Source organism: Paroedura picta, chromosome 6 (genome assembly GCF_049243985.1).
Source record: "Paroedura picta isolate Pp20150507F chromosome 6, Ppicta_v3.0, whole genome shotgun sequence".
In the NCBI taxonomy this organism is placed as follows: Eukaryota; Metazoa; Chordata; class Lepidosauria; order Squamata; family Gekkonidae; genus Paroedura; species Paroedura picta.
In genome coordinates, this window is record NC_135374.1 from 21,022,306 (window position 1) to 21,143,172 (window position 120,867).

At 42.3% G+C, this 120,867-nt stretch overlaps 3 protein-coding genes across 12 annotated transcripts; 1 reads left to right on the top strand and 2 right to left on the bottom strand.

The window, feature by feature from the left end:
* Positions 1–15,518: 15,518 nt before the first annotated feature.
* LOC143839528 (uncharacterized) lies at positions 15,519–102,142 on the top strand. 8 transcript variants are annotated; one of them, XR_013231749.1, is made up of 10 exons: positions 15,519–15,597; positions 20,217–20,417; positions 23,081–23,174; positions 28,411–28,445; positions 31,737–31,799; positions 35,422–35,551; positions 38,184–38,233; positions 47,525–47,605; positions 73,413–73,540; positions 96,480–102,142. XR_013231749.1 is itself a non-coding variant. In XM_077341666.1 (3 exons), exons 1-3 carry the CDS (start codon positions 37,087–37,089, stop codon positions 96,540–96,542), a joined length of 834 nt encoding a protein of 277 aa, XP_077197781.1. In that variant the 5' UTR covers positions 36,938–37,086; the 3' UTR covers positions 96,543–102,142. The 8 variants fall into 8 exon arrangements, 1 of the variants encoding a protein (XP_077197781.1); XR_013231747.1 differs by lacking the exons at positions 15,519–15,597; positions 20,217–20,417; positions 23,081–23,174; ... (3 more) ...; positions 38,184–38,233; positions 47,525–47,605 and adding an exon at positions 36,938–37,729 and having other exon boundaries at positions 96,480–96,692; positions 98,932–98,992; positions 101,987–102,142; XR_013231750.1 differs by lacking the exons at positions 15,519–15,597; positions 20,217–20,417; positions 23,081–23,174; ... (1 more) ...; positions 31,737–31,799; positions 35,422–35,551 and adding an exon at positions 37,696–37,815.
* LOC143839529 (gap junction beta-6 protein-like) lies at positions 17,567–71,070 on the bottom strand. Of its 2 annotated transcripts, none has more exons than XM_077341668.1 (2): positions 70,891–71,070; positions 17,567–19,216 (listed from the first exon to the last, which is right to left on the bottom strand). In XM_077341668.1, the coding sequence occupies exons 1-2, from the start codon at positions 70,893–70,895 to the stop codon at positions 18,403–18,405; spliced, it is 819 nt and encodes a 272-aa protein (XP_077197783.1). In that variant the 5' UTR covers positions 70,896–71,070; the 3' UTR covers positions 17,567–18,402. The 2 variants fall into 2 exon arrangements, with proteins under 2 accessions (XP_077197783.1, XP_077197784.1); XM_077341669.1 differs by lacking the exon at positions 70,891–71,070 and adding an exon at positions 37,232–37,434.
* On the bottom strand, positions 75,974–118,913 carry CRYL1 (crystallin lambda 1). Of its 2 annotated transcripts, none has more exons than XM_077341664.1 (8): positions 118,755–118,913; positions 112,376–112,483; positions 107,773–107,899; positions 94,408–94,569; positions 92,942–93,136; positions 86,755–86,860; positions 78,884–78,990; positions 75,974–76,903 (listed from the first exon to the last, which is right to left on the bottom strand). In XM_077341664.1, exons 1-8 carry the CDS (start codon positions 118,793–118,795, stop codon positions 76,775–76,777), a joined length of 975 nt encoding a protein of 324 aa, XP_077197779.1. In that variant the 5' UTR covers positions 118,796–118,913; the 3' UTR covers positions 75,974–76,774. The 2 variants fall into 2 exon arrangements, with proteins under 2 accessions (XP_077197779.1, XP_077197780.1); XM_077341665.1 differs by having other exon boundaries at positions 118,692–118,853.
* Between the last annotated feature and the right edge of the window lie 1,954 nt (positions 118,914–120,867).

Here is a 120,867-nt window from a genome sequence, read left to right on the forward strand (position 1 = left end):
TGACCACCACAACAAGCTGTATTCATGCCCATCATAAGCAAATCTCTGTCCACAGATGAAACTAACACATTTATGATGTCATATGCTTTCACGATGCAGAATCTAATTTTCCAAACCCTGGTGGTGGTAGAAAGGTCAGTTAAGTCACAACAGACCTAGGACAACCCTGTAGGGCAGCGGTCCCCAACCCCCGGTTCGGGGATCATGGATCAGTCGGTACCGGGCTGCAGCTCCTCCTCATCCTCCCCCCAGGCTGCTGCCTCGGGGGCTGCCCTGCCACTCTGCCGCTGGCTCACCTTTGGTGCTCTCCGGCGGCCACCATGGCTGGGGCTCCCCCTTGGTGTGGCACTGCGCAGCTGCTGTGGCAGCGCCCCCAGTAGGTGGCCGGAAGTCAGGGGCGCCAGTGGGAAAGGAAGTGGAGCAGAGGCTCAGGTGGCAGTGACGTCCCTCGGCAAAAGACTACCCCCCCCCCACCAGGGCCTCAATAAAATTGTCAAGCGTTGACTGGTCCCCGGTGATAAAAAGGTTGGGGACCACTGCTGTAGGGTATTCAAAGTAATTGTAGTTTGAAGATGGTTGGCCATTGCCTGCCTCCACATCATTTTGCCCCTGCCACCAGGTTATATATAGTTTTAATGGGGACATAGTTTTATTATAAATTGAAATAATAATGATGATGATGACGACAAAGAAGAACCTGGTATTCCTTAGAGATCTCCCCTCCAAATACTAGCCAGGGCTGACCCAGCTTAGCTTCCAGGATCTGAGGACACTGGGCTAGCCTGGGTTGTCCAGGTTATACAGCATATACATTTTAATCTTGTAAGACCTGCAGAAAGACTCAATTGTTTTGGCTTCAACAGGTTAATACTGCTATCCTGCTGGAATTTAGCAGTAGATGGGTGATCACATCTATCTCCATGCCACAAAGAATGATGTTAACGACTCAGAATAAAGTGACTTGACCTGTTCCTTTATCTTTACAGGAAACAGATCTGTCTTCTGAATTTATGGTGGGGAAATTATCAAATCTAAGAGACTAATAAGCAATGCAAGAGGTGGTAACAGGTGTATATACACCACCGGTGTATATGAAGAGAGTATCTGGCAATGGTTGGGAGGGGGAGCCCAGGTATGGAGAATCCTCTGTAAATAGATAGAAGGAAGCTGCTAGAAGCACTAGAAAGAGACATGAAGGAGAAATTGTACAGGATAGTTAATTAAATCTGCCACTGGCCCAGGTGCATTCCCATTCCTTTGTTCCCGTTGTGATCAGTTGGGGATGAACGTTCTGCCCAGTCCTTTTGTGCAAATGATTGCATTACTCCAATGACAGTCAGGAGATATCTCACTGAGGATCTTTATTTCATATTGAGTCTGCCAGTTGACCTATTTCTGTCATGCAAAGCATTATGGGAAACCATATGTTTGGTCTAACCTTTGTTGCTTATAGTGAACCATAAATAAAAATGGAGGGTTGCAGCTACTTTTCCTCCTTGCACAGCAAAGGACCTATCTGGGGTGCACCCCCCCCCAAAGGAAATAAGCAATTCATATGGTTTTGTTCATACCATTTGCTGAGATGTGCTGGCATTAGAAATACACAGAATACAAAATAACATTGAAGAAGGGGTATAAGAGTACTGGCACACCAACTCTAAAACTAGTCAATTAAAACCAAAACTGTTTTTGGATTGTGGGTGAAAAAGAAAACTGAGCAGGACTGCTACTTCTCGGGGGAAAATTCCTAGGCTAATAAATGAAATGAAAACATCAGTGAAGCATTTCCAACAATCGACTTTGATATAGTGCATTACTAATAATAGGGATGTGGGGTAACAGGGATGAACTAAGTAAACCCGCCTTGAGTCTTCGGAGGAAGGCAGGCTGTACATTTAAATAAATAAACAAACAAACAAACAATAAACGCAGACTGATTTAGAAAAGAATTAACTAAGCAAAAAGACGTTGAATGCAGGCATGAGCAATTTTTTTTCCAAAATAAGGGGCAAGAAATTGAATTAAACTAAACACAATTTTAAATTAAAGTTAATAAATAACATTTCTATCTAAACTAAACATGAGGAAAGGATGGCAAGGGGATATCATTCACACTCCATACAGTTGCAGAGAAGAGTTGCATGAAAGGAAATTGACTGGTGGTTACATGAATGAATGCAAAAGGAAACTGTTAGAGAATGAATGAGCAGAGGAAGGTGGCAGTCACCTTTCCTTACATACATAGTGATCATAGGTACAAACAGAGCTGCCTTCCTCAAGCAGAGCCATCTGCAACTCATCCCTTCCAAAATGGAGATCCTGTGGCTGGGTCAGAAAGGGCCAGACCAGGAAGCGCATCTTCCCTTCCCTGGATGGGGTACAATTGAAGATGTCTCCCTCAGACAGGAATTTGGGAGTTATCTTTGACGCCTCCTTGTCTGTGGAGGTGCAGGTCACCAAAGTAGCCCAGCTGCTGTTTTTCCATCTTTGCCAAGGATGGCTACTAGCTCCCTATCTGTCCCTGGAACACCCGGCTACAGTGATCTACATGACAGTAACCTCCAGACTAGACTTCTGTAACTCGCTCTATGTGGTCCTACCCTTGAGCCTGACCTGGAAGTTATAGCTGGTACAAAATGCGACTGCCAGGGTTCTCACTGGAACATCTTGGAGGGCCCACATTCAGCCATTGCTGAAGCAGCCGCATTGGTTGCTGGTGGTGTTCCGGCTCAAGCTCAGGGTATTGGTAATTATTGTTTAAGGCCATCTGCAGTCTGGGCCCAACATACCTAAGGGCCCAACATATCTCCTTATGTCCCCTGCAGGGCTTTACACTCTGTGGGTATAAACTTGCTGGTGGTTCCTGGCCCACGGAAAGTGTGTATGGCTTCAACCAGGGCCAGGGCCCTTTTGGCCCTGGCCCCTGACTATTGGATTATGCTCCCAGAAGAGCTGAGAGCCCTGTCAGAGCTGTCACAGTTCCACAGGGCTTGCAAAATGGAACTCTTCCACCAGGCTTTTAGTCAAGGCTAGAGCCAGATGATCCTGGGCCCCTCGCGCCATTTCCATGGCAGGTTCCATGGATGTACAGCAGATCTCCCTCAGTATCATTTAGGTTGAGAGCTACTGGGTTTTCAGGGAGGGGGGGGGTTCTGGAGATTATTTTACCTGCCGCCAGTTTAAGGATTATAATTGTATGGGGGATTGGTTTTTATATTATTGCACTATGGGGTTTTATATGTGAGTGAGTTCATTGAAAGCAGCAGGATATAAATTCACAAACAGATGAAAAAACAATTTACATTTTGCCTGGCCCAATACAACGAAAGCTTCCATCCCCCACATTGGATTCAAAGCCATAACAATCCATTGCAATTGTCTTTACTCCCTTTGCACTAAGATGAATGTCCAGGAAGCCATGATCTAGCTTTGGCAGCTTGACTGCAAAAGGTGATTTCATAGAATCATAGAATTAGAAGTGACCTCCTGGGTCATCTAGTCCAACCCCCTGCACTTTGCAGGAGACTCACATCCCTATCGCTCATCCACTGTAACCTGCCACCCCCCTTGAACCTTCATAGAATCAGCCTCTCCATCAGATGACTATCCAGCCTCTGTTTAAAAATCTCCAAAGATGGAGAACCCACCACCTCCTGAAGAAGCCTGTTCCACTGAGAAACCGCTCTGTCAGGAATTTCTTTCTGATGTGTAGACGTAATTTATTTTGAATTAATTTCATCCCATTGGTTCTGATCTGTCCCTCTGGGGCAAGAGAGAACAACTTTGCAGGTGGCAATGAATTTGACCGGGGTAGAGTGAATGTTTTGGTTTCCGGGATCAATTTCCAGGTTTGGTCAGGAGTAGATGGGAATTTCAGCAGTAGATAAAGCACACATAGTTAGTAATTGTTAGCGAGGGAGGGCACCCTGGTGTAATGAGTACATAGGGCAATGTGCAAGCTCCCCCCCCCAACCGAAGAGTTCAGAGGCTATGCTTTTCTTTAATTCTGAGATTAAAGATCTTAACCAATTTCTCTACCTCATGGGATGGAGAGAGAGTTGGGGAGGTTGTGGTGGGAATTTTAATTGTACTGAAGGGGGTCCTACTAAATGGTTTCTCTAATTATGTCTTTCCTAGCACAAATCTATAGTCTGGGGACTAACAGAAGTTTGCAGGCACATGTCAGTGCCACTGAGGGCCATCAGGCTCTCTGTGTTCTCTCCTATGATTTCAAAGAGAGCTGTCAGAGGCACGCCCAGATCTCAGGGCCAATCTGATTTTCCCAAATGGGTGAAAATGTCTCTGATGCATTGTGTGGAGCTGGGAGCTGCCCAAACCGATGGTTCCCTGCCTGTGGGTGCTCCTGTGTGACTTGGAAGAGAGCTGCCACCAGCACTGAAGTGGGTTCCTTATCATACTGGGCTGTATCTGCCCCAGTGTGCCCAAGCTTTGCCCACAGCAAGGGGCATTCACTTGTGAGTCTGCAATTGCTCTGGAGCGCCTTGTGGCAGCTTAGCATTGATTGCTAAGGGACCAAGCCCTATGAAGATAGGTTGAGGGACTTGGGACTGTTCAGCCTGGAGAAAAGGAGGTTGTGGGGGGACATGATAGCCTCTTTAAGTATTTGAAAGGTTGTCACTTGGAGGAGGGCAGGATGCTGTTTCTGTTGGCTGCAGAGGAGAGGACACGCAGTAATGGGTTTAAACTTCAAGAACAACAATATAGGCTAGATATCAGGAAAAAAAAATTCACAGTCAGAGTAGTTCAGCAGTGGATTAGGCTGCCTAAGGAGGTGGTGAGCTCCCCCTCACTGGCAGTCTTCAAGCAAAGGTTGGATAAATACTTTTCTAGGATGCTTTAGGATGGTTAGGGCTGATCCTGTGTTGAGCAGGGGGTTGGACTAGATGGCCTGTATGGCCCCTTCCAACTCTATGATTCTATGATTCTATGATTGACTGCTTCTGGTGGTGATTCCATGCATTAGACCTGGGGTTGGAAGTTCAATCGTTCCAGTGATTGTGGAAGGAACCAGAACCAGGACTGTTGCGACCTTTCCCTCCTCCATTTCTTCTCAGCAATCTTTTCCAACTAGGCTATGATACTGGAAATCAGGCCAATCTGCAGAAATTCAACTAGGCAGAGGGATTTGAAGGGAAGGGAAATCAACAGGTTAAGTTCAGCCCCATCTTTGTACAACTGATCTGCCTGCAACTGCTGTCGCTCTGTTTGGTAACAACCTGTTTTTGAAGACTGCCGTCTTCAGTTCTGCCCTTTTAAAATGGCAACAAGCCATGCATTCTCTTCATTTTGTGGTTTGCTGAGATGTCAGACAGACACATGGTTTATTTAAATGCTTCAATGCTTGATATTTTTAATCTGCCTTGGTATATTTATTCATTGCTTTCAATATGATATTTCAGTTACCTCATGTTCTTATATTTTCTTTGTGTTCACACCACGATATGCAGCTGTGTTGGGCGCATATTGTAATTTTTCTTCTGCTTTTAGTTAATTTTTATCTTAAAAAAAAATAAATTGAGGTTTTCTGAATTTGTAATTTATACTGCTGCTTTATTGTCTTCAGTTTTAATTGCTTAACCACTTAAATATTAGTATATGCCAATTATCTCAAGAGAGCTGTAAATGGTTGAGAGAATGAGATATGATGATGATGTTATCTGTTCAGTTGTGTCCGACCCTCAGCGATTCTATAGGAAAGTCTTCGCTATGCGTCCCTGTCTCTAACTGCTTCTTTTACTTGGTTCATGGTCATCCCTGTATCAGCTTTAATTGCATCGAGCCAGCGGATCCTTTGGCGACCACGTTTCCTTTCGCCACTGACCATGCCGAGCATTAATGTTTTTTCTAGAGTTTGATCCCATGATGTGTCCAAAGTAAGTGAGCTTTAGCCGTAATATCTTCCCTTCTAATGACATAGTTGGTTTGCTCCTCTCTAAAACTATCTTGTTGGTAACTTTGGCTGCCCATGGTATTCGCAGCATTCGTCTCCAACACCATAATTCGAAAGCAGAGCGAGGTATACGCAAGTTTGATTTGGCATGTAATGCTTCATTCTAACACCAGATGGCAGCAGGACAGCTTCTTAAGACTTTTGTTTCAGCAGCTAGGCCCTAATCCACATTCCAGCTGCACAAAGGGTGTGTACTAATGACGTTATTTGGAAATGGTCCACTATAAATAGGATGAGAGCTGGGTGAGGCAGTAATGGGATGGCTGTTTAGTCATAGTGGAGTGAAGGCTCTGGTGGAAATCGTTCTATCATGCCCCCAAAAATATAGAATTATGCCTCCAATTTACAAAGAACTTGCAGTGGGTAAAAGGAAAGCGGCTGTATTTGTGCTAGCAGTTGCTCCAGGTCAAAACCCCACAGGGTTGTATTACAGATAGTCTTGGGTTTGTAAAATTGAGCTCCTACATCGTAGGCTGTGGCAACACCGGTGTCATCACTCTTGACCTAACTGGAGTGCTCACGTAGTTGCTTAGTCATTTATCACAGCACCAGTGCGTGTCACACAGCGGTTTCGGACAAGCCTGCACATATGATGTAAACCAACTGCCAGGCCGTGTGTCTACATTCACCATTCTTTGCAGGGTAAAGGCCCGCTGAATAAAATCCTTGACTATTAATGCTTCCATTGGACACCAGACTTCTCGGCTTAGGCAGGTCTGCCCACCTTGCAATGCACCGAACTAAACATAGCTCACAAGCCACAGTTTCTTCTTGTTTTGCTCCCTGTTCTACAGTACAAGCACTTGGCAGGACCACAATCTATTACGGTGAGTGGTCTGTGTTCATCTTGGTGGGCCACAAGCTTATATGTTAAGGATTTGAGTCCATTAACACCTTAGAGACCAGCAAGCGCTTCAAGGCACATGCTTTTGGCAATCAGTTCCCTTTGACAGACACAAGTAGAAATGGAAATCGCCTGCAAAACGGAGGTCTTCCGGCAGGTCTGTGGTTGAGGCTGGGATCGGCGAGGTACATCTGCCCCCCCCCTGGCTTTTGAAATATCATTGGACCTCTTCTCCACCCCCCTTAGTAATAGGGGGTAGGAAGGGGATTTTATTTTTCTGCCATGTTGTGATGGATTTTAAGTCTTTTAATGGGAGTTAAATGGACAAACTCTAACAGAAGATGCAGACAAAGCAGAAAGGCTTAGTGCCTATTTTATATCTGTTTTTTCCCACAAGTCAAAGGGTTTAGGCACATCTAGAGATGGCAGTAGCCAAAGGATGGTGTCTGAGTGGCAGGTTAACATGGATAGAAAGGTTGTCGAGAGGCATTTAGCTGCACTGGATGAGTTCAAATCCCCTGGGCCAAATGAAATGCACCCGAGAGTGCTCAAAGAACTTTCCAGAGAACTTGCACAGCCCTTGTCCATCATCTTCAGGACCTCTTTAAGGACTGGAGATGTCCTGGAGGACTGGAAGAGAGCAAACATTATTCCAATCTTCAAAAAAGGGAGGAAGGATGACCCGGGAAACTACAGACCAGTGAGTCTGACCTCTGTTGTGGGGAAGATAATGGAGCAGATATTAAAGGGAGCGATCTACAAACATCTGGAGGACAATTTGGTGATCCAAGGAAGTCAGCATGGATTTGTCTCCAACAGGTCCTGTCAGACCAACCTGGATTCCTTTTTTGATCAAGTAACAGGTTTGCTGGATCGTGGAAATTTGGTTGATGTCATTTACTTGGATTTTAGTAAAGCTTTTGATAAGGTTCCCTATGATGTTCTGATGGATAAGTTGAAGAACTGCAATCTGGATTTTCACTTAGTTAGGTGGATAGGGAATTGGTTAGAGAACCGCACTCAAAGAGTTGTTGTCAATGGTGTTTCATCAGACTGGAGAGAGGTGAGTAGCGGGGTACCTCAGGACTTGGTGCTCGGCCCAGTACTTTTTAACATATTTATTAATGATCTAGATGAGGGGGTGGAGGGACTACTCATCAAGTTTGCAGATGACACCAAATTGGGAGGACTGGCAAATACTCTGGAAGATAGAGACAGAGTTCAATGAGATCTGAACACAATGGAAAAATGGGCAAATGAGAACAAGATGCAATTTAATAAAGATAAGTGTAAAGTTTTGCATCTGGGTCAGAAAAATGAAAAGCATGCCTACTGGATGGGCGATACACTTCTAGGTAACACTGTGTGTGAACGAGACCTTGGGGTACTTGTAAACTAAACATGAGCAGGCAGTGTGATGCAGCAGTAAAAAAAGGCAAATGCCATTTTGGGCTGTATCAACAAGGGCATCACATCAAAATTACAAGATGTCATAGTCCCATTGTATATGGCACTGGTCAGACCACGCCTGGAGTACTGTGTGCAGTTCTGGAGGCCTCACTTCAAGAAGGACATAGATAAAATTGAAAGGGTACAGAGGAGAGCGACGAAGATGATCTGGGGCCAAGGGACCAAGCCCTATGAAGATAGGTTGAGGGACTTGGGAATGTTCAGCCTGGAGAAAAGGACGTTGAGAGGGGACATGATAGCCCTCTTTAAGTATTTGAAAGGTCGTCACTTGGAGGAGGGCAGGATGCTGTTTCTGTTGACTGCAGAGGAGAGTCCATGCAGTAATGGGTTTAAATTACAAGTACAACAATATAGGCTAGATATCAGGAAAAAAATTTTCACAGTCAGAGTAGTTCAGCAGTAGATTAGGCTGCCTAAGGAGGTGGTGAGCTCCCCCTCACTGGCAGTCTTCAAGCAAAGGTTGGATACACACTTTTCTTGAATGCTTTAGAATGCTTAGAGCTGATTCTGCATTGAGCAGGGGGTTGGACTAGATGGCCTGTATGGCCCCTTCCAACTCTATGATTCTATGAGTTTTAATGGGGTTTTAAGACATTGTGACCCACCACGAGTTGCTTAGGGAGTTGCGGGAAATAAATTGAATGAATCAATCAATCAATGAAAATAAACAAACAAACAAACAGTCAGAAGGCGGGAGGGCTGTTGTAAAGAATGCTTCAGGTGGATAGCCATGTTGGCCTGAAGCAGCAGAACAATGTTTAGGTCTAGTGGCCCCTTTAAGACCCACAAAGTTTTATTCAGGCCTTAAAGACCTTGGGCCTTAACCGATCCACTAGACTCAAGTTTGTAAAGAATGCTTGTAAAGGAATCATTCATATTGCAATCAGCTTGATTACAGCAGAGGGATAATGCTTGAGGGGAGAAAATGAACACCTGTAGGGAGATAAGAATCCTATGACCCTACTCAGTGGAGGGTTCCCCCCCCCCAATTCTTCTGAACTTTGAGTCTCGAAAGCTTGTACCCAGAAACTCTACAGGATTCAAATTAAACTGTTTTACTGCAGAGCAGCATGGCTGCCCTCTGAAACTCTGTTAAGGATGACACTGTCTTAAGTTAATGGCAGTGATTACAGTTATATTCTTTTTACAGAACAAATGGATACCATACCTTGGATCCTCATGTTGACTTTGCACCTGCTGGATTCCACAGCAGCCCTGCTTTTTGCCTCCTTTGGTGAGTGTTTGTGTTGGCAGAACTGCAAATGCTTTGGAATGGCACAGTGAAACCTTCTGGCTTCAGAGAGATGCACGTGCAATCCCTGGAGCTGGGTGCAGGTGGGATGCCTGTGCAGACACGCAGTTACCTGAGCTACAGCTAGACCAGAATACGCACTGTTGTAGCACCACTTTGGATTAGTCCTGTGGAAACACTCTGCAGGAGCCTGTAGATCAAATGAACTGGATGATTTCCTCGGTGTGGAAAGGCTGTTTGGACAACCCTTGAGCCCACTCTGCTTGTTGTAGGCGGACACTGGCAGGAGAAGAAACAAAGGTTGCAGCACTCTCATGATTCCTGACTTTCAAGACCTGCTTGTTGCTTGCATATAATTTTGATGGGTGTGGAAGTAATTGACCTCAATTCCCTTGACAGAAGATAAACTGGCAAACCTGGGAATCCCAGACTTTGTTAAAGTGAGTTTCTTGAAGTCATACTAGTTGCTTCAGGAGCAACCAAGGTCAAGTTCAAATAGTAGGTTGTAATGCTTACAGTTTGGAGTTGAGGAACACATCTGGGAACAGTTGGGTACGTGCCCAGGATATGGCAGGGACTTTCCTCCCTGGGGCTCCTGTGGAAAGCCAGCTGCACTATTCTACTGTTACTTCTGTTGGTCAGCCATCTTCGTTAACTGATTGCATGCTAATTGTGAAGCTGATGTTCCCTCAGTGGAAACCAAGGAATGGAAATGTTTTCCTGTAGAGAAAATCTACCAGTGGACTTGGGTCTGAGATTAGTATTCTGCTAGTAAGCGTGTTGGACGGAAAAAATGGAAGTATATAGACTCAGTCTCAAGCCCAGGGACAGAGCTGTGATTTCTTAGCTGAAGCTGGCCAAAACGTAGGGAGTGGCTACTTGATGCAGGGAGATGGGTTTTACTGTCTGCTGCAGGACTTTGTTGCTTCCAGTATGTTCTACTTTTATATCTATAGAAAAAACAAATATTACCAAGGCAATGTACATCACCCATGTCCAAGGACATGTAAACCTAGTAATACTACCCCTGAACTTCTCTGTACTTGAGGAGGTGGGGGGAAACTTAATTATGGTTTGTTTCCAACAGACTGCAAGCTTTCCTCCTACCTTTACATCCCCAGAAGTGACTCTTGAAGGCCTAGAAAACTCAAGGAAGGTATACAATGTGTTCAGGGTACTCAGTGGGATGGGGGTTATTGGAAATCACAGATTCCCCCTTGTACAATCAGAAGTCCTTTTCATTTGTGCAAATAGACCCAGCCGAGGGTCCTCAGCATCACGGTGTAAGAGAAACCAAAGTTGTGAGCACTCATCTAATTCTTTATTACAAACCATCTGTACAAGGTGCATGCAAGTTGAAAAGGGTCACTTTTTTCTCCAAACCAAGTGAGAGAGAGAACTAGGTTTTTACAACTCGAAGGAGTTTCAAAGCAGGTTACAATCACCTACCCCTTCTCTCACCGTAACAGACAGCCTGTGAGGTAAGTGAGGCTGAGAGGGAGCTTTGAGAGAACTGTGACTGACCCAAGGTCTGACAGTATGGTGGGTGCAGTCACAAACTAGCTGCAGGAGAAGGTGGAGCCAGCCACAAAATGACCATCACAGCTTACCTTCAGCTGCAGCCAAAGCAAAGTTTCTTTGTTTGTTTTTTAAGTATGCAAAGCCACTTAAATCTTCAGTGGCCAGTCAGAAGCTTTGCTGGGCAAAATTCCTTGTGAGGTACCAGGAGGCACCAGGAGTCTTGGCAGGCCCCCTGGTGCCCATGAACCCCTTGTTGGGGACCTCTGCAATAGAGGTTGGTGGGATACAACATTTTGATCATGCAGATCCTATGGCTCAGAATCAGTGGTGCCCATAAAAATATTGCTTCCTCAGGCAACTGCTTTTAGGGACCTTTTTAAGAAGGGTTGGGAGCAAAGATATCTGGCTGTGAATCAGAGAGGTACAAAAAAAATAATGTTGAACAAAATGAAGCAACACACCTATTAATCAAGATTTACCTAATTTGGCTTTGTTGTCATGCACAGGTTCTAACATATCACCATGCTCAAAGGCATGATCTTTCTTCTTCATTATTACATCTCAGAATATTCTAGGGTTTAGCCATGGCAACAAAACATATTTTAGAAAGACTGGCTAAGAATAAGCCTTGGGGAATTTTTCTGCCTTTTCCCCATGTGCACAGGGCTAAGTTTTAAAAACCATTTGAGAATGTTTTATAAATCTGTTCCACATAATATAGTTCTGGTAAGGCCTTGGAGGAAGAACATGTCTCATGGCTTAAGTGCCACTCAGCGCCTAACACCCACTCACAGCAGCTGTCCTGCCGCTGAGTGTCTCCTCCTCTAACTGGCTTGCCTGTCTGTCCAGCAGCCAGCCAATGGCCTTCAGTCCCCCACTCCTGGCCACCCCCTCCTCCTTCCACTTCCCTCCGAGGCTCAGAGTCTGCAGATCCCTGCTGCATGAGAGCTACCCCTGCCCGTGAGTTCTCTTCCCGGAGGCCTCCAGCCTGCAGCCTTTCCAGGTCCTGGGGGGAGTTAGAGGCCATCCACAGAGTTCCCCCCCCCCAAAAAAAAATTCCTGAATGCAATGGGCTTGGCCCCTTGTCCATAATTGCACTTCAAAAATATTACACACACATCTTTTCACTTTTGTTCTGTGTTTTAAAGTCATATTTTTGTGTGATTATAAAAAGATCTGGATACTGCCTTTGTGACTATAATGACTGATAACTTGACTCTTCTGATCATAGTTAGATTCTGTGAGAGAAGAGAAAAAGCACAAATGATGATATTGAGTACTGAAAGCAAATTCACTTTCATTTGGAAAGGCAAGTTTGCAGCCCTTGTGTGCTTCAAGTGTGCTTGAAAATGCATGCTCAGTACCTGTTGAAGACTAGGAAGCCAGAGAGGTGTCTTAAGTAAGATTTGTAGTAATTGAATGTGGGGCTATGGTTCCCAGGTCCATTCTAGCCATTTGGGGGGGGGGAACATTTGCCTCTGAGCCATAGAAAATCTTCCATGAACTTTTGAGCCTTTGGCCGATTGTATACGATAAGATGATTGAAGACTGTTTGAATAATAGCAGGATAAAAATATAAGGTTTTGCCACTGAGGAAAACATTAATTAAAATTGGGCTAGTAAAATATCCAGACCCTGTTTTGGGTCCTGTTTTAGCCTTTTGCAAACCATAAGTAACAGGCAGGTGACTTATAATTTTGATTTTTTTAAAAGAGGATACATGCTTATTCTTTGTGATCACTGTATGAACTGTGAATAAAATGGACTGTTTGAATTGTTTAGTGACAAGCCTCACATTGAATTTTTTCTTCCATCCTAGCCACCAGGAGGGTTCATGGAGGACTCCAATGCTCTTTCCTCTCCCAAGACTAGCCAAACCAGAATAAATTAGGAAAAAAGTAATGTGGAAGTATACAGTATGAAAAAATCACACAATTACGTAGTTTTCTCAGTGTGCATACTTATATGGGTCACAGAGTCCGGGTTTTCTTGCAGTAGAATTTGGATTGCATGGCCATGGAATTTTAATTGTTTATTACAAAATAGCAACACAGCTTTGGCATTAGGTACAGCAACTGTAATGGAATTCTGTAGGAATGCAGCAGCTGTAAAACAAATGTGTAGGGTTGGATCCAAAAGGGAACTCTGACAATCAAAAAGGTGTTGCTGGGGCTTATTAGGACAAAAGCCACATTGGCTATAATAGGGGGGAATATTGACCAGAATGAAGTGAAAAAGCTGGCTGGATCTAACCCATAGGTCTTAAGCCAGGGGTAGTCAAACTGCGGCCTTCCAGATGTCCATGGACTACAATTCCCAGGAGCCCCCTGCCAGCGAACGCTGGCAGGGGGCTCCTGGGAATTGTAGTCCATGGACATCTGGAGGGCCGCAGTTTGACTACCCCTGGCTTAAGCAAATGTGTTTGATATGTAAGCACTATTGGCTTCTGTAGAAAGGTCTCCCAAGTTCTTAGGACTTCAGCATAAGAAACAAATAAGTGAATCAAGAGAAGAGTTTTGGAAAAGGGGAAGAATATCTTCACACATCTACTGTTTGGTAGCCAGTTTGGTGTAGTGGTTAGGAGTGCGGATGTCTAATCTGGCATGCCGGGTTCGATTCTGCACTCCCCCACATGCAGCCAGCTGGGTAAACTTGGGCTTGCCACAGCACTGATCAAGCTGTTCTGACTGAGCATTATTATCAGGGCTCTCACAGCCTCACCCACCTCACAGGGTGTCTGTTGTGGGGAGAGGAAAGGGGAGGCGATTGTAAGCCACTTTGAGTAGAGGCGATTGTAAGCCACTTCGGGTAGAGAAAAGTGGCATATAAGGACCAAATCTTCTTCAAATCTCTACACTGGAAAAATAGACGTATGCTTCTGCACCATGGATTGAAGGTAAGGTGTGCTATATGTGCTATGTGTCTGTATGTATGTTCCTTACCTTGAAAAGGAGTGAAAATTGTGTGCCAATCTGCCAAAGGCCATCTGGGCAATTACATTGTTTTGTGAGAGTTGTGGAAGGGGTATGGAGGGTATGGAGCAGAAAGTGGCATAGAGAATGAAAATAAGAAACTCTTGGCAAATTGCTTTAACTTTCAGTCATGGTTTCCTGGGGACATTCAAAACTATGGACCTTTGAGCTGCCCTGCTTCTGACACGGCTTTGAGTCAGCCAAGTGTTCTTGTAATTTCATGACTAAAAGGGTGGCATAACACAGATCTTTTCATGCATCTATTAAGACAGGAGTATGTCAAGAATGTGGGAGTAGTTCATTACACCTGTGCCTGACGTGTAGCAATCCTTCCCATGTGATCATTTTCTCTGCAGAAACAACTTGTGTGGGCAATTCCATAAAGGAAAAGTGTAACTAGTCAAATTATTGGAGATGGTTGTTGTCTTGAAGGACTCATAAGAAGAGCTCTGCTGATTAGTCCAGTGGTCCAGCTAATTCAGGGTCCTCCTTTCAGTGGTCAACCAGTTGCCCTAGGAAGCCAATATACAGGGTGATAGAGGCTAAGGCTTTTCCCTGATGTTGCCTCCTGGCACTGGTATTCAGACGAGTAGCCATTGATAGATTTATCTGTCTAATCCTCTTTTAAAGCCATTTAAGAGCCAAACTCTGCATTATATCTTCTGTGGGGTCACCACAGGGACTTGTATGATAGGGACTTGTATGACAACTGCATGCTCCCCAGGGGAATTCTATTTATAAATACTGCAAGGGCCCAATTCAGGTTAGGACTGCAGAGTAAGAGGAGGAAGGGCTCCAGCTTTCTTCTGCACAATTTTTCTGATCTGAAATAATGCCAGTGGTCATGTGTACAATGTGCAGCTGTGTTGGGTGCATTCTAGGCCACAGTTAAAACAGGATCTCAAAGCCTGGTGAACACCACATTCAAACTCTGTGTGCATCTCCCTAAGACAGGGGTAGTCAAACTGCGGTCCTCCAGATGTCCATGGACTACAATTCCCATGGACTACAATTCCCATGAGCTTATGGGAATTGTAGTCCATGGACATCTGGAGGGCAGCAGTTTGACTATCCCTGCCCTAGGACATGCATCTTCTGCAAAATACAGGTTTCTATGTCTGCTATGCCAATAGAGAAGCTTCCATGAAATGACTGCTTCAGATAAATATCCCTTAATGAGGTGACTTGGGGAAGTTGCCTGGGGCAGTGGTCTCAGGCAGGTTTTTGGTGGTGCCAACTTTGATCATGCTTATTGCCACCTTGCTGTCTGCCTGCTGTCCCACTTCTGTCTGGCTTCTGCCAAGAGCCACAAGTGAACATTTTCCATACCTCCTTACACTCCCAAGGCTCTTTCAATATAGTGCAGTGAATTACATGCACAAGTTCCTTAACCCTTACAAGATTCCTTCTTCTTGTGTGCTCAGCCACCACTTCTGGTTCCCTGTTGTCAGGGCAACTAGAAGGGAAGCAGGCCTCTCAGAAGCGTAGATTATCTTGAAAGATCTTGGAGGTTCTACAGGGCATGCAGAGTTAGCTGTATGGTTGAAGAGGTCTGGCCAGGAAAGAGGTAAAGAGGACTGTCTGCTCTGGAGTGGCATTTCTACCATATGAATCTTGCTCTTTATACCCCAAATGTCCACAACTGTTAAAGGAGCACTCTTCAGCCATTTGGAGATTTCTTGCTTCCACTCAAACATAAAAACTGGAGGAAGCTGTAAGTAATTAGCATAGGCCAGTTACACCTGGCAGTTACCCTGAAACTATAAGAGGGGAAGGTCCTTCTTGCATTGGCCAGAAGAAAAAGGGACACTGGGAGGCTGCAACCCTCAGGGAGAACACCCTAGCAAGGAACAATCTTGCCCAGTAGTGACTCAACAATGGGGTGCCATAGACTCCAGCCAACCATGTGCTTAGGAGCCAGAAGACTCAACACTTGTTCTTTCCTCATTATCCAGGAATTTTTAATCACAGTGCAGGAAGCCACGTGTCCTTAACGGGGATTCCCACACATTTCTGGGACAGGGGTTGAAGCAAAGCAGTGGTGATTTAGGCTGCCTCTCCAAATCTACCAGTGGAGGCCACCATGTGCTCTCACTATAGAGAGGCTATATTATCTTGGCACCCATTTGAGCCAAGAAAAAACAAACACTTGAGACAGAACTCTTATCTTGAGGGAAGGAGTTAATAAAGGCAAGAATGCAAACAGATTATGTGTTGAGTTCAGACATCAGGTATACTTCAGCATTCTATTTTCAGTAGGGAGCAGACAAATAGTAGTGCATAAGTGGACTACTTACCATCAAATAATCCAAGAGTAAGGCATAAATGTAACTAAAGGTATTTATGGTATACTGTGTCTGAACATGGATGTTTGGTCTAGTGACCCTGGTTAGAGGAAGAAGAAGAGTTGGTTCTTATATGCCGCTTTTCTCTACCTGAAGGAGGCTCAAAGCGGCTTCCCTTTCCTCTCCCCACAACAGACACCCTGTGAGGTGGGTGAGGCTGAGAGAGCCCTGATATCACTGCTCAGTCAGAACAGTTTTATCAGTGCCGTGGCGAGCCCAAGGTCACCCAGTTGGCTGCATGTGGAGGAGTGCAAAATCTAACCCGGCATGCCAGATTAGAAATCTGCATTCCTAATCACTACACCAAACTGGTTAATTGCCTTTAATAGAGCTGTTAGTGATGGGAAACGATGTCAAGTCACAGCTGACTTGCCGTCACTCCATAGGGTTTTCAAGACAACAGAGTCAAACTTGGTTCATCATTGCATGGCTCTGTGTAGCAATCCTAGATTAATAGACCTATCCTCAATGAATTTTATCTAATCCATTTTACAAAGTCAACTAAATTAATGGCTATTGCCATCTTGTGGCGGTAATTCCATAAATCAGTTATGCATTAGGTGAATAATAATTTTATCTGTCTTTAATGTACTGCTTATCTGTTTCATTGGATAAACACAGCGGCTACCATTATAGGAAAAAGGAAGCAGTCTGTCTAACCACTTCCTCTGTATCGTGCATAACTTTGTAAACTTTTCATTTCTCCCTATAGTCATCTTTTACTCTAAGCTACCAATCCCTTTAAGGACAGGGATTTATTAATTCCTGTATGTTTTTCAACTAACCAAAGGGTGAGTGATTGATGGAGGGTCCACACATTGCTTGTCCCTTTGACTTGTTAACTTACACAATCCTTTTCATTTTTCATTTGGCTTTGTCACAGAAGCTGCAACACTTTGTATGTGGGACACCCTTTATGTTCATGCTGCTGTGGCTAGCTCCACTCAAGAGCTGAAGCCAATTACAGTAAGACCTTGCTTCATATTGGTTTCCAAGGCTCCTCTATTGCATAAGATCATAACTAAAGGGGATTAAAAGTCATTGGGTTTCTCATAAAGGCACAGATGTCTAACCTGTGCCTTATGCTTGGCTAAACCTAAGCTTCAGTTTAAGGCACTTTGCAAAGAGTACAGCTGAAGAGTACAGCTAAAATTTGTTCTATGGCTTTAAAGAACATATTCAACTCAAAACTTTAAAAAGTATTTTTCATTTATTTGAGAGGCAGTGCTATAGAATTTGGCTCATAGTGGTTGAATGAAACCGCTTCACATTATTTTCAACCAGCTACCCAACCATTTTTCTACCATTGTAGTCTGGAAATGGCAATCTAAAACTCAAAAAGGACATTGATACCTTCTACAAGACATGAAACCAGTGTGTATCTTGTTCAAAAATTAATATATCATTAGTGGCCTTGAATACAGTTGAATACTTTTAACTGGCAGTATATAGAGTGAAGTATTTTATTTATAGCATGTAAGTATACATTATAATTATTGACCTCCAACATAATTAAAAGGAAGACATTTACCATTCCTGTTTTCCAGAAAATATTAGTAAAAAAAGACACTACTCATTCATACATATTAACATTGAGGAACATGGAATCTTAGACTTTATAAAAATACTTTAATTAAATGCAAGTTCACAGGTAAAAACTGCTACCACTGTGGTAAACTGCCTTGTACTATAAATAGTATCTATTCCAGAACACAGCCAATTCACTTCCCTTTAGATTTAGGATCTATTTCAGCATGAAGGCACTAACGAATACCAGCTTCTAAAAAATCAGAGTTGATAAGGATATGCACAAGATTATGTATTTTTAATCCTTAATTGTCATTATATTTTTATGCTGGCCTTGAACTTTAAAAAATATAGCCCATATGTCTGATTCAAACATGATGTAATGGTCATGCTTACTCCATTTACGTTATTGCAAAGTCAAAGTCACTTTCATGGGCAGCCTATGAACAGGGACATTCATTTGTTCCATATGTGGTATGTGTGGTAGGACTGTGGACATCTTAGCTGCTTGGAAATCCTGTCACTGTATTCTGGCAGCTGTCGGATATGAGCTCATTCATTTCATTTTGTTTACTTTCTTCTTTGTTCTCATGATTGGGGTGATGCCTGGCGGTTGCTGCTCTCCTAGACCTTCTCATAAAAACCTTTGCCACCAAATAACCAAATTCAGTTACATTTAATATAATGCAAATGGCAGACACTGCGATCATGAAAACGGTGAAGACAGTCTTTTCAGTGGGTCGGGAAACAAAACAGTCCACTACATTGGGACAAGGCCAAGCATTGCATTTGAGTAGGCGAGGCATGTGGTACCCATGATACATGCGGTAAAACACATATATGAAGACTGCTTCAAAGATCATCCTGCACAAGATGCTTGTAGTGTATGTCCACCACAGACGGCCCTCAATCCGAAATCTTTCTCTTTTTATTTCTTCTATGTCCTTATATTCACAGTTTCCCTCTCCCTTTATGAACTTCTTTTTCTTTTCATGTCTTCTGTATGCCACGTGCATTGCTACCAAGAGAGCAGGAGTAGAGACAAAAATGAGCTGAAGGGCCCAGAGTCTGATGTGAGAAATGGGGAAAAAGTGATCGTAGCAGACATTTCTACACCCTGGCTGCAGAGTGTTGCAGACAAAATCATCTTGCTCATCACCCCAGACTTCTTCTGCAGCAACAACAAGGATCATAATACGGAAGATGAACAGGACAGTCAGCCAGATCTTTCCAATACTGGTGGAATGTTTATTTACACCTCCTAAAATGGCCTGAAGCGATCCCCAGTCCATTGTTTCGTTTGAATCCTTTGACCTATTAAGAAAAGATTGTGCCAAAAAGAATTAGATTATGAACCAAGACATTTTGTAAAGTAAATTACATTAGTAATAAATGCTTCAACATTGTACTTGATAAATCTTTATGAACAAGAACATAAGAAGAGCCCTATAGGATCAGACTAGTGGTCCATCTAGTATACCATCACATTTCACAAAGTTGCTGACCAGTTACCCTGAACATAGCATCTGTAGGGTTTTTTTAACTCTACATCCAAGAGGATCCGGATAGGGAACGGCTAAGATAATTTTGTTACACTTGGTCCCACTTTTTCATCAGTTAGTTGTTGAGCCTCTTTGGCTGTTGCTTGTCTTTGGATTTCATCTTCTAAGCAGTGGTCCCCCACCTTTTTATTACTGGGGACCGGTCAACGCTTGACAATTTTACTGAGGCCTGGGGGGGAGGTAGTCTATTGCTGAGGGACGTCGCTGCTGCTGCTGCCTGAGCCCCCGTTCCACTTGCTTTCCTGCCAGCGCCCCTGACTTCCCGCTGCCCACTGGGTTGTGCTGCCAGCAGCAGCAATGCCACGCCGAGGGGGAGCCCCAGCCATGGTGGCCACCAGAGAGCACCAAAGGTGAGCCAGTGGCAGAGTGGCAGGGCAGCCCTCGAGGCAGCAGCTGGGGAGGAAGACAAGGAGGAGCCGCGGCCCGGTACCAACTGATCCATGGACCAAGACTGGTCTTCGGACTGGGGGTTGGGGACAGCTAGGACTTCTCTTTTTCTTGGAGCTGTAGCAAACCTTTTGAAGTTAATCTGTTCATAATGTTCACTGTACCTACATAGATATTTCATGTAAGATGTGGTTCTATTTTGTAAGTAAAATTTCTTTCTCTCATTACCATTGGAGTCATATCATCTTTGTAGTTTGTTTGATTAGTATTTCCCCTTAACTAGGAAATGTGGGGAAATGGAGATAATGCATAAAGCTTCTGTGCTTCCATAGCAAATCATATATTTTTTACATTTAATCCAAAAGAGACTAAGACCTTCCGCTGATGTCCTGACACTGCCATACAGAGGCTGAATATGGAAGTTCCCTCCAAATAACAGTGCAGTAAGCCTGTGATTACAGTACTGGATAACAACGCAAACAAAAGAGGAGAAACTGTTTAAAGCATGACAGACCAAAAGACAGGAAGTGGGTAACACAGGTAGAAGACAGAACAGTACAGGAAAGGTAATACACAAACAAAAATTGCAATACATAATCTGTCTCTTACAAAGCAACCTCCTATGTTACTCCACTGTATTACAATTCTAATCCTTTTATTATTATTTCTTATATTTATATACCACCCTCTTGACTCAGGGTGGTTTACAGAAAACTTGGAAATCATAATACAGGTACAGCATGTTTCAATAACAGGATGACAACAGTAGTAACAGGAACAGGAACAATTGATAACAAGTTTTTCTTAATTGGAACAATAACATTAACATTTCCAGCTGATTCCCATAGGTTGGTCAGTCCAGGGTTGTTCTTTTGTTTGCTGTAAGGGCATATCTGTGTGAGGGGAGGGGTTCTGAGGGCCCAGTAGATGCCTGGTGGAAGAGCTTCCTTTTGCAGGCCCTGCAGAACTGTAGCAGCTTTTGGGAGAGGCAGGATGGGTGAACACAACCATATGCGGTCATATCACCTGATACATTTTTAACACATTTTAAAAATATATTAAAAATTAATTAACTCCCACCCATTTGAGAAACCCTTCCAAGATAATCAGGAAACCCTAGGGTTTTATGAAACCCTGGTTGAGAAAGTCTGACATGTTCTGGAGTAAAACTGTTGCCCAAATGGGTTGCCAACCTGCAGGTGTGACCACGAGTTCTCCTGGGATTGCGCCCGACCTCCCACTGGCAGAGCTCCAGTCCTTGAGAGAAAGCCCTGCCCAGGAAGGAGAGAGAGGCCTCAGTAGCCCTGCTCCAATCTCAGCCCCCCCACCTCCCAGACAGCCTTTTCGGGTGGGCATCCCCCAAATGTACCCCCTCCCCTTACAAGAGCCCTCATCTTACTCCCAAGGAGATCCATGCCCTCCTGCACATTCTGTGGAATGTCAGCCTTGGTGGAAAGGCTGACTGCTCTATCTTGCCTCATATTATTGTCACCTATTGCCATGCTGTAGAAGAAGAAGAAGAGTTGGTTCTTATATGCCGCTTTTCTCTACTCGAAGGAGGCTCAAAGTGACTTAGAATCATAAAATCATAGAAACATAGAGTTGGAAGAGGCCATACAGGCCATCTAGTCCAACCCCCTGCTCAACGCAGGATCAGCCCAAAGCATCCTAAAGCATCCAAGAAAAGTGTGTATCCAACCTTTGCTTGAAGACTGCCAGTGAGGGGGAGCTCACCACCTCCTTAGGCAGCCTATTCCACTGCTGAACTACTCTGACTGTGAATTTTTTTTCCTGATATCTAGCCTATATCGTTGTACTTGTAGTTTAAATCCATTACAGTTGCCTTACCTTTTTTCTTCCAATAACAGACACCCTGTGAGGTGGGTGAGGCTGAGAGAGCCCTGATATTACTGCTCAGTCAGCACAGCTTTATCAGCACCCTGGCAAGCCCAAGGTCACCCAGCTGGCTGCATGTGGGGGAGTGCAGAATTGAACCCGGCTCTCCAGATTAGAAGTCCACACTCCTAACCACTACACCAAACTGGCTCTCAGCATCTTTATACAGTATCTTTACTATTACACTCTATTCAGTCCTGATATTTTAAAATAAAAGAACAAATGTGTCACAAGGTCTTCTTGCAGTACTTAAACCAAAATCATACAGAAACCATGGATTAGCAAATTCTGATTTCAAAAGAGCCAGAACTTACAAGGACATGTGCTTTGATCTAGCAGCTCAAATACTACAATGTGGAGGGAAAATGCAAGTGAGTTGGTTTGATCTAGCAAAGATAGTGCTGGGAAAGATTTCTTTAACTGCTGGTAACATTGTTTATTTAACCAGCACTTTTTAATTAAGCATTTAGCTTAAGACTTTTTTTCAGCAAGCTAACTAAAAGGTTCTTTAAAACCGATCAATAAAGGGTATTTTAGTACTTTGATGAGCCAATCAGATTTGAGGTGTCTTAGCATCAGTTTTCCTACTTAAAGTATCTTAAAAAGAAAGCTTCATATGTCTTGTAAGGACAGTATGGAATACTTAAGAATTTTGTCTCCCGTTTCCCTTTAGGAGCCATGAAATATCTTAAAGGGAACAAATTAGCTTCTTTGTGTAGACGCTATAATTTTTTCAATCCCTGCTGATTAGATTCCAAGATTCCCATTCTAATATTGCTTGACTAATTTGGCTTTATTTATTCATTAAAATATACTCCACCTTTCCTCTTGCCTCAAGGTGCCTGAATCAATCATGTGTGAATCAAATCCATGAATCAGAGCTGGCACAGCATTTCTATGGGTGCTAGAACCTCTGCCCATGGAGCAGAGCTTTCTCAGCTCTCCCTTCCTGCAATAATCTAAAATGCTTCCCAAAACCCAGTTCTTGAAGATCTCCTCTCCTATAAGGATTTGGGGGACATTGTGGATTGATGTGGGATGGAGAAGTAAAAAAATCAACCCAGAGCTTGTGAATATATAGCACTGGGTCCTACCCTTTGAGTTTTTTCATGCCATTTTTTTACATTGACTATTTCCTGTAAAACGCATCAATGATTTGTTATAAGTAGTGTAATAGTAACAAATTAATTATCAAGATCTGCAATAAAAATAGGTAGGCCAGGGTGGCTTGCACTGACAACATACAGAAACAAACAAAAAAATGTATTTGCCCATCCTAACTTGCAGGACTTCTGCCTTCACAGACTAGATTTTATTCACTCTCTTGTTCTAGCCACACCTCATTCTCATCGCTCCTGCCTTCATGTTATATGCCAGTGCAGTGCACAAAGGATCCTGGAGAAAACAGATTAGAATTTCATGGAAAGGTATGGGGTTTTAAATGGAAATTTCTCTTTACTGATTTGTGTTCAAATATTCCTGTTCTAGGGGAAATTTTCTATTTGGCAATTTTGCACTGAGATAAGATGAATTTAATGGTTTATTTCTATGATGGACACCCTTTTCAATTAAGTCTAACAAAGCAGTGAATATGTTTAATGTGAGTAAGTCATGTGAAATGTATTATTGCCTATTGGGATTTTGTTTCTTATCAGAAAATATATGGACCAACTTGCTGTAATTGATTTTCTGCTTTGTTGTACAAAGATCCCAAAACATAAGATATCTGTGAAAGTATGAATGGGTGGTGTTGTGTATGTGAATTCACATAGGACTGAGCTTGAGGTCTGAGATAGGATTCTAGCAGCCAATGCACTAAGGTTTGAGCTGGGACATCAGGCTCTCCTCCTATTACATCCTCTCCCGTGAGGCATCAGACAGGGGAATTGTCGAACAGACAGGGGTGGGGGGAAGGTTAGTCGGTCATTGGATTTAGCATTGTTTTAGTTGGGAATGTTTTATATTTTATTGCGGGGATTTAATGTAACCCGCCACAAGCCAGCTTGCTGGGAGCAGCTGATAATAAAACTAATAATAGTTTTTCAGATGTGGACTTCAATGTGTTTTCTTGGGACTAAAAAATAACAGAATCCAGATCTATAAGTCGAATTACAGATGGTACCATCTGGCCATGGGGTGGAGACGGTGTTGGGATCCCTGATGGATTATCTCTGTCACCAGCTGGATCTGTTAGATTTGTCGGCCACCTTTGATGTGGTTGACCATGAACTACTGGCCCACTGCCTTGCCGGGGCAGGGATACAGGGCACAGCTCTCAGCTAAATATGCTCCTTTCTCCATAACTGGACCCAGAGGACTGCTATGGGGGAGTTGTCGTGTACCTATCGACTCCCATGTGGGGTCTCCCAGGGTGTGGTCCCCCCCACATTATTCAACACCTCTGGCCCACCTGGTGTGGAGTTTGGGGCTTGGTTGTCATCAATATGCAGATGACACCCAGCTCTATCACCTCATGGACGGCAGCCCAGACCCCCCCCCCGGAACCATTCGCCAGATGTTTGGAAGCAGTGACTAAATGGCTTGAGCACAGTCGTCTGAAACTCATCCCCTCCAGGATGGAGATCCTGTGGCTGGGATGTAGGGGGATGGGCCAGGAAGCGAGCTTACCCACCGTGGCAGGGATGCAACTTACCATCCCACCCCAGGCTAGAAATATGGATGTGACCTTTGATGCCTTGCTAACTATGGAGGCACAGGTCAAGAAGGTAGCCAGCCAGGCGTTTTTCCATCTTCACCAAGCTCAGCTACTAGTGCCCTACCTGTTCCCTGAGCACCTGGCCACAGTGATCCATGCGATGGTCACCTCCAGAATAGATTTCTGTAACTTGCTCTACGTGGGCCTACCCTTGTCCTTGATCTAGCGACTACAGCTAGTACAAAATGTGGCTGCTAGGGTCCTCACAGGAATACCATGGAGGGCTCATATCCAGCTGGTGCTGAGTCAGCTGCAATGGTTACCAGTTGCTGGTTGAAAGTTTTGGTTTTAACCTTTAAGCCCTTGCGCTGTCTGGGACCCACATACCTGAGGAACCGCCTATTGCCCTATGCCTCCTACAGAGCCTTGTATTCTGCAGGTGATAATTTATTGGTCGTTCCCAGCCCCAGGGAAGCACGCCTGGCCTTGACTAGGGCCAGGGCCAAGGCCTTTTTGGTCCCGGCCCCAACCTGAGCTTCCGGGTGAGCTGCGGGCCCTGCAGGAGCTTTCAGCATTCCGCAGGGCCTGCAAAACGGAGCTCTTCCACGAGGTCTACCATTGAGGCTGGGAGCAGTGAGGAAGATCAGCGTGGCCCCCCCTGCAGTGGTCAGTGTCATCTTGGCCCTCTTTTCTTCCCCTTGAGATGGGATGGAGAGTTGGAGGGAGGTTGAGGAGGTGATTTTGCCATGTTGTTGCTGTTTTTTGTTGTGTTTTATTGTCCATTTCAATGGGTTTTTATTGGACACATTTGTAATCCGCCATGGGCCTATTTCAGGAGTGGTGGGCAATAAATGGAATTAATAATAATAATAATAATAATAAATGTATGTTGTGTTTTGTTTATAGCTGAGATGGTATAATCAGAATGCAGTTCAAGCTGCCCCCTCTTATGCGTCATAACTTTTCATAACTCTTAGACTGGTTGTAAGGTTTAGTCAGGAAACTAAGACACCTGTACGCAAATCTGTGTGTCACACCTTTGACTGAAACGGTATTCTAAATAGTTTCTGCTCTGCTGCTGAAATATAATGTGACACTGCTTTTTAGAGTTAGAAATTGCTGGACAGAGTCAAAGTCTTAGATAACAGCAGTTACTTAAGTGATCAATGAAACTGAAACTTTGGGAAAGAATACAGTACTGTTTCTGGAGACACTTTAGAACAGGCACTCACCCTTTACATCTCTTGTAAATCTAGAAGGTTTAGCAGGATTAATCCCTCAGTACAAATTTGAGAAACATGTTATTGTGCTTATTTGCAACAGAGATTAGGCTCTTTGTCGCCTGAGTATATCCAGGTCTATTGGTACACTCAGATTTGATCAACATTCGTTTGGTAAAGACAGGCTAGGAAGCCTCAGCAAAATTGTGGCTACCAACTACATGTCCCTGAAGCCATGGTTTTCTATTTCACATATTTATTGTGGTAAACACTGACCAAATATCAGTGCTGTGTAGAGAAAATGGCAATTTCAGTACTTTAAAGGGGAGGGAAGGAGACCCTGGTGCCACTGTGCTGTGGCTCGGAGTTCCAGCTCCAGGTTGGGAAATACCTGAAGATTTTGGGGTGGAGCTTTAGGAAAGCAGGATTTGAGGAAGTCTACCACAGAGTCTACCTTCTAAAAGCTGCCATGTGTTTAGGAGGCACAGCAAGCCTGTTTTCTTTGCCAGACCTTTTAATGGGGCTTCAACCATTTTTAGTGAGAGTGGAAGATTGAAAACATTCAGCGTGGTGTGAAGGTTGAGAGTGGCAGTTTCTAATCTGGTGAGCTGGGTTTGATTCCCCACTCCTCCACATGCAGCCAGCAGGGTGACCTTGGGCTCATCACAGCCCAGGTACTGCTGTACTGAGCAGTCCACCTACCTCACAGGGTGTCTGTTTTGAGGAGAGGAAGGGAAGGTGATTGTAAGCCATTTTGAGACTTCTTCAGGCAGTGAAAAGCGGGGTACAAAAACCAACTCTTCTTCTTCTAAAATCTCCCAATTTGAGTTTGTAAGTAGTTTTGAGCCATGCAGAAAGACAGGATGTGAGTGTTTTAATTAATAAAACAATATAAATAAATGCTCACAGTTGTACAATAAAACAATATAAATAAATGCTCACAGTTGAACTCATGAAGCTGCCTTATACTCAACCAGACCATTAGTCCAGTCAAGTCAGAACTGTCTACTCAGTGGCACTCCAAGCTGTCTAGGATCTCAGGTAAGCATCTTTCATTTGACCTACTAGCTAGTCCTTTTAGCTGGAGATGCCAGGGATTGAACTCTAAACCTTCCACATGCCAAATAGATGCTATACCACAGTCTCTTCCAAGAAATTGCACAACCAATATGAAGCACATAAGTCTAGAAATGATTCCATGTTTTGCCTTTCAGGAAGCTGAAGACCTAGGGGCTTTACGCACCGGGATCTTTGTTGCAAATTGGTCACTGAACAAAAAATCGCCATTTAAAATAGTGGAATTCGTCGTTATGCATACCTGCCTTTGTAGTGGAATCCAGTTGCGTTTTGTAGCGTTTCCCACAGCTTCCGGTCTCGGCAGAAAAGGAAGCGCTATTTCCAAGCTCGTCCCGCCCCTGGCCGTCAAGCAGCCAATGGGCAGCCATTAGCATGCTCCCAAACAGCCCCTTTCCCTTTAAGAAAGGTTTTTTTTTTAAAAAAACAGACCCATTGTAACGAATCTGTGTAGATTCGTTGCAACGGAGAGACCCATCCAGCTGCCTAATGTGAGCTGTCGTTTGATCGTATGATCGTTGCCACGCTGCCTCGAGTGATAAAAAAAAAATCCCCCCCCCCTCACGGGCCCGATTTTCGGCTGAATTAATGTGTAAAAAATAAAGGGACTTTATTTCAGCAAACGGGCTTTTATGTGGTTTGTGCTTAGTGACTAAAGGTGAAGGACTGAAGCCAGGGAAGCCTCTAAACAGAAAGAGGCTCGCTGGTGCGTTTATCCCCGCTCGCTCGGAGAAAAAAAAATGGCGATCGCTTCGCCAGAAGTTTGGAGGACAGGCTCAGGAGGAGGGACTTTGAAGAAACCGCAACAATGTTAACGCACAGGTCTTTATCGCTAGTGTTGCAGATAGTTTGCAAGAGTGTAGCGCTTTCCGGAGGGTGAATCCACTTTTTGGGATTCCCCTGAAAGCGCTACAACGAAGCGCTTTTTGCTGATCGGTTTCAGGAGTGTTGCAGATTGTCTACGACGTCGTGCGTTATGGCAAATCAATAGCGTTTCCAATTGGCAACCATTGTGCGATTTTGAAGCCGTGCAAAAAGCCCCCTAGTTCTGGAGAAGCTGAAGGTATAAACATGAAAGAAGGAACTAAGGAGATTTAAGAAAACAATGAGATAAGCAAGAAAGTATACAAGGGACATATATAAAAATTTTCCACTGACAAATATGATCACAGTTTCAGGCTACAATCCTAGGGATACTCACTTGAAAGCAAGTCACACTGAAATCAGCTTAATTCATTTCCAAGTAAATTCAAATTTTAAGTTTGGTATATATAAACACTTTATCCACCAAGATCTATAAAAAGTTAGTTAACTCACACTCTTCCATGATACTGGGAAATGGTCTTACAGAAGAATTTCCTGCTACATAAGGCGTAAGTATTCCCAAGGTCTTGTTTGAGCTTGCTGAAATTTTACTTTTCTTTGAAAGAACACTCCATGCCATATCACAAATTGCCTTTGATTCTCCTTTTGATTTAAATACTGTTTGAAAACCATGACTCCTGTGTACCTAGCTGCTGAATTCTTTGGATTTCAGCTTATATATTTCTAACCACTCCATTTGTAGTCAGGATTCAATCAGGCTAGAATAATTGTAAAGCTGCTATAGTTGCTCTCCAATGATTTATTTCTAAACATTGATTAGAAAACAAAATATCTGCTGAAGTCAAAGCAAAATGATCTACTTATTAATATTTTGTTCTTGTTATACAGACATGTTAGCAGACTGGATAGGCTGTACCCAGCAGGTAAGTCTAATCTGAATCTATCTATCTATCTATCTATCTATCTATCTATCTATCTATCTATCTATCTATCTATCTATCTATCTATCTATGCTCCATTGTAAAAGATGTTTAGAATCTCAAAGCTTTAACAAAGAACATGAACTCAAAGTTAGTTTGATTTGTAGTTTGAGGGGCTGAGTATGTCATAAAACCTATGCCAGGATATATTTCATGCTAGCAATATTACAGAAAGGTGAAAGGCTAAGGTTCCCGTGTAATGCTACTAAGTAAGGATTGCAGCAACATCCTAGATGCTTTAGGCTAGTGGTCCTTAACCTTCCTAATGCCGTGACCCTTTAATACAGTTCCTCATGTTGTGGTAACCCCCAAGCATAAAATTATGCAAGTGGCCCTCCCCAACTCTATAGTTCTATGATTCTACGATGGTCTGAACCAGTTACTAGGGGAAAGGTTGACCCAAACCTTTATGAGGCACTCCCTTCCTCCAGCCTGTTCTATGGGACAGTTCTATGCAATATCCCACCCCCCACCCCAAATCAATTTCTGGTTCTAGCATCTTTTTTTAAATAGTTGGAGCAAGATTTTGAAGCCAGTAATGCCAATATGGGACCAGGCCCACTTTGTGTTTTGTAACAATAGGAACACAAGCATAGAGCCAGTTTAGTGTAGTGGTTAGGAGTGCGGACTTCTAATCTGGCATGCCAGGTTCGATTCTGCGCTCCTCCACATGCAACCAGCTGGGTGACCTTGGGCTCGCCACGGCACTGATAAAACTGTTCTGACTGAGCAGCGATATCAGGGCTCTCTCAGCCTCACCCACCCCACAGGGTGTCTGTTGTGGAGAGAGGAATGGGAAGGCGACTGTAAGCCGCTTTGAGCCTCCTTCGGGTAGGGAAAAGCGGCATATAAGAACCAACTCTTCTTCTTCTTCTTCTGATGCCTTGATATATTTGGATTTTGAATGATTATATGATTACTGGGTTTAGATTGTTTGTCAGTTTTAAAGTTTGGAAGCCATTTTGAGTCCCAAGAAAAAAAAGCAGCAAATAAATTAGGATCTGCAGGACTTGAGAACTAAGGTTGCATCAATCGCATTCTAAATTAAAAATTCTGTTACATTAAATACCACCTGGACTTCCAGTCAACGTGTAGGCACCAGGTTGCATGGATAAGGGGAGCCACACAACTTGCTAAGTGATTAATGGCATGGCTACAAAGATCATGGACATGGTATTTTGGTGGCAAATGAATGGACAGTCTAGAAAAGACACAGGTGTGAAATGTTTAATGAGATCTGACTCTTTCCTTGAATTTTTCATCATTTAACGTGTTCAATTTTGATAAACTGTTAACTGTAGCTTCTTCCTCTCCCTTTATTTTAAACTTTACTCCCATTTGTTCTATGATGGAGAGAAGAGGAAAAAGCAACACAAGAAAATGTAGTGGCCAATGTCAACAATATTTTCTGTATGAAAATATCACATTTAGTTTTGCTATTCTAAAGATGTTCATGTTTCGATTGTAGCTAACATGCTGATGAATACCGCCTCATGATGCTCATCCTGAGTCTTATTTACCTGTGAAAATATTACTATATTAGCAAACCAAAGGGGTGTGAGGCAGGATTTGTACTTGGGCAGATTCCACTGTATACTAAAAAAAAGTTTCTTCAGCTAGGTTTCTGAAATATCAGTGTTTCTGTTTGGTACACACACTTAGGAATTTCATTGCAATCAAAACACTACCTGTATAGTTTCTGGTTCTAAAAGCTGCAAGCTAGGTCCCAAGGGAAACACAAGAGCACCAATGAGAGAATTCATACTCAGACGTTCACCTGAACTACCACAATCCAAGTTCTAATTTTAAACAAATGCTGTTCTAGTAGAAGTGACTCTCCTGAGCCTATCCCTGTTGAATTATACCTGAGCTTTCGGGGTGGAGCAAAGGAGCTACTGTGCCAAACAAAATAGTTTGGCATGCCATTTGACATACATGCTAGAAGATTCCTATCCCTGCTATAACATTTCAGGAATAGGACAAATTAAAAATCTAGATTAAAAGGTAAGGCAATAATACATTGGACAATTGTTTTGCCAGAGAAGGCAAGTGTGTGTGTGCACATGCGAAATGTCATCTCCTTCATATTTCCAGGTTCCGAAAAGCAAAACTGACGTTAATCCACGAAGATATTATTGTACCTTGTTAGTCTCATGGGACAAAGTGTATGTTACCTTCACAAATAAGCCCTCCCAAATATCTCTGTGTATATAGCATAAACTCAGACAAGAGCAGAAGAATTTGTGCAAGCCAACTGGCAAGCTGGAGGAGTATGTTTGTTTTCACTGTCTATTTTCCCATTGAGACACTACCTGCTAGCCGTTTCCTCTTAGTCAGGTTTACTTTTAGCCCTGAAGCCTGACTTGAAATGGACTAAAAAAAAACAGTTGCAGGAGAGCTAGAAGAGTTAAGACTAGAAGAGTTAAGTGCCCCCGAACATTTTTTTTTATCCCCTCCCTGGGAAATCAAGGTGACGTGGTTTTCCTCCCACACACTGATTTTCCCTGTAAAAACCCCCCATCCTCATATTAACAAGCAAGGACAGAAGTGGAAACATCTTCCCTAAGAAAGACAGTGGCAGAAATGGACTAACTACACCTGACCGACTGGATCACCCTCTGAATAAAGGTGGTCTATTTAGCTAAAAAACTAAGGTCCACAATAGTTAAGAAACATCTGTCATTGTTTTGACATGGAGAAGACTGAGCAGCAGTGATCAGGACCCTATATAACTTATACAATCACTATACCATTTCCAATGTGCAAAGATGATACGTGTCTTTATCCATTGCAGCCATTTGTCATATACAATAAACTGTTGTCTTTTACTCAGGCAAAGCTTTCAAACCTCAAAGTTTGTGGTAGCAAAATAAACAGGATTAGTTAATTGTACTGCCTTATAATATTTTGAATTCTCTATTAAATAAAGATCTTTAAAAATGTAGATTATGCTAAACTAGGGCTAGAAGCTCTTGTAGATTGGCATCATGATTTCATAAATGCAATGTTTCATCTTCTTGTGAAGCTGTAGCAGGGGTGGCCAAACTGTGGCTCTCTAGATGTCCATGGATTACAATTACCATGATAGCTGCATGGCAGAGTTTCATGGTAAATTAGGTCAATGAACATCTGGAGAGCCACTGTTTGGCCACCCCTGCAGGGGGGATAAAAATCACCCCAGTATTTAACTCTAGTTGCTGTTGCTTTTACTTAACTGGCTTTTTGGTTTAACAGATATCACATACAGTCAGGACATTTATCTTAAAGTTCAGACGGACTACACATTTACTGGAAATTGTAAGTTAACAGCAGGTTAAATAATTCCTTCCACTCATTGGACATCTAGGCAGGGAGACATCACGAAAGCTACTCTGTATTCTCATGGCCAAAAGCTTAGTATGTGATATTTTCATAGAGTTGCTAACCTCCAGATGTTAGATGGAGATCTCCCAGGATTGCAACTGATCTCCAGGTGACAGATAATTCACCTATATAAAACGGTCATTTTGAAAGGTGGATTCTATGTCATTACACCCCATTAAAGTCCCTCACCTCCCCAAACACCACCTTCCTGAGCCCCCACCTGCAGCTGGCAATCCTATACTGTCTACAAATATATACAGTTAGACCCTGCCAGCTTTTCTGGTAACACAAGCACACACCCAACAAGACTATGTCAGGAATCATGGAACTCAAGCCAAGGCTACAGCACACCGAGGAATGGGTAAGATCCCCTTCCTCCCTCTTGCATCAGCAGAAAACCTGTTGGGATTGAGTCCATGAACACCAGGCCCATAGCCAGAAAAAAATTAGGGGTGTGTGAGAAAATGAATACATGAGTGATTAGCCATAGTTATTTTCTCTACTTTACTTCAACATGGTTTTACTCCCCCCGTTGCAAGTTTTTTTTATTATTATTAAAGCATCGGGTCTCTTCAGCCCTGCTAATTCTGTTCTAGTCAATTGCCTGGATAATTCACATTTGGAAGATTCATGACAGGATTCACACCTCAATTTGTTCCTTTTTCATAAAGAGAATTTGCACTTGAAAGAGTTGTGACAGATTTCACATCAAGTTCAAGTGCTGATTGGAGGGGCATGACATATGACAGGTGGGGTCTGACCCCTTTTTGCAGCATAGTGGCTATGGGTCCGAAAACACAATGTCAAACTAACAGATCAGCATTTTTCAAACTGTGTTCTGGGAACACCTAGAAATCCACAGGGGTATTCCAAAGTGTCTGCAAGTCATTTATGACAACTTCAGATCTAACATTTAACTAGTTTTCTATTTTCCAATGCAAAGGATTTCACAATAGAGACAGAAATTGTTCCGTTTTCATAGACAATAATAACCTGGCCAGGTTTCAACTGAATACCAGAAGTCCAGATTTAGGCCCATTATGCACGGCCACCGAAACGGCGATTCCGGGTCACATGGAAAACGCGGAGGGGGAAGAAGTGAAGCAAACCGCTTATGCTCGGACGGGACGCAACGGCGGCAAAACCCAGAGTGACCGATTATGCACGCGGCGACCCCAGCGCTGCTTCTGGTTGCGCCCCAGTCACCCGGAAGCTGCGCTTTCTTCTGCGTTTTGCTAACGCGACTTTTTCGGCGGCATGTACCAAATCTGCAGCCAGTTGCAGCCGGCTCCATGCGTTATTGGTGATTTTAGTCGCCGCCATTCCACCCCGAATGTGCACTATCCTCCCCCCCCCCCCCCGTGCTTAATGGGCCTAAGTGAGACACAATCCCCCTGCCTCTGTTTCTATGAACAGCTTGGAATCCCCCCATTAAGTCCAATCCCACCCTTATTCAATTGACTTCTGGCTACAAGTTGCTTGCTATCTTGCTTGCAAAGTCCCATCCAATTAAGAAGCGAGATTAATTAGAACAGCTAGAACAATGGTTCTTAACCATCACTCCATTATACCCCACTTAAGTACTGAGGCTCTGTGAGCAGGGAAGGCAATGAGTATTCTTGCTAGCTGCAAACTCTCAGCTGTGCTTTTGTTTTCCTTCCTTGCCTCTCTCGGGCATCAATGTTTTATATCATGTCCTGTAGTCCTGGACAAGTGGTTCACTGAAGTCAGAAGGACTAGCCCAAGAAACAGTTTTAAACTTGTAAGCATCCAACTTTTTAATGTATTTTGATTATATTTTACTTTCATAAGGTTGCCAACCTCCAGGTGAGATCTGGAATTTTCCAGAATTAAAATTGATCTCCAGAGTACAAAGATATGTTCCTCTGGAGAAAATGGCAGCTTCAGAAGGTAGACAATGCTGAGTTCTCTTCCCTCTGAAAATTTCAAACTGCTACAGGAATTTCCTAACCCCAAGTTGGCAACCATGAGTGTTGTAAATCACTCCGGATCCCTTTGGAGACAACAGCTGCCAATAAATATACAAACAACCAGTATCATCACTGAATGCTCTGATTTATATATTTAAATGCTTTTGTGGTGCTGTTTCACAGTAGTTCAAAGTAGCTTACAAAAGCTCTTTCTTGGAAAGGGCATTTCATAATCCCAGCAAGCCCATGCTTTGGCAAAGCAGACAGCTCAAAAAGAGGACTCAATAGAGAAATGAATGCTGGATAGTGAACAGGATCACAATGAGAACAGAAGTTAGGGCATAAAAGCAGCACTCCGCACAAGGCAACTTTAATTATATGAACAGGAGTCTTGTAGCAGCTTAATAATGAAAAAAACAAGGAATTTATTTCAACATAAGGAGCCACAAGACTCCAGCAAAAGATGCTTGGGAGTGCTTTATCCCAAGCACATCTCAAGCACATATTCAGTGAGACCACTGAGGACCATGGCCATCAGTCAACTTTTTAATGTCAGTCTGATTCTTATTTGCTATATGCTACTTTTTAAAGGTCCTGTAGGGAAAATCTAGAGTTGTGGATATTTATCTCGGTACGATGTCAGCGATATAAAATGGCCACAAAAAACATCACTTTGCCTAAATTCATAAACATTTTTCAAAGTTCTGAATGCCCCATTCCCTGGAGGGACCATATGCTCCCCATTAAGAATTACTGGAATGGAACTTGGGCCACAGCCTTTGGAGTTGTGGCCCAAAGGTATGCACGACGTTCTGAGACCTAACATTTCAGGCTATATTTAGATAACACAAAAATTAAACTTGGTTTTAATTTGTAGTTAATGTCATTCTCCCTGTATTGTTCTTGAGGACAGCAGAGGGGTAGAGACCTACCTGGGGCATGCTTGTTTTCTGCACAATATGAAAAGAGACTGTCCTGATCTTGGCTGGTACCAGAGTGGGTGGAAAGGGCAGCCTTGGGTTCTGTAGGGGGAAAATTAATTTGGGGTGGGGGAGGCTGTCCTGGCATGATCAGATTTGAGAATTACTAGAACATTTGGTAAGGGGTGAAGATCATCACAGCTAAGAAATTAAAAGCTTTGTAGAAACACGATTGCCTTTATTTTAGTAAAGACATTTTTCATGCATTGGCATTCCATCCACAGTTAGAGGAAACAAAGTAGAGATTCAAAGGTGTAGGCAGAGTAGTACTTTCCTGCCCTAACAAAATGAAAATTTCCCAACTACATAAAGTTACCATTCCTCAGTAGTATTAAATCCCACTTAGTTGCCAGTGGAAGATTCAGTAGGATCAGTGTTTAAGGGGTTATGTACTATGACTGCCACTCTGCTAATGGCACCACTTTCCTTCAGTGCATGGTGCCTTCTTCAGAAGCAACAGGCTCTTCTGTTGGAGAAAGGCTTCTTGAACTAGGGGAACACCCCGCCAATAGCTAAGCAGAGTGACCAAATACAATCCAGTGTGTATCCCAGCAGGTACAGCTGGCAACAGCATTCTTTTCTAACTTATTTCTACAATATATGTCATATTGAAAAAAAATTATGATTCTAATCTTATTATCACAGCAACTCTGACCTGAGCAACGGATTTGAAGTCGTATCTACTGCATGCTGTTGAACGTATTACAGCAGTACTACAGAAATTTACTCTGAGAAGTGAAACACCAATACAAATGTGAGGTTGCTACATTAAAAGGTAAAACAGAAGTAAAGCTAAGGTCACTGAATGGAAACAGGATCAGATGCAATTACAAGAGGCAATAAGGGAGATAGTAGCATAAAAATGTAAGCTTGTCCCCAGTCAGACTTGATTTGCTTTTTAAGTGATGAAAACAAATTAATTAGCTGTTTACAGATTTAGTAATCCAAGATGCCGAAGTATATAAATGCACACTTGGTAAGTTCAGCTGAAATATCATTTGAGGAATAGGCCAGCTGGTTCCCAAACATTAGTGACTTCAGTCTCACATGGATTTCTGAAGAAGGAATTTTATAACTTAGATAAGGTGAATTGTACAAGATGTCTTTATTGTGGAAGGCAAAGAAAACAATACACATCTCCTGACTCCTGTTTTCATGCTTTAACAAAGGCAAAATGAGAACCTTGATCTCCCTTAACTAAAAATTAACCTCTTGTTACTGGATGACAGAATCTTGAGATCTGTCTGCAGATTAGTTCATCAGGTCACTCAAGTGATAGATGAAGGAAACAAAAAGCAAGATAGTAATTGAAGGAGATTTCACAGCACAGCATCTTTCTTAAGCACCACGTTTACTAAACCCGTTCTGCAAGTCAATTAAATACCAGTCCTCTTTTTGAAGACTCTGACTGGGCCACATTGCCTTGTTTATCCTACATCTTCACTGCTGTGTGAAATGAATGGAAATCGCCAGCAGGGAAAGCCCTGCTAAAACTAAATGGACCATTACTATGGAGCAGGAGATCCAGACAGGAGACATGTGAAAGAGACTAGTTCCCCTTAATATTAGATAAGGTAGCTAAGGAAGAAAACCAAGGAAATTCTAACATGACAAAAGCCCGGCTAGATGGGACCAAGCACCATCTAATCCAGAATTGTGTTTCCAACAATAGTCTGTCAGATGTCATTGGAAAGTGCATAAAGCAGGGCATAAAAGCAACAAACTGCATTGCTAACTATCCCAGCTTCAGGAAGTCAGAGATGCACTGCCTCTGACTGGGGAGGTTCCACTTAGTATGGCTAATCTTCAATTACAGACCAATCTTCCATGAGTTGCCTCGTCTCCTCCCTCTCCAATATTTCCTTTTTCATTTTGGTAAGCTAAAAAAAAAAAACCCTGGGCTTAATTTCAGGCCAGGATCCTTCATCAAGACTACATTAACTATTTCCATAATCACCACCTTCCAAACTGCTCATTATTGATCACAACCCATAAAGAAATTTATGCACAGACACCTAACCACAGCTATCCTACACTCACCCAGTATATCCTTCAGGCTTTCTGGTCCCTTCACCTGAAACTTTATAAGACTAAGTTTCAAGAACTGTATTGCTGTTTGTTCATTTGCTGTTAACTGCATCCTTCCCAAAACACCACCATAAACAGGTTTAGTAAACACACACACATCCCAATTTTGTTTTAACACCGAAATTGGTAAAACAATAGTTTTCAAAGGGGAAAATGGGGAAGCCTCTTCCCGTGTCCCAAAAATACCAAAAATGAACTGAAACCGGGGAGCGTTCTCCCGAGATGGAGGTGAATGAAGACCCTTCGAGGGTCGCGACCGTCTTCCGCCTCAGGGAAGAAACAGCGACGGGGTTCCCTCCCTCTCCCTCTCCCTCTCCCTCTCCCTCTCCCTCTCCAGCCCTCAGGGAGGGAGTCGGGGGAGCCTCACCTGTCAGCGTCCGCGGGAAATCAAAGCCCCTGCGCGCCGGGCCGGGCCAAGCGCACCATGGACCGAGAGGGCGGGAAAAGCAGCCCCACCGCCGGGGCCGGGCTTCTCTACTCGGGCAGCCGCGTCTCTTCGGGCAAGCCAGCCGGCGACGGTCTCCTCCGCGGGCCTTGGGAGCGTTAAAAGTTCTTCCCTGTCGGCGGCGGCGGGTTTTAACCGCGCCCATCACCTGCCTGCCTCCCGCCTCCCCCTTTGACGCGCCTCAAGGAGAAGAGGCGGGAAGAAGACGGCGAGGGGAGGCGGGAAACCAGCGTGAGGCGAAGAGGCCGGCGGCCCCCGGGGCGGCGGGGAAGGCAGGGCGCCGGGTTTCCCCCGGTCGAGCTGAGGGAGGAAGAGGGCGAGCCGCGAGGGACCCGGCCACGCACGGCGGCGCCTCAGCGCTTCGCCCTGTCAGTGAAGCAAGCGCAGCACAATGCCAAAGAGACTTTTCGCACCACAGAGGTGATCCTGACAGGGAGGGGGGAGCTCTCCAAGGAGGGAAACAGAAGAAGCAAACAGCAGCATCGTGATCCCTTTCCAGGGTCAAAGTGAGTGAGGAAATTGTGGCCGGGCTAGTGGAAAATAGGTCAGAGGTGCCTTAATTGCCATCACCTTTAACCTACACGGGATTCGGTCCAGGTGGGTGGCTGTGGGGCTCAGAAGCAGCAGGGCAAAGTTGGAGTCCAGGCACTTTGAAGACCAACTAAGTTTTATTCAAGATGTAAAATTTCGTGCGTTTGTACCCTGAATAAAACTTGATTGGACTCAAACTTTGTTCTGCTGCAGGGGAGCTAGTGTGAAAAAACTTCCTAGGCATTATATATTAATGTGCAATATTTTTATTGCTATTTTTCAATCTATACGTATCCTTTTTCTACAAACCCAATCCACAAACAGGTTTTCTGTTTATTGACAGACTTCAAAATATGGTCCAGTAAAAAGTGAAATCTACACTACTGTATCCAAGTAGGTATTATTTGGTAAATAGTACATGCCAGCAACATGTGATGCAGTTGGAGTTTATGAAGGCTGTATGCTTGTCCCTACAAAGATGAGTTGCCAAACAGTTTAAAAGTTGCAGCACTCTTTTTATGGAGCTAACAATAACGTGATATTCATCATGTTCAGGAATGGGAGGAGGATTTAATTTCCTTAAATATTACACAAGGATTTAAACTCAGAGTTAAAAATTAATACTCTGTAGATAGTAAACCATGGACTATTTGGGGCAGAAACAGAATGGTATTCAGACTTTGAACACCATTCTCTAACTGTTTAAGATTGGAAATTTACTGCCCCACTCTGCTGTGTACTATGTCTACTCAATCAGCATGCCTGTCCTTCTTTGTAGTCAACCTTTCTCAATCATATACTGGCAAGGCTGCCACAATTTCATCTGTGTCCCCCCTCTTATTCCCCCTCACACTTCCCTTGTTTGAATACAATAGGACAGGGGTAGTCAACCTGTGGTCCTCCAGATGTCCATGGACTACAATTCCCATGAGCCCCTGCCAGCAAACGCTTGTTGGCAGGGGCTCATGGGAATTGTAGTCCATGGACATCTGGAGGACCACAGGTTGACTACCACTGCAATAGGATACAATTATGCTTACACAAAGGCCTTCAGGGCAGCATACACAATCCATAAAAGCATTGATTCAAGTGGGTAGCCATGTTGGTCTGAAGCAGCACAAAACAAAATCAACTTTGCTTATATATTCCCACTGTCATGATGGTCAGTTCATAGTCTGAGGAAGAGTGATTGCATTTGAAAGCTCACACCTTCAGTAAATCTTTGTTGGTCTTAAAGGTGCCACTGGATTCTGATTTTGTTTCTTCAAAGCATTGTCAACCGTAATGCAATTAAGAAAAAAGAACCTAGTTAAAGTATCACCATCAACAAGCCAAAGAACAAGGAGGTTACAAAAAACACCCTTCAACATAGCTAATCAAACAGTAAAAAAACGGCCACCTCACTAGTCAGAACAAATACATAAGACTACAATGCTTTTGCTTGGCATCTAAAAGATATCTAAGATGGTACCAGGCTAACGTGGCTGTGTTGAAAGTTTCTAACAAAGTCCCTGAATTATATTGTTTAAAACTCTAAACCCAACCACAATCAAGCACACTGGTTTGATTGGGAGTATGCAATTAATCAGATTTAAAGAGTGCCTTGGCTGAATTTTTGTTTATTATTTATTTATTTGGAATATTTCTGTGTCAACTCTTCAGTATCTTGCTCAAGGAATCTGACTATCAACATGATAACATAAAATAAAAAGCTATTAAATCATTGGATATTAACAGCATAAAAATTATCCCTAAAACAAAAGTAGACTACTTAAAAAGCTTGTAAGATAAATCCTCTAATTAAAAGTCTGTCATGAGTTTTGACTTGCTGCTTGAAACGAAGTATATTAGGTGCCTGGTGATTCTCCAGGGGAAGGGAGCTCCAGAGGCAAGGTGCCACCACTATAATGTCATGTCTCTAGTCACCATCTACCAAACCTCTGAAGGTGAAAACGTCTTGAGAAGCAGCTCTTAACTGGCAGTCTGGATAGTACTTGATGAGACAGTACCTTTAAAATAAGGCACTTTTTGAAACTTTAAAACTCCAAGCAGAAGGGACTGGAGGAGTGATGTAAAAAAACAGAATCGCTATAGTCAATAAGCATCATTGTCTAAAAAGCAATCAATATAAATCATTGGCTCTGTTGTCCCAGCTGTTCCAGATTCAGCAGTCTCTGCCTGCACCAGATATACTCTTAGAAAATTAATAAACAAAGAATGGCATAAGTGCTAGAGGCATTTCAATAAATTCCCTTCAGTTTCAAATTCATGTTTCCTCACGTACTTAGGAAAGGTTAAAGCCTTTGCTTTTTCACAAAATGTGGAACAATTGCTGTGCCTCCTAAAGCTATTTTCTTGTCAAGAACGAGTTTATCCCTGTAGTTTCTTGTACCGAAGTGTCAGGTACAAGAATGCAACAATGAAGTTGCATGTAACTACCTTTAGATTAGGTAATTTGAATCAGGCAGTTAACTTGGAAGTGTATCTTCATCAAGTATTAAGATATGGTGCAGCTATTGTTAACGCTTGCCTTTGAAGCCAAGCTGAGCTTGCTAGTTGTACCTAACTAAGAAGTATAGCTAATAAGGCCATGAATATTTACGCACATGCACATTTTCCTAAGAATTCTGAAAGATTGTAGAAATGCAGTCTTTAAAGTACTAGCCCCATTAATGAAGAAGAAATTGGAGTATTTATGTTAATTGCTATCATTGACATTGTGCCACTGAAAGAAAGAAGTAATATAGCATTATAAATACAACTAGAGGTAAAGCCCATTGTATTCTGTAATTCCCTCAGCCCCCTCACCTCCTGGACTGACACTCGGAGGGGCCCCTTTGAGTATTTATCCCGGACTCACCCCGCCCCTTTCTCCTCCCACATTGCCCTTAGCACTTTATTACTACCGCTCCCTTGGAGCGGTTTACAGATATAGATCCAGATAGGTCACCGTGTTGGTTTGAAGTAGCAGAACAGTACTGTGCCACTGGACTCAAACTTTGTTCTACAGAATATAGGTGCAGTTTGTTGCCAAATGTATTTTGACAGAGAGAAGAGTTAGTTTCATTTATAACAATTTCTTTGTTATCACTTAGAGCTTAATATTGACATTGTCCTTTTGTCACTGAACTCTAATGTTCACTTTAATGTCAATGAAACATGTCAGCTGATATTTCCCCCTGCTTGTGAGGGAACAGTAGAAATAGATGCCCATTGTCTAGTTTATCTAGTTTCCAGAAATCTGATTTGGAAACATTTCTAGGAGATAAAATGTTGTCTTTTAAACTTTTGAATTCAGTTTGGCTTCATTTTAAAGCAATGAAAGACCCCTAATATGGTATGTGTAGAATACTAAGCAAAAGCAGTGACAGAAGCGGCTAGCCAAACTGTTCTATTTTACTTTGTTTCCAAAGAGACTTGTGCTAGTGATGGGAGTGCTGAATCAACCTGATACCCACAGTTGAAATCTGGATGGTGCTAATCCCCAGATTATTTTCTGCACGGATAATCTGAAAAGATTAGTAGGATCATCATGGATGGAACAGCAAATATGCAAAAAGATCTATGATAGCACCCGAATTCTTCTATGTGCATCTCATAGACCATTTATGCACTTGGAACTTCACTGCCCCAGCTCCCATGTAGGAGCACAGATTGGGGGCAGATGAGGTGCACCAGGCCAAATGCTCTCCCGTGTGGGTGCCGGAAGAGGTGGGGCAACCTGCCACGACTAAAACTCCAGACTGCAGCCTGGCATGAAACCTCCAGTGCGTAAACGATCATACACATGCACTGATTTTGTATTTAATTTTGTTGTGTTGAGGGAACTAGGTATCTGGAAGCATCTCTACATAGAATTAATAGACTGAGACTGTAGCTCTTTTTAGGATTGCACAGTGAAGAATTTACATTGGAGTCCTATAAAGACTTATTCCAGTGTAAACTCAACACTTAAATGTATTTATTCTGTCATAACTCTGTATGGGATTGCATTGGGAAGTAATGTTTTTAAACACATTTTGGCCAGTCTTCATATCCTAACTTTCTGGGGTATGCTTAGAAACACTTACTTAGGTGCAGGTACCATTTATATAATGTCAATATACATATTGAGAGCCTATGAGGAGGCTTTCTTAGATCTTTATCCCCTTCAAGGTTGACTAAAGTCTAAAGGGTCCAGTATCTTTTTTTATTTGGCTTGGATTTAGAGGACAGGTAGTTTAACAAACTATATATACCTATATATGGAGAGAGACACAATAGAAGATGTGAAGTGTTAGTGTTTACTGAGTCTAAAGATTGGCTGCAGATTCAAGTGAATTACTTCACTTCAAATATTTAACTAGGAAAGCTTGTAACTTGCTATACCAAATAGTTAAGGAGTAAATGCCTGCTTTAGTCAATGTGTACTGAATTGGATTACTTTTGCACCAGTCTCAAACTTCATGATATTATGAAATAGACTGATACAAGAATTTTTAAGAATTAAACTAAAACTCAGAACTACTCCTACTGCTTGCCTACTAGCATTCTAGAATTCGTTTTCATGGGTACTTTTAACCTCAAAACATCCTGTCCTTTGGCATCCAAGGCCTTTTGAAACGGAAACTGATTTTTCTTCAGTCAAGCAGTTATATAGCCAAATGCTGTTTTAAATGTGAACATTTGTCTTTGGAATACAATATTGATTGATTCCAGTTGATTCCAGTTTATGCATATAGAAATACTAAAGAATGTTTTAGCATACCTTCTGAACATGCATTTAATGTGAATAAGGCTGTTGTCACAGTTATAATTATTTGGCAAAATACAAAAAACTGCTGAGTCCAGAAATTACACCCAACGAGTCACTTCCTTTTCTGCATAATTATCATATGGCAACATACAACGTCATGAAAGTATTGTATAGATTGAGAAAGACCTGTTTGTTAGCCATTCTGACTCATGCAATATGATACTTGATTTTTACCTCAGACTTTTACCTCAAGACTATCTGGGTTGATACAGAAGGTATCAAAACAGCAAAATTGTGCCTTTACATTTTCCATGTAAATTATATCCCATGATAAAAGAGTCTGCCCATAAAATTAAAACCTGTTCCCATTTAAACTGTGTGGTTGGTAGACCCAGGCTCAAATCCACATTTTGCCATGGATATTTGATAGGTAAGCTTGGGCCATTCACGTACTCTTAGATTCAGTTATCTCACAGGGTTGTTGTGAGGATAAAATGGAGGAGAGGAGAATGGTGTCAGCATTATTGTGTCTCCAGTGAGGACAAAGGTTGGGTACCGATGAAATAAATAAATAGTGCTGATATTCATGATCATAATCTTAAATCCAGATTGTCCATTTTTAATCTCGGGAAATCATATTTCAGGATGTTTGTACATTTTATTCAATAGATAGAGATGTGTACGTGAAAGAAGATATATAAATTCTTTATGCACTTCAACTTTTCATGACTGCAGAATATTTTTGGATATTAGATCACAATTGGTCCCTAACACATTTTTTGCTCAATTTGTTGATTGTGACTCTATAAAATTATTTTCGATTTGAGAAGTAAATTCCATTTTCAGATTAAAGGAATGGCTGTGGATAGAGTTCTGAGAGGTGAGGGTAGAGGTGATTTATACATGTTTATATCAGAGACTGACATTCTGTTAAATGCCTGTATAAACAGGTGTTATTCTATATATTATGGCTGATATATTAATGACATCTTTATTGTTTTTTCTTCTAAGATTAAAGTTCATGAGTTTAATATTTAATATATTTTTTAAAAAATCCTTGTATTTTTATTCAACTCTTTTTAAATTTATTTATGTGATTTATATCCTGCCACTCCCATACAATGGCTCATGGCCAGTCACAAGGTCCTCATTAAAAATCCCATTAAAACCCTCATTAAAAGGACATACCGATACAATATAAAAATACACATCGAATACGCGAAATAACACAAACTCCAGAGAGGAGAGGGGGGCTAGCTGGCAACACTCAGGTGCTAACACCAGCTCTGGGATGTGGGATGCTCCTTGGTCTCCTTATCTGTACCTAGCCCCATTCTCTGCGTTTTTTAAAATTCACATTGGGTCCAGCTACAGAATTAGATATATTATAAATATATCTCTTTTAGATGCTTTGGTATATAAAAACAATTTAATAAAGGGAAAGGATGTTCCAAACCTACTGACAGAAACTTAGTTTTATATAACAGTGCTCATAATATACAAGACAATAGAAATTTCACCTCTGACCCTATGTGATAAAAATACTGTATGTCCATCCAATTCTATAGTGTGAAAATAAAGGCTTCCTTAGATTCAACACAGACTGCAAAATGATGTAAAAATGGCTTATAATCCTTTCTGTGCCTACTATTTAAAAACTTTGTAGCATCTCTTGAATTCCACAATAAATAATTCTATTTAGTGACAGGGAATAAATTGAATTTTTGTATGAGAGATAAAACTGCATTTGGCATTTCTCCCAATTAAGCTTTACTATTGGCCTGTTATTCTTGTGTTATTCTTGGCCTGTTACTGTAGCCCAGAGCGTGGAAGATCCAAAATAAATAAATAAATACCCACTCTATTTTCTAATGTATCTTTATGCTACTTGGTTACACCCTGATTTGATCTAATTAATGTTTATTATACATGACTGGGTTAAACGCTTCTTGGGAAGCTGCCTATCCCCTTTTCTGTGAGTCATTACTATATTCCCAAAATTCTCCTTTCCTCTTCCCGCACTTTTCTGGTATCTCCCCACCCCTTTCTACCGCATTCCATTTTCATCTGTTTTCTATATATTTTACTCTTTAAAAAAATCTTGTACACAAGATTTATACAACAATAAAGAATCCTGCATTGATCTTTACATTAACTTGGAGTATGTTTAGGGCCAAGATGGCATAATATATCATTTCATACTTCATGTAAATTCCATATAGGCTTCTGGAATTTCATCCAAATAATCCATTTAACTGTAGGTGGCATATGGATTTATCTTACCTGCTCTAAGTTGCTCTTAGTCCCCACCCTTTCACTTTCATCTGGTGATATCTTCTTTCTGCCTTCAGCTGTACTTTTCGGTGTTTCATTATGAAAGTGAGTGTATGTGCACAGCCGAATCTATACTGTCCTGTTCAGTATGCTACTTACTGACCATTATAATCTCTGAAGTGGAATACCAAGTTCTGTTCAGGTGGTATAATGTCACCTAAGTCAGCAGCTGTACTCATCACAACTTTGGGTGGTATCTCTTCCTACAGATACTTTTTCTTCCTTTTCCTAATTAATGCTACAGTTGTTATGGAAAGCTGTCATCCTGACATAACATTAGTTCCTTGTCTTTTCATCTTTCCCTTGAAGTTTAGGAGCATTGTTTCTTATTTCAGTTTGTCTAAATAAACTTTTTTTTAAGTGTCAATATATAATAGTTGAAGTAAAACAGAAAAATTATCTATGTGCAATTATGTAGCCCAGTACTATGTTTCCAGCAATAATACTACTTCAAAAAACAGGTAATCAGCTTTAACACCAATTTATTTCATGTTTATATCATGGATAAGCCAATATTTCACAGTTCTAGAAGTAAAGACTCTAATAATTCATAATTACATCAACTGTTTTGGATATCATAATGAGGACTTGAATGCAGTGCTCAGTTATAATTCTTTTAAGGTTACATACTACACCCTTTCTTCTAAGTATTTGAATTTTTTTCATTTTACTATAGAGAGGAAGCCTAATTTCCTTTGATTGAGCTTCCAGCCAGATTTTCATTGTAAAGAAAATTAAATCTCCTAATATCAATTTAAAAAAAATGCTTGTTAAAAAATGTGGGAAATGTTAATGGAATTGATTTGCCTCGTTCTTCATTCATCTCTTTTATTATACTAAACAAATGGGGGACCCACAATTACCAGCAGGTGGAGAACCTCATTTTCCCCTCCTCCATTATTTCCCCTCTTTCTTCGTGGCAGACCGCATAGCCTCCTCCTTTTCCTGATTCCTTCTCTCCTTCCTGCCCACCAGCCAATCTAAATATATCTATCTCTGTTTACAGTTGTCACTCCTTCGTTTTCCTGGTACCCTCTATGGCTCAGTTATGATAGGAACCAGCAAAGACTTGTCCAGATACCTTATTTTGTTCTGTATCCTCTTCCCCCCACTATTTTCTGTTTCCTTTCTCCTGGCAAGTCCCTTTCTCTGCTTCCTTCTTTCCTTACCCACCTACTTTTTATCTGCCTCCCCATCTTCAGCTATAGTTTTTAATTAGTTATTTAATTGCTCCATTTTTCCACAATGGAGGGGGCAAAGCAGCTTACTTCATTCTGCTCTCCTCTGTTTTATCCTAACAACCCTGTGAAATAAGTAAGACACAGAATGGATGACTGGACCAAGTTCACTCAATGAGTTTCTGTCATGGATCATCCAGGGCTCAGCAGAAGTGAGGACTCCTCAGAAGTGGAGGGACCCTGTGGAACCAGCCCAGAAGCTGACCAGTAGGGAAATGAGGTGCAGGCTTGCCCTGACTTGCAGGCAAGAGTTGGATCAAAATCTAGCCTCCAGCTCTAATTCAGTAGGTGAAAATCAGTTGACTGCCTCCAGTCCTCCAGGATGACAGCACCTTTGGAACACTGCAGAATAAGGCTAAGAACAGATTTACAGACCAGGCAGCAAAGTGCACACCTCCAGGCTCAACACCAGCTGCCTGTTGATACTGATGAGTCTTTTCAGGACTGTTCCTGAGAAACTGGTTGTGCAGCTATATACACTTCTTGGAACATGTACTTCTTGCAGTATGTACTTCATAAGCTGTACTGCTTTGATTGATTTCTGGAAGCTTGACCTTGAACTGAATGACACTGGACTTCTGAAACCTCCTCTGGTCTAGTATCTTTGGAAAGTAGAAATAAATCCTGTAACCTGGCACCATAAGTCAGGAAGCCAGTACAGCTTCCATGGCAAAGTAATGATTCAAATCAAGGGCTCCCAGATCCTGTTCTGGCATTCCAACTACTCAACCACACTGATGGTTGTATGGCGGCTGCTGTTGAACAACAGCGAGCAGCCAAGCCTGCTTGAATCCTGCAAATCATGTGGCCCTTTCCCTGACCTGGTGGAATGGGCTCCCAGAAGAGCTGAGGGCCCTGCGGGAATTTTCGCAATTCCACAGGACCTCTACAATGGAGCTCTTCTGCCAGGTTGAGGCTGGGGTGCAGAAGATCCACTGGGCCCCTTCCTGAGATTATAATGATTTGGCACCTCCAGATATCTGTGCCCTGAGACATTGAGAGCGTAGAGGCTGACTGGCGGGGAGGGGGGAATGTAAGATGTTTGACTTTTCTTCTTGCTGCCAGTGCTATTATTTGGTAATGTTAAATGTTTTAATGCTTTATGTGATGTGGGGTTTTTATTCTGTAGCCCACCATGAGACGTCTCACAAGAGTGATAATAAAGTGGTAATAAATCTGATAAAGAGTGGTAATAAATCTGATAAATATATAACTAAATAAATAGACTTGGTCAGGAAAGTATTTTCATATGTGGTATAGGGTTGTAGTTAATTTTACTGCTTACTGTGTATATTATATATGGTTGTATTTTACTGCACTACTTTGTATGTGTATTATCTTGTTTGTACTGCACTGATTTTGAATTTTGTAATCCAGGTGCTGCATTGTTTATGCCATATCTTGATTCCTTTATCCTGTTTGTCTAATTTTCAATCTACCTTGAGCAAGAAACAGAATGTAAGTACAGTAAATTAATAAGTAAATAAAATATTGATGAAATACATCAGCACAATTTAGTGAACATTATAGATAAATGGGTGTCATCTTTGGTCGCTAGGGGTTGTCTGCTATAAAGGTGATGATGGCCATAGATGAACTTAATATTAAATGTTAATCAGTATGTGCTATTAGCTGTAACAAGTACATATAATTATTTGTACAATAGGCCTTTTTCCTTTCTCCCCTTTTTTTTGGGGGGGGGAATAGCACTTCCTCTTCCCCACTTTTAACAAATTAGTTTTAAACTCTCCTGGGTTTCCAACACAGAAGGGCCCACATTTCACTCCTTGTTTTTTAACTTAGTAACTCAAGCAGGCTACTTACTACTCTTCTACTGCAAAGAAAGTTTCTTTTAAAATACAATTATTTTAAAAACTACAGTAGGAACCCTAAGATACATTATTATTGTCCTCCCTTCCACAACTAAGAGTAAAAGTGCATTTTATAAATGATAATTACAAAATATGAAAAGTGGTAATCTCAGGGAAACTAATTCCCATCTCTCATCTTTCAAAATGAAGGAAACTCTCTTTAGATTTCATTATAACATTTCATCATAAAATATCGAGAGTTTTGAACATATGCAAAGTGTTTTCCCATGAATTATCATTTGCTGCTCTTACATCTGTCTTACATCTGTCCATAGAGCAGTATGCAGAGATTGATTTAAATTGTTTGTTTTTTTTGTAAATGGTATATTATTGTGATGTCTGCTTCTTAGTTATAAATATTTCTTTTTGCAATGGCTTCATCCTGGAGACCTGTTAAAGAAGATCTAAAACCTTTGAAAATAGCCCTGTATCTTGACAGCTGTCAAAGATGGTATGATGAGTTTTGACCGCTGTCGAAAATAATCTAATGACAATTGGCTCGACAGCTGTTTACATTTAACTCTTACTCCATTCAGCTGAGGACTGTTAGCTAAGATGTATTTTACTATGGCGGCTTGTAAGTCCACATAATGCAACAGACTGGATCCATGGAAAGTAACTTACTATACCGCTTGGGAGCTACAATTTTTATCTGTGCTGGTAAGCACGTGGAAGGTATAAAATGCACGGGGAGTTGTTCTATGGCTCTGTTCTTATTTTCTGTATTTTGTATATTTCATATCTTTTGAGATGAAGTATTCTATGGCAAAGCAAAGGTATTCAATACTGGAACCTCGTTGCATATTATTGCAGAATAATATATGCAACTGGAAGAAAAAAGACAACTTTTATATGCACCTTTGAGTTTTTTTCTTGGTTTTGCCAGCTATGCCACAGTGTTTTTTCTTATACTGATGTTGTTGTAACCATTTCCTGTTGCTGCCTATAATTATTTATCTGTTTGTTTATTTGCATAGAGCAGTATGTTCAAGACAGAGGGAGATTAGTAATTTCCAAACAGGCTATTGAATTGTATAGTATGTTAATAAAATGTCCATCAGTTTAAACAAGCAGGGCAGTTTCATAAAGACAACATAAAGGATGGACAGCTCAGCCCTAAGCCCCCAACAACAAGCAGATGATGCTGACACAGTTCTTCGTTGAATATGCAAGCTCTGCAGTGTGCATGATTCAAAAGCATATGAAGAATATCCTACAGGGGGCATCAGAAGAAATGTGTATTTTTTTAATTTGGCTTTTATACTGCCTCTCCCCACAAGTGGACTTGGGAAGGTTTACATAATAAGCAATAAAACATAGAATTAAAAATCAATAAATACCATAAAACATAGTAAAATCCCATACAAACCAATTTGGTGTAGTTGTTAAGAGTGACAGCTTCTAATTTGGCAAACTGAGTTTGATACCCCATTCCTTCACATGCAGGTAGCTGGGTGACCTTGGGTTAGTCACAGTCCTATTAGAGCTGTTCTCACAGAGCAGTTTCTCTCAGAGCTTTCTCAGCCCCACCTACCTTACAGGGTGTCTTTTGTGGGGAGAGGAAGGGAAGGCAATTGTAAACCCAATCGTGAAAAGTGGGATATAAAAACCAACTCTTCTTTCCTCCTGTTTCCACCAGCACCATTCCTACCCACCAATATATGGCTCCATAGAAAAATAAGGGGGGGGGGGAGGAACATGGGAAGGAGAGTGGGGAGGCCCTGTCATGGCTGTCATGGCCTCAACCATAGGCCTGGTAGAAGAGTGCTGCTTTAGAGGCCCTGTGAAACTTTGATAGTTTTCTCAGGCCCTGGATCTCAGCTGTCAGCTCATTCCACCAGACCAAAAAGGCAGTGGTTGAGACCAGGCAGACATCTTTGCAGCCATATATTACCAAGTTGGTGTTTGTCGAGCGTAATACTTTCCAGGGGACATATTGGGAGAGGTAGTCCTTCAGATACACATAGTTAGCATAGATGGATCAGGAACTTCCTGATTTTTTTCTTCAAATAGCATCCTACGTTGTGGTTGGCTCACTGGAAACTTCTTGCTTCTTTGAGTTCATTTCCTCCATGCTTGCCTCCAGAACAGACATAATGCAGAAAAGAACAGTTAATTAGGACTCTTTCTCTCCAAAATTTGTTTCTCTTTTTAATTAAACTATTTTATTCTTCTGAGCAGCTTGGTGTTCTGCTCCTCTTTGATTTGAAACTCTGCCAACGGTTACGGTACTAATATAGTTAGTCAATACTTGTTTAAAACATTTATATTCTGCCTCTTCAGAATATAAAACATTTATATTATGCTCAAGGCAGGCCTTTCTTGGGAAATATCCTTCAGTAGCCTTAATGAGCACATTAATGCAGCCCGCTGCTATTCATCTCAATGTTATTGACTGTCAGAGTAAAACAACTATAAAATAATGTGTTGACAGAAATTCTCAGCTTCCTAGGGATAATAATGGGGTCTAGACTGTCTGTGACTATCCAGAAAAAAGATGTTTGGTCCATGACTGATAGTCCAGTGAAGGAATACAAAAGAAGCAAGGAAACTGGAAATCTAGAAAAGGAAAAACAAAACCCTTAAAGCACAGCTACCTCATAATTTGCACAATATAATGATGTAATATATTAGAATGTAATATATTTAATACAATCCCATAAGCATAGTACTTAATATATTGGTATTGAGTTTGTCAATGTAGAAATAAGTGTATAGCAAGATACCAAGTACACCTGCTTTTCACATGCATTCTTCTTGGCATGATTTTTAAAAACCTTCCTACAAAACATCAGAATTGCATTAGCACTTTAAGAACATATTATAGTGTTGTGAACGCTTTAAGAAGATGCTAATAATATTTGATAAAATAATTCTACAAGTAATCTCCCTTGTAGTTCATTTAATTTGACATACTTCCTCGTGAAAAAGAATAATAAAACAATAGAGTTGGGACCTCCAGGGTCATCTAGTCCAGCTCCCTACAGAATTCAGGAAATTCACAACAACCTGCCCACCCACAGTGACCCCAATTCTATGCCCAGATGATGCTCCCCACAAAACACACACACAGAATCCATGACCAATCTGGCCAGGAGAAAATTTGCCTCCTGACCCCAACGTGGCGATTGGAATCTCCCTGGGCCCGCAAGAAAGGACCACAAGAGCCAAGCATGGACACAATCCCTTTTGCCCAGCCACTTACAATCTGCCTAAATTCACAAAATCAGCATTTCTGTGTGGTGGCTATCTAGCCTCTGCTTAAAAACTTCCAAGGAAGGAGAACTCACCATGTGTCGAGGAAGCCTGTTCCACTGAGGAACCACTCTGTCAGGAACTTCTTCTGGATGTTCAGCTGAAAAGTTTCATCCTATTGGTTCTGGTCCTACCCTCTGGGGCAACAGAAAACAACTCCACTCCATCTTCTATGTGACAGCCCTTCAAGTACTTGGAGATGGCTATTGTGTCACCTCCTAGTCATCTTCCCTCCAGGCTAAACAGATCAAGCTCTCTCAACCTTTCCTCATACATCTTGGTCTCCAAACCCCTCATAATTTTCATTGCCTTCTTCTGGACATGCTCCAGTTTGTCTACATCCTTCTTCAGCTGTGATGCTCAAAAGTGAACACAGTATTCTTAATGAGCGGTAACCAGAGCAGAGCAAAGCACTACCATCACCTTGGGCTATCTAGATACTATACTTCTTTGCCTGTTTAGCCACCAAGTCACACTGCTGACTCATGTTCAGTATATGGTCTACTAAGACCCTTAGATCCTTTTCACATATACTGTTGCCAAGACAGATTCCCTCCCCCTAATGACGCCTTTGATTTTTCCTAACTAAATGCAGAATCCTCTAAATCCTCTACAAAGGTACAGCATTTTAGTGCTGGATAGGTTAGTGGATCTCAGTATTCATACTTGCACAGAACATTACATGGACAGCTTCTATATAATTATATTAACCCTAACCACTGGATAACCATTGGATGAACTGGGAGAGAACATGGTGCTAAAATGTCACAGCCCTTGCAGCAGTTGCAGTCACTTTGAAACACTGGGTTTGCCACACCGTTGAGTTTCAGATCTTTAGAGTTTATGTGGTTGCATTTAAGTGCATCTGAGGAACAGTTTTAGATTAGAGAAAAGATACTAAAGGTTTATAAAATGGTGAAGCAGGGATCTGCTACTTATGGCTCTGGAGCCAGACATAGCACAGTACTGAACTAGACATGGCTCTTCAAAAACTAAAATTAAATATTTAAAATTAAAGAACATTAAAGGGCTAAGTGGTATGCTAGAATAACTGGTTTTGTAAAGGGGGTGGCTGGAATACATTTTTGGGGACTAAAGGGCTTCTTGGAAGTGAAAGGTCAATTATAGAGTTGAACAATAGCCAGTAAGGATAAACCATGTGAATATTTATGCCAGTGTACCAAAACAGGATGAATACACACTTCCTAAAAAAGGTTTGCAAGAACTAGTGGTTGGGGTAAATAAATTGTGTGGATTATTAACCAACCTGTCAATAATGTTAAATTGCATGTTTTCAGTTATTCAAATAGGTTTTCTTATACTAGTTCTTTTTCAATCGCTTTCTCTGAATTTTGACATGGTTTGGCTCTTTTGTCAAAAAAGGTTGCTGATTTCTGGGATGGAGCAAAGAAAGAAGGGGAGAAGATCTTCTCTTTCTCTCTTATTAATATAAGAACTTGGGGTCAGTCAAATCAGTTATTTGTAGATTCCGGACAAGCAAAAGAAGGACTTCCTTAACCTCTAATTAATTTTTAGAATTTCCCAAGGTGACCAGATTTTAACACTGGTAAAGCGGGACACCATTGACCGGGGGGGTTCTTGATTAAAAGTTTGGTCTATATAGAGCAACAAAAAGTTTCATAGAACGCATAGAACGCAAAAATAGTATTGTAATATTTTTTAAATTTCATCATAAGTACAGTTTGCCAGGTACCCCCAGATGTCCCTCCAAAAGTGGTTATTATCATTAACTATGATTTCTTTAAAAGGGGGCTTAGCTAAATGAAGCCTTCATGTTCACAGGCAGTGTCTCTCTGAACGCCAGTTGTGGCGGAGATGGGCTTTAACCTTCACGATTTGTTGGCAGGCTTCTCAGAAGCATCTTGGCTGAGTATTATTGGAAACAGAATGATGGACTCTTGGTCTAATCCAACTATTTCCTTGTATGTTCAAATAGAACTATAATACTATTAAATGTGACCTTATATAATATACTTACAATGAGGAACTTTTAAAAATGCAGTTAAAGTAAGCATTTGTAATTGAAGAGGACATTTTGAGGGCCTAGGTGAGATATTTTTGCCCTGCCAAATAGCCCAGTCTAGCTCAATATCAGACACTAAAAGCTGAGTCTGTCCTGGTCAATATTTGGATGGGAGGCTACCAAAGAATACCAGAGTTGCTATGCACAGGCAGGCAATAGCAAACCACCTCTGAATATCTCTTGCCTTGGAAACCCAACAGGATTATCATAAATCAGCTGTGACTTGATGGCAAGAAGGAAAGAGAGAGAGCAAACTCTGGATAAGTTTGGTTAACTTTCTTGCAACTGAAGGGTTTCCTTTGCCAATTTGTGTCTGCTGAGTTAAATATTACTTGATAAGTAAATGTTTCCTTTTACAGATTTGCTTCATAGTATACTCTTGTAACTCAAAAACAGTGCTTTAGGAGTCATGGGACATCAGAAGTAGATAAAAACACAAAAGTGTATAACAAGTTGAACAGCTTGGTTTTACTGATCTTGTATAAACAGAAGGGGGAGAAAAAGCCAATGATTAGATGGATTGATACGTTGAATTTCACTAAACTCTGATCAGTGGCACTCAATTAAATTCATGCAGTGATAAACTGTGGACCAAATGATAATTGTGGAGACTTTAAAGGCTGTTATGCATACAATAAATATTATGCTGTAGGCAAGACTGGATATTAATGAAATATAGGAATCTATGCCAAGACCAACATTTTCCAGGAGCTGCTATAACTGGAGTGCCATCATAGCTACAAATGCCATCCATAAACAACATGGAATCTAATAGCTCTTCAAAAACTTAGAATCTGATATTTAAGGTGAATTGAATCTGCATTCAGCATTTGTGGAATACCAACTTTGTATCCATCAATACTACACTTCAATTTGAGTAGGGAATCTTGTTTATTGTTTATTGTTAATTGTTAATACTATCTTTAGTGTTGGGGAAAGGTTTACCTAGTAGTGGTTCCACTGCTTCCTTCTTTCAAGTCAAAGTGAGAACAGTGGGACCACCAAAAACCATTCACTTTCCAAGGAAAAATACAGTTTCTAATACTGCTTATTATAAACTAAATTTTTATGCAGAGTGCCACCTTGTGTCTAAAAACCTAACACCATTTAACTTGTCCCCACTTGTTATTAAGTAGTTAAGATTACAGCAAGTGTTCTACTGTCGCCAAAGTTGCTAAAAATCTAATATTTTAAGTAATAAATTATGTTTATTTGATCTAAAGAAGTCCAACACAATGCATAAATTATTTGAAAATTACATGAACTGGTCATTATCCTTCTTTAGTTGTAGTTTTATAAGCTGTTTGAATAAGAAAATCCTTTCTTTAGGATTCTAAATTCATAGTTGATGCAACTATATTGCATTTTTGTGTTAGCATAGGAGGTGGTATACTCTAGTCTAATCACAAAGCGCAATGTGGTAAATCCAGGAAAATGGATTTACCACCCCCTATCATGCGTTCCAAGGGTGAGCAAGCAGCCAGCAGCCAGGGATAGGAACAAATGGAGGAAGAAACGTGCTATAGTCCCTTGAATGCTGTCCCACCCTCACTGCTTGCCCACCATTTCCTGTTCAGCCGCCACCTTTATCTAAGTAACCGCCACTGCTTGGTTGCCTTCATTGATTGGCAGGTTGAGGAGCAGTGACTAAAAGAGCACGATGTTCTGGTCAGTGCCTTTTTCACAGCCAGTGAGAAGGGGGAAACTCAAGACACCGCAGCAGAGTGTGGAGGAAAGAAATGGCTGGATTTATTATCATGCATTTGTGGGTAGGAGTCATCATGCAATTTTGTCCCATCTGCAGAAGTGGTTTCAGTTCTGTTTTCCAGATTAGTACTTTATGGTAGGCAATGTAACTACGCAACATTTATGAAAATTGGAAAGCCAGTTTAACATCTTCTTAAATAAATGTTGTAATAATTACTCTTACTAATAAAAAATCTAATAAATCCAACTATTTCTTATTGGGCAGCACAATCCTGAAGGCTGCCAAGGTGAAATCAGCTGGGCTGCTGGGATGTTCCCTAAAGAGTCTCAGCATAGACTGGGGACGAGGCCAAAGACTAGACAGGAGAACCACACAGGCCATGACCATGTCAGCATCCGCAGCAACTGTACTTTGCACACAAGACATCACAGGGGCACGGCAGCACGGCTGTGACAAATGGGGGGATCAGCCAATCACAAGGTAGCAGCCACAGGGAACCAGCCTACAGATGTGCAAGCCAAGAAATGGGGAGGGACACATGCCCCATCCCCTTAAAGGCACAGTTCCTCTCAGAAACAGAATGGGGTCAATAATTTTAAAAATTTTAAAGGGGAATTGATCCAATTAGGGCCACCCAAGAGTACACCCCATGTGGGATAATGTGAGATAAGCCCAGGAAACTGGTATAGAAAGTATAAAAGGAAATTAGGGTCACCCATGAGTGCTCAGCAGTCATTGGTGGGGGGCCACTCTCAGCACCACAGGCACACTGCCGAGAACAAGCCTACCAGTGGAGCAGGAGTGGGGCTTTAGGTGTAGGGGCTGGTGCAAGGCCACAGATTACTACTGAAGGTCTTTCAGCAGCCCCTTTGTGCATGTCTGCCTGACATCTATGTTCCCAGTGAGAGCCAGTAGCTGCCCCCAGAGCCACTGCAAGCCCCTCCAATACGGCAGACTGTAGGACATGGCATCCCTCTACTCCAGCCATTTCCTCAGTCACCACCCACATGGAAGAGGAGGGGAAATGGATGCACTGAGCTAGCCATCAATCCAGTAAATAGGGGCCTGGCATTGGCTCAATTACCCATGGCCCATGGCAGCAGCACTGGAGGCCAAGGCAGGCTGCTCCACCACCCTATCAATCTGCCTACATCCCCTGGCCCCAGCTAAGGATCCATCTAAGGATGTGGAATAAGCTCATTGAGATGCCTCATCCATCACTGGTTTACCTGAGGAATCTCCAATGCCCATTGTCTGGAGTATGAACAACCCAGCCACCACAGCCCATCTCAAAGGTGTCAGGGCATAAATATGCTCCGTGAAACTAGTTGGAAAATGTCAGGGCAGTGGATTTGGTGGCAGGAGGCAGAGAACAATACATCAGTCATCAGGTCCTACCCATGCCATGTAGACCCACATCTATGTCCGTGTCCTTGCCTACAAACCCCACACCTACATGCCCATCTGCTTCTGCAGATACCATGCTGGGAGTAGCTGTCCCAATGAAAATATTTAATTGATTGGAGAATTTGTTCAAAGAAGGTCCAGAAGGTCCAAATATAAAGGCGAAAAAATCCCATAGAAGTCAATGAGCGAGTAAAAGAAGACTTGTACCATTCTGCTGCAACAGCTGCTTCTGCCTGTGCTCTAGCTATATCTGTCAGAATCCAGTTATTTCTGCCATTATTTAGCGATGTTTATGTAGTTATGTAGAATTTAGCCTATTTTATAGACCCTCACATTCCCAACCTGCATTCCACCCCTCCCCTCCTTTCACCTCTAACCATCTGATCCGTCCCCCTCCCCTGCGTCTTGGAGCAAAATGTAAAAGGCAACTGAGCTCTTGTTGTTAGATTATAGTCTGTTATTATCAGAAGCAGGCATGCACAGAAGTCTTAAGAGACACCAGGGTGGGGACTAGCTGTCAGCCCTGAAATTGCATCTTGCTGCCCTGAAGCTTTGAACTCTATAACCCGAGACTAACCCGAGACTTAGAGCTATAGCTTGAGACTTAGCAACTAGGTTATGTGACTTAATGATGTGTGAAAATTTCCATAGCTATTTCATCAGTCTTCCCTTCTGAAGATAAAGATCGCAGAATATTAATTCTGCATACACCACTTAATTGCATTCACTTTTCTACATTTTTACATGCATGTTAATGGAGCAACACTGACATTTCCAAAAGTTTTGCTTAGAATATAATAACAATTCAGGGCTGTTTACACTTAGCGAGTTAAAGGCATTCTAGACATGCTCAGAGGTGTGCAGTCCTTTGCAGAAAAAGGCGAGTTACAGTAATGTGGTTTGCAATGGTTAGTTTAAAATAAATACTGAGCTGAGTGAGACTGGAGACTTGTTTCCCCTCACACACATCCTTTCTCCAAAAAGTGGCATTTATTTATTGATTTGATTTATTACCCTCCACTCCCAGTTACTCACTGGTTGTGGCAGGTTACAGTAAAATCAATTAAAATCCCAATCCCTTAAAACTCCAGCAGCCTACAATCTAAGCCCACCCCCACCCCACTTCCTGCAGCTCAAGCACCCCTTCTATCCATCCAATGCCTCAGGGTAAAGGAAAGATAGGGGCCAGCAAGTTGACCCAACCTCAACCAAATACCTGGCGGAAGAGTTCTGACTTACAAGCCCCACGGAACTGCAAAAGCTCCTGGTATATATGGTTCTCCCCATTTTATCATTAATCCTGAGAGATAGCTTGGTTAAAGACAGTGACTAGCCCAAAGTCACCTGAAGTTTTGCCTATCAGTGATACAGTTAGGTATGGATGCCTCCCTTTTAGAAGCAAAGCTTGTGGGAGCATGTGCTGAACCTATGAGACACAACTCTGGACTTTAGCCCCAATGTAATGGCCCTAACAGCATGACAACTTCCCAGCTTGCTATTGGGGTAATTTCCCCAATATAAATTGGGGAGGCAACCTCAAAATAGTATAAACTTCACTCAGATGTTCTGTCCTATCCCCTCTCTTCTTACTACTGACAAGAGTGAGTGAGAGAAAGAAAAGACAAAAAAAGACAATGTTATAGAAGAAGGAATGCTGGAATAAGTTTAGACAATATGGAGCTAACTGGCTCAGGACTAAAGCCAGCTCCCCCAGCCTTACCCTGCAGGAAAACTGCTTTTATATTTCCCCTTATATCTCGGTAAGAAAATTAGCTGCAGACCATCGTCCCCCCCCCAAGTTAAAGCTGGTAATCCAGTAAGGACATGAAATATTTACAAAGGAGCTATGCCCCTAAATGTCACTCTAGCTACAGTCCTGCATTCCATACAGCAGGGGTAGTCAGCCTGTGGTCCTCCAGATGTTCATGGACTACAATTCCCATGAGCCCCTGCCAGCAAACACTGGCAGGGGCTCATGGGAATTGTAGTCCATGGACATCCGGAGGACCACAGGTCGACTACCCCTGCCATACAGGATGTGTGTTAAAAATTACCAAGTTTCCCCAGAATGTTTCCAAGGACAAAACTGAATGATAGATTCAAATGGGTAGCCATCTTGGTCTGAAGTAGCACAAGAAAATCAGAGTCGAGTAGCACCTTTAAGACCAACGAAGATTTATTCAGGGCCTGAGCTTTTGAGTGCAAGCACCCTTTGTCAGATGAAAGCTCACGCCCTGAATAAAACTGAAAGAAACACCTTTAGGAAAATTCTACATTTGCTGGCAATCCATGGTTGTTATGTAGGTCCCCTGTTTCAGCTTATGTATAAGCGATGCATGTTTAATTACCTTTACATAGTACATCTGAGTGGAACAGGCTACTCTGTATGACAAGTGAATAAAAATTGCTGGCACAAATGTTCTCTGTGGGCCAGTGAAACATGCGCATTGCAAACCTAAGCAGAGTTAAATCCTCTGAAGTCCATGGAAGTCAATGGGTTTAGAGGGGATTAGGACTGTGCGGTGATTCACCTCTTTCCCTCTCTTTAGAAATGCTTCTGAGTCAGAAGAACACAGACTTGATGAGGTTTCCTTATTGCTAATTCTATGCACACTGAGCGGTGTGCAATGGCAGGATCTTTCATTGCAGGATAACTGCACTGTTGCACAAGACAAACAGCCATAAAGTGTTGACTTATTTTTGGGGGGGTGAGATTAATTTGCCTTAAGATGCTTTTGCATTCTGCATACGATTCTACTAGTTATCACACTGAGCAGAAAAATAGACTGATCTGACCATTAAAAGAGAGAATAACCAATTGTGGCAGGAATGGGAATGTCTGTAGAGCAGAATAATACATGATGCAGCTGAGAAGACAGGAAGCTTTATGTTGAACCCAGCATTGTGCAGAAAACAGAATGGGGTTGCTAGGCAAGGAAGTCTTGGCCTGAAATGCATGTTCAGCCCATTGCCAAAGTTCTCGCCATCATTAGCAAATTAGGTTAGGACTCATTAACTCCCCGTGTCTCAACTGGCCTGTTTGCACTGCTAAAACAGTATCCAAAAAGCCCTAACAAAATCAGTACCAAAAGCCTAGTTAGGGAAACAAGCTGCAGAGGGAGCTAAAATGAACAGGAATCTTTGTCTTTGTGACACAACTACATTTAAATCACACCTGGTAGTGCAAAGTGCTGTCAAGTCACAACCAACTGGTGTCAACTCCGTAGGGTTTTCAAGCCAAGTGACATTCAGAAGTGGTTCACCACTTTGGGATTCCTTGGTGGTCTCCCATCCAAATACTATCTAAGGCTGACGCTACTTAGCTTTTGAGATCTGGAGGGAGTGGGTTAGCGTGGGCCATCCAAGTTAGGGCAAATCAATGAATTAGGGTGGCTGGGCGTTTGTTGGCCTTTGACCTCTCTTCTCACAGTTGCTGTGCTTCACAGAGATGTAGTTATTATTTATCAAATGGCGTGTGCAGGGTAGTCAAGAGAGCCAAGGATTGTTGGGCAGCCAGGCAAGAGACATTCGGAGATCTTTTGCCATTTCCTGCCTCTGCATCATGACCCCTAGTGTTCCTTGTTGGAACTGCACCCAAATCCTCGGAGGTCTCCCACCCCAAAACTAGCCAGGGTCGAACCCTGCTTCGCTTTCGATGAGATGTAATTGTATAGAGCCAATGCACCATTAAAAGAAAACATACTGTAATAAAAAAGCATAGTTAAATCCAGAATGCTCGCAACACGGGGGAAACCTCTTTCCAGTATCAGCAGTAATAGCAGTTTGATGTGAGATTTTAAACTCCCAGCCTGTAGAAAAGAGATGAAGACTAAGGAACCCTAAGCATGGTAACATAATTTGGGTATAGAGTCACCATTCCCAAACTGGGGCCAGGGATCCCCTGATTATACATGAGCCCTTCAGTTCAGGGCTTTAGAAAACTGGGGGACCCCTCTCTCCCCCCTCAAATCAGCTCACTTTTGTCCAGCTCTCTCCTGCTTCCTTTTCTGGGGCTGCTGCTGCATCACAGCTTGCTTTTGCGTCAAATATATGAGAGAGATACAAAGCAAAGCCGTCCTTTCCTCCATTGACCGTTTGTGTATGTGTGTGTATGTGTGAGAGAGAGTGAGACAGACACAGAGATGACTCCCGGAAAGTGCACTTAATTCCCCAGTAGCGGCACCCATGGACCTATTTAGGCGTGATATTGCAGGATTAAGTGTTTGTATGCAAGACTGGGAAAAGTTGATCTATGTACAATCCTACCTCACTGTTTTTCTATTGACTTCCTTGTTAAATTGGCATAATATTATCTTAGAAAGTATCTTTGTTCTTCATGATCTGGTCCCAGTTCCTCCTAGCCTCCTAATAACATACTGTGTGAATAATAATAATTTGCAAATACCTTGAATCCCTGAATAATTTCAGAATGAGTGGTCCAGCTTGCAGTCTGACCTAGTATATATTAATGTTTGGTTTCCCAGCTAATTAACAAAATGATGCTCAAGAATAAACAGTGTTCTTCATTAAACCCCCTTGATGGAGGAACTGCCAGGGACAATAAGTTAAAAAAAAATGCTGGAATTCTGGATCTCAGATGCTAAATAATAGCACTTCAAATCCATAGGAGCTCCCTTCAAGAATAAATATATGATCTAATATACCAATAAATTTCCCTTTCACCATTCTCCTAAGTCACTTTTCACTCCTAGCCTAAGGATCTCATTACACTATGAAGTACACTAGCTCACATTGTTTGTACAGCTATATAACAAGACTAAATGTAGTGTAGTGTTATGGTCCGAGACCCCTTTCTGTGCACAAGGGACAGTCTGCCAGCAAACCTCCTCTTTAAATAATATTTCTGGAGCATTAATAGGAAAGTATGGCTAGGCCAGGAATCTTGCTCAGACAGCTGAAGAAAGATGTAGAGAAACTGGAGCATGTTCAGAGGAGGGCTATGAATATGGTGAGCAGTTTGGAGACCAAGTCATATGAGGAAAGGTTTAGGGAACTTGGTCTGTTTAGCCTGGAGACAAGATTACTAAGAGGTGATGTGATAACCATCTTCAAACACTTGAAGGGCTGTCATAGAGAACGTGGAGCAGAGTTGTTTTCTGTTGCCCCCGAGGGTTGGACCAGAACCAATAGGTTGAAATTAATTCAAAAGAATTTTTGGCTAAACATCTGGAAGAAGTTCCTAACAGTAAGAGCGGTTCCTCAGTAGAACAGGCTTCCTCGGGAGGTTCCTGTTCTTTGGAAGGTTTTAAGCAGAAGCTAGATAATCATCTGTCATCTGACAGAAATGTTGATTTTATGAATTTAGGCAGATTGTAAGTAGGTGGGCAGGAAGGGGTGTGCCAGTGTATGTCTCTTGTGTTGCTTATTTGCATACCCAGGGAATTGCTGATTGCCACTGTGGGATAGTAGGTTAATGTCCTCCAAGCCAGGCTGGATTCTGGAGATTTTTGGTGGAGAGATCACTTGGGCCTGAAATTGGGGTCACTGTGGGTGGGCAGAAAGTTGTGAATTCTTGCACTGTGCAGGGGGTTGGAGGTACCTTCTAACTTTATGATTCTATGCCAGAAATAAAACATGCCTGCTGTGATGATGCCTTATCCCTCCAGGATGATCTTGGATATCAGGAAAAAAATTTTCACAGTCAGAGTAGTTCAGCAGTGGAATAGGCTGCCTAAGGAGGTGGTGAGCTCCCCCTCACTGGCAGTCTTCAAGCAAAGGTTGGATACACACTTTTCTTGGATGCTTTAGGATGCTTAGGGCTGATCCTGCGTTGAGCAGGGGGTTGGACTAGATGGCCTGTATGGCCCTTTCCAACTCTATTTCTGTGATTCTAGATCATGCAGAGTGACAAGGTTAATTGCACAAAGGGGGCTGGTCATTGGTCTTTTCCCTCACCCTGGAAGAGATTAAGAATAATATCCATGGACTCCGGCAGTTTGCTAATATCTGTGGTAGCCAGCACTGTTTCCCCACCTGTGGTCATTCTTTTCCTAATCCACTTAATGATTTATTTATCTACCTCAACCTTTTCTTCATCCTTGATTACCAGATCATCAAGCCCATTTTTACTTAGTGGCTCACCACACCTGAGCATTCAGGTGAGAATGCATAGTGCAATTGCCTGAGAAAACTCCTCCATGAATTACCTCACTTCAGAGGTTTTCCCTGGAAACTCAATCAAGAATTCTTGTCACAGACTTGCTAGCACCATTAGTGAGTTTCCATTTCTTTATTTCACAATGGTAATTAATTCAAGCTCATCATTTTAGGGACTAGCCACCTAAAACTAGACTTGGGACGCAAAATTCACTATTGATCAGGTCTTGTGTATGTCATTCCAGATCCAAACTATGCATCAAGCTTGCATACTGGTCATTTTGTTGTCTGTCTTCTCTTCTAGAGAACTGCATGGTATCTATTAACCTTTTTTCTGACCCAAAATATTTATCTTCTATTGCACCATCTCAACCCTTTACTTTCTTCTTGTATGCTTGTGTTAGTTTGAACAGTCTGAAAGTGTGTTAGGGACTTTATTTTGCTCTTTAAATAAAATCATTTAGTTTAATTTTAAAGTTGGTCTTGGTGTGAGTTTTCTGCCTAGGATACCCCCCCCCCATATACATAGATGGAGATCTTGCTTATTACCCCATTTGCTTAGTATGTCTCCTAGAATCACTAATGTCTCCATCCAGTATTCCGCAGACAAGTCTATTTTCAGTAACAGTAGTAAAGATATTAGGCATTCATATGTTTAATCAAATAAACTATTATCAACTACACAAAAAACACTAATTTTCTGCCTAATTTCTTGCTATTTGTCTTAAATATATATACCTAAATCATTTTTTGTTATTTTCCTCCTAGATCAAAGATCTTCCAGATATCCATATAGTGGGTTTGCCAACAAAGGGCATGGGGGGATGTTTTGCAGATTCTTTCCTCCCAGTACATACCCAGCATCATGATACGCTCTGTTTCTGGATGTCCCCTGAACACTAGATGGGTACATTTTGGGGTACAGTAAGAAACAGGAGAATGGGGGATGCAGGAATGTTCTATTCCATGAGTGGAATTCTGCACATTTTTTGGTTAGTCATCCATTATGCTTGATACACATTTCAGTTACTTTAAGAATTTCTACATCTTACTAATTTATTGTCTGTAACTTGACAAACATGCAGGGAGTGTATTCCTGTCTTTTTCACTCATTCTTATATTTTATAATTAAGCCCTTAAAGGGTAACAAAAGATCTAAAATCAAAGTTGATGTGAACACATGACCACCACAAGTTAGTTATCCTTGTGGCAGTTTTTAAAAATTATTTATTTATTGGATTTATATACCGCCTCTCACAACTTTGTCACCTCGAGGCGACTAACAATTAAAACCATAACAATTTCCCCATAAAAAACCCTGCCTGCTGTGTAAAATCCAAAAAAGACTAATGTCAGCAGTGAACTTTGGCTTATGTAATGTAAATAGCATTGTTAGTCATTAAGGTGCACAAGACCCTCTATTGTTTTGGAGGAGTGAAAGAGACTAACACAGCTATCTTTCTTGAAGTTAAATGTTCCACCTGGCGGCCAAGGGGAATGTATTATACTTGCTGCTAGACCATATGTATGCTGATGTCACAGTCTCACCTGTTTGTACTGTTTTGTTTCCAAAAACAAAGGAGTGGAACCTGAAATCCAGGAAGTGATTCTTTCACTAATCTCTCCTCCCGTCATGCATGATGTGGAATGCAACTGGTACTTTTCTGACCACGAAACTTAAATGCACCATTCGGAAAAGGGACTAGTAACTGCAATTTGGTGTAATTATTAGTTTCTATATCCTGTGCTAGTGTTAATATATATAGCAAGGAAGTGCTTAGCTAGAAATGAATAATATAGTTCTTCATTGGATTTTCTGTCTTTTTAACAACCTAGTATACAATTGTTACTCCCTTTCTGGGTTGCCATAATAAATGCATTCTTTGATTACATTTATTACAAATATTGGGTGGATCATGAAAAGCTATGGCTAGATTTAAAGAAGTGGGTGTGCCACAACATCTGATTGTTTTGATGCATGACCTGTACTCTGGACAAGTGGCTACTGTTAGGACAGAATATGGAAAACAGAATGGTTTTCAGTTGGCAAGCTTTCAGACAATTTGTGGAAATTAGTGGAAGGGGAACATTAACCCTTTGAGATACATAGATGACATCCAAGTTAGTACCAGCAGAAAATAGTCATGACTTGAAACAACTACTGATGGTTAAAGCAAAAATTGCTAAAGGAGGATAGTGGCTGAACATAAAGAAGACAAAAGTAATAACTACTTGGGAATTACAGAACTTTGAGACTGTTGATGAAGAAAATGAAATTGTTAAATAGTTAACTCCTTTGCTCCATTATAAACTCAAAAGGAGACTCCAACCAAGAAATCAGGACACTGAGATTGGGAAGGGCAGCCATGAAGGAGTTAGAAAAGATTCTTGAGTGTAAGGATGTGCTGCTGGTAACCAAGAGGCACAACCTGTACTCTGTAATCCATACCAGAGTATTCACATAGTATGGGTGTGGAAGTTGGACAATGAAGGAAGCTGGCAGAAAAAAGTTGATTCATTTGAAATGTGCTGGAGGAGAGTTTTAAGGATTCCATGAACCCTCAAAAGACAAATAAGTAAGTTCTAGATCAAACCAAGATTGAACTCTAGAAATTATTATGATTAAACTGAGGCTCTTATACTTTGGTTACATTTAAAGTAATAATGCTAGGAAATGTTGAAAGCAGTGGGAATGGAGAAGACCTAACATGAAATAGATTGATAATAAAGGAAGCAATGTCCTTCAGTTTGCAAGATCTGAGCATGGCTGTTAATGAAAGAACAGTCTGGAGGTCATTCATTTTTAAAGGTATTGGAAGTGACCTGATGCACATAATACACACATCCATATTTATAGTATAGTGCTGTCTAAGGATGCTACTTAACATATCTGTAATGTTTTCAACTATTCAAATTGTTTCATAGCAAATTCAGATTCAATACCTTGGCATATATAAAAAGAGAAATAATAATAAAAATTAATAAAAAGAGTAAGTCATCAACATTCAGACTCAGGCAGCCAGGAATCTTGGAGTATGAAAAATTGTTTCATAGCATCGTTGTGCTGTAATCCTAACAAAACACTATAATTCAGCTGAGTAGTATTATCTTCCTATTGCAGATAGGGGTGCAGTGTTTCAGGTCTAATAAGATAATCTAATCAATATTGAAAAAGATAAGATGGGGTGTTCCTGATCTGATCTTAGCCAGCTCTACATAGTTAGTTTACAGGTAGTGCCTAATTTTAGATATCTACCAACATAACACCACATTTCTTTGTCAGTCCAGAGGTTTTCAGAGTGTATTGGCAGTTTTCAAATCACTGACTTATACTAATTTGTTATTTTCATTCACTACAACAGCCATTTTTCCCCTCCCCATCACTACAATTACACCTCTGGAAAACTTAGTACTTAATGAAAATCCATTTATTGGTTCTCTCCTTTAGCAGCTCCTTCTCTTCTTCTGTTTGATCAATATTGAGGACATCACCCTCCAGTTGGTATTTATGTGCAAAGAATTAAAGACATTTTTTTTAATGTAAGTTTCCTCCCTTCTATTTCTCCTCCTCCACTGCGCCACTGGAAATTCTTCACTAATTATTTCTAATAGATGTGAGAGTCTGTCCATCTTGAATTAGTATGGTATAGTTAGCTTGATTTTCTGGATGTTCTCTGTTGTCTATAAAATGGTTCCAGGAACTAGACTGGGCCTAGAATGCCATACATTATGGGATTACCTCAGTCAATGTGAATTATACCCTGCCTTCAGAAAGTAGTACAAAATGGACCGTGGGAAGAAAACCACCATTTATGTGGGGACTGATGTGTCCTGACACATGTTAGTTCTTAGAAACATCAGGTGCATCTATTTTTGAGATCCTAAATAGTCTGGGGTTTGATCCAAAGTGAATCTAGAATAGAAGAAACACATACAATTTAGCATCCAGCAACCCATTCCTCACACACACCATTGATATCTCTTACTCCAATAAAGGATGAGAAAACAACCATCAAAGAAAGGGGAAGGAAACAAACCATTATTTACAAGAATTTCCTTCCCACAACAAAGCTCAAATAACAGGGCTTGGTGGCTTCTGTCTTTGCTATGATCGTGTGCGAGATTTTTTTACTGAGTCATGGCATAGATTAACTGGCAGGATATGAAAGAAAACTCCCTCTGAGATTTTCCCTCAACTGTGCATGGAGTGGGTTGCCACAGAATGCTGTAACTTGGCCAAAGTCTACATACAATCTGCAACAATACAAATGTAAAGGAGTCAAAGTCTAGAGAGCAATATTAGTTTTTGAGCATGTATGTATTTGTGAACAGTCCATGAATTCTAAAGCTGGATATGGGAATGGGCAAAGTTCATAAATAAAGAAAAGTAAGATTCTCAAAAATAAAAAAAGAATTTGCAATCTTTAGAATATAAGAAGAATCTACCTAGATTTCACAATCTAATGAGGTATTGTGTAAAGACTTTCTTTTCGCGTCCCAAATCTGCATAAAAACCACAGCTTTGAATCCACTTCAAAGCTGTAAATTATTTTCTTGCTTTGGAACTAGTAAAATCAAGTCTGAGTAATTTATAAAAATATAATGTATACTGACTAATATTATGACACCTTCCCACTAAATGTTGTTGGTTCACATGGGTGGAGAGAAATTAATAATTCAAGAATACAGTGTTCACCTCTGAATCACAAGATTCTCCGTTGCATCGTGATGGTTTTTCATGAGAAATCATCCAAGCTTTAATGCTTTTGAAGGTTATATGTATATATTACAAAAGGGCAGATGTAATGAATCATAATATATGGATGGGAGACCTCCAATCAATACCAGGGCTGTGATGTGGAGGCAGGCAATGACAAGCCATCTGTGAACATCTCTAGCCTTGAAAGCCCTATGTGGTCACCATAAGACATCTTTGACTTGGTGACACTTACACATGGTTGCACATGAAGCTGCCTTATACTGAGTCAGACCATTAGCCCCTCAAGGTCAGCATTCATAGAATCATAAAGTTGGAAGGGGCCATACAGGCCATGTAGTCCAACCCCCTGCTCAACGCAGGATCAGCCCAAAGCATCCTAAAGCATCCAAGAAAAGTGTGTATCCAACCTTTGCTTGAAGACTGCCAGTGAGGGGGAGCTCACCACCTCCTTAGGCAGCCTATTCCACTGCAGCCTATTCCGATTTCACTCAGAGCGGCAGTAGCTCCCCAAAGTCTCAAGTAGAGGTCTTTTCACTTCACCTACTGCCAAATTCTTTAAACTGGAGATGCTGGAGACTGAACCTGGGACTTTCTGCATGCCCAGCAGATGCTCTACCACTCAGCCGCATCCCCTCCCTTTCTACCACCAGAAATACTTTCCGGGGACTAAGCCTCATTGAGTGGACTGCTGTAGGATTCTGAGTAGACATGCTTAGGATTGCACTGCAAAGATACTTAACTGCAAATCTGTCCTGCCTTTGGAATGTTACATTCATTTGGAATGTTACATGTTACAGGGCTCCCTTCATCAGTCACTAGTTACCCAACAGAAGAAAAAGGAGACAGATGGCTTCCAATAATCCACCTATTCAGGTTTCACCAGAACCTTTCTGTCTCCAACTCCACCTGTGGCCAGCCCCTCTGGCATGAGAATGAGAAGCAGCAAGGCAGCATCTATTGGTCTGCTTTCACCAGTTTGTATGTGTTTTATTTATACTGGCAAACAATCTTGTTGTTTTTCCCTTGAAAAAGAAAGAGGGGGTATAGCTATATAATGCCCTCAGCTAGCCATGCCGTGCAAACAGTGAGCAGACAGCTTTTCACATGTCATGTGGGCACAACTGTCAACTTGCTGCATTTCCCAAAGGATTCACCTACACTTGCCCTGTGATGGCTTACACTCAGATCTAGTTGGAGCTGCTTAAAAGCTGGTTCATGGCAAAATGAGTGATAACAATCAGGGGCAGAGAGTGAAGGCAGACTCATCTTGCTGCAAATACTGTGTCATGTACTGACATCTACCTTCCAGATTCTTGTGAAGCTAGGAACGTTTCCCTGAGGCACATTTAACATGCAGATTCTTTTATTAACGTATCTGGGGTTTGATTCCCGATCACTAGGCATATTATGATGCCATCTGCAAATTTGACTGTCTGATGCAAATACATGCAAGAATTAAGTGCCGACATGATAGGTCATGAAATGACAAAATCACACCAGAAACACCCTGTCCATAATGAGAGAACGGAATTAATTGCATGATGGTACTAAAAGAGAACTTTTCCGGGGTTGTAAATGATTGCAAGAGGGTGGGATCTGTGGGCCTTGTACAGTCCTTGTGCTGGATACAATTCATGGTCTATGACAAGCTTGATAGTATCGACTGACATACAGAATTACTTCTGAAATATTAGTTGCCTTATTGCTTTGTGTTATGTTCTGGCTAAAGTACTGAATTTATCACATGCTCTTAAATATTATGGCAATTGTAAGGTGATTGGTAAAGGACATTATTTATTGTAGCTGAGCAAGTGTCCAAGAATTCCTCATAAAACCATGCAGGGTTTCATGGTGCTTCCTAGACACGAAAACCTCAGATACGCCTTCTTTGGGGAGAATGTCCTTGCAGATTTGTGTTGTAAGATAGATAATTATCAAGAGAAGGAGAAATAGCTTTTATCTTTTAATTATGACAATTAGGGCAGCCTTGACTTTTCAGTCTTAGATTATTGCTTAATGAAATATCTGGGAGCATCATTTTGCTGTGTAAAGAATGTTCTGAATGATTGCCCTAGTCTATCACCAATCAAAGCCCAGTACTGTTCTATACTGAAGTAGCTGCATGATCCAAAGCTATCTGGACCACTAGAGAAAGGGCAATTAAGTAAATCCCATAGGAATTGTTCCATAACTAAATTATTTTATAATCCTAGAGTGTCATAGAATCATAGAATAACAGAGTTGGAAGGGATATCCTGGGTCATCTATTCCAACCACCTGCACTATGCAGGACACTCACAACCCTATCACTCATCCACTGTAACCTGCCATCCCCTTGAACCTTCACAGAATCTGCCTCTCCATCAGATGGCTATCCAGCTTCTGTTTAAAAATCTCCAAAGATAGGGAACCACCACCTCCCGAGAAAGCCTGTTCCACTGAGAAACCACTCTGTCAGGATGTCTATTGTCAATTAATTGTATTGGCATTGACTGGACCCTGTGAAAATCAAAGTTAAAAGTTCTTAACCACTTGGCCACCTGACACTTGCGATCACAGTAATTTTTAGGAAAAAATTCCTGGTGATCATCCTTATTCAGCAGTGGAATTGAATCCCCATAGATGCTATATATATCTTGTAAGTGCAGCACTAGCTACCTCAGAGTAGCTTGATCTCAACCAGGGCCAGAGCTTTCTCCATTCTGGCTCTCACCTGGTGGAATAAGCTCTCAGAGGAGATCAGGGCCCTGACAGAACCGAAACAGTTCTGCAGGGCCTGCATTTGGTTGAGGTCGACCCAAACCATCACTTCCATTTGGCCCCCAAGCCCCCCCTCCCAGTAAAACTGCTGCTATTCTGCCTAACCCACTGGGTCTCTGTTGTTATCATGTTAAGGTTATTGTTCTTATCATGTTATTGCTGTTATCACCTGTTGTTACCACATTATCTGTATCTTTTTCCTGTTTCCTGTAAACTGCCCTGAGCCTTTGGGGAGGGCAGTATATAAATATAAGAATAAATAATTTCAAATTAAGTCCCCCTCCCTTTCTAAATATGCAGTAATGTGAAGTCGGTTATATACACTTAGAATAAGATAATGACAGAAGAGCTTGAATAAGAGGATTAGTGTTTTTTTTTTAATCCAATGCTACCTCCTCAAGGTCAAAGGATTTCTGCTTTTACATACCAGTTCTCATGTCTCCCTGTTCCTCCAGGTAAGACATCCTTAGAGCCCTACTAAGAGTTCATACTGGCATTAAAATACACAACTTGGCAAACACTAAATAGCCATAAGTCCATTAAGAAACAAGGAACAGGAAGTGAAAGAGATGGAAAGAATAACTGTCGATAGGACCCCATCTCTCAAATTTGCAATCTATTATATTAATTGAAATTAGTCTGATGCAAGAATAAAGGGCAGCCTTGATTTCCTTATCACAAGGGGAAGGAAAACACAAGATTTGACTCTTAAAACTGGCTTCCTTGCTTGGACGATGTCAGTAGTCAGTCAGTCAGTATAATTCCTTGGAACAGTGAAAAACTGACTAGATTTTTGTCCCCTTCTAAAAAGAAATCTATATATTGATATATGGATACAATATCAAAGCAATAAAGTCCTACCTCATAGAAGGCCTTCTTTCACCTGCTTCAGCCCTGGGAAGGGAGTCTCCCAGAAGATATGACACTGTTCTCTTTTTGAAGGGATGGAGCAGCTGCAGAACATTCTTTCCATGCTCTCTCAAGTAGGGGAGGAGGATTGGTGATGGTAATCCCCCATGAATGTGGTACTTATCACCCACTATCTTATGCTGCACCCTTGGGGGATTACATGAAAACCCACTAGAAACCAGTTTGTCTCTTAGGAGACTTATCTGTTATTTAACAACTTTCAAATTGATCTAACTAGTGTCAATAGAAGTCATTATTTATGGTTTGATTCCATTAGCTGTATTTTCAAGTAATTCCTCAATGAACAAATAATGACTTAATTGCTCTTAAACATCTTTGGCCCTTGTATGCTGCACTTAAATTCTGAAAGAGTTTAAGACCTATTGCATGGGTTATGATAGCTGGAACACTCTTAATATACCTCACGTCCTTATTAATAGTTTCAACTGAAATAAGTTCTACAGTTTGAAATCTTTACAAAATTCTAGATTAGCCAGGTACCGTTTTCAATAGCTTTAGCAATTCCTAGCCACACTTTTATCTCTGGGATTCATAAAATTGTGATTAATTAACTCTTGCTGTATCGGAACAAATGTTGAGTCGAGTAGAAACTTTAAGATCAACATAGTTTATTTAATAAATGAGATTTGTATCTGAACAAGTATTGTATTTGAAGAAGTGTGCCTGCACACAAAAGCTCATACCTTAAATAAACGTTGCAGGTCTTAAAGTTTCTACTGGACTCAACATTTGTTCTGCTGCTTCAGACCAACATGACTACCCACTTGAACCTATTGCTGCATTGATGAGATAAAGAAAAGGCTACCTGGGTGGAATCAAAGCTGAATAAATGTAATGCAATTAATTAGCACAAAAAGAACAATTGTGAATATTCACCTTTGATTTTTAATGTGTTGTTTAACAGGTTTGTAGACACTGGGTTTAAAGGAGACATATTTTATGCCAATGTTGACTTCACTGCTTGGACACCCTTTGTAGAAGGGTCTTTGCTGTAGTAGCAGAATTGAGACTTGCCTTTCTAACAACACCTTTGAGCACATACAGCTCCTGTTCAGGGACACAAGTGAAACTTAGATGGATGATTGGATGCTATTGAGATGCAAAGAAGAGTCCAAAAGCTTTCACATGGACAAGCCACTGAATAAGATTTGGACAACTTAGAATCATAGAGTTGGAAGGGACCTCCTGGGTCATCTAATTCAACCCTATCACTCATCCCCTGTAACCTTGCCACCCCCTTGAATCTTCACAGAATCAGCCTCTCCATCAGGTGGTGGCAGTGGCAAGGAAGTCTCCACTGCATTGGAATCCAAGTGTACAGCTATGTGGGGGGAATGGGTGCAAGGGGCAGCGTCCTCTGACATGCTGACATCACACAGAGAAGACATAAGCATGTCAGAGGGCGCTGTACCCAGTGCCTGCTCCCAGCGACCCCTGCTTTAAGCAGGGAGTCGTTACCAATGTGGCTTGCCTTTTATATAGTATTGTTTTAAATGTGAATGTCCATTTTGCTGCGTGAACAGTTCTAGACACTGTCTTCATGTATTTGAATATCTTCTAAAATAGTATTGTATGAGAGAGGAACTTCAGGTTTGAAATCTGAAACTTTCAGCTATAGTCCAGAGCAAGGATATCCCCTTGAAACATAATATAGAAAGATTAAATCATGAAGGGAAATCCAGAAGTCTTCCCCATGTATATTGCATAAATGGAATGTAACAAGAGGCCATGAAAGCCACCACCTACACATCTCAGTTTTGTAGGCTAAGGGTGATCAATGTCAGCTTCCAGGGGCAGAGGTCACTGGGTCATTCCCTAGTGTGTAGCCTACAAACATGACCTTTGGCAGCTGTCACAAAGAACAAGGCTTCCAGACACAACAAGGCAGTGATTAACCAGAAAAGGTTCCAACAAGATCATCTGGTGCTTCACTGTGGTTGCCCATGAGAATCTCTTGGCTTATAGGAGCAGAAGTAGAAAATTGATCGAAACATGCACACACACACACACACACTGTACCAAAATTCAGTTTGGTGGTTACCAGTGAACAGAAGAACATCTGTTCATAAGATGAAATGTCTATGCGTCCCCCATACACAAAAGTCACTCTGGTGTATGATCACTTTCCTTATGCTGTCATGATGTATCACTAGTAGCCAATGCTTGCTTCCTGCTTGGAGGGGGTGAATTGTGTGTGATCCTGGGAGTTCTGTGAATACTGCTAGTGCTCAATTTTCTTTAGAAATCATGTGCAGGGGCCAGCTTGGTGCAGTGCTTAGGAACAGTGGCCTCTAATCGGGAGAACCAGTATTGATCCCCCACTCCTCCACATGCAGCCAGCTGAGTGACCCTGGGCCAGTCACCCAGAGTGTTCTGCTGTGGGGAGAGAAAGCAAAATTGCGGAGCCAGGAGAGGAGTGGATCTAACCTTTCTTTTGTTGTTTTCTTGATCAGACCCAGGAAGATGTTATTTGCCCACTGGAACAACAGCAGGACAAAAAGTGACATCCCAGAAGAAAATGTCACATGGGAAAAGCTTAGAACTCGATCTCCTCATGGTCTGTGGATCCCACCCCACACAGGTAATTTTAAAATATTGTGTTCACCGAACTCCCGGCATCACACACAACTGAGCCCTCAGCCAACACAAAGAGCTTCTGTAAGACTGCAGAGACACCATCTCTGCACCTGAGAGTCCCTTCACCTCTGAAAGAATTTGGCTTAGAAACAATGTGCTATTTTGGCATGTTGCCTCTGAGGCCACTTCTCTCCCTTCCTTTATTTTTTTGGGAATTAAACTACCCATTGACAGGAAGGATTAGGCTCAGGCTTTCTCTGAGCCCATCCTGTACTACTTCTAATGATTGATTTGTTACTGGGGGAAAGAAGGAAAAGCAAAGGAAGAAAAAGACTCTTCCCTTCGTCCAATCACCTGCAAGTTCTCACTTGTATGCGGTATGCCTGACTTGTGTTCATTTTCCCGGGTATGCACTGCAAGAGGAAACAGCAGCAAAATGCTTTGTAAATGTGTTTGCTTTTACATTGTTGCTAATTATGAGGTGTTGTCATCAGCCTAAGCACCTCAAGATTTATCGCAACCTTTGAAAAATCGTGCTTTAATCTTTACTTCTTGTTGTAAACATGACCTCATCCGTGTTATTTCAGACAATAGTCCCACATCTAAATGAGGCCATACGTCCAAGTAAATATGCTTAGGATGGCTGCCAAAGATCCTACAGCAGCTGTCACATTAATGCCAGCCAAATTTAAGTTTAAAGTTCCTTGGAAGTTTGGGCAATTCTGACTATAGGAACAACTGCATAGCTTATTGCCAGTAGGAATGGCCAATGTATGAATTATTTTTATTTGTAATTTGCACATTTAATCTGCTAGCTATTTGTTCCTGATTTCATGGTCATGGATGTTTATATATACTTCATAATAATTATGTTGCTTGTGGATGACACAGCTGATATAACTTTGTATTGTTGTCAGTATAAACCCCCCTTGATGGTGAAAAACTCCCTCTTCCCCCCGGCTCAACAGAATGTCTGAGGGCAAAACCTCAGGGGAGAACATGGAGGGGGGGCAGAGTGAGGCATCTCCAGTGAGAAAGAAAATTTGCAAAAATCAGCCCTCCCCTCAGTCAGAAGCAGAATTCCACTGTCGAGGCGGCTGTAATGTTGGCAGAACACCTCTGGTTCCAATTCCAATATTTTGGACCCCACCCCTCCGGTATCATATTTAACCCACTCGCTGCAAACCTTCTGACATCAGCGAAAGCTTTCTTTAAATTTCAAAAGGTCTTTAAATTTCAAAAGAGCCAGTTTGGTGTAGTGGTTAGGAGTGCGGACTTTTAATCTGGCAAACCAAGTTCGATTCCGCACTCCCCCACATGCAGCCAGCTGGGCGACCTTGGGCTCGCCACGGCACTGATAAAACTGTTCTGACCGGGCAGCGATATCAGCGCTCTCTCAGCCTCACCTCCCTCACTGGGTGTCTGTTGTGGGGAGAGGAAAGGGAAGGCGCTTTGAGACTCCTTTGGGTAGTGAAAAGTGGCATATAAGAACCAACTCCTTTTCTTCTTAGAAGTTCTTGTCCTGGTTTTTAATCTTGCATTAAACAATGCTGACTGTTTTAAATGCTTTTTTGCATTTTTATCATCATGATAGTATTTTATTACACTGTGAAGAACACTTTTCTTAAACTGGAAAGGTGGCAGAGAAATAGGCAAAATAAAATAAAGCCCCGTATATGTGAATCTGGATTTTAACAAAACATTTCTTAAAATCTGTATAAGATCTCACATGTGCATATGAACCAGTTACCTAATCCATTTGTTTGATTTTTGTCTCTGATTCCCAAGGCCTAAATAAAATGTGCTCATAAGAAAAAACAATCCACTCTCTTCAACTAGAATAGTGGCAGAACTGTGCTTTGCTAACACCAAAAGTCTTCACACATGAAGCCAAGTTATCCTGCAGCTTACATCCAGATCAATGCTAGGGAGGTCTGATTAAAATTCTACTCAGATCTGTTCACTAGGGCAGTGGTCCCCAACCCCCGTTCCAGGGACCGGTACTGGTCCATGGATCAGTCAGTACCGGGCCACGGCTCCTCCTCCCCAGCTGCTGCCTCGGGTGCTGCCCTGCCACTCGGCTGCCAGCTCACCTTTGGTGCTCTCCAGTGGTTGCCATGGCTGGGGCTCCCCTTCAGCATGGCACTGCACAGCTGTTGCTGGCAGCGCCCCCAGCGGGTGGTGGGAAGTCAGGGGCGCCGGCGGGAAAGCAAGCGGAGCAGAGGCTCAGGCAGCAGTGACGTCCCTCAGCAAAAGACTACCCCCCCCCCCCGGGCCTCAGTAAAATTGTCAAGCGTTGACCGGTCCCCAGTGATAAAAAGGTTGGGGACCACTGCACTAGGGCTTTACTCCCAGGAAGTATTCTGAGGATTGCACTGATCATGTATTCTTTTTGTTGCCCTCCTAAAACAGACACCAACAATCCTGCACAACAAAGTCTAGGAAGCCAAGCACATTTATTTGAAAGTAAAGTCTGTTAACATGCCTGCAATATGCTTACTTTCATATAATATTTAAGATCATTACAATTATAGATAGGGGTCTGCCCTGCCCAAAGATAGATACATACAGATGAATTTACTCCCCGGGAACAACCGGTCAGCTCTTCATGCTTGAAAATAGAGACCTGGGTTCAGTTAAGGTTACAAAACGTTACAAATTAAGGTTACAAAAGGTATAATATGATCAGTGCTCTCATCAGTTCTAGATGAGTAGCTGTGGTAGCCCGTTTCAGACAAAAGAACAATAGATTCTGGCACAAGTTTTTGAGAGCTGGACCCACACCCTGTCAGATACATAAATGTACCAAATTCAAGATGACAAAAATACCAAAAAGAAACCCAAGGGTAGGAAAACCTAAGTCACTACAGTTAGGGATATAGAGGGGCTGCCCGTTCTGTGTTCTGAAATACAGAATGTTTCTTAAAATGAAAACCATATTTCATTCCAGGGGTTCAAAGCTGCCATATAATCAGATATGCCACTTATGCATTTCTAGTGAAATCTGTGCTTCTGCCTCCAAGAGGCCTAAGGAAGTTGGCTTTAAAACAATGCCTAGAAACAAGCTTCTGATGAGGACGTATTAATTGTAATTAACTGGCTACGGCACTGCAGATCAAACGGCCTTTCGGCACTGCAATTATGTGTTGCGTGTTGCATCATCCCTACTTTCTTATTCTGCTTGTGGAAAGGGTGCATCCACTGGTATCCCAAGCCTGATGGTGGCTGATCTCGGGGCTTAATGATGATGCAAATCTTCAGATTTTATTTCCCTTTTTAGCTTTGCTAAGCGCACCAGGCAATTGTCTCTCCAGCGCCTTCTGGCATTCAAGGGCTCTGAATCAGGTGGAGTCTGTTCACACATTGCCTAAAACAACAGGAAAAAATTGTAACTTGGAGAGCTAATATTAAAGGCATCCTAATAGCAGGTATCATTGAATCCCCTATATCCCTCTGCTTTAAATTGATCCCCAACCTGTGGGCCGCGGACCACATGTGGTCCTTCGACTAATTGGAGGTGGGCCCCGAAGGACGCCATCTCCCCCCCCCCGGCCTTTTACTTCATCTCCTCCAGCCCTTTACAACACACTTCATTGTTGTGGCGTGTCTGTATCTTATTTTGAAGGGATGTTTAAACATTACCATAGCAATCAGAGAGCGCTAGGGCAGTGGTTGAGAGTAGAGGAGTAAACTACCCCCCCACTGGGCCTCAGTAAAAGGTGTTGAGTGGTCCCTGGTGAGTGGTCCCCGGTCATAAAAAGGTTGGGGACCACTGCTTTAAATGGTTATTGTATGGGTGGCCAAACTGTGGCTCTCCAGATGTCCATGGGCTACAATGTTGAGGTGAACAATAAAAAAAATGTAAAACTTGTTTATTTTAGTGCACAGTTAAAAACAGAATAAAAACATCCTAAAAACTATACCGAACTAACAACACATAGGACCAAACACGTTTCGACCCTTCTGGGTCTTCCTCAGTGGTAAAAATTATAATAATACACTATATAGCACTCTCTATAATGTGTAGCTGAATGGTTGAGTGGGGACTGTAACTTATGGCTCCAACCAATTGGTCTTTTTGGAGACCAATTTGTTATGTCCCTAAAGTCACCACTCTTCGCTATCTTTAAGTTCTGTACTCAGAGTGTATTCTCATGTGCGTCAGAAAAAGCTATGAAAAAGCCTGGCATGGCTAAGGGCAGGACCCTGGTCAGTGGACCTTGCTGAGGGAGTTTTCCCTCTGTTCTGCTGAGTTATTAAGGTCCTATTGTACTTCCTGGCTCTGTTGACCTCATGCCTACACCCATGTGGAAGCAGGTGGGCTGGGGTACACTGGCCAGTAACTAGATCTGTTGCCTCATATAGTACCATGGTCCTAACAGCTGCTATAACTGAGAAAGCAGTAGCCATTTTGATCCAGAAATTTGTCATTGTTCTCACATTCATAGGAGTATGGGTATTTGCCTCGCCATCTTCCCCACTCCCGTAACACTGGGACCAAATACAATCAGTTGACAAGAATATATCCTTCCTTTGAGGTTTATTTTTATGATGTCTCTTCACAGACATCAAAAAGCAAATCCATCAGCTTTACAGTCTGCCCTATAGTGTATAAGCAAGGCATTCTGCTTTATTTCTGCAATGTATAGAGAGGAGAGCGGGTTTGGAATGTTAAGAGATCCTGGTGCCAGTAAGATAAGAACAAGGCTGTTCTCAGATTATACATGCAAGGAACAGAATAGTGACTGTGGAACAGTCCTACGGTGGAAAGAATGCAGTGTTTTGAAAAGGCTGACTAGAGAGGAACAGTTTATTTTGGGGGAGGGGAGTCACACCCGGTAAATGGTTTTGCAATATATATGATCAAACTAGCTCCACATCAAAACAATTAAATGTCAAATACAAGGAAATCCAAATACAGCCAAAATCAAGCATTTCAACCAATTTGGATAATAAATATTGCCCGGATCCAAACACAATACCTGCGTCTTTAAAAATGCATCCTTCTGTGTTTACTTCTTTCGTAGACAAGCCATATTGCCCTGCCTTTAATGTGCGTGCACCAAAATTCAATATAGCAATGGTTAGTCACACAATGTGGTTTCCACCCATTTTGGTAGAAGTACCCAAACACTGAGTCATAATGTGCCCAGCTCAGCCAATGTCTTCTTGTATGCCTGAGAGAACTCTGCTGTTCTCAATATATTAAGATTTACTTACTGATCATTACAACTTCCAGTGAAGGACAAAGTTTGATGTGAGAATTCTCATCCCAAGAACCACCCCCCTAAAAGCACCAACATGATGCCGAACGCAACTAACACATGGCTTCCATTTTCACACATACCACATTGATTGTTGCCTCTGTTTCTCCAGTAAAATCTGGTATGGGCCCAAAGCTTTTCAAGACACGTTTTATGCCTTCACGGTACCTCTCACAGTAATTGAGCATTCCTGAAACAGAACAGAAGACTGTTTTGTTAGTCTTTCTCAGGGACAAAACTTACAAAATTATTGGTCTATAAAACAGAAAAATATTACATTTATTTTATTTTAAAATGTTATGGATCCTTTCCATCCAATGAAGGTCCCTAAGGTGGCAAACATAAAAACATATGAATTACAATAATTTAATTTAAATGTATTAAATAATTCAGCCCCCCCCACACACACACAAATGAACAACACTAGAATCAGAGAGGAGGATCGGTAACCATTATTGGGGGTATATCAAACCAAAGAAACAAGTCTTCACCTACTGGCTCAAGACACTGATCGAGGGATACGGGTGAATCTTCCTGATAAGGAAGTTCTGAAGTTATGGTGCCATGACCAAGAAAGCCCTTTTTCGGGTTACCAACTTGAACTGGGAAGGGCAACTGAAGCTGGGCCTCTGAAGATGGCCAGAGTGAATAGGTAGGTCCATATGGGAGAAGGCAGTCCTTAAGGTGGGCTGGTCCCAGGTTGTATAGGCTTTAAAACTCAATACAAACACCCTAAATGGAGCCTGGAAACAATGTAAATGGAATGGGACTGGAGTGATATGGTCATTTCAGTCAACACTCTAGCCATAGCCTACCAACTGCAGTTTCCTGGCAGGATAATCACCCTGGCATTTATTTATTTATTTAAAATATATTTATATCCCACCCTATCTCCTCAGTCCAGGGCAGCTAACAAAGCAGCAAGACCTGAAAGAACAAGCTAAAAATAATGGAGTTAAAAACACAGCCAAGTCTCCCATAACAATTTTCCCTCTGTCAAATCATCTCTGGAATAAAGAAGGATTATATGCCTTCCTGAAGGCAGCAAGTGAAGGTCCTACCCTGGAAGGCCATTTTGAAAGAAGGCATCTACCATAGAAAAAGCTCATAACCTAATGGTTGCCACTACCAGGTACTACCAGGAAGTAGCTTTCTGAGGAATGTAACTGACATGGGTGGTGTAGATCTTGGGCATCACACTCTTGTCTCATACATACATGAACAGACCATATATGGGAATGTACTTACAACCCAGGTCTGGTACATCCTGAGTCCCAATCAAGTATAAGTATCCGACCCTGCCCTGTGCTTGAACCCTGCATGACCAAGAATTTACGAAAGTTCATTACAAAGACATGCAAAAGCACATCAAAAATAAGGAAGTGTACTGTCTAATACAATGCTTGCACAACCTTGTCCTTCTGTATTTGTGACAGATGATGTTTTTTTTTTTAATCCATTACTTTGCTACTAACCAAGAAAAGTGGAGGGAGTATGTGAGCAGAGTGGGCAAATTGTCCCTTAGTGAGAGCTATACAATCACCATGATCATTAAAACACAATCAAGTTGTTGCTCTTCCCTTTCCAACAGGGGTGGGCCTCGCCCCATCCCATCCACTGCTTGACAGCGGCTCTGTCTACGTGGTCTGAATTAATGTAGTGAGAGACATGAAGAAGTTAACTGTCTATAAATACTACTACAGAAAACGCAAGCAATTTTGTGGATGTCTTAAGGTTCATGTAATATCAGATAATTTAAAATTTGGCAACATTTTACATCATCTGGAGTGAGGAAGATCTTATTCATTGGTCCATGACAACAGTTTTAAAGGAGGCTACATCACTTGCTAAACATATGCTCATTAAAGGTAACCATTAAAAATAATATCTGGCAACCCAAGAATGACCATGATTGTTTGAGATTTCAGTACATTTAGTAATGAGGAATGCAATATTGTCAGTCTAATAGTACGAGGAAAGAAAAAGTTTTTCCCCACACCCGTAACAGTACATGGTTCAAATTCTGGTCTCAAGATTTATGGCTGAAAATAATTTTTCCTGCCCTGAGCCTAGCTTTTTGGCAGAATCAGTTTTTCTTAATGTTTTGCACAGCAGAGAATCGAGCACATTAAACAAACAACAAAAATCCAATAATACTATTATTTATTTACTTCATTTATACTCTGCTTTGTTCCTCAATGAGATCCAAAGTAGCTTATAAGAATGTCCACTTCTCCATTGTATCCTCACAGAAACCCTGTAAGGTAGGTTAGGAAGGAATTTTGTGTCTGGCCCAAGGTCACCCAGCAAGCTTTTATGGCAGAGTGGGGATTCAAAAGTGGATCTCCATGATCAAAGTCTGACACCCTAACCCAGCCTTTCTCAACTTTTTAACCTTTCAGAAACCCCTGAAACATTCCTCAGGCTTTGAGAAACCCCAGTAATGGTACAATCGTGCAGAATATGGTTGGGACACAATGCTGTGTGCATGCCCACTCAGGGCCACTCCCCTTCTCACCCCCTCCAGGCCCATCAGTGGCCATTTGGGTGGGGGGGGAAACAGATCGACATGACCATATATGGTCATATGACCAGATATATGTTTCCTCCTAGGAGTTGTGAGTCTAGACACCAGTCTCAGTTTCTTTTACCACTTATAGAAAGTAAGACTCAAATGAAGAGATCGAGAGATTATATCAATTCAGGATCTCCTCATGTGGTGAGCATGGAAGTGCTTCCAAAGAGGAACAAGAAGGAAATGTGCTTGCCAGTCTTATCACAGATTGGGAAAGTAATAATGAGTAGACAAATATTCAGGTCATGTATGAATAGGCACACAGAATCTGTTTAAATTTTAATTGCCTGCCTACAGAAGACCATAGACCAGCCTTTTTCAACCTTTTGACCATAGAGGAGCCCCTGAAATTTTTTTAATGTTTGGAGGAATTCTGGAACTGGGCTGGAATTAATGTTTTCTGGGCACACCTCCCTGCCACTCCCAAATGGGGGGGGGGGGGGAGAGAAAGGAGACAGTTTGAGACAGGAGTTGGCACCCAGGCTCCGCCTTTCCCAGGCCTAATAACTATGCAAGAACGCCACCCCCAGGTCAGTGGAAGCAGCCGGTTCCTTGCTCTCATGGCGATGCTGGGAATAGCTTGTGGCTAAGTCCATTAAAACAGGATATAGGGGAATGGCCAGGGAGCCCCTGGGGAGCTCTCACAGAATCCCAGATCTCCCTGGCTGGGAATCCCTGCCATAAACTATAAAAGGGTACTGTTGATTCATGAGCAGAAAGTGATTTATTCCCAATATAAAACAAAAAAAGGCCTAGAGATAGATTATAACAGCAATCCTAAACAGAGTTGCACCCTTCCAAATCCTATGAAGTCAGTAGTCATAGAAGGGTGCAGCTCTTTATAGGATTGCACTGTATGTCTGCTCTTCACATGGTACATTTCACTAGCCAGCACCATAACATGAATTTCCAATGGATCTGGTTGAATAAGAAGCCTTTTCATAGCAAATTTAAATACTTAAAAAGTTATACTGGCCTATTTTTGAGGAGGTGTGGGTGACAAAATAGGCTGTGAATGACTTACTGGTTTTAAAAATAGCTTTCCGGTCCTAATAGCTCTGCATTTTTACATTCCACTCCCTTTCCCATAAACAAAACAGAGCCAGAACGCCTTCTAGCTCCTCCAAAAGTACATAGAATGCCAATTACTGGTAAAAAAGCAACACCAGATAATACTCATTTCTTTACTTCAATAATAGGATGACTTCTTTGCCAGGACACCAACTATTTTTTTTTTAATCAGACAGCATAAGGCATTCAATAACCAATGCGGCAGGGCTAGGATTACAGAACTGGAAAACAATGTGAACAAGCCCGAAACTTGCCTAAGGCATGACTTATCATAATGCAGAAAGTGGGGTACAAAGGTAAATACAGTAAAAGCAAGGTGATAACGGCCATAGACTTTACCACATGGGACCAGAATTAGGAAAAACTGTACAGCAGTGGTTCTCAACAGCGCTAATGCCACGACCTCTACAACAGGAATGGTGGCTCTTGCACATGCCACCGCTGCTCACGCTTGCTGCGCTCGCTGTGGCGCTGGCCTCCTCCACACTGCCTCAGTAAAAGCTCCAAGGCGGCGCAGAGGAGGCCAGCGCCATGCCGCCACCGCGACCCCTGGGAAAGGGCCGAACGACCCCTTGAGAGGTCGTGACCCCCATCTTGAGAACCACTGCTCTATAGGAAAATGGGAACAATGCCACCTAACAATTAATTGAAGTACTATGATTCTTAAAAATGGGATCAGACAACGCTTTTGCTGATCCCCCTCCCGCAACATGAATAGGGCATGCCTTCAACCTTCCACATATTGTTCTGCCCCACCTCCAAACATCTGTTCAAGGAACTGAATCCAGGGTATACCTGCATGCTCAGTTCAGATGTTAATTTCTCACACATATACCTGGAGGTAGAGCAGGTACACCCTCGCCCCTAACTGTACGTGAGAGCAATCGGCGAAGGTTTCATCCAATCCAGTTCTATTTATTTAGTTAGTTACTTTTGGCCCTCCTTTCTCACTAAAATTAAAGGCAGTCTAGAGAGCAAAAACAATGAATTCGTACAGTATAAGATAGCCAAAAGAGCCTCTTGTGGCACAGAGTGGTAAGGCAGCAGACATGCAGTCTGAAAGTTCTGCCCATGAAGCTGGGAGGTTCAATCCCAGCAGCCAGCTCAAGGTCGACTCAGCCTTCCATCCTTCAGAGGTCGGTAAAATGAGTACCCAGCTTGCTGGGGGGTAAACGGTAATGACTGGGGAAGGCACTGGCAAACCACCCCGTATTGAGTCTGCCATGAAAACGCTGGAGGGCGTCACCCCAAGGGTCAGACATCCCAGTGCTTGCACAGGGGATACCTTTACCTTTACCTTTTAAGATATCCAAAGAACAATACAATAGGACTGGCATCAATCTACATGGCCAGATCAGCTGATCATCGTAAAGGACCACTTCCCAAATGAAATGAAGCTGAAAGAATGCATTTCCTACATCAGCATTAACCTTGCTTCTGCAGTAATAATGCTGGATCCAGAGCAACACCCGAGGTTTTTAACTGAGTCAGTGAGTGTCAGCCGGACCCCGTCAAAAGTGGGAAGTACAATGTCCTCCAAGATAGCCTTCCCAACCGGCATTACCTCCGTCATGTCAGGGTTCAATTTCAACTTATTCATCCATAGCCATTTAACCACAGCCATAAGGCAGCTGATCCAGGCCTCCATAGCATCGCCAGGAGATTTGGATAGAGGAATACAGAGTTGGGTGTCATACTGACAACAGGCTACTCCAGAACCAAAAGGATTTCTTCTCAAGACTTAATACAGAGGCTGAACAGAGACTCACAAAAGATCATACCATCCCACCAACTTTGTAAGTCTTTAAGATGCTACTGGACTCTCGTTCTTTTCTACTGCATTAGGACCAAGGATGAGCAACTGCAGTGAAGTAAATAAAAGTATACATAAATGGGTCTTGACCTCAGGGTAACAGCAATTTTAAACTGGGAAGAATCCTACCGGTATAAAATCTCCCAGAGTATGTTAGAATTACACTGGTAGAGCTATTTGGGTGTCCGGCTGCTCAAAGAAAACTACCTAACACAGTTGTTACCATGTTTTGCAGGTGATTTTTATGAGCCTAAAGCAACTCAGGCAGTCTGAAAACAAGAGTATAATCTTACTTTTCATTGAGGAATTCCAAAAGATTAGCTACACTCAGAGAGGAGATAGTCTGTACTAAGATAACACAGTGAGAGTTAAGTAGGAAAATGGTTTTGGAAGTACAATATTGCTTTTTTTTTAACTCAAAAGATCTGATAGCATTTCTTTATTAGTGGTGTTCCGCCAAATTTGAGAATGTCCAGCTCTGGGATAAGAGCTCACTAGACCTGAAATCAACATTCACTATTACCATATTATGTCAATTAGATATCCTTATACTACTTTCCTTGTTAAAAAATGTTGACGGCTTCCTCTCTGTCCATCAGCATTCAGTTCTCATGTTGCTCTCTCTTCTTTCTCATTGACTTGCTGTTGGCATTTGTTCCATAACTGCAAGAGTTGTGGCCCAATGCCAGGTATTCAGGTCTCTCCCTGTCTAAGAAGGGGTATAATGGCAGCGCAGAAGCTCTAAGCAACATACTTTGGTTAGCTCCCATGTGCAAAAGAACAGCAATAGATCCAGAGGCTCTTTATGGTGTCTGCATGCTTGTAAATCAGCAGTTCCCAACCTTTCTGTGGTCGGGAACCACCTTCGGGAGTGGGAGAGAGCTGACGGCCCGGGGACCGAGCCCACACGGCAGCTGCGCGCAAGTGCGCACGCGCATTTGCCGCACATGCACGTTTTTTGCCAGCAGGGGGCGCAAACGCACATGCGCAGATTTCCTCCATGTTATATTTCCTTTTTGATGTGCCTTCACCAGAAACAGAAGCTCCCTTGTGCTGTGTCACCGCAGGTTTGAGAAACAAAAATATGGCTGGTTCCAACAGCTCCAGTGAATATGCAATAACTTTATTTTCATAGCCAAGCTGTTTAGCTTTTTCTTGAAAGCTCCTCTTAAGGAGTATAAAGAGAACACAAGGCAGTAGTCAGCCAGGTTGAAGTTAGCGAGGAAGTGCTTTCAAGACTGTCAGACCACACCTGGAGTACTGCGTGCAGTTCTGGAGGCCTCACTTCAAGAAGGACGTAGATAAAATTGAAAGGGTACAGAGGAGAGCGACGAGGATGATCTGGGGCCAAGGGACCAAGCCTTATGAAGATAGGTTGAGGGACTTGGGAATGTTCAGCCTGGAGAAAAGGAGGTTGAGAGGGGACATGATAGCCCTCTTTAAGTATTTGAAAGGTTGTCACTTAGATGAGGGCAGGATGCTGTTTCCGTTGGCTGCAGAGGAAAGGACGCGCAGTAATGGGTTTAAACTACGATATAAGCTAGATATCAGGAAAAAAATGTTCACAGTCAGAGTAGTTCAGCAATGGAATAGGCTGCCTAAGGAGGTGGTGAGCTCCCCTCACTGGCAGTCTCCAAACAAAGGTTTTCTTGGATGCTTTAGGATGCTCTGGGCTGATCCTGTGTTGAGCAGGGGGTTGGACTAGATGGGCTCTGTGGCCCCTTCCAACTCTATGATTCTATGATTCTATCAATGAGAGCTGCCTCTTCTGCTAACTCTAGACACCCTTTTCTGTGATCAGGCAAATAAGAGCATTTTGAACCATGGCTGAATGATTCAGGCAGAGTGCCAAACCCCAGTTTGTCCCAACTGGTTTGCAATTCAACTTCAAACTACTGTATTAGATTATGGCTTGGTTCAGACATAATGTTAAACTGCAGCCTTATGTTTAGCTTGTGAAACCAGTTTCTAATCACACTCTTCAAAACAAACTCCCTGTTTAGACTGAGCAAGGAAATTCCTTCTCTCTCTAGAAGATCTATCCCCTTCCTCTGACCCAAATGGGAGTTTCCATCTAACTCCCCATTCATCCTTGCCAACTTTTCCCGTCTGTGTTAAACTGCTTTCAGTCAGGGCTGAATTCAAAATGCATTCTTCTCCTCAGCATTCAAATTTAATGTCTCTCTCGGCTCAGCTGATGCTAACCAACTGTTTGGAGCAGCCTGTCATTCAAGGCTCTCTGTTTTAACCCTGCACAGTCCTTAGCTGTTTGTAATTCTAAAAGCCCAATCCATCAACCAAGTAATGTGTAGAATAGAAATCTCCAGAAACATACAAATACTGAAGACACCATTGTAAAAAAGTACAGTAGGTAGGTCTCGTCCAACATTAATAGACAAAATGTACTGCAAAGCTGATGTTGCTTGAAAAGTTATGATATTTAGATTTGCCTTGGACATTCCAATATTTACATCCTACTGGTAATAACAGCATACCTTCTGCATTAAGATGCATAGTTTCCAGCGGTCCCATAAAAGCATATCGCATCCCCAAACCATCGGACATCACAAGGTCTAGATCCCCTGGAGAGATTATTCCATCCTGTATGAAAAAAATATTGAGGGGGACTGTGAAGAATAGCACAAATTCTGTTATCTTCGGTTGGCTGCTATACAGAAATTTCTGCTGATAGAATGGAGCAACTCCCCCCTCCCCCTTGGAGCACATTTTGAACTCCAATCAAGCCATCCTTGGAGATCCTCCTCTCCAAGGAGCAGCATTTTGGGCTGCAGGTAGAGGGGCAGGCAAGTAAGTCACAGAAATGTTTGGTAGGATCCATACTCTTCTTTGCTCTCTAAACCTCCTAAACCATCCATCAATGTCAGTGCTCTTAGAAGGATATAACTTTGCTTTGGACTGCAGCGGGAAAGAATTTTTTCTACATCCGTAATTGCATCTTTGTCAAATTGTATGCTTTTGATTATCAACTACAAGTCCAATATTATATTAGCAAAACAGGTCACTATCATGACCTGTAGATTTGTTGGACAAAGAAGATTACTGCTCTCTAGAACCTAAGAAAATATATTCTAAGCAGTACCACAGCAGTGTTTCTGTGTGGGAAAATGTTCAGTGTTCGTGCATCACTTCCACTTCTCATAGATCGAATTATGGCTTTTATGCTGGCAGATTACTTCAGATGATCTTATCAACTATAAAACTATTTCTCAAGTAGGTATGTGTGTTTCTGGGGTACATGCATCTCTCTCCAACTGCCAACTCCAGGGTATGACTGGAACAAGATGGCTAAATACAACCATGCAGCTGCCATCCAGTGCATGAAAGACTGGTTGCATCATGTAGGCAATTTCCATGGCTTCAACATGCCTACATGGCTCAAGTTCATTGTCAGGCAACTCCCAAGTCTCCCACGTGACAGCTCACCATGTGCTGTTCAAAGCTCAGTTACACCCACAGGGTACGCTTCCAAGCAAACCAGCACGCCTTAAAACAGGTTAGGACAAGCATATTGCCTTGTATGATTTATGGGATTCTCCACATTTCAGTAAATCTTTCATAACAATGTAAAGGCAAACCTGTAAATCATAACAAGTGTAAAGGCACCCAACTCCCCCCCCTCCCACCACACACTTATTCCATCGGGTCAGTTTCTGTAGTATAACAACAACAAAAAAGGAGCCACAGAAAGCAGACACATTTCTCACGGTATCCTGAACACGAAATGCAAGGTGCAATTACTAGATTGCGAATGGAAAAGAGCACTGCATGCCAGCCAAATGAGCACTTTCTTCCTTGAGCAGCTAACCTGACAACATAAGGGGAAGTTGCAGCCCTAGACTACCAGTCAGACCAGAAAGCAATCCTGCATTCAGATGACTGTGCAGAATTGTTCTTCTGTCAAAGATCTGTGGCTGTAGAGAGGATGAAGAGATTGCCCATTGGTGAGTTTACACTCAGGCAATACCAGTCCTTACCCAGGAAAAGAATTACACAATTATCAATTTGACAGCAGCCTAGTTAGGAAGCACCAAAGATAGACTTGTATGGATTAACTGAATGAGGGGTTTATTCAACTGTGGTGTTACCTGGTTGTAAGTTGACAAGAATAAAATAAAATAATGTACTAATGGACAAAAGAGGACAGAATGCCTCTTTCCTTATTCTGTGGTGAGTAGCTTTTACACCCTTTTAAAAAGTAGTATCTTTAAATGTTTTCATGGCTGAAGGACCAGGCTTTTATCATGCCAAAAATGTTCAGAAACCTCCAAATGGCCTTCTAACTAACTTTGTGCCAGCTATCTTCATGTTCAAATTTCACATTCCTCTAGGAAGCCAGCTCTGATATTTCACTGACACACAAAGGAGAAGTTTGCCCTTGTTGCCAAAAGGGTGCTCTTTATGGGCTAGCCTTTGTTCCAAGTGCTTTTATCCGTTCTCTCCAGGTTTACAACATACAAATAAAAACCCTGTGACTTAGGGAACAATCCTGCTCTCATCTGAGACAGTGAGACAGTAGAAGGGAAAACAGCTGCTTCCATAACAGAGTCTTCCAAACTTTTTTAAAGGACTAAACAAGAAAAGGGAGGAGGAAAAGGAAAACAGGGCAGCATGCAACAATGCGTGCTGAGTGTGGTAGCATAAGTAATGTGGGCAATAAGGTTCACAGATTTCCTTCACTGCAAGGCAGTTCGGGAGGGGGGGCACATGTGTCACAAATCTCATCACAGGACCTGAGCTGCAAGGGCAACTGCTTCACTTGGTTGCTTATTGCGACCCAATCTCAATTCAACACTTCTGAAAGCTGATATAAGATTGGGCTGCGCGATCAACTACAGATATTAGACCACCACTAATCCGTAAACCAAATACCAGTTTATATCATACTCAAAGCAATGTCCAGTCAGTTTGACCATAAAACCAACCAACTGCTAATACTTTTTATTGCCTAAAATAAAATGACAAATTCTTCCCTGAAATGTATTTCTCATATGTGATTTCACAACTGCTTTTTTAAAGCAACTTGGACCAAACCCCACTAAAGAAGGAGGACATGCAGTTGAGTTGCTACCAAGCTCACGGTGATAAACATCACCACAATTAACTTCCATTTCGCCAGAACAGAGAAACAGTGAAGCCATAATGATTCAGAGCCACAAGACAAAGGCCCGATTCCTTGTTAATAATGTGAACGTTGGAAGTAGAAAAGATGAAATCATAAAGTTGGCAGTAAAGTGCACCAACAACTTCCTCCCAAGTTAAGTGTACAAAGGTTAGCCGGCTCAGCTTCTCTTAAACCAAACACATCACTACCTTAGGGCTGCAGTCCCAGGAACACTGTCATGAGGGTAAGCCTCGCTGAATAAAAGGGACTTCATTCTGTGCCCTCCTGTTTAGGATTACTGTGCATAACTCTAGCTCAAGAGCGGTCAAACTGTGGCTCTCCACACGTCCATGGACTACAATTACCATGAGCCAGCACAGTTTTGCCACCCCTGCCTACCCATCCATTCCTGAAAATCCATGGTGTGTTACAACATATATAAACTAAAACTCTATGTAATATATCATCCAAATTAAAATGGAATAGCCACCTTAGAAACAGTCAGTAATCACTCACATATTTCCAGAAGGCTAAGCTGCTCATGTGAATTACTTTAAACTACAATAGGTTCCATATGCCCGCAACCTAAAAGCAGGCTGTTTGAGAGCCAGCTTGGTGTGGTGGTTAAGAGCGGTAAAACAGGTTTGCTATAACATTTTATAACCTTGCCACATGTATCACTTTGATAGGGGCAAAGCATGATAGCAGCTGATGAAGGCCTTCGCCATCATGCTTGCCATGTGAATGATCACATAATTTCCTCCCTACAAATCAAGGAAGATGAGAATGATGAGGAAAACCACATGCTTTGCAAAATTCTATTCATAGAAAAAGCCCCCGCCCCCCATACACATGCAATCCAAAGACTTGCATTTGTAGTTGCCAAGGTTCTGGACAGTCCCCTATGGAAGAACCCTGTTGGATCCTTTTCTGAGATATCCATCAAACAAAATGACGCAATAGTAGGTTTGGAAGGAAAATGTACAGCAGATGATATCTCCTTCTTGAAGGACAACAGGATTTATTGTAGGGGACAGGGATGAAAAGTTGCCCAGGGGACCACATTTTGGCAGGGAGACTTGGCAATGTCAGAATGCTCTCTTCTGTCAGATCTGCTGGACTAGCACCTCAGTCATGAGTTGCCATTCCTAGGTAGCAAAACAATGTCCAAAGATTTATCCATCACAATCTACAGATGGAGGATTTGCTGGGAAGGGACAACACAGAAAATTCCCCATTGACAACAAAGCCTTGGGTCTGAAGGCAATGATGTATCCCACATTTACCAGCCTCTGATGGAAGCAGGGGACCCCTGATTAGCATATCATCCATATATGGGAAGACTGGCAGTCTCTAGGTCTGCAACAGGGCTGCTAGGGGGATGAGCACTCTTGAGAAGACTTAGGGGGCAGGGTTGGCTGCACTCAGAGGTACCTGTTGTTGAAAATCATGCCCTGTGTAAGCTAAGCAAAGGGATCTCTGTGGGTCTGAAGGACTGGGATGTGTAAATACTCTTTTGCCAGGGTCACCAAGCCTGGGAAACCCCCTCTGTAGATTGCAGCCACTTATCAACCTGAAGATCTTCCTTTTGAATTTACTCTTTTTTATCTGTCTGTTCAGCCACTTCAGATCAAGAATTGCCTTTTCCTCTCCATTTTACATTACACAAGGTAAAGTGTGCTGCCAATTCACAACAAACTTTAAGGCCAGAGAAGGAAGAGATGGAAGCCCATTGTCTTTCTCTGCACAGCAGGACCTGTCTTCCTTGTTGGTTTCCCATCCAAGTAACTATCCTGCTTAGTTTCTAGATCTGACGAGATCAGGATACTCTAGACTGATGTTTTTCTTGGGGGCCATAAATAAGATGGAGTTGACCACAAATTACATCTAGTCCTCCGGCATCTGTTTTATTGCCCCAGTTTGAAAGAGTTGGCCTGTGGCTTGAAGATGATGATGCACGGCTGAGCAACAATGCCTGGGAACTTGCATTAATTTGGAGGCATGTGCTTGAGCTCCAGCAAATAACCCTTGGAGACAGTGTCTAAAATTCCCTGGCCAAGAATGGACTGTTGCCAGACACATGTGAAGCACAATAGGTGGCCTCCAGTATCCTAAGAGGCCACTCAAGGTTTGGCACTAAGCTAAGGTTTTCTTTCTCCTTGTCTGGATGGAGATGAGGGCTGCCTGGATCTTGCAGTCAGTTCAGATTGCTGTCATCTGTGCTGGGTTCTGAAGGTTCCAAAGCTAGTGCTGGGTCTGGAGTCCCGAAACGGCTGGAATCTTTTTGTCTTGCTGTAACTCAGCAATGCTTTATTTTTAATCCTTCACCATGTATTTATCTAGTAGGTAAAGGTTAAGGTAAAGGTATCCCCTGTGCAAGCACCAGGTCATGTCTGACCCTTGGGGTGATGCCCTCCAGCGTTTTCATGGCAGACTCAATACGGGGTGGTTTGCCAGTGCCTTCCCCAGTCATTACCGTTTACCCCCCAGCAAGCTGGGTACTCATTTTACCGACCTCGGAAGGATGGAAGGCCGAGTCAACCTTGAGCCGGCTGCTGGGATCGAACTCCCAGCCTCATGGGCAGACAGCTTCAGACAGCATGTCACTGCCTTACCACTCTGCACCACAAGAGGCTCTCGTTATCTACTATAACCTTTGAAACAAATGTTGTCTACCCTAGTATGGGAGATGGGTCAACTTCTTCACTATTCAGCAGCACACCATGACATTAGAAACCATTGGCCATGCTGACAACTGGATGGTCAAGAGAGCATCTGCCATGAATGCTGTTACCAAGACAATTTTTGGCGATGGAAGGTCAGGGCTAGTGCCAGAGAACAGAAGATTGAGATAAAAGTCCAAAAGCAGAGGATGAGTAGAAATTTGTCTCTAGACCCTTGTTTTAAATAATTCTCAACGGCTGAGACAAGAGATTCTCAGAAGCTAAACTTCTGTTTAAAGTATCGGTTTCATCATCATTTCCCTGAGCTCAAATGTTGTAATTCAGAGGTCAACAGGGAATGAAGAGAAGCAACATGAAAATCAGTATTTCACTTACTGACCTTTTCAACCTTGTTCCTCTGGTTAGAATGAAAATGTTATTGTTTTGGAGGGTTCCTCGTATTACCCGCTGCACAATTCAGCTTCCTTCTCTTCTTTCTAATACTTACTCCAACATCAGCCATTTCTTCTAGTATACTTGTACACCAATGGCATTTATCCAACTATTCAAGAAGTTTGTGGACTTACCTACTTTCCCCTCCTGATGCAGCCAACTGACGCCTCCCCCCCCCCCCCACCACCAAATTTTGTTCCTAGCAGGTTGGTGGGCCCTCAGGAACAACACAGGGGGCAAAAGTGTGCAGTGTGTATATGCAGTGAAAATGTCTAGCCTCTCTTCTACAAACTATTTTGTTGAAGGAAATGTGTGACTGGATACATGTCCAATTTTTAGTGCAGTCAATAGGCCCTTTGTAAAGTGGAACCCTAACGGGTTATACAAAGTTACACATGATTGGAAACTGCATATCTAAGGAGTGAAGAATCAAGCCATACATACACCAGCGAGCCTCCACGCTTCACTAATAATTGCATACTGGAGTCGGTTCAGAACAAAGCCGTCAATCTCTTTGGTTAGTCTGACTGGGGACTGTCCAATCTTCTTCATCAGAGCATATGTTTTTTCCAGTGTACAAGGGTCTGTTTCTGGGTGGGGAACCAATTCAACCAGAGGCACAAAATATGGCGGGTTTACCTGGACAGAGAAAAAGTAAAAAAAGAAAAAGCACAAACAAACTAAAGAAAACACAGTGTTACTGTCACATAATTCACTTTAAAACCACTGCTATAGAACTGAGGCTACACCTCCCTAAGTAGGTAATAATTCTACAAGGAGAGATTGTGACCTGCCTTTCTTAAACCCAGTTTGGGGTGTGTCTTGGCTGATATGTTGTTGCTATTCTCTCTCCCAGCTAATAAAACAAAAATGACTATATGCCTCCCTAACGCAAACTAACAGAGGGCCATTACAAGCATTCATTAATGTGGCACAAATCTCTCACATCACCACAAATCTCATGCTAGGCTGTATTTTTTTTAAAGTACTCCCAAAATGAGTATGTTTGGGTGTCATGTGAAACGCACAGTAGTCTTTCCATAAAGTTTCTTCCTGGACCTAATGGCTGATCTGAAATCACCAGCCAAGCAAAGTATGGACTCATTTAGAATCTGATAGAAGAGTCAGAAGTGTAAAGCATTAACACTTTTTTTAAAGCTCCCCACAGCCAAACATGAAATCTTAGGTATTGCAATTGAGAGGAAGAACAGTACTGCTTTCACAACAGGAGTTAATCAACTTTCATGAAGAGAGGTCAAAGCCTAAGTTTTCTGCAGGCTTTTCACTTCTCTGGGGATTTTCAAAGCACAGAGCATCAAGAGTTTATTTACCAATCCAGATCTTATTACTCCAGACTTATTTCACTGATGCAGCAACCCCTATTTACACAAAAAAGGAATTCCAGGATGTTTCCTCCCACATGCCCTTGCATGTCATCAAAGGCTACCCACCAAAGATAAGTAACTTGGCAATTGCTTACCATCATTTGTGTGGGGCAAAGCTTATGTAATGAGATGGGGTCAAAGAAACATAAACTGAGCATTCTGTGCACAGAATGGAATTTACCTGCCCCTTCAAACCCACTGAATCCATGCAATGGTGTCCTTGAGGTCGATGGGACCCCAAAGAACAGTGTTGGAGACATGTGGGGCTCGGCAGCAGGAAAGAGAAACCAGCAAAAATCCCACTTTACAGTGGGAAAGGAGCCCTGAACCCAACCAACAGTGAATACTGAAATGCACATAGAACAGACAATTATTAAAAGTTGAGTTCTGGTCTTGTCACACAACGTTTAGGCCCAGGTTTAAGCCTTTATGTTTCACAGCATTCAGATACCTGTAGAAGTAAGTCCTGGAATTAGAACTCAGGTGTTAACACAGGAAACTATCCACAAATTTTGGCGTACTTACAGGATGTGCCACTATACACTGTTTAACATGCTTCAGGCCACTGAACAGTTTTGTAGGCAAAAGGCAGGATGTTGAGCTACTTAGAATAACGTTGTTACCGACGACGAGATCTAACTGGCCAAAAATCTTCTTTTTCAGTTCTAAGTTCTCAGGTGTGCACTCCTGGAATAGAACACCAAATATTTACAACTGCATTATGCTGAGGTATATGGGGAATAAACACTGCATTGCTTTGTACATTTGTAATCCCACATGCTGCATTGCTCACACTATGCTGATCTGGGCAGTTTGCGGGTCACACTGTCATTCAGTTTTGTATTCCTAGTCCTACCGCATTGGTTATTGGCTTTGAGTTTTGTTGTTGTTGTACTGTTCATTTGCATTGTTTGATATCTAGCTCTTATACCATGTGGTCACCTTGTTGCTCTAGTTGTAATTAAGTTTTGGTTTATTATTTTATTTACTAATTTGTCTTTTATGTTGTCCCTCCCTGTAAGCAGGCTCAGGGCCGTTTACATAACAGCAGGAAAACACAATATTAAAAGTTCAATATACACAGTAAAACATAGCAAAATCCAATACAAAATCCCCCCCTCCCCATTTCCACCAGCAGCAACCTCCTGCCCACTAATATATGACCTCTTAAGAAGAAAAAAGGCAGGGGAGCGGGGAAAGAGAAAAGAAAAAGAAAGGACACATGGAGAGGCCCACTTATAGTATTTAGGCTTCAACACAGGCCTGGTGGAAGTGCCATTTTAAAGGCACTGAGGAACTGTGACAGTTCTGTTAGGACCTGGATCTCACTGGTAACTCATTTCACTACATCTCAAGTCCCATTATTCATTCAATGTCCTATCCAGGGGTAGTCAACCTGTGGTCCTCCAGATGTTCAAGGACTACAATTCCCATGAGCCCCTGCCAGAATCTGCCCTATCAGTGAAACTGTATATCACTCTGGGTTAAAAAAAAGAAGCACCTGCAGGAATAGAGTTCCTCCTGTTTTCTGGAGGTGAAGACATACCCAGTTTGACTCCCAGGCAGCACACTGAAAAGAACTATGCTCTATTATTTGAAGGTGACAACTCTCTAGCAAAAATGCCATGCAGTATGTGGAGCTGCAGGAAGGAGAGGGAATCAGGCAAAATTGCCCTCCCCACACATAAATCCATGAAGCAAGGTCCACTCCAAAACTTGCTCTGCTAGCACAAAAAACTAGGAATTTTAAACAACCCCCTCTTCTCATTCCCTCTTTGCTGCATGGCCAAAGCATCTCCTGACCCTCAGTCTATGTGGGCATGGACAGGGCTGTTGGGAGGAGAATGGGAAGATCTGCTTCTAGGAACTCCTTCTATACACTGAAGTTTACAATCTGACCCTGTATCAGCTCTTTATCTCCCCTCCAAGGTAATCATAGCAGCATATATGGTTTTCCACCACTACTACCAGCATCTTATCTTCATACAAAAAAGCTTCAAAATTCTGTACTGTCATTCGATAAAGGGTCCATTAGTCCATAGATGTGTTTACAGAATGAACGGGCATTTTATACACAATGATCACAAACGACGGGGAAAGGGACGCCACTCCTAGTTTAGAACTAGGGCCATGGAATTTTACTGAGTTTGCAAGTCATAAAATTGCTACAATTCTGAGAGATAAATGGGACCATTTTAGAACAGCAAAGCCAAAAGCTACACATTCTCTCACTGATGGAAAACAATGCTTCGCTCCTAATTCCGGGATCAGTTGAGTTTGCGAGGTGGGCTACCTTTAAATAGCTTCCCTTAACAGAGTCACAAGGCATGGAGAACTCTGTAGATACTTGTTTGAACTAATAAAAGAGCAGCGCTGAATAGGTTTATTGTGAGATTCTCCACCTTGAAACCCAAGGCTTTCTTTCAGATCAGATGATAATCAGAGGGTGAAGCTCAACACTCCTGGAAATTTAAACCTGCCATGATTATGTAAGGCGTCTGAATAGACTATTTGCTGAGGGGATTCTTTGATACTGACCCAACTGTATTCAATTTGTTGGACTGGTGAAATAAAAATTTCTGTCCTTGTCTCAACAGGAGTTATTTTCTCAGTCAGGGAGACTCGATTCCCTGAAGAACAGAGGAGAAATTAAGCTCTAAAACCAGCTATTAATCCAAGGTCTTCATTACTTGCTTCCAACTACAAAGCCTGGAGGAATTCTGAAGCTATTCAGTTTTGCCCAGGGGTGTGTGTGTGTGAATCGAACAAGAAATGGATAGGGAACAGTACGGGCAATCAACTCGCCACAGGTAAAGTCCACCTGAGTGCATTTTAATAGACACTGAATATTCCTGAGCTCATTTTTTGTTGTGGCGAAGATCACACTTCTCTTTTGCATCAAAACAGTAAGCCCCTTTTTTTTTAAAAGCTCCAGCTCTTGAATAGGACCTCTGTAACCTGACTTTCAACTGAGCTGTATCTTGTTATAGTGTCTCTTGTAAAAGCTTGATTAGGACATGCCAATTTGTTGGATTTCAACAACAACTTACGGCTGAGAGCTTCCTCTTAAAGGGCTTTTGTCTGATTACTGAAGCTCCATTCTCTGCGAGCGCAGAATATAAGTTGAACAAGCCAAAGTCATGACAGGAGCCATAAAGCACAGTCTGTCCCTCCGACATTGCATTGTGTGACAACTCCCAATGACCTCGGTGAACGGTGAATGCTGAATTACTCCGGAATATCCTGATATCCCACACATGCCAAGAACAATTCTGAAAAGGCTGTTTCAGTTCTCACAAATATATTTTGTGATGGAGCTACCAAAACCTTATGGAAAGTGTTAGTAATATCAGGGCTCTCTCAACGTCACCTACCTCACAGGGTACCTGTTGTGGGAAGAGGAAGGGAAGGCAATTATAAGCCACTTTGAGACTCCTTTGGGCAGTGAAAAGCAGGATATAAAAACCAACTCTTCTTCATCCTGTTGGTCACTCTAAGGCCAGGAAGAAATTTTACACCAGGCCAAACTGATAAGGGATTCTGAAGGTGTTTGATTAGTACCCTGCTGCTTAGTCATATGGTATCTGTCCAATGATCTGGAACTCATCCATTTTGCAGGTATTTCAGAGAAGAATAGGGAAGGAAAATAATGGCACAAGACAAAGATTATATACTTCATATGCTTGCTTATTGTATAATGCTGTTTTTTCTTCTGTACTTTTATGGAGAAGCTCAGAGCATCATTCTGGGGATTTCCCCATTTAAGACTTTAAAAAATCCCCTGGGGAACAGGTGAAACTCAGAGATGGATTGCCCACAGTCACTTTAAAAGCTGAGTAGGCACCTGAACCCGGATCTCCAAGTACAGAGCTTCAGCCACCAGCTGTTCTTTTCTTGCATATTAAGACACCAGCTATCATATCATACACAGTGGCTTCCAGGCAATTCTGGAGCTAGTCTGATCCAATCAAGGTTACTTCAAGACTTCACACAGGCTCTCCCTGCATCACCTCCTACACTTGTTAAAAAAAGCTTTTTGCTTCATCCTTTGGCTCAAGTTGCATCTTTGTTGAGGGTTACAGGAAAGGCCATTTCCGGGACAGAAGGCAAATGTAAGCTGCTTTGAGACTCCTTCGGATAGAGAAAAGCAACATACAAGAACCAACTCTTCTTCTAAGCAGCTTCTAGTCTGGAGAGCCAGATTTGATTGCCCACTCCTCCACATGCAGCCAGCTGGGTGACTTTAGGCCAGTCACAGTCCTATTAAAGCTGTTCTCGCAGAGCAGTTCCATCAGACCTCTCAGCCCCACCTACCTCACAGGGTGTCTGTTGCAGGGAGAGAAAGGGAAAGCAATTATAAGTCCCTTTGAGACTCCTTCAGCTAGTAAAAAGCGGGGTATTAAAAAAACCTCTTCTTTTACTGCCCTTTCTCCAATTTGCTCTCGAACAGAAGGAAGCCCCTCCTCTCTCTCTAGAGATAGCCCAGAATGAAGAGGAGTGCAATTAAAAAGATTATAGTTTTTCTGGATGGTCACTGTGCAGGTAGCTCTCCATGAACCTCTGAGTACCAACTGTGTAAATTGTACTATCTCCTTTTACAGTCTCTAATTTGGTAATCTGTGGTCTATGTATTACAATGATTTATTTTGAACTGCCTAATCTGCTTGAGTCTCAGTGAGATATGTGGCCTACAGATCAAGAAACTAAGTACATAAGGACACTTAAGACAAAAAGTTTTTTAAAAATAACAATAACTGCCAATCAGGACTATTTTAGTAATGTTTAGAAGTCAACTCTGGCTATTCCAAGATCTCTCTTGACTTCTCAACAACCAATGTGCTTCAAAGGAGACTATTCATCTCACTGGCTCCCGTAGCGATCTGCTGTCTGCAATGGCATCTAGTCCAGCCCCTGGCAAAAGAGACTCCAACTGAGATGCAGAGTTGACTGAAGGATTAAGAAAGGCCATTAAGTTAGTCTTGCCGTTGTCAGACACGCTCTACGAACTGCCACACTAATACTTCTGTTGTTTTTGCTAATTCATCACAGGAACTTTGATGCTTATCATCGGGAAAGCAAAGCATGGCCACTCACAAACTATACTCTCCAGGTATGCAGGAAGTATTATTTTGCAAATGAATAAATACCCGCACAGACACAGACAGACATACACACACAGCCAGATAGAAAACTAAGCACATTCATTATCCCCCAAGGGGATGCTGAAGGTAGTTAGCATCCATTAACAAAAAGCTGAGCAGGAAGGCAAATTTGCCTGTCCAAGCTGCTGACAGCAACCTGGGGTGTGGAACCCGGGGATTCTCCCTTTTCTAAACTGACAGCATAGGCAAGGGGCAGTTAAAAAAAAGAGAAATATCACCCTCCATCCTGCACTCAGCTTTGATACCAGATATGCAGCTTCAGGTGGGTTCTTTTGTTGCCAAGCTGCAGCTGATTTATGACAACCTCACTGGGTTTTCCAGGCAAGAGGCGCTCAGAGGTGGCTTTCCGCTGCCTGCCTCCACATAATGACCCTGGTAGTCCTTGGTGGGCTCTGAACACTAACCTGGGTGGACCCTGCCTGGCATCTGAGATCGATGAGATCAAGCTAGGCTGGACTGTCCATAGAGTAATTTATCCAATTGACCTCATCTGGTGACATGGAAGCTGGGAGATCAGGGAGCTACTCATTTAGCACGCCAATCTTTTTGTTGGTTCATTTTATTAATTTATCGAAACATCTCACCTGATCTCCCTGTCCCCTCCCATGTTTAACGGAAAACCTCATGGCCAATGCCTATTATGAGGGCAGCAAACTGTGGCTACCACAGAAAAGCTAAGGGCTTCTGAATACTTGCACGTTTCCCCAGCACTGCACCCTGAGGGTGTTTAGTCCCATCTGTGAGGCTCAGAATTTTGAGTGCTGCTGAAGGCCAGTTAAAGGAGGAAATGGGGGAAAGAAGTGGGAAGGGAAACGGTTTGCTCAAACTGTTGAGCCTAAAGGGTGTGTGATGCAGGCATGCACGCCCCCCTCTCCAATTTCCCACACAGCATAAAGACAGTGAGGTGATGATATCAGAGCTTAGGGCCCTGCCGGAGTTGTCAACATTCCACAGGGCCTGTAAGATGGAGCTTTTCCGCCAGACATACGGTTGAGGCCAGGGCGGGTCCCGCTGTTCAATCTAGGGCCCATTCTGCACACATAGGATAATGCACTTTCAATGTGCTTTGACAGCTGGATTTTCCTGTGCAGAACAGGAAAATCTACTTCTGAAGTGCATTGAAAGTGCATTATCTATTGTGTGCAGAACAGATCTAGGATCCCCCATCTCCCTTGTGTCCATCTGTTCCCACTCTTACCAATAGAATTTGGCATTTGTTCAGTTTCATATGATTATGTAATGTCATCCTTTAATATTAAATTTCCTTCAGTTATTCACATGGAAACCAAAAGATTTAGGAAAATAGGTTTGAAATTAAATCAATTGTTTCTGATTTCATATTGTATTTCTCCAAACTGAAAGCATTTCTTTCAGTTACTAGTCTAGAAATAATGAATTCCATCCTTAAACGTATAGAGGGAATCCCTTTGCACCATGTTTTTTATACAGTGTTTTTAATTGCATATTCCTGTTTCCACATGCCCAGTTCTTTAATAGTCCGAAAAGATTCGCTGGAAGCCATAATTAGGAGCTGCTGAATCAACTACAAAAAGAAAAGGACACACCAAACAATTCATTTCCCCACAGGCTGCTAACTGCTGCTGGCTTCCACTTCTTCTTACCTTCCCCTTCCTGGAGCACTATTGCCATTTTAAGGAGACCCGCATCCAGTAAGCTTCTTTTGGAAACAGAAGGCAGGACTAGACACAGCTGGAAAAGAGAAGGTCCCAGCAGGGTCCATTCAAGGGTCTATCAAGTAGCATTCTGTTTCTGGTTCAAGAGCTTGTAGGAAACAATCATGGCATGAAGGCTAGTCAGATACCTCTGGGAGTCTCACAAGCTGAGCGAGGAGACTAGCCTTGATCTTAGGAAGCAGCCTTGTATTGAGTCAGATTATTGGTCTTCAAAGGTCTCAAGTTGAGATCTTTCATATCATCTAGTACCTGAGCCTTTTACCTGCAGACACCAGAGGCTGAACAGTTTGCATCCAAAGCTCATATGGCCCCTTCCCATGTCCCCATCATTTAATGTACAGTGACACACTTTCAATGCAAATAAAGGTTCTTTCACAATTACGTGTCGTGGCCTTTGGCAGGCCAATTTGCCATGCCTCTGTCAACTTTTTAAAAAGTCATATATGGTAGCAGCCATTGCTACTTATTGTAGGGAATTCCTTAAGTTAATTATGTGTTGGGAAGTGTTCTTTACTTTTACACATTCCTGAGTCTCCTGCCAATCAATTTCATTAAGCACCTCCAATTTCCACGGTCTGGACAAAGGGCAATCTTCTGGCTCCACTCTCTCTACCTCATTCCTAATTTTATAAGCCTCTCTCCTTAGCTGTCCTTAAACTCAAGAGTACTGAATGTTTTACCCCTTAATCATATAAACAGAGCTTCAGCCACTTGATCATTTGGGGGTTGGGCTGATCTTTCAGTACACGTTTCAGCATTACCAGATTTGTTTTCTGGCACACAATTAGGATTAGGCACAGTAATTATATATATTTTTTAAAAATCACAAAGTCGGCTCCAATAGGTCTTCTGATTATTTTCTTTAAACAGGCCCTCCCCCAAGACATGACAGACTACCTCTGAAATGTGAGGTGCTTTAAAAAGGAGTGCTATGGCATGGGGGGGATCAGTAGCTCAAATAAAAAACAAAAAAGCCAGCAATTCTGTGGGGGAGCATGAGAAATTAAACAGGACCAAAGCTAACCTTTGGGTCCTTGACAAGCATTCCAAATGCAGTCACATCGTGATTCTACTAATCCCGATAAGCCCCCCTTTTTTATACTGTTGGACCAGAATTGGCATTTTCATGGCACTATCCCCCATCTACCAGCTTGAGATCTATCTTCCTGGATAATCAGAACCAGTTTGGAGCCAATGGCTTGGACCCAACAGGGAATAACTTCCTTGCCTTCCCTCATCCTTCTGCAGCCCAAATGTTCTCAGCAATAAACCTTTCAAGAACACCAAGAAGGGGAAATCAGAGGGCTGAAGCAAAGTGAAGACCTGGCAAAAACTGTTTGCCCCATCTGTCAGAACAAATCCTCTGCAGGAACCAACCCAGTACGTGAAATTAGAATTTTTGTTTGCAACTGTGGTGCACTGTGTTATACTTGCACCAAATTTCACCTGTCATTTTGCTGCCTACCTTCCAGGCTGCTCATTCTTCCCTGCAAACCTATCTTGGAGTTCTGGGTTTCTTTTAAACTGATATACAGGATAAATATGTAAGTGAACACTTCCTTATTCAAACCCCCATTTCCTTCTTAACATGACTCCAAAAACATGGAGGCAGTTCCATCAGTTGAGGTACCTGTGCTACACAGGTTGCAACCATACGAGGCTGGAAAGATGGATGCCACCTCTACCCTGCACCTTTGAACCCTGGGAAATGAAGAGCAACACAGATCCGATACCGAATGCCTATTCCTACCCTCCCAACACGCACACCTAATTTCTGGGCCTATGGGGACTGCAGATTCTCCCAGAAAGTGGTAGACGGGGTTGACAAACAATGGGCATTTGTTGCACAAGCCAGATCACTAAAGATGAAACTATGAGAAACAGGACTGCTTGGGGGAAGATATATTTCATAAAGTGGACATTCAGGAATGCACTGTTTTCACTAAGCCTGCATCAGCAAAAAACTCCAATTTCCTTAAAATCCAAAAGTATTTGAAAATGCTCATTCCATTTCCACCAGGTGAGACAATTTGTGTGTGTGCGTGCTGCAGGAATACCAACTGTGGCTGTTATGAAATTCAGCCAAATCAATATGTACAATTTTAACATAAAAATTAAGAGGGAAATGGGAGTTTAACAGCAGGTAGTTTCACAAGAGTTCAGCTTTCAGGCACAAACCTCAAAGCGCACTGCAGAAGGATTGTAGCCCACCACCACTGAAGGTCTTAAAAACACAAGCATGAAAGCAGAAAAGGACTCTGGGGGGCAGCACAGTTAATTGTGTTCACTAAAATGTGAGTCCAATGGCACCCTGAAGACTGACAAAGATTCATTCATTCAAGCTCACACCTTGAATAAATTTTTGTCGGTCTTAAAGGTGGACTCACTGGACTCACATTTTGTTGTGCTACTTCAGACCAACACGGCTATCCACTTGAACCCGTGTTCACCAAGGCCTGCGTAAGTGGAATGCAATTCTCTTAATACGAGAAGGCATTTTCTTCAAGGCAGCAGGCAAGTGCAGGCAGGCACAACACTACGGGGTGTGTCATTATGAAAATATCAAACACTTTCCCGTTTTCACACAACCATCTTCTGGAGCATGGCGAGAAGGAATATGATTAGGCAGGGAAAGCTGCTGCAGTTCTGAGCAGGAAGGACTTAAGTGACCACAGTCCTGAAAAGGAAAAGAAGAATCTCATCCATTCTTTTACTGGTGCAATTAATTCAGGGAAGTTGCCCTGCTAACTAGGGATGGGTGCAGAACTTCTGAGAAGTAAGAGGGAGTGTTTGTTTCCTTGTTCCTACGTTGACAGAGCTTCAAGAAGGCTGCTGACCTGCTTATACAAATAGGGGTAGGTGGGAAAAACAGAGCTTTTCCCTTGTATGTGTCAGATGGAACCTTCAGGAAAGGTCTGCCCCAGGCCTGCCATCCCTACAAAGGCAGCTGTTCTGCAGGTATAGTTTCTATAACACTTCAAAGGGTCTTTTAAGGTAGGATTCCAAACGGTGAGGATTGATTTTGCTTATTTCATTAGCGGCAGCTGCTTCACAGAAGCCTGATGGCATTAATGGTTCAGAAAAGAAAATGCATCAACACTTCTTTCTTTGTTGCCCAAACCTGGAAGGCCCTGGCTAGCCCCATCCCATCAGCTCTTAGAAGTTAAGCAGGACCGTCAAAAAGTACAGAGTTCCTGCACAGAGGCAACGGGGAACCACCTCTGAAGAACATCTCTTGGCTTCAAACCCTACAAGACTTGACAACACTTTCCACCAATGCATTTTTGCCTTCTTAATGATTACCTTTAGACTGATTAAAATATGTTTAAAGATGTCTGTTGATTAAAAGAAAGGAATTCAGTACAGGCAGTAGTGCTTAGTGCGTTTCAATTAGAAGGCAGATCATACCAAAAACACATGCAAAAACACATGCATCCAAATGCGAACACCGTGTCCACACTCATACACAGGTCTCTGTTCAGATCACCAGCAGGCCTGAGGAGCTGTAAAGGGGCCATGATGCAGAGGCAGAGCACCTGCTTTGCAGGAAGAAGGTCCCAGATTCAATTCCCTGGAATCTCCAATTAAGTATGAGGTAGGAGCTGGAATGAAAGGACTCTACTTGACATCCTGGGAACCATTACGTGCCAGAGGAGACAATACTGATCTCAACAGACCTATGGTCTAATTCAGTATAAGGAAGCTTCGATCCAAAGCAAACAAACAACAATTGATTAGTCCCTCTCTGCAGCCTGCTGTTCATCTTTTCAGACTTGGTCTCAGCCTGGTGAAATGCTCCGCCAAAAGAGATCGGGGCCCTGCAGGAAACACCCTCCCTCCACAAGTTCTACAGGATCTGTAGCTGTTCCATCAGGCATATGGCTGAGGCCAGGAAGAACATCAAGAAATGCTGAAATAGAGGGAAGATCTCTCCCAAGATCTGGACCACCCCACCCAGTTCAATAAAATGAATGCTGATGCAATGTAGGAATATGTTTAATTACTATAATCAGATTTTTATGTGATTATTTTAACCCATGTATGTATGTATGTATGTATGTATGTATGTATGTATGTATGTATGTATGTATGTATGTATGTATGTACACACACACACACACACACAGTCCACCTTTCTCATCAAGACTCAAGGTACATTACACTGTGCAAGTCAGTACTGAACTTCAGTACTGAAGTTCTTACATTGGATGTCAACCTATGCATTTAGTTCAAACCAGCAAGCTTAATCCCACCCTCTCTCAGGGTGATTTCTGCCAGTTCCCTCTTTCAAAATCAGAATCATCCAGAGCTAGAAGAGACCAGCTGGGGCAGAACCATGCCCTTCTATCTGCACAACCAGAACTCTGGGCCCACCTAAACATTTACAGCTGTAAAGTGAGATAAGATTATTGTATCTTGTGAGGAAAAAGCAAACTTTAGAAGTTATGAATAACAAAGGACACAAATCTTTGAGCGGCTTTCCAAATTTTATATTTTTAGTACATTGGAAAGTTTTAAACACTGTACACTTGAGATTCTTAACATTCTTTGCTGATGTTTTCAAACGGGGCAATTAGGAAGACACACTACATTCCCCAACAAAACATTCAGGTCACACCGTCTTATTTTATGACTGCTCCAGGGTGTGGTGGACAGCACGTCTTCTTGGCAAGTACACGCTTGGTCAAAGTTTGCCTCGCTTTTTTAATTCATTGCATGTTTTGCATTAGCGTACTACTGTGTCAATATAGACTGGCCGTTACCCTGGAATCCGATACACCGAACAAAAATAATCAGATATTCACCAGTGCAAATTAGTACATGTTCTCTATCACAGCAGCTCTAACTTAGCCACATCAGGACTGCCAGGGAAGAGTACACGGAATAAAAGAAGAGTAAAAGGAATTTTAAAAATGGAGAAGAAGACGACAAGGGGTGATATGATAGCTGTGTTGAACTATAGTGGCCCCCAACCTTTTTATCACCAGGGACCGGTCAATGCTTGCCAATTTTACTGAGGCCCGTAGGGGGGGTAGTCTTTTGCCGAGGGACGTCGTCGCCACCTGAGCCCCTGGCTCCACTTGCTTTCCTGCTGGGGGGCGCTGCCAGCAGCAGCTGTGCAGTGCCACGCTGAGGGGAGCCCCAGCCATGGCAGCCACTGGAGAGCACCAAAGGTGAGCCGGCGGCAGAGTGGCAGGGCAGCCCCCGAGACAGTAGCCAGGGAGGAGGATGAGAAGGAGCCTGGTACCGACTGATCCACGGACCGGTCCTGGTCCCCGGACCGGGGATTGGGGACCGCTGACGTAAAAGGCAGACATTCTGAAGAGGGGGCTAGCTTGTTTGCTGCAGCTTTAGAGACCAGGACTAGGAGCAAGGGGTTCAAACGACAGGAAATGAGGTTCCACGTAAATATTAGAGAGTATTTTCGGATGGTGAGGGCTGTTCGTAGATGCTACCTTGGAAGGTGGTGGAGTCTCCTTCACTGGAAGCTCTTAGGAGATTGAATGAGTACCTAGCAGGAATGTGATTTTTAAGTGCCCAAGAAGGTGGGGGGCTGAACTGGATGGCCCTTTATGGTCTCTTCCAGCTCTGTGTCGATTCTGAAGATGAAGCCCATGCCTGGACTCACTGCCCACACAGAATGCTAACTTGAATCACAGCCTGCTTTTAAAAAGTTAACTATCCTGATGGCTTTCCAGCACACTGTCTCCCTCTGCTGGGCACACAAAATATTTCAGAAGACATTCACACGCCTGGCAAAATTCAAATTCCATAGCACAACCAAATTTTCTCAGGTACACAAAGCTTACTTCCTTAGGCACACATGTGTGCGCACAGACACCCACACACAGGGGCATCTCTTCTAAGATTTGAAACAAATACTGAATATTTCTGCCTACTTAAATATTTTGTGGACATTACTTTCTGGCATCTTACCCATCTATACAGCCAGATGTTTTGTATAGTCTGCTTAAAGAAGAACCTGCACACCATCTCAGATCTTCCTAATTTCCTGCTGTTTCCGTTCACCTGGCTGCTACGAAAAACTTGTTTTTTCCCCCTTTGTGGTTTTCTTTGGAATGGCTGGCCTGAAGGTACACAGCAAGTTCTAGCAAATCTTTACATTTCTTTCCAGGAGACCTGTTAGATTTGCTTTGCCTAGAGGCTTCTCAGATATGGAAGGGAATTACGCTTGCTCAATGGAGCCAGTTTCCATATTAGTGTAGAGAGTGGAATGTGCTGTGGAGATCTGGGTTTCTTTGCAGTATTTTGGGGTTGTTTTTAAAATGAAATTGTTTGACTAACTGTTTCTCCTAAATACTAAACCCTTTGACACTAGGCATGGCATAGATATTTTGAAACCAGAAAACCAAACAGGTGCCACAGGACCCTGCTGCCTGTTTGATTTAGTGGTTAGGAGTGTGGACTTCTAATCTGGCAAACCGGGTTTGATTCCATGTTCCCCCACATGCAGCCAGCTGGGTGACCTTGGGCTCGCTACGGCACTGATCGAGCTGTTGTGACCGAGCAGTGATATCAGGGCTCTCTCAGCCTCACCTACCTCACAGGGTGCCTGTTGTGGGGAGAGGAAAGGGAAGGCGATTGTAAGCTGCTTTGAGCCTCCTTAGGGTACAGAAAAGCGGCATATAAGAACCAACTCTTCTTCATAAGTGTAAACGTAACTATGGTAGAAGAAGCACCCACCCTTCTATTAACATAAATTTCCCAGGCAACCCAAGCCACAGAAGCAGCAGGTGAAGATCTCACTTTCCTCTTCTGTCCCGTGGGGTATTATTACAGTACGCAACTATCACTGGAATGAAATTAACTATTGCTTCATAGTGAAACTGAGGTTTTCTTTGTTAAGAAGGGGGGGGGGGCAAGTAATTTCAATTTTACCTGCAGCCAGAGCTGAATGAAGCACATATACGAGACACACGTTCATGGCAACAATACGGCACAGCTGCTGACCGCAACAGTCCATGCTGCAGGCAAGGTGCTCAACGGCTGGAAATGAACCAGCAGGGACTCACCTGAATGTGAATGGCGCCCTCTACTGCCGCTTTTAAATCTGTGCAGCCACTAATAAGGGAGAGCTGCTGTTCTGCGTTCAGAGTTCCTTTCAACATTCCCATCTCCTCAAGTTCCTTCATCTGTTCGCTATTTTAAAAACAGAATATAAAATGGAAGTATCAGTGCTATTAATTTCCACCACTTGTGCCACTCAACGGGCATAAATCCAGGCAACTTCTTCTTCCCTGGCACGCCAACTGTTGTGGGCGCTGTATAAGGTTCAGAGGAGTCTCTGCCATTGACAACACAACACCACAAATACATACATTCCCAGATAGTTGGGCTTCCAGGTTCCCCTTTAGCCCTGGGGAAAACCAAGTTTGCAGAGGACACTTGTGTTCTGCCATGAACATCTGAGTTAAAGATGCCACTGTGGTCAGCAGCAGTTTCAAGGATAATCACCCCAGTTTAGGTTGTTGTAGCCTGCTCACCCCCATTCCCCCCAATGGTGTGGCTTAAACCACACTAAGGAGGATGCAAGGGTATTCTTGCCGGCAGACAGCAAGTAGAGGATGAAGAGGGGAATGGGAGGCACCCCATGAAATCACACTGAATGGGAGAACACAAGGACAGAACTGCATCAAGGCCTCACCTGTGGATTGGACTACAATCTGGAAACCCCAGACATCTTATTTCCACAAGAGACTCTTCCTGCTATCATTAATGTCACCTTTCGCTGCCATTTTGCAGGAATTAAGAAGGTTGCTAACCTCCAGGTGGTGGCTGGAGACCTCCTGGAATTCTTCCAGACACGTTCCCCTGGAGAAAATGGCTGCTTTTGAGGGTATACTCTTGTGACATTCTACACCTGAGGTCCCTCCCCACACCAAACCCTGCCCTTCCTAAACAGAATCTCCAAGTACCTTCCAAGTGTGAGTTAGTAATCCTATGAACTGGTAAACATCGTGAGCATGCCAACTGCTTAGCCAAGAAATCACAATCAAATCCAAAAGCCCCTTTCCCCTATTTGAATTGACACATATCCTAGAACCAAACTCTCTTTTACATAGCTTGGGGGCATATAATTGGCCTCTATCCCTCAGGCTGAGAAAGAAAAGAAGCTTTTCATTCTGGGCATTGCCTACTTGCCCTATAACTGAGGATGGAATCTTTCTCCAAGATGAAGATGGCAGTTTCACCTGTGCCAAGACCACAGCCATTTCTGCACTGGCTCCCGTGCAGCACAAATCCGGGGCAGACGAGGTGCACCAGGCCAAATGTTCCCCCATATGGGAGCCAGAAGAGGTGGGGCAACTTGCCCCGTCTTAAACTCCAGCCTGCAGACTAGCACAAAGCCTCCGGTGCGGAAAAGCTGCATGTGTGTGTTGTGGACAGCTGAAGCCCCTGCACAGCAGATAAATTGTGGCCCTTACTGGATTACTGGCTGCCCAGCCTTTTAGACCCACTTCTCCATCACTGCTGAAATCTCCAGTGGCCCAAGGACTGGTAACTCTCTCTGTCCCCCTCAATCCTTCTACGTTTCCCCTTCTCCCCCATCCTCATACTCCTTCTTCCCTTCCATCTGAGTGAGTAACCAGCTACTCTTGGTGGCTGGAATTCCTCTTTTATTTATACCAGCCAATGACCTTACCTTGATACTTGACCACCTCTACCCTTAAATCTTCCAAACTTCAGCACTCACTCAAGGATCATTAGTAGCAGGAACTACCTTTTAAGGTAGTTTGATCTTGGGAAGTTGGCATTGCTCATTGTATTACAGGCAGTGGCTGAACTGAAGTTCCCTGGTTTGGCATTACAGGGTTAACTTACCCCAAAATTATGCCCATGTATTTTTGCCTTCTCCACGACTACTTTTAGGCTGGTTAAAGAATGTAAAAAACAAAGTCTTGAGCATTCAAACCTAAGCTAGCCATTATATGAACATGGGGCTTCATTTGAAGTGTTAGACCAGGGGTAGTCAAACTGCGGCCCTCCAGATGTCCATGGACTACAATTCCCAGGAGCCCCTGCCAGTGAATGCTGGCAGGGGCTCCTGGGAATTGTAGTCCATGGACATCTGGAGGGCCGCAGTTTGACTACCCCTGTGTTAGACCATCTTCATATAGATGCGTGTCTGGAGAACATGCATGCCTCAATACACATAGTAATGGGGCTTAATGACACCATAATTTTACAGTCATGCCTCACCCTGTAACTTTGTGTATTTTATTGTTCTGCAAACCTGCTGCTTGTAACTTTTTTCAGAACCTCATTCATAGGTTTGCCCAGGAAAGACCAGATTGATACAGATGAGTTGCTTCTTATACCCTGCTTTTCACAATTTAGTGGCTTACAATTAACTGCCTTGCCTTCCTCTCCCCACAACAGACACCCTGTGAGGTAGGTGAGGCTGAGAGGGTTCTGAAAGAACTGTGACTGGTCCAAGGTCACCCAACTGGCTGCATCTGGAGAAAAAAAGGGGGGGGGGGATAAAATCCGACTCTCCAGATTAGAAGCCGCCGCTCTTAACCACTACACCACAAAATTTCATCCTGAAATAAGTTTGTGCCATAATTTCCCGTTTATTTTTGCTCCCCCCTCCCCCCAAATGTATTCCAAAACCTTAAAGAAAACTTCGGCTTCTTGCTTCCAGCACATAACCAGAAGCACAGGCTGATTTACACTAACTAACATTTAAATGTTAGTAAAAGTTCTGTGGAAAGCAAGAGAGAGCAAACACACAGCTGCTGCAAACACTTCCTTGTGTTACAGACAGGGAAATCAAAGGCGCTCAAACAGCTTAATCTGCTAAAGGGAAATGCTTGTTCAACAATAGATTTGGTCTTGTACTTAAATCTAAGCCAGAGAGATTAACAACAAGGAAAAAACAAACACACACTCTTGTTTGGGGGCAAGGGGGGGCTGGAAGCATCCACTGTGCCAAGGACTCAGGAACTTGAGACCCTTTTGCTGACTCGCTCTTCAACTATGCTGTTGTTTCTCCCAAATCTACGTGAGCAAAGCCACTGGGCAAAGCCAGATGATCATATGGCCGTACGACACACCTGAAGTCCGTTCCTGATGGTTTGGAAACACACAAACCAAATAATTTTCTGTAACAGCCCTATGAGGTAGATCATTATTTTTGTTCACATGCTACCAAAAAAACCAAAAAAATCAGCAATGAAGGGGGAGAGAACAATGCTTTGCCTGAAGCCACTGAGGTTATATTCAGGTGTTTCTTAGCTGGGGTCTTTCTTCAACGCCATCCTTTTCATTAGCATGGTTTGGAATCCAGGTCTGTAGGAGGGGTGGAGAAACGCTAATATTGCTTTATCTGTATACCTGCATTTGTACATAGCAGTAACTGGAGTTAGTTACTAAGGGGGATTCTCAAAGAGAAAAGGAGAGGAGAGCAAGATGTGTGTGAGCCTGGTGAGAAGGTGAGTTTGCGAACATCCTGGCTTAATGTTCATTCATAAATGACATCCAAAAGCAGCTTTAGTGAGTTTATGACAGAAGAGCTGTTTGAACACATGAGTCACACTGGTTGGTGTAGAGCAGGGGTAGTCAAACTGCGGCCCTCCAGATGTCCATGGACTATAATTCCCATGAGCCCCTGCTAGCGTATACTGGCAGAGGCTCATGGGAATTGTAGTCCATGGACATCTGGAGGGCCGCAGTTTGACTACCCCTGGTGTGGAGAGAGCCAGCTTGGTGTCGTGGTTAAGAGTGGCAGCCTCTAAGCTGGCAAGACAGATTTGACTCTCCACTCCTTCACATGCAGCCAGCTGGGTGATCCTGGGCAAGTCACAGTCCCGTTAGAGATGTTCTCAGGGCTCTCTCAGCCTCACCTACCTCACATGGTATTTGCTATGGAGAAAGGAAGAGAAGGTAATTGTAAGCCGCTTTGAGTCTCATTTGGGTAGTGAAAAGTGGAGTATAAACCAAAGTCTTCTTATTCTGGTATCGTGACTGGTAGAAGATTTCCAGGGTCTCAGCTAGAAGTCTTTCATATCAACCACTATCCCTTCCTTTTAACTGAACATGGCAGGGACCAAATCTGGGACCTTCTGCATACAAAGCAGATGATCTTCAATTCTGAGCCATGATTGCTCTCCAAGAATATGTAAGCTCACATTGTTACTCACTATACTAGCTCTCAGACATTTCAAAAACAGAGAGAAACCCAGATACTTACCAGTAGTTGTTGTGACTGCTGTAATGTCACACAGCACTGTTTCATTACTTAAAGAGACTGCCTAAACAATATGGGTCCTTACATACTCATTTCTGAATCCTCTTTTGGGAAAAATCGGTTAATACATACAGGACCCAGAAGCACATCCTACAACAAAGCAGACGCAAACCATTCTTGATATTATAAAGTCAGTTCTTGGATAAGATACAAATCCATTCTGGGAAAAGTTAAGGAACATGAGGAGATTTGGGTTTATTACATAGCATCATGGAGTTGGAAGGGGCTTCCAAGGTCATCTAGTTCATCCCCTTCACATTTTTTGAATCCACTCTAAAATCCTTGTTGGAATTAGAAATCAAAGCCAATTAACATAAGTAAGTCAATATTGATCATCCTAAACAAAAGGAAGTCAGATGACTCACCTGATTTTTTCCAGGGCTTTTGTTACCTGTTCTTGCACAATATCATAAAGCTTTACTTGGTAACCACCAGAAGCGAATACCATGGCCCAGCTACATCCAATGAGTCCACTAATGAAAAAAATTTTAAAAAGGATATTAGTTTATACAATCATATTCATTTATATATATTTATTCATAAATTTGATTTATAGGATGCTCATCACACAATAGGTGCAGGACAGCTAACAGTAACAAGAATAAATATAATGTACAATCATTACACTAATAAAATCTTAGATTTAAAAGGCAAACTCAATGGTCTATGGGTAGGTCACTTGAGAGGGAGGGGGTAGGCCAGAATCCCAATAGAAGATGGCTACAAGTAACTGTAAGGCTGGTGAAACAAGCTTTACAGGCATTGTGGAACTGTAGGAAGCCCTGCAGAGCCTGGATCATTGCTGGTGGAGTGTTTCACCAGGTTGGGGCCTGGTTGATGAAAAGTGCATTTGTTTCAGGCCAGGGACCACCAAAAGATTTGCTGATTTAGAGTACCAAACGCTAATGAGGGTATATTGGGAGTGGTGGTCTCACAGATACGTTGTCTCAGACCATTAAGGGCTTTAAAGGTCAAGACCCAGACCTTGAACATGATCCACTGAAAGCTGCCGCCACTACCACAGCACTGGCTGTATATGTGCTTGATACAGAGTCCTGGACAGGTCCCACACACCATGTCAGTGCAATCTGGACCAGTTGGAGCTTCCAGTACTGGCCCAATGGTAGCCTAGCGTAGAACGCAGTGCAATAATTCAGTTGGGAGGTGACCGTGACTGTGGCTAGATCATTCAGATAGAAATATGGGGTTGTTTAATTCCATGTAAAAATCCCAGTTTTGTTATGTGGGCCACCTGAGCACCCACTGAAATTTTTAAAAAACCATTATGCACTGAGCAGTCAGATTTGGTGTTCAAAGGCTATGCAAATCTTATTGAGAACTACCTGCATAAAATGTATCAACTGTCAATTTCTTGTTCTAATCACAGATGTTGTAGTTTGGCCATAATTTAAGATTGGACACTGTGCTGGAAGGCCATATATAATGGCATCATGACAACAGTTATAGGTCACAAAAAATCATTATCCCTATGCCCCTTTTCTTCTCCCTATGGAGTATTTTGCTGATACTGTCCACCTACTTCCAAGTATACCCCAAAAGCTCTACAGGGCTAGAAACTTGGTTTGAAAAACAAAGACAGGAGGACTGAATTCTCCAGGAATCTGTTCTAGGCGCCAAGTTTTGTTACCAGATACCTGTGAAGGTCGGAATTTTAAATACCACTTCTAAAAAGACAGTGTGCAGTGTGTTTGCCCATTATGGTCTCAGGGTGGTCTCCAGCCCAACTTTCTGATAGGTGCTAAGCAGCTTCTGAAAGCAATAATTCCAGATGAGGTTTGAGGTAAACAGGGGGAGAAATCAGTAACTTTTGTAAACTGGCTTGAGTGGAATAAAGGCTCCTTCAGCCATCCATGGGCCCTCATTGGCTCTTACGCACTCTGCAAACCAATCAAACAAGAATATACAGGATTGGCGAGTGACAGAAAGGGGCAAGACCTTTGCCCAACCATCACAACACCACATTATTTAAAGGCTCGATTAGTGGATGTTTGTGCAATATGCCAGGGGTAGTTAACCTGTGGTCCTCCAGCTGTTCATGGACTACAATTCCCATGGCTCATGGGAATTGTAGTCCATGGACATCTGGAGGACCACAGGTTGACTACCCCTGCAATATGCCACAGCTTACACATTGCCATACAAACAATAGCACATACATTGAGAAAATATGGGCTCAATGCTCTGCATAGACGATTTCCAGACAGAAATCATGCGGATAAGCTCTAATCACCACATCTACAGTCAGAGAATTACTTCAATTTTTCCAAGACAGACTAATGACTCTTTAGTTTATTTATTTTGAGATATATATATACACACATACACATATATAATGTGGCAGAAGAAGAATTGGTTTTTATACCCCACTTTTCTCTACCAAAAGGAGTCTCAAAGCTTACAATTGTCTTTCCTTCCTCCACACAACTGGCATCCTTTGAGGTCGGTGGGGCTGAGAGCACCCTGATGTTACTGCTCTGTGAGAGCAGCACTATCAGGCCTGTGATGAGCCCAAGGTCACCTAGCTGGCTGCATGTGGAGGAGCGGGAAATCCAACCCGGCTTGCCAGATTAGAAGCCACCGCTCTTAACCACTACCCCAAGCATTTGTACTAATTTGTTACTTGAACAGGCAGATACTTCAGGCATGGGGTCCCACTAGCTTTTACTTAAACCCTTCCATAAGTTTGAGGCAAGTTAATATGCAAGGGCAGGAGATGACCTTATATAAGCGCAATGTAAATCAAAGCATCAGCCCATAAGCTCAGATAACGGAGTCATGTTCATGACTTGACACCATGGATGAGAAAGAATGTAGATTTTTTGTTGTTTTGAAAGAAAATATGCTTGCATTATGAATTACAACTAGCAACCAAACACTGAAGCAGGGGAGAGGGGAATAAGCAAGTCAACTTTGTACACTCATAACTTTGACCTTTTTTCAAAGATTAGCTTGAACGCATGAAGTCAAAAGCAGTGCAGTACTTCTGAGTCTCTTCTAACACAGAGACATTATAAATGCAATGTTTTAAATCTAACATGAACTCCTGGATCCATCTTTTGTACCCTACCTTGGTAATTTGTGACACATGAGGTACCAGCCCCCATACACATACACACAGAGTTCTTTAATAGAAAGTTCCATAACTTATATATAGTCTATGCACAATGATTTTTTCTTTGCCTCTTACGAATTATTATTGGATATCCTTGCATGTATTTTGTGCTTTTTATTAGTTTCTGCACTCAACTTACACTGTATATATTTTATAAAAACAATTTTAATGTTGAATTTCTATACACTGAAAAAAGGAAGCCTAACTTATCCATGGCCTTGGATAGTAAGCAGGCATACTAGACATGGCCTATCAGAGTTCAAAAAAGCAGAAACAGAAAGAATACTAGTGCAATGTGGCAAGATTTGTATTTATATTTGTTTCGTGCTTCCCTAATTCCGTATAGCATGGCTTTTCCTTTAGCGGAAAAGGCACTCTGTTTCGAAACAAAATTTGGTGTCAAATCAGAAATATAGCTAAAGTGTATATGTGGTACAGTCTAACTGTAATTACAATCTTTGGCTCTGACACAAGACTAAACATCAAAATCATGACACATGTAATATCACAGGATAACTCAGATATCTACCTCAGTTCTGCACTCGGCATGAGAGAGAAGTAAATAAAGGACGCAAATGTAAGGTGAGATGCAATTTTTGTTTAAGCCCGAACTAGGCTTATGAATACCAAGCCATTTGTCACATGACAACGGCAAGCTGAAAGTATTCTGGTTTTGGATAAATCTAATATTTAGTCACACTCATGAGATTTAACCAGAACTCTGGAATAAATACAAGCTCAGGAAATAAGCTCATACCAAAATCAGCCTGAGAACAGGAAAATGACCATGGGTTCAAATACCGATGCTTTCTTTATCATTACCAAGGTCATTGAAGGGTGTGTTTGTTATGTCATATGAAAGATAATCAAGTATCAGAACATTCCTTCATTATTCTACATTGTAGGCAGAAAGACTGTGAATCACTCTCAGCTGAATTAAAATGCAAGAAGAAAAAGTGAAACGGTATTTCAACACTCTTTAATTTTAGTTTTATACTGGAAACCCCAAGACATTTTTCAAATGTACATATTATGTACATTTTACATAGTGGAGACTACAAAATACAGAAAAACTGTGCATTGTGCTGTTAAGAAGCTGCATATTTTTAACACTTAAAGCTGTGGGCACATTCCTGTCAAAAGCATATTTGTGTTCCACTGTTGCCAACGGCAATGTTAAGCAAATATCCTGCATTTCTTCAACAAAACCTCTCATATACTACACAATTACAAATCCAAGCAACTTCAAGAAAATACTACTAGCCCTATAACCCAATTTCTACCCCACCTACTACACATACTTATGCAGTCATTTGCAGCAAATCTTTTTTTAAACCTCAAAGGAATACAGTTCACTGAATTTACCAAATCTCATTTCCTTGATTGCCTGAAGGAAATTTTCTCATCAGAGACATGAAGCTATTTACAAGCATTAGTTCAAGCATTTAGAAGCTCCAATTGAACAATGAATCTAATAAGGCAAGAGCCAGAGAGGTACTTTAGGTACTTCCAAGGCATGTCAATTAGACCTACTTTATCATTTCTGAATGACAGATTTTTATACCATATCAAACTGTTTATTAAAGTTCCATCTGTTTCAAGGTATGTTTACCCTACCAAATTAGAAATTCCAGTTTGACTAACACAATTTTAAATCTCTTGGGGTGCACAGAGTCTGTTGTCCAGTTCTTTGGATTCAGGCCTTGGGTCAAATTTCCAAAGACCCACTACTGAATTGAATTTCAGAATGATCAAACAAGTCAGGGAAGCATTTCTTACTTTTTTATCATTTTAATGTGATGCAGTTAAACTTCCCATGCATCCACAGTTCTGAATATATGTTCTCAATGTACGGATTGCCTAAACTGAAGTAATGCCATGTGACCAATGTCACACAGAGGAAGGAAAGCTGACAGGAAAACAGAGGGCAGCTATGGAGATAACAGGAAGAACAAATATAGAAGTTCATTACAAATGTCACCAAGTAAACTGAAAGAATCCACAGCAATACAATATGGATTCTACAAGAGGACACTCATACTCTGAAGCAGCCTGACACGGCTACCTATTAAGCCCATTAATATCACTAGACTGCCCTACACAATGCTCACATGGAAGGGAGAAGCCAGCAATCCTGAACCATGTAAATGCAGGTCAGACAAATGACAGTTTAACTCCAGCTTCTGTTACATACGGCTTATAATTCACTCAGTGTCTACACTAATTTCTTGTGCTATATGGGGGCTTAAGGCTCGGATGGCATTCCAGAAGTACAAATAGAAAGTTTTCCCATCATAAACTCATTGGTAAGCGAAGCATTAGTTTTACAATATGTATGATTCCTAGTTTGACATTTTGCCACTTTTTTAAAAAGCACAACTGTGCTTAACAGTTTCCTTATTATTATTCTCTCAACAGTTTAACAATAGCCTTCAAGTTATGAATTGAACAGAGGCCATGCCAGATTCTACTGATAATACAGAGACCATTCTACATTACTCTTTTATTCTTGCATACATTCAATATTCAGAATATCATTTTCATCGGTTTAAAAGGTCCCTCTTCTATTAGTCTGCAGCCCCCTATGCCTAATCACAAATACAGAATTCACAACCCCACAGTTTAGCCTGTCAACACATTTCTGGCATATTTCTGGCATAGGAGGAATAGGCCTTTGCCCTGTGCTAAGGGAGGTGTTCCCATTTATGCTGCTTCAGTTCCTTGGCCTGTTGGTCCTACCATTGAAGGAAGGCTAGACCTTACCCTCTGCATTCTTTTGGTGACTGATGCATAACGGCTAGCAGCCCCCTAGTTCCTACCTTGGTCAAAGTCACATGACAGTCATTGCACATGCTCTGAACACAAATCACACTCTCAGCTGTACAGCTTGGGCAGCCATTGTGGAGAAAACGGTTGTGCCTATTTGTTTGAAGAATTAGGCTGGCTCACTGACAGAAGTGAAAGAGCTAATAAAAAGATTGTAAGACAGCGCCTTAAGACAAAAGCATACACAGGACACCATTAAAAACAGTTTTACCTCAGCAAAGTTAGATAAACTGCTGCAGAAAATTCAGTAATAATGGTTTATTGCTCACTCAATTACTGAAAAATAATTACATATTTAAGATCAACACATATATTCAAGCGGAAACACAACTTTATACGCTGCATAAAGATCTTATTGCCAACAAATTGCTACAAAGGAATAATTTTAACTAGTTTGTAAGCCTGCCTAAACACCTGGGTATATGCAATCTTGGTTTAAAAAAAAATTAAGCGTGCATTCCCCGCACCATCGTGTTATTAGAAAGCCTAATTTTTTTGCTGCCACTGTGACATGGCGTGAGCTTAACAAGTCAGCGCTGCGTTTACACACATGGACGTTACTCATTGAACACCAACAGTACCAAGTGTTAATGCAAGGTTCTGCAGAGGTGGTTTTTACTCGCCCCGTAGGCATCAACGGAAGGAAGCACACGACAGTCGGGGCAGGATCTAACCCTTTCCAACAGGCTGGTGGCTTCCCCCCATCAGCAGAGCTTACTTACTTCTGGGTCGCCTCCGTCGAGGCACTGGACGCAAGAAGTACTCACACCCGCTAAGGGATTTACCTGCCAACAATCACCACCCGTCCCTCTTGCAGAGCAGTCATCTTGCTAGGTAGCTCAGGCAAGGGCAACGCCACGAGCACCAGGCGGGAGAGCCAAGAGCCTTCTGGGCCACCCCCTTCATTATAGGCACGTTCCCTCCCCGCCCCCCACTTCAGGGGATGTCACAACCTCTCCCATTGGCTCCCCGCAAAAGGAGGATTCCCATTGGCTCTCCGCGTGCCCTCGGCGACGGTTCCTCCGGCTTGCGTCTCCGTCCCAGCCCGGGGCTACCGGCTGCGGGGGGAGGGGCGGGGGTGATGGCCCGTCGATGGGCGCTTCCTTTTCAGTCAACACCAGATAATTAAATTAATTAATATTCTTCTTCCTCTTTCGCAGTGAGGAAGCGATCTGCGAGGGGGGAGATCCCCAAAGCGTTGTTTATTTTATTTATTTTATGGGGTCCCCAATCCAGGAATTTATTAATTTAATCCACGCCCCCTCCACGCTATTCTTCCCCATTACTCTTCAGCCAAACCTTTAATATCTGCAGTTATCTTTCCTCTGTTCTCTTCCACAGCAGCACTCTGGTCATGGTTGGGGCCGGGGGAAAGTGTCAGGAGTGTTGCCTTTTCTCCAGGGATGAAACCCTTCTGTTGGCACCCTCAGTAATGTCTCTGAAATTCCTTTCTTTGGAACAAAAAAGTGTGATGGGAAGCTTCCTCAGCTTTTGTTAACAACGAAGTGTTTTTGCAAAACCCTGGGCTTGCCAACCTCCAGCTGGAATCTGGAGAACTCCCAGTATTATAATTGTTCTCCAGACTACAGAGATCAGAGTACACCCTAGAGAAAAGCAAACAAGTCCCATACTGAGAACTTAAATAGAATCACAAACTTCAGTGGAATCAAATACAACTGTTAAGGACTGTACTATTGATGTAAAATCTAAACATTTGCTTCAAATTTGTTCCAATAGTCAGTGGTGTGAAGACCTACAGAAGAACAATATTCTGAAAGGGATGGGAATGGGCTTGAAGAGAATTTGTTGTCTTTGATCAGTCCAGAATTTTATTTATTCCCATTACTACTAACAAATATGTACCAGATTTTGTGTTCTTTGCCTGGGAGCTAATAATGAAAATAGTTTTTTATTATTAAGCTTTCCTACCACCAAGGTGCACTGTTGTTAAAAAATTACAGCAGTTTCACATGATAGTTAAATTAGTAAACTGGTATGCGTGGGGTGAAGGGCTCATGCTTTTATGACAGAAGACATTGCTTGGTCTAGAAAGCACCAGGTTTCTCACCTCTCTGGCTACAGTATTCCAGGTAGAGTACATACATGCCTGTAACCTTGGAGAACAGCTGACTAGACAATACTACCTTTTGGCTGCAGTCTTGATATGGTAACCTTGTTGAAGCTAAGAAGATGTGGATGTGAGTAGTTGCTGGGAATCCTCTGTGTACTATGATGTTCCTTGAAAGAGGTTGGACATTGATAATAATAGAGAAATAATAATAATTATTATTATTACTATTCAATTTATTTCCTGCCACTTCCGAAGCCGGCTTGTGGCAGGTTACAATGTCCAATGAAAATCCATTAAAACCCCCATTAAAAGACATAAAATCACAGAACATGGCGGAAACCCCCCACCACCACCATCACCCATCCCCACTACCAGAGGGGTGAGGAAGAAGGTCAAGATGACTCAATTACTCATGCCTGGGGGGAGGGGGCCATCGATATTCCTCACCGACTCCAGCCTCAACCATAGACCTGGCGGAAGAGCTCCGTTTTGCAGTCCCCGTCCCTGTGGAACGCTGAAAGTTCCCGCAGGGCCCACAGCTCACCCAGGAGCTCATTTCACCAGGTTGGGGCCAGGACCGAAAAGGCCCTGGTGGCAGCTAGGCATACTTCCCTGGGGCCGGGAACGACTGATAAATTTTCATCCACAGAGCGTAAGGCCACCTTACTTAGGGCAAGGTCACTCTTTACATCTTGTAATAGTAATGAGTCACCAATAGATAAGATGCAAAGTTTCCAAAGTATGGTTTATGAGCTTTGTGAAGATGCAGGTTCAATTATGTTTCAGGTCTGAAGACATCTAATTAAAAAAGAGGTGCTGCAAAGAAA

Excerpts from the sequence above, each read along its gene's own strand:
- LOC143839528 (XM_077341666.1), top strand. The coding sequence starts at position 37,087 with ATGGAGGTGAATGAAGACCCTTCGAGGGTCGCGACCGTCTTCCGCCTC. Across the intron at positions 37,730-73,412 it reads AGACTTTTCGCACCACAGAG|ACCCAGGAAGATGTTATTTG; the intron begins GTGATCCTGACA and ends TTTCTTGATCAG. Across the intron at positions 73,541-96,479 it reads GTGGATCCCACCCCACACAG|GAGTTATTTTCTCAGTCAGG; the intron begins GTAATTTTAAAA and ends TTGTCTCAACAG.
- CRYL1 (XM_077341664.1), bottom strand. The coding sequence starts at position 118,795 with ATGACTGCTCTGCAAGAGGGACGGGTGGTGATTGTTGGCAG. Across the intron at positions 93,137-94,407 it reads AGTGTATAGTGGCACATCCT|GTAAACCCGCCATATTTTGT; the intron begins GTAAGTACGCCA and ends TTCTCTGTCCAG. Across the intron at positions 76,904-78,883 it reads CAGAGGCAACAATCAATGTG|GCAATGTGTGAACAGACTCC; the intron begins GTATGTGTGAAA and ends CTGTTGTTTTAG.